General features: G+C 49.8%; 3 protein-coding genes and 6 non-coding genes across 13 annotated transcripts; 8 read left to right on the plus strand and 1 right to left on the minus strand.

Annotated features, from left to right (window-relative positions):
• Positions 1-36,296: 36,296 nt before the first annotated feature.
• Positions 36,297-39,589, plus strand: LOC140917515 (40-kDa huntingtin-associated protein). Its single transcript, XM_073360564.1, has one exon. The coding sequence runs from the start codon at positions 36,352-36,354 to the stop codon at positions 37,378-37,380; it is 1,029 nt and encodes a 342-aa protein (XP_073216665.1). The 5' UTR covers positions 36,297-36,351; the 3' UTR covers positions 37,381-39,589.
• A 1,238-nt stretch (positions 39,590-40,827) lies between these two features.
• On the plus strand, positions 40,828-57,019 carry DKC1 (dyskerin pseudouridine synthase 1). Of its 2 annotated transcripts, XM_073360562.2 has the most exons (15): positions 40,831-40,940; positions 41,832-41,896; positions 43,834-43,920; positions 44,506-44,597; positions 45,648-45,832; positions 46,372-46,436; positions 47,303-47,429; positions 48,110-48,240; positions 49,195-49,338; positions 49,754-49,874; positions 51,469-51,587; positions 52,644-52,747; positions 53,370-53,427; positions 54,026-54,184; positions 54,869-57,019. In XM_073360562.2, exons 1-15 carry the CDS (start codon positions 40,925-40,927, stop codon positions 54,938-54,940), a joined length of 1,545 nt encoding a protein of 514 aa, XP_073216663.1. In that variant the 5' UTR covers positions 40,831-40,924; the 3' UTR covers positions 54,941-57,019. The 2 variants fall into 2 exon arrangements, with proteins under 2 accessions (XP_073216664.1, XP_073216663.1); XM_073360563.1 differs by lacking the exons at positions 53,370-53,427; positions 54,026-54,184; positions 54,869-57,019 and having other exon boundaries at positions 40,828-40,940; positions 52,644-52,751.
• On the plus strand, positions 46,821-47,059 carry LOC140917823 (small nucleolar RNA SNORD17). The gene has a single exon (XR_012161013.1). It is a non-coding gene; the product is annotated as a small nucleolar RNA SNORD17 (small nucleolar RNA).
• Positions 47,908-47,983, plus strand: LOC140917810 (small nucleolar RNA SNORD83). Its single transcript, XR_012161001.1, has one exon. It is a non-coding gene; the product is annotated as a small nucleolar RNA SNORD83 (small nucleolar RNA).
• On the plus strand, positions 48,295-48,431 carry LOC140917817 (small nucleolar RNA SNORA36 family). The gene has a single exon (XR_012161008.1). It is a non-coding gene; the product is annotated as a small nucleolar RNA SNORA36 family (small nucleolar RNA).
• LOC140917822 (small nucleolar RNA SNORD17) lies at positions 50,540-50,788 on the plus strand. Its single transcript, XR_012161012.1, has one exon. It is a non-coding gene; the product is annotated as a small nucleolar RNA SNORD17 (small nucleolar RNA).
• LOC140917808 (small nucleolar RNA SNORD83) lies at positions 51,944-52,019 on the plus strand. The gene has a single exon (XR_012161000.1). It is a non-coding gene; the product is annotated as a small nucleolar RNA SNORD83 (small nucleolar RNA).
• Positions 53,048-53,183, plus strand: LOC140917818 (small nucleolar RNA SNORA56). The gene has a single exon (XR_012161009.2). It is a non-coding gene; the product is annotated as a small nucleolar RNA SNORA56 (small nucleolar RNA).
• Positions 57,020-57,405: 386 nt separating the features above from the next.
• On the minus strand, positions 57,406-113,003 carry MPP1 (MAGUK p55 scaffold protein 1). 4 transcript variants are annotated; one of them, XM_073360570.2, is made up of 12 exons: positions 112,552-113,000; positions 90,368-90,511; positions 89,857-89,935; positions 88,155-88,240; positions 86,932-87,000; positions 79,406-79,602; positions 78,802-78,908; positions 76,158-76,238; positions 74,613-74,693; positions 72,800-73,002; positions 71,487-71,561; positions 57,406-58,564 (listed from the first exon to the last, which is right to left on the minus strand). In XM_073360570.2, the coding sequence occupies exons 1-12, from the start codon at positions 112,651-112,653 to the stop codon at positions 58,388-58,390; spliced, it is 1,401 nt and encodes a 466-aa protein (XP_073216671.1). In that variant the 5' UTR covers positions 112,654-113,000; the 3' UTR covers positions 57,406-58,387. The 4 variants fall into 4 exon arrangements, with proteins under 4 accessions (XP_073216671.1, XP_073216672.1, XP_073216673.1 ...); XM_073360571.2 differs by lacking the exon at positions 112,552-113,000 and adding an exon at positions 96,670-96,872; XM_073360572.2 differs by lacking the exon at positions 86,932-87,000 and having other exon boundaries at positions 112,552-113,001.
• Between the last annotated feature and the right edge of the window lie 2,392 nt (positions 113,004-115,395).

Raw genomic sequence — 115,395 nt, forward strand, 5'->3', positions numbered from 1 at the left:
ATAAAAAGACAGGAAGAGACCTTTCAGGTGGAGATAAAGGAGCTGCCAGTCACATCATAGCCCTTGGAGGTGGTGGAGGAAGGTGTGTGCCTGCAGGCTCCATGCCAGACCCAGGACATAATGGAAACAAAGGCAAAGAGGCATTGAACTGGTTGAATTCTGCATGTACTGCCTGCAAACCCCCAAGGACTAGAGGGGAGGATGCTCACTTCAAAGAAGTAGCTGCCCCACACCATATCCTGTTTCCTTTACTATAAACACACACAGCTGTGGTGCAACGTGCTGACGGAGGTAGGACTGCAGCTTGCCTGCAGCTCAGCCCTTGGGCGCTACCTTCTCTGTGTTGGTGCTTTCACCTTGTATCCAGAGAGGGCTCTGTAGCAGCTGGGGCAGCTTCCTTCCCCCAGGTCCAGTCAGGACTTCCCCAGACTTGTGAGCATCACAAATGCTTTGCTGGTGCTAGTGTAGATTGGGCCCAGCTGTCACCACCACAGTCACCTACAGCCACGCTCAGAACAGGATTGGATGCAAGTTGGTAAAAAGGCCAGCAGCTGGTCTACCCTGGAGCCCACAGTGTCACTATCCCTGGTGTGACAAGTTTCCTACAAACCTCTGTATACACACAGCCCAATACAGGGTGGCAGAATGGGAGCTGGGTGGGGCACTCGAACCCCCACAATGGAAATATTGGGGAGTCTGATTAAATTAAAAATTAAAATTCTTTAATCCTGCCCTGGTTCTGTGATGGATTTACTGTGGTTTAGAGCCCCCTGGTTCCTCAGAAGAGCTCTCTTCAGCTTGCCTTGGATGGTGCATAGCACTGCTTTCCTGAAGCTGCTGGACAAGAAGAAAATCACGGGGTCCAGGCAGCTGTTGGGGGCCGAGATGCAGAGAACAAGCTTGCTGGTGAGGTGGAGAGCCTGCTTCCACTGTGTGCTGGAGATGACATCCAGCTGAGCCAGGATGTATGTGTAAGTGGGGGAATAGTCCCGCTATTGTGGGGAACTTTCCTGGCTTCTGCACTACCCTGGTGAAATGGGCTAGAGAAAGGATCTGAGTCCTCGCTCCCACTTCCTTTACCCAGTGGCCTCCCTGCCCTTGAGGACTCCCCTTCCACTCTCTGTCTGGCAGAGTCCTCGTAACCCCAACAAGGCTAGGCCCAGGATTCTGGGGGGGCTCGACCCCCAACCATGCTGTGGTCACCTAGGACAGGGGCTAGGGTGTCCCCACTCCGGGGTACTCTCTCTGCACTGTACTCTTCTCTGACCCACTGACCATTACATACAAGTTAAAGCAAAAGCAAGTTATTTAATCAACGATAAATTTTAATACGGAAAAATGGGAAAGGTTAAAGGAAACACATCAACCAGCTCTGTGGCAGAGAACATCACCAACAGTGTCTCTGGAATGTCAGGGCACTTCACAGTCTGTTCCTTGTAAGCCCCAGGCCGCCTTCTCAGGCCCTGGCTGTGCTGTAGGGACGCTGTGGGTTGGACACTTGCTCTGGTGGTGGCCACACGCTCTCAGGCTCTAAGTGGTAGGACCCTTCTTCCTAGTGTCGCCCCCGCCCTGTCGGGGTTACAATCCAAGCCTGGCCTGCAGAGCCTCTTGGCTGAGGCGTCTCCCTGTGCTGGGCCTGCAGCCCAGGGTCCCCCTCATTCTCCCCAGCTGCTCACCGCACCCAGCTCCAGACTGCTCCAGCCCCAGCTCCACCACTCTGTCTCAGCGCTGCTGCTCTGCCTCCAGCTCCCTGGGCTGCTTCTTTGGCCCCTCTGCCTCTGGTTGCTGCAGCTCTGCTCCCAGGACAGGTCTGCTCTGCAGGCTGCTTCTGTCACTCTGCTCCCAGCACTGACTGGCTTCCTGGGCTGCTTTTCTGGCCCCTCTGGCTCTGGTTGCTGCAGCTCTGCTCCCAGGGCAAGTCCGCTCTCTCTGGGCTGTGCCTCTGGCTTTGGGGCTGCAGCTCTGCTCCCAGGACAAGGTCTGCTCTCTCTGGGTCTGGCACAGCTCTGCTCCCCAGCTCAGCTTGGGCCCCTGCTTTCTCCTTAGCTCGGCCCCACTCTGTCTGACCCAGGCAATTCCAGCTCACATGCAGGACGGGACCTCCCTGGCCTCCTGACTCTGATTAGCCTGCCCGCCCTGTCATTCAGGCTGACGTGGAGCATTGGCCTCTCCCCATTGTTCCTGGGGGCTTTCAGTCTCAGGGTTCTGATTCCCCATCGACACTTCCCCCTTTTTAGTACTGGGAGCTAGCAACTAAAACACCCCCACTGAATGTTAGTAAGGGGGCAACAGTCCCGTTACATATGGCGTGCGGACAAAGTGATAGGGGGCAAAGCACACAGTGAAGATGACCAGGACCACAAAGGTCTTTGTGATGGACCTGCTGCTTGTCCTTCTGCTCTGCTGCTGAGCTTTCCCTGAGGAGACATTGTGGAGCTTGGCAGATATCTTGCCATAAAAATAGAGGAAGAGAGGCAGGTGAATGAAGAAGGTGGCCACAGAGACCATGTTGAGGGCTGCCCCCAGTGGGCGTTTGCTCCTGCAGTGGAAGCAGTTGTCGGCATAAGGCCCCTTTTCTCTAGTCTTGAAAAAGAAAGGCAGCGTGAAAATGGCATAGGCCAGCCAAACCACCCTCGCAGCTACTGTGGTGCAAGGCAGGGTGTGGATTTTAGGCTGCTGGAGAGGTCAAATGATCTTCAGGTAGCGGTCCAGACTGATCAGGCTGAGGAACATGATGCTGACATACATGTTGAGGTAGAAGAAAGCACCAACTACCGTGCAGAGGATCAAAGGGCTGCTCTGGTTTTGATAGGCCACCCGGAAGGGTAGGCAGAGGGAGAGCAGGAGGTCTGACAAAGCTAGGTTCCTCATGTACACTGTGATGGAGGTCTTCCTCTGCATGTGGCGCCAGAACACCCAGAGGGCCAGCATGTTGCTGAGCAGGCTGATGATGAAGATGAGGGAGTACATCACAGGGAGTGTCACTGCAAGGAAGCCATCTTGGATCTCACAAATGAAGCTATTTGTCTGAGGCTGTGTGAACTCAGTGGCAGGAAAAGGAGTGCTCCAGGAGCCCATCATCTGCACTCCAGGGGTCTGGAAAGACAAGGGAAAGTTTGGTTGTTTGAATCCACATACTTATTCGTTGTTCATTCACTTACCGGGTGAGGGGTGTATAGTTATTCATTCCTCATATTTAAGTGTCCATCACTGTGGTGTCTGGGTGCACTGTGGCATCTGGATGCACTGTGGCGTTAAAAACCGAACGTCATTGGCAAAGCCAGCACACTAGGCACTGGGCCAAGGACCTGTAGGGCCAGAAGCACAAGTCCATACAGCTTGAGCTAAAGAGCCAGCCCCTGCATGCAGCTTCTGTGACACATCCACACCGTCTCTCCCAGAGCAAGCCACACACCGCACTGCTCATTGGATTATGGTTACAATGAAGTGCCTGTGGGGAAGGCCCTGTCCTCCTCAGCAGAGTGGCCCCTTCTGGGTATTCTGAGTCCTGCCTCTGGGCGACAAAGGGGGCCTTTTGACCCCTTTTGCTCTTGCTCTGTAGTGCAGGCTCCTGTCCCAGATGGGATGCTGGGCTCGAGGTCCAATCCACTCTAGCAAGTCCTTTGTTCTTATTTTGGAGGTGAGATTTACTCAGCAGAGACGATGCGTATCCCATGGATCTCAGGCAGAAGCAACCAGTGAGAGAGCAGCATCTTTTTGAGGCTCATAAATTGGGGACAGCTTACATGATGGTCCTACATAGAGCCCCATCAGTTCAGTGCCTATGAATTCATGATGCAGACTAAGACCTTATTAATAGATGTGAGACCGCCTTGCTGCGGGAGGCTGGGTCAAGACCTCTAGAGTTTAACAGGGCCACAATCACAGAGCTGCTAAACTCCAGTACCATTCTCCTCCCCTCACCTTGGAAACCACAACTCCGTATCGTTATTCTCTATTCTCCTCTCTGCAGCATCTCTCATTTAATTCTGTAGGCCCACTCCTCTCCGAATGCCCAGTGATGCTCCTGGTGAGGATGAAGATAAAGGAGCACATCACTGGGACTAAGAGGCACTTGCAAGGAGAGCAGCAGATCATGCAGGTATCACAGTGTTTGCATTCAGATTGCACAGATTGGTTAGCTGTGAGCATTGTTATCCCTCCCACCGCTCAACTTGCATTACTCAGCTGGTGATTCTGAGTGCAAGACAGCATTTATAATTTGCATGCTAGTAATGGCTAGAAGTCCCAGCTACCATGGGACTCACTGCACTAAGCACTGTGCAAACACATGGTGAGAGAATCTCTGCCCCAGAGCGTCTGCAGTCTACCTAGATCAGACAGACAAAGGGTGAGAGAATGGAAGGGTTGTTATTCCTGTTTTATCAAGGGGGAATCTAAAGCCCAGCAGCACCCTAAACATCAGCACCCAGCAGCACCTTTGTGCAGCACCCTGAACATCAAACCTTTTCATTATAAAACTCTCTGACAATGGCCAATGCCAGGTGCCCCAGAGGGAATGAACAGCACGAAGGAACCTACACGAAAGGACAATGTATAGCACTGAGTTTACTGTTTGCTCTTCATGCATCAATCTGTCTGTCTCTCTTTCTCAGATCACCAAGGTTGGCAGTGCTGGTTGGGCTCATGCTGTGTGACGGGTCCTCAGGGCTGACAGCTGCAGTACACCAGAGAATTTTTCAGAGGGTCTCTGCTCTCAGATACTGTTCAGACCTGGACATGCGAACCCTGGGGTGGGAAAATAAAACTGAGCTCACTTGCTAAGGGATGCAATGCACAGAGGATCACCCATCCTCTGAAAGGGAGCATGTGCAAAGGAATGCATACAGGAGAGTGTACAGGTTGGTGTGTATCTGCACATGCTCTGATAGAGTTGGTGTGTAAATGTTCATGCATTTCAGTTCAGATGTGTGTAAATGTACATGCATTGCAGATGTAAACATGCTTATAAACCTGTGAGCCTGCCTGTATGCATGTGTATGGGGAGGTTCTATATATTCTGAGATTCCATGGCTGTGAAATTCCACTGCCCATGAATTGTACTCAGTGGAGTCTGAGCTTTAATTTAAAAGTAAATTTCTGACCCTTAGGGTTATGAGGAAAATCTTCAAAACAGGAGCTAGCTGTGAACCAGTGTGTGACATCTCCCTGAGCCTGCAGCCAGACAGCTGCCCCACTAGCTCTGCAGTGTACGGAGTGCCGCATTCATCCCAATGGGGTGTTGACACAGAATCTGGACGACAACAGCCTTGCCAGTGTTTGCTATTTCACTGCTGAGTGTTTTAGCAGAAACTTTCCAGGAATGTGCTTATCTGTGGCTGCTGGACAGAGTGGTGAATCCTAGGGCATGCTGGCTCACCAGCTGCTGACACAACTCTGGTCTACACTAGGAGATGAGGTCGAATTTAGCAGCGTTAAATCAATTTAACCCTGCACCCGTCCACACGACGAAGCCCTTTTTTCGACTTAAAGGGCTCTTAAAATCGATTTCCTTACTCCACCCCCAACAAGGGGATTAGCACTGAAATCAGCCTTGTTGGGTCGAATTTGGGGTACTGTGGATGCAATTAGATGTTACTGGCCTCCGGGAGCTATCCCACAGTGCTCCATTGTGACCGCTCTGGACAGGACTCTCAATTCAGATGCACTGGCCAGGACACTTTACCACTTCAGGCCAGTAGCACGTACTCGGGAATCATTGTAGAACAAAGGATTGCAGTGTATGTTTGCTGACATTCAAACAACATCTGTTCTTTATCTCTCTGTGTTATCCTCAGGAGAGTGATATCATTCATGGCACCTGGTTGAAATAGGGTGCTTTTCTTAAGGGGACACTCAGAGGTCCCATTCCTGCTGGGCTGTTTGCCTGTGGCTGAACAGAAATGTTCCCACTGTTAGCCACGGGGAGGAGAGAGGGGCTAGCCACGAGCTGGGGGGAGGCAAAAAGCGACCTTGTAATGAAAGCACATGTGCTATGTATGTAATGTTAACAGCAAGGTTTACCCTGAAAGAGTATAGCCACTGTTCTAGAAAATGTGTCTTTTTAAATACCACTGTCCCTTTTTTTCTCTCCACCAGCTGCATGTGTTTCAAGGATCACAGGATCTTCTCCTTCCCAGAGGCTAGCGAAGATTAGAAGGTGAAAAAAATGCACTCGTGATGAAATGTTCTCTGAGCTCATGCTGTCCTCCCACACTGACAGAGCACAGACGAATGCGTGGAGGCAGATAATGTCAGAGTGCAGGAAAGCACAAAATAACCGGGAGGAGAGGTGGCGGGCTGAAGAGAGTAAGTGGCGGGCTGAAGACAGGGCTGAAGCTGAAAGGTGGTGGCAGCGTGATGAGAGGAGGCAGGATTCAATGCTGAGACTGCTGGAGGATCAAACCAATATGCTCCAGCGTATGGTTGAGCTGCAGGAAAGGCAGCAGGAGCACAGACCGCCGCTACAGCCCCTGTGTAACCAACCGCCCTCCTCCCCAAGTTCCATAGCCTCCTCACCCAGATACCTAAGAATGCAGTGGGGGGGCCTCCAGCCACCCAGCCACTCCACCCCAGAGGATTGCCCAAGCAACAGAAGGCTGGCATTCAATAAGTTTTAAAGTTTTAAAGTGCTGTGTGGCCTTGTCCTTCCCTCCTCCACCACCCCTCCTGGTGCTTCTCTCCTCCACCCCCCCTCCCGGGCTACCTTGGTAGTTATCCCCCTATTTGTGTGATGAATGAATAAAGAATGCATGAATGTGAAGCAACAATGACTTTATTGCCTCTGCAAGTGGTGATCGAAGGGAGGCGGGGAGGGTGGTTGGCTTACAGGGAAGTAGAGTGAACCAAGGGGCGGGGGATTTCATCAAGGAGAAACAAACAGAACTGTCACACCGTAGCCTGTCCAGTCATGAAACTGGTTTTCAAAGCTTCTCTGATGCACACCCCGCCCTCCTGTGCTCTTCTAACCGCCCTGGTGTCTGACTGTGCGTAACCAGCAGCCAGGTGATTTGCCTCAACCTCCCATCCCTCCATAAATGTCTCCTCCTTACTCTCACAGATATTGTGGAGCGCACAGCAAGCAGTAATAACAGTGGGAATATTGGTTTCACTGAGGTCTAACCGAGTCAGTAAACTGCGCCAGCACACTTTTAAACGTCCAAATGCACATTCTACCACCATTCTGCACTTGCTCAGCCTGTAGTTGAACAGCTCCTGACTACTGTCCAGGCTGCCTGTGTATGGCTTCATGAGCCATGGCATTAAGGGGTAGGCTGGGTCCCCAAAGATAACTATAGGCATTTCAACTTCCCCAACGGTTATTTTCTGGTCTGGGAATAAAGTCCCTTCTTGCAGCTTTTGAAACAGACCAGAGTTCCTGAAGATGTGAGCGTCATGTACCTTTCCCGGCCATCCCACATTGATGTTGGTGAAACGTTCCTTGTGATCCGCCAGTGCTTGCAGCACTATTGAAAAGGACCCCTTGCGGTTTATGTACTTGCCAGCGTGGTGCTCCGGTGCCAAGATAGGGATATGGGTTCCGTCTATGGTCCCACCACAGTTAGGGAATCCCATTGCAGCAAAGCCATCCACTATGACCTGCACATTTCCCAGGATCACTACCCTTGATATCAGCAGATCTTTGATTGCATTGGCTACTTGCATCACAGCAGCCCCCACAGTAGATTTGCCCACTCCAAATTGATTCCCGACTGACTGGTAGCTGTCTGGTGTTGCAAGCTTCCACAGGGCTATTTCCACTTGCTTCTCAACTGTGAGGGCTGCTCTCATCTTGGTATTCTTGCGCCTCAGGGCAGGGGAAAGCAAGTCACAAAGTTCCATGAAAGTGCCCTTACGCATGCGAAAGTTTCGCAACCACTGGGAATCGTCCCAGACCTGCAACACTATGCGGTCCCACCCATCTGTGCGTGTTTCCCGAGCCCAGAATCGGTGTTCCACCGCATGAACCTGCCCCATTAGCACCATGATGCCCACATTGCCAGGGCCTGTGCTTTGAGAGAAGTCTGTGTCCATGGCCTCATCACTCACGTCACCTTGCTGACGTCACCTACTCGCCCGGTATCGCTTTGCCAGGTTCTGGTGCTGCATATACTGCTGGCTAATGCGTGTGGTGTTTAATGTTCTCCTAAGTGCCAAAGTGATCTGAGTGGGCTCCATGCTTGCTGTGGTATGGCGTCTGCACAGAAAAAAGGCGCAGAATGATTGTCTGCCGTTGCCCTGACGGAGGGAGGGGCGACTGACGACATGGCTTACAGGATCGGCTTACAGGGAATTAAAATCAACAAAGGGGGTGGCTTTGCGAGAAACTGAATGGCCCCCTCAAGGATAGAACTCAAAACCCCAAGGATAGAGCTCAAAACTGGGTTTAGCGGGCCACTGATTTCACAGAGGGAGGGAGGAGAAAATGAATACAAAACAAATCTAGTCTATTTCTTGTTTTGAGCCACTTCATCTATCTTTATACACCTTGCTAGCAGCAGACTGTGCAGTACAACCGCTAGCCATTGTCAACACCTGGGTACTCGGCAGAAGATGGTGCAGTATGATGACTAGCCATCATCTTCTGCTAGCTGCAGATTAAAAGACAGTGCACTGTCGGTAGGACTCAATCGCCACGAGACAAAACAAGGGAAATGACCTGGCTGAGTCACTCCCATGTTTGCCCAGGCACCCGGTTAAAAGAGCACCCAGGACTACGTCGATGACGGCCACCAATCATACTGCACTGTCTGCTGCCAAAAGGCAATAAACTGTTGCTGTGTAGCAATGCAGTACTGCGTCTGCCAGCACCCAGGAGTCATAGGGTGACGGTTAGCTGAGCGGGCTCCATGCTTGCCATGGTATGGTGTCTGCACAGGTAACTCAAGAAAAAAGGCGCAAAACGATTGTCTGCCCTTGCTTTCATGGAGGGAGGGAGGGAGGGAATGGGGGCCTGACAATATGTACCCAGAACCACCTGCGACAATGTTTTAGCCCCATCAGGCATTGGGATTTCTACCCAGAATTCAAATGAGCGGCGGAGACTGCAGGAACTGTGGGATAGCCACCCACAGTGCAACGCTCCGGAAGTCGACGGTTGCCTCGGTATTGTGGACACGCTCTGCCGACTACATGCACTTAGAGCATTTGTGTGGGGACACACACAATCAACTGTATAAAAGCGCTTTCTACAAAACCGACTTCTATAAATTCAACCTAATTTCGTAGTGTAGACATACTCACAGACTGCAGAAGTGGGGAACTCAAGAGTCCAACCACACCCTGCCAAGTGTCAAGTCAGCTCCAGCTGAAATTACAAGGGGGAGGGGAAAATATGCATCCTCTCCCAGATGTCAAAGGCTTGGGGAAGGTCACCCACCCCTCCCCCCCACACACAAGGCCCTAACAACCTCCTCCACCTTCCAAGGTGCTAAAACCTCCAACCCTTCCGCCCACCCCCCCAGCACCTACTGCAACGCAGTTATCAGCACACCCATCTCCAACACAAAGAAAACGGGGGGACCAGCCTAGACAATGACATTTCTGTGAAATAACCTGAGGGACACAGTGCTGACTGGATTCCCTGTTGTCATGTTTAATTTGTTTAAAACCTCAGACTGTTAGATCACTTGAATCAGTCACAGAATTTCTGTCCTACTGCACTGGGCTGATGTGGAACCTGGGCCAGTGTGTCACAGAGGATAGGGGTCCTTGTGCAGATCACTAGGAAAACGCAATGTGCAGGAGCAATCAGTTGCACGCATACAAAATGGGAAATGACTGCCTAGGATGGAGTACTGTGGAAAGGGATTCGGGGGTCATAGTGGATCACAGTCTAAATATGAGTCAACAATGTAACACTGTTGCAAAAAAAAAGTGAACATCATTCTGGGATGTATTAGCAGGAGTGTTGTAAGCAAGACACGAGAAGTAATTCTTCTGCTCTACTCTGCACTGATTAGGTCTCAGCTGCAGTATTGTGTCCAGTTCAGGGTGACACATTTCAGGAAAGATGTGGACAAATTGGAGAAAGTCCAGAGAAAAGCAACAAAAATGATTAAAGGTCAAGACCAGTGGTTCTCAAAGCCGGTCCTCCGCTTGTTCAGGGAAAGCCCCTGGCAGGCCAGACCGGTTTGTTTACCTGCTGCGTCCGCAGGTTCGGCCGATCGCGGCTCCCACTAGCCGCGGTTTGCCGCTCCAGGCCAATGGGGGCTGTGGGAAGCGGTGGACCGGCTTTGAGAACCACTGGTCTAGTAAACATGACCTATGAGGGAAGATTGGAAAATATGAGTTTGTTTAGTCTGGAAAAAAGAAGACTGAGAAGGGACATGATAACAGTTTTCAAGTACATAAAAGGCTGTTGCAAGGAGGAGGGAGAAAAATTGTTGCAGTTAACCTCTGAGATTAGGACAAGAATCAATGGTCTTAAATTGCAGCAAGGGAGGTTTAGGTTGGACATTAGGAAAAACTTCCTGTCGGGGTAGTTAAGCACTGGAATGAATTGCCCAGGGAGGTTGTGGAATCTCTGTCATTGGAGATTATTAAGAGCAGGTTAAAGAATACCTATCAGGATGGTCTAGATAATACTTAGTCCTGCCATGAGTGTAGGGGGTTGGACTAGATGACCTCTTAAGGTCCCTTCCAGTCTTACGATTCTATGTGGATGTGGATGTGAGTATGCGTGCACCGGTATGGCTGGGAGTGTGTGACTCCTGGTGAGATTCTGTATGTGTGTGTGAGAATATATACTGTCTTCTGTGTGTGTGTGTATAGCTGTAAACATTATATGAGTAAGTGTGTGTATCAACTGACTTGTTTATAAGTGTGTACTTACAACTGTGACCATTTTATGAGTGTGTAAGTACACTGTTCCATATATGTGTACAAGCATCTGTCCCCAGCTGTTTCTATTAAGTTGGTACACTTTTCTCTCTACCTACCTGAGAAAATTCTGTTTCAATAAATCATAGCAGAAAAGACCATCCGTGACTATTAACCTACCTCAGAGAATCCAGCCCTTGACAGAAACCCTAGAATGACTCAGCTCACCCCAAGAGTCACCGTGAAGACAGAAAAAGATGGGACAGCTTCACATACCTCAGCAGCTCCTCTCTGATCCCCTGCTTGCTGCGATGGGGGTTTCTGCTCTTTGGTCGTCCCCTTTAAACCCTTTTGTGGGGGCAGAATTTCCTGAAAGTGACACTTGCCTTCATTGGCCTGCCTTCCTCTCTCATAAATGTATTGCTTGCTGCTGCTTCAGGTTTTAGCAAGGGGATGTGGCTTGATAGACCCAAAACATAACCTGCAGCTTGCCGATCACTGGACGGGGTGGGAGTGCTGGTGCACATGAAGATCAGAATTGAAACCACTTTCTTTAGTGTGAAATTGACAAGATTAAAAACAAGTGTGTGGAGCTGGATGGGGTGTCACCTTAATAGCTCCAATGGCACTGACTAGTGCTCAGAAATAAAGGGCCAGCTTAACTCAGCTAACCTGACTGATGCCAGCTGAGGTTCTGGCCCATGGAGCAAAATCCACCCTAGCAGTGCTGGGGCCTACTGAACGTAGCAACTACTCACTGGCATGTAGGGCCCAATCCTTCTGGCTGCTGAGCACCTGCTTTGAGGTACATTGATATCAAAGGGAGTTGAGGATACTCAGAACCTGGCAAGAGGTGCTCAGCACTTCATGAGATTGGGCCCTTTTTTCTGCTGATGCAACTGTGGTGCACCCTGCTGTAACATCCTGGGGACACCCTTGTCACAGCCTGAGTCCAGTCCTACTATCTGAATGGACACCAGTTTGTTGTGATGGGATCCACCTGCTGATGATCCCTCTGGGTGTGTGCAGTGACTGCTCATTGTTCCTATCTCTGCCTCTCTCAGATGCAGACACCATCTCCAGGGATTTCCCTACACATACACCACCCCACGGATTTCCCCATCACCCTCCCCCAACCCCCTGCCCTGTAGTCAGCTAGTTACATCACATTGTTGCCAATTTAGTCAGTTGGAAATCTGAATTGAAATCAAAATATTAATACACACTTTAAAAGCATGTACAGCATATAATAAAATACTTGTACCTGAAAAAGCATAATAGGTTTGAAAAGAATGAACAAAGACCAGCTTCCTCACACAGCTGTTGTTTTTTATCACAATGTTGGCGCATTCTTTTTGGTGACGTTGGCCAAACTTATAATTTCAAATTATGATTTGCAAGGTCTGAATGAGCTCTCCCTGACAGCTAGTGACAGGATGGTGGGGAGAGGAGTTCAGGACCAGAATGTATTTACATGAAGATGCCTACTGTACCTAGGTATCCAGCAGACAGAGCTGTGCTGTCCGTGTGATCAATTTTGGCTGGTGTCGTGTCACAAATCATTTTAGTACTGAATGCAAGGGGTAGTGAAATGTTATACTTATTGTATGAGTAAAGGTCAGAAGGACTGTACTTAACCTGTCTTGATTGAGGGGGTCACCCTCAGTACTTAATTTTTGCCAAGTCTGAGCCCCGCCATATCTAGGCTTGGCAGTTCATAGCCCCAGGACCTCTGGTCTTGCTACAGCAGTGATGAATGTAAAAAACTTGCTTGAGCCCTGGCACCTCTTTCATTACCAATTAAGCACTGGGCACTCTCCACTGAACTGCACTCACTAAGCAGGGGATTTGCATACCAGATCCCAGTGGAGAAAGAAAGAGAGAGAGGGTGGGGGACAGGTGTTTTGCTTGGCGGTGTGGGCTCTGCCCAAGAGTCACAGGCACTATTTGACCTGCCCCTCTCCCCTATTTAAAGATTGAGCTGATTAGGCTCCATAGAGAGTATTTTGTTTTTTTAAGTAACCATTAGAGCTGAAAGAAAAGGAGTACTTGTGGCACCTTAGAGACTAACCAATTTATTTGAGCATGAGCTTTCGTGAGCTACAGCTCACTTCAGAGCTGAAATTCCTGATAATCAGGTCTAAATGTTTCTGTGGAAGAGACTGCCCAGCCTGCACTAGCAGTTAGGTTCCCGCACTGAGAGCTGAAATCACTGGCAGCTGGGTGGAACCACAAGAGCCCAACATGCAGAGGTGACAGTGGCAGGTGGCAGCAGAAGTTGATGGCACAGGCCATCAGCGATGGAGCAGTGGGGTGAACGGTGGCATGACGAACAACAGTGGCCAGAGCGAGCAGCCAGAGTGAGTCATGAGCGGCTGAAAGAACAAGCAATGTGCCTTCTTCCCTCCCACCACCAAGGTTGGTTGGTGAACTCACTGGAGGTGAACTCACAGGAAAGCACCCCTGAACTCTGGGTCTTCACTGACCAAGGAGAACAACTCTGAGAGTGGTGCGGTGGAGGGAAAAGGGAGGGACTTGTTAAAGGAACATTTGTTTGTTGGACTGAGTTTTAGTGACTTTGCTCCAGAATGCTAGATTTGTGACTGGAAACTTGTATAAATATACATTTCCTATTAGGCCAAGATTTTTAAAATGCATTATTTCCAAGGTTGTTAACTCACATTGTTGCTATCTTGATAGGTCGTTATCTTGGGGAGTTTCTGTACTAAACATTTTTATTATTATACTATCATTAATGTTTACATAAGAACATAAGAAAGGTCAAACTGGATCAGACCAATGGTCCTTATAGGCCAGTATCCTCCTGTCTTCTGACAGTGGCCAATGCCAGGTACTTCAGAGGGAATGAACAGAACAGGCAATCATTGAGCGATCCATCCCCTGTCATCCACTCCCAGCTTCTGGCGAACAGAGGCTTGGGACACTCAGAGTATGGTGTTCCATCCCTGTCTATCCTAATAGCCATTGATGGACCTATCCTCCAGGAACTTATCTAGTTCTGTTTTGAACCCTGTTATAGTTTTGGCCTTCACAACATCCCCTGCAAAAAGTTTGAAAGGTTGACTGTGCATTGTGTGAAAAAGTACTTCCTTTTGTTTGTTTTAAACCAGCTGCCTATTAATTTCATTGGGTGACCCTGTGTTCTTATGTTACGTGAAGGAGTAAATAACACTTCCTTATTCACTTTCTCCACACCAGTCAAGATTTTATAGACCTCTATCATATCCCCTCTTAGTTGCCTCTTTTCAGGTACAAAGTTGTTTATAACCCAGTCCGCCCCTTCCTCAATGTGGAGAGGACAATGCACCAGCTCTTGTTCCCTAGGAGATTCCCATAGCACTTCAACCAAAACACAGTGTTTTAGTAAAGTTTAGCTTAGTTTTAATAAAACAGATTTATTAACCACAGAAAGATAGATTTTAAGTGATTATAAGTAGTAAGCATACAGATCAAAGTTGGTTACCTAAGAAATAAAGTAAAATTGCAATCTGAGCTCTATAAACTAGACAGGATTTGAATCAAGCAGCGTCTCACTCTGATAGACAGACAAGCAGGTTACAGATCTTCCATACACAGGCTGGGACTCTCCTTCAGCCTGGGACCACCTCCCCAGTTCAATCTTTGTCCTCCAGGCGTGTTTCCAGGTATTGAGTTCCCTTCTTTTATAGCAGTCTCCATTGTCTATGTCAGAGATGGCCAAACTTACTGACCCACCAAGCTGCATATGACAATCTTCAGAAGTTCGAGAGCCAGGGCACACCTGCCAGGGCTTGGGGTTTCAGCCCCACTCCTGTTGAAGCCCCAAGCCCCAGCAGGTATGCCACAGAGAGCTGAAGCCCCGAGACCCCCGCTCCCCCATCCCTCCTGGGCAGAAACCCCTATCCTACCACCCTGCTAGGCAGAGCTTCCGAGCTGTGTTCCCTCTAAGGTGCGTGCCTGTGCGGCTGCACAAGAGGCCATCAAGGGCCGTGCACCAGCCTTGCAGGCGCACACACAGGTGAGTGTGGAGAATGTGTAGGGTGGGTGGGGGCAGTGGGGTGAGGTGGAGGTGCAATGATGGGGACCTGAGGGAGGTTGGGGTATGCAAAACTATGTGGCGGGAAGGGGAGAGAGATGCCTCTGTCCCAGCCCCAGCTCTGGCCACAGCTGTGGCAGAGACAGAGAGACATCTCTCTCCTGGTCAGCACAGTATCTTGATTAGCAGAATGTGTTTTGTCACCATCTGAATATCCAGGAGATAATGCCTCAATAAAAAAGTCAGTAATCTGCCAGAGAGTTGCTTCTAGCAAGCTCCACACCAGTTGATAAGTTTCAACTTCATGTAAAGGTCTTATAAACCCCATTCTTGGCCATTACCTATCATTTAATTTTTTTCTCCATTACACTATCTATATTATTTTTTCTCATGCTTTTAAAAATTGGCAAAAATAGTATTTAACTGTCCCTGGCTTACCATTGCATAAGAGATCAATTACTTGGATCAGCTGGCAGAAATTTTCTTGCATTGAGGCTAGTCACTGGATCAATATAATATTGTCCCTCAACTTCAGGACTGGCTCCAGGCACCAGGAAAGCAAGCACATGCTTGGGGCGGCACAATGCCAGGGGTGGCATTCCGGCCACCCTTTTTTCTTTTTCCCCTTGGGCAGTTGCGCTCTCGGAGCTTGGGGCAGCAAATGTTTTGCTTGGGGCGGCAAAAAACCTAGAGCCGGCCCTGCTCAACTTGAACTGTGCTCTGAATTCAGAAGTAAGAGCATGTGTTAAGCATTCCATGAAAGCTTTAAATATTAGCCTGAAGGAGTGAGCCTTTGCCATTTATAGCTTGCAAAGGAACAGTCTCTAAGTAAGACAAATAAAGTTAAGACAAATTCTGATGATAAACAAGTATATTTTGGTTACGCTGCCCTTGCGAAAACTACGGGGTCTGATTGTTGCCATGTGCAACCCTCATAAGGGTGAATGTCAGCTGTGCACACTTTTGTTGAATGTAGCAGAACCATCGTGGTTACACTACATGTGAATGGGTAACTGATCAGTAGGTGCTCAGAGTACACTGTACCTCCTGCATGTGACAGAACTGGGTTCCATGCTAGCTATGCATAGGCCACTACAGAAAGGGGCTTAAGGAATGGGCCAAGGAATAGAAAAAGGCCATGGTTACATGTATCCAGTGGGTGTGGCAAGGAATGTTATTAGACCAGTGTGCAGGAATCACAGGGTCTGATACAGCAACTGCAAAGAGGGTATGTATTTGCTCTGGCCACAGGTTGGGATGTTTATTCTGTACCTCCCCCTCACCCCACACTGTGCCTCAGTGTCCCTATTTTCGAGATGGGAATAATGATAATGACCTTCCTCTGTAAAACACTGTGAGATTTATAAATGAAAATCACTAAATATTGTTGGCTTTTTGATTTGTGTTTTAAAAGGAAATTACCAAAACTAGGACTAATGGAAATGTTTTTGTGACTGTTTTTAGAATCATAGATTATCAGAATTGGAAGGGACCTCAGGAGCTCATCTAGTCCAACCCCCTGCTCAAAGCAGGACCAATCCGCAACTAAATCATCCCAGCCACGGCTTTGTCAAGCCTGACCTTTTCCACTTGTAAGTACTAGATCCAGGCATCTGCTACAACAGTAGTATGTCTTTGTCCAGACACAGAAGCTACACTTGGATCAATCAGAGAGAGATCCATTGAAAACATATTGGAAGAAACAAAGACTTCATTGCAGCAGTTGACTTATGAAGGTACTTATACTGAATTCTTAAGTGAAGAGAACAAGGGTTTGTTAAGCCAGCTGAAAAAGTATACAGACTTGATTCTTGCAAATCTACAACAGCGACTTCTGGATTCTATTCAACCTCTACGTAGCTTTTACTGATGCCTGTTTTATGACACACTGACAGTTGAGTGGAGTAAGGCCCTACCAGCAATGGGGCTGCCATGTGATCAGGACAGAACAGAGAATTTGAACACAGAGTGGAATATCATATGGCAAACAAATGAAGATTTGACTTCAACTTCTTCTTTATTATCACTAGTGGTTTGACCCAATCTTTGTGCCGTTTCCTGGGATGAAAGTAGGAATTCATCTCTTGCTACTCCCAGTCACAGCAGCCATAGCTGATTGTTCTTTTTCCTCATTGAATATAATTTTGTGTTCTGAAAGAAGTTCTCTTCTGCCTGATCATGTGCATATCATGAAGGACTGGAAGTACTGGACACACAAGAAGCCACCAAAGATGAATGCACTGCATTCAAATAGTTAATTAACAGAATTGTGCAAAATTACAACAAGAAACCAATAAGGATGCAGATGTAGTGATTCACAGAAGGCTTGAGTAGCCAACTTTAATATTTGTGATGATTTTAAAACATGATTTAATGTAATAAAATGGTCATGAAACATTTTTCAATTTTTATTATGGTGGCATAAAGCCTATCTTCGCCCTCATGGGACATGGCTACACTTGGAGGTGTAGAGCGCTGTGAGTTAAACCAGCCCTTGGAGACCGCAGCAGAGAAAGTGCTGCCATGTGTTCACACTGTCAGCTGCAAGCGCAGTTGCATGGCCACATTTGCAGTACTTGCAGCAGCATTGGGAGCGGTGCACAATAGCAGCTATCCCACAGAGCACCTCTTCCTATTCTGGTGCTGTGGCTTGTGGGAAGGGGGTGGGGGTGGGCATTCTGGGTCCTGCCCCAATGCCCCGTGATGCATCGCTTTGCATCCCAGCAATCTCTGGGCTCCTGTCCACATTTGGCACCAAATTTCAACATTTTTTGTACTGTGCTCTCTGTCTTCCCTTTCGGTCTGTGTTCCCACAGACTGGATCCTGAACTTGTGAGGAATATGCTGATGGGTCTTGCCAGCATGTCACGAATTGCAATCGAGTTACTCCTTAAGCTACAAAGTGACAGTGAGAAGTCCGACGATGATGTCAACTCTCATAATGCATATAACACAAAATTGCTTGTGGCATTCACGGACATGCTCACCACAGTGGAATGTCACTTTTGGGCTCGGGAAACAAGCACTGAGTGGTTGGATCACATCGTCATGCAAGTCTGGGATGACAAGCAGTGGCTGCAGAACTTTTGGATGAGGAAAGCCTCTTTCATCGGACTATGGGCTGAGCTCGCCCCCACCGTGTGGCGTAAGGACATGAGACTGAGAGCTGCCCTGCTGGTGGAGAAGCGGGTGGCTATTGCAATCTGGAAGCTGGCAACTCCAGACAGCTACCGATCAGTCACTAATCAGTTTGGAGTGGGAAAGTCGACCATTGGAATCGTGTTGATTCAAGTTTGAAGGGCCTTTAATTGCATCCTGCTCAGAAGAACCATGACTCTGGGCAACGTGCATGACATTGTGGCTGGCTTTGCACAAATGGGTTTCCCTAACTGTGGAGGGGCAATAGATGGGACACATATTCCAATTCTGGCACCAGAGCACCTAGCCTCCAAGTACGTAAATCTTAAGGGGTATTTCTCTATGGTTCTCCAGGCGCTTGTGGATCATAGTGGGCGTTTCATGGACATTAGCGCAGGCTGGCCCGGAAAGGTGCATTACGCATGCATCTTTCGGAATACTGGTCTGTTCAGGAAGCTGCAAGCTGGGACTTTCTTCCCAGACCAGAAGATCACCATAGGGGAAGTCAAAATGCCCATTGTGATCCTTGGAGACCCCGCTTACCCTTTAATGCCGTGGCTCATGAAACCCTACACAGGGAGCCTTGACAGCAGTAAGGAGTGGTTCAACAACAGGCTGAGTCAGTGCAGAATTACTGTTGAGCATGCTTTTGGCCGTTTAAATGGCCTCTAGCGCTGTCTGTATGGGAAGCTGGACCTGGCCAATGACAACATCCCCACAGTTATAGCCTTGTGCTGTACCCTCCATAACATTTATGAAGAGAAGGGTGAAAGCTTCACTCAGACATGGACCACAGAGGTTCAACACCTAGAAGCTGAATTTGAATAGCCAAAGAGCAGAGCTATTAGAGGGGCCCAGCGCAGGACCTTAAGGATTTGGGAAGCCGTGAGGGAGCAATTTGATGCTGAAAGCCACAAGTAATGTTTGGTGCCCTGCACGGGAGTGAAGTGCAGTGGTTCCTGTGCTTGTAGGCATCTGGGTTTGCTAAGTATGATGCACTGACTTGCAGTGCTTGTTGCTTTCCTGGGCTACGGTATCTTTTACTTAATGCAATAAAGAATGTTTTCAAAGCCAAAAAAATTCATTTATTGAAAAGAAATACAACTGCTTGGGAAACAGAAAGGGCATGACACTTCTGTGCTGTGTGGGAGGAGGGAAGGAGGCGGGGTGGGGAACGGGACAATCACAGCTTTCCATATGTCCTGTTATCATATTCAGCCTTCCTGTCTGGAGTGCTGTGCAATGAGTACTGCACTTCAGGATGGCTATACTGCATGGTGATGGGGGTTGAGTGCTGTGGGTAAGGGTCGTAGATTGCAGGGCTGGGTGGTGAACCTACAGATTTTGGAGGCAGCTGGTGGTGAAAAGAAACCAGATGTTGGGGGAAGTGGATTGGCGGTGACATGGGGGCACAAGGGAAAGAGTTTTGGGACAAGGGCTGTTGGGGGGGGGCAGGCGCAGATCTGCTCCATCTGCAGTGCTATGAGTGCCTGTATCGAGTCCGCTTGGTGCTCCTAATGCTTATGAGTCGCTTCGTGCTTTGGTGCCAGTGATCTGCATTCTGCCTTCTTTCAGTCTCCCGCCACTCCTGTATTTTTTTATTTTCAGTAAGGGACTGCTGCATGACTTCATGCAGTAGGTCCTCTTTGGTTCTTCACAGCTGCTTCCTGAGTCTTTGCAGTCTTTCAGCCGTTGATAACAAGGATGACTGGGATCTCAGAGTTGCATCTGTAAAGCCAAAATGCAACAGTTAACAGAGGGAGCACTGTTCACACTAGACAGAGCAATGATTTGGCCGTACTTAAAGTACAGTGTACACAATAGCAGAAAGTGCCCATCCCAAAGCGAGCACTCATAACCCACAGGAGCCCCAAAATGGTAAGCACAGGGGCAAGGGGGACTGATTGTTTCAGGGCCGTACTGTCCTCTGGGGTTGGTTATGTGCCTTGGGGAGAGCCAACAGCTGCAGGGGCCCCTATACTGAACACTGTCCCCACATTTTCCACAGGGTGAGTTTGTCCTGGAAGATATCTTGCTGCTGAGGGTAACCGGGGAAGCAAGGGAGGGTCTTCTACTTCAATGCAGATTCCGCCCTGGCCCATATGCTGCTTGCCTGTGTGCAGCAATTGTCCCGCCACCCCTCACGGCACAGTGGCACGGACATGTTAGCCTTAGTGGGACAAGGAGTACAGTTGCTCTGCCAAGGAACATGCGCAAGCGGATTGCCCAGCTTCTGCGTGAGACCTTCAAAGAGATCACTGAGGCCAATTACCGTGCTGTGAGAGAGCATATCAACGCACTATTCTGCATCTAGGCATGCACGCAGCCCTATCCCTTCTTTCTGGAACCCTCCTCTCCCCAAGAGCCCGCACTGAACAACTACCTTCCCAAAATAAAAGCCACTTGCTGGGCACCTCCTCTGCTGTTTGTTCTTCTCCAAGCACCGTCTGCTGCAATTGGCTACCTTCCTCTTGGCTTGAAAACAGCTCCTGGCTGCATGCATCCTCTGGCTCTGGGCTCCCCTCCTCCTCAGCACCCTCGCTCCCACTTTCCTCCTCCTACCTTGTTGAACTCTGTGCTGCTACGGCCTCTGAAGTGTCCATGGTGGTCTTCGGAGTGGAGGTGGGGTCACCCCCAAGTATCAATCCAGCTCTTTGTAAAAATGGCAGGTCGCGGGGACAGCACTGGAGTGGCTGTTTGCCTCAAGGGCTTTGTGGTAGGCATTCTGCAGCTCCTTCACTTTAACCCAGTCCCAGTCATGGCCCCTTTCCATCATGTCCCTTGATATCTGCCCAAAGGTATTATAATTCCTATGGCTGCAGCGCAGTAGGGACTGGACAGCTCCCTCCCCCCAAACACTGATGAGGTCCAGCACCTTGCCATTGCTCCATACAGGGAATCGCCTGGCGCATGGAGGTATGGTCACCTGGAAAGATGCACTGAGAGCACTCCATGCCTGGCTGAGCAAACAGGAAGGCGATTTTCAAAATTCTCAGAGAATTTAAAGGGCGGGTCTGACGGTTGGTCACCTGAGGGCAGGGCAGTAGAGTTCAAAGTGATGACCAGAGTGGCTAGAACAGGCATTGTGGGTGTCATAAATATAAAGGGAAGGATAACAACCTTTCTGTATACAGTGCTATAAAATCGCTCCTGTCCAGAGGCAAAACCCTTTCATCTGTACAGGGTTAAGAAGCTAAGATAACCTCACTGGCACCTGACCCAAAATGACCAATGAGGGGACAAGATACTTTCAAATCTGGAGGCGGGAGAACAAAGGGTTCGTCTGTCTGTGTGATGCTTTTGCCGGGAACAGATCAGGAATGCAGCCTTGCAACTCCTGTTAAATTAGTAAGTAATCTAGCTAGAAATGCGTTAGATTTCCTTTTGTTTAATGGCGGGTAAAATAAGCTGTGCTGGAGGGAATGTATATTCCTGTTTTTGTGTCTTTTTGTAACTTAAGGTTTTGCCTAGAGGGATTCTCTGTGTTTTGAATCTGATTACCCTGTAAGCTATTTACCATCCTGATTTTACAGCGGTGATTCTTTTACCCTTTCTTTAATTAGAATTCTTCTTTTAAGAACCTGATTGACTTTTCATTGTTCTTGAGATCCAAGGGTTTGGGTCTGTGTTCACCTGTACAAATTGGTGAGGATTCTTATCAAGCCTTCCCCAGGAAAGGGGGTGTAGGACTTGGGGGGTATTTTGGGGGAAGATGTCTCCAAGTGGGCTCTTTCCCTGTTCTTTGTTTAAAACACTTGGTGGTGGCAGCATATGGTTCAAGGACAAGGCAAAGTTTGTGCTTTGGAGAAGTTTTTAACTTAAGCTGGTAAGAATAAGCTTAGGGGGTCTTTCATGCAGGTCCCCACATCTGTACCCTAGAGTTCAGAGTGGGGAAGGAACCTTGACAGTGGGACACTTCTGGAGGCTGATCAGAGCGCATTAATAGACCAGGGCATCCACATTGGCACCATGGTGCTCCAGCCAGGGCGCAACAAGCTCTATGCTTCTCGTGGAGGTGGATTCCAGGGGCCCTCCAGCCGCAGAGTCCAGGTGCTCTATGTGCCTTGCCAGTGTGGAAGCATCATGAGTTAGGGCACCCGGGGCTGATTTAATGTGCTCTAACTTGCAAGTGAAGCCAAGGCCTTATGGTCTCATCCTTTTTTGGCCTTCACCCCACCCTGTATATTTGAACACCCCTCCTAATTTCAATTCCTGGGGAAAACACCTTGGTCACTCCTGGTGTAAGTGCTATCTCTGAGAAGTCGCTTTTGAATACGGTTCCTGGGATAGTTCCTGGGAGTGTGTATTCCTTTAATGGGCCATCAGCGTGTCTGGCTTCTCCATTGTTGCAGCTGAAAGGCTGGTTGTGGGTGTTTCCAACCTTACAACATATTTCAGTAACACACACAGAGCAAAACTGTATAACGTCCCATACAATGATAGCACATGCTATCCAACAGGATATTAATGGTCAACAGATCAAGCCTTTTAAAATGATACCTCAAGGGATACTTTGTACCAAACAGATCATAATTATATGGCAGTGGTGAATAGGGGGGTTTCAAGGCTCCCAGACCCGCCATGGGAAGAAGGCAGCTCTGGTGAGTGTACCTTGATAAATAAAATGCATGGTTTAAAAGCAAGCGTGTTTAATGATTAATTTGCCCTGAAGACTTGGGATGCATTCGCGGCCAGTACAGCTTCTGGAAAAGTCTGTTAATGTGCCTGGGGATGGAGCAGAAATTCTCCAGGGACATCTCCATAAAGCTCTCCTGGATGGTCACTCCTCATGGTCACCTGGTTGAAATAGGGTAATTTTATTAAGGGGACTTTCAGAGGTGTCCGTTCCTGCTGGGCTGTGTGCCTGTGGCTGAAAAGAAATATTCCCCACTGTTATCCACATGGTGCAGGGAGGGGGTGAAGCAATCATCCCAGAGAATTGGGGGGTTGGGGTGGCCATTCCTGCTGGGCTGTGTGCCTGTGGCTGAACAGAAATCTTCCCTGCTGTTAGCCACGCTCTGGGGGGAGGGGTGAAGCGATCATCCCAGAGAATTGGGTGTGTGTGTGGGGTTAGTTGGGTTTGTGCTGCACGTTAACCTGAAAACCACAGCCCCTCCTTTTAAATTGCCAACCCATTTTAAATGGGCAACCCAATGGCTGCTTGGTGTGGGAAATGGGGCCGCCGCTGTTTGAAACCATTCCTACATATTATGAAGATTAAAGAAGCCAAAAGACTGTGGCTTACCATGGCTGCCTGCAAACCGAATTCTGTTGCCCGGCCCTGGGTGTGTGATCTCTCACACCAAAACAGTAGACCCTCAATATAAGAGGCAAAATGCAACCTTGAACCAAAAGCACATGTGTTATGTAATGTTAACAGCAAGGTTCACCATGAAAGAGTCTACCCATTGTTCTCTAAAATGTGTCTTTTTAACTACTACTCTCCCTTTTTTCCCTCCCGCAGCTGCAAATGTTTCAATGCTCACACTATCATCTCCATCCCAGAGGCTAGCAAATATTAGAAGGTGAAAAAAATGCACTCGCGATGAAATCTTCTCTGAGCTCATGCAGTCATCCCACAATGAAAGATCCCAGCAGAATGCATGGAGGCAAGCAATGTCAGAGTCCAGGAAAGCACAATATGAATGGGAGGAAAGGTGGCAGGTTGAAAATGATAGGTGGTGGGTTGAAGATGATAGGTGGTGTCAGCTTGCTGACAGAAGGCAGGAAGCAATGCTGAGGCTACTGGAGGATCAAACTGATATGCTCCGGCGTATGGTTGAGCTTAAGGAAAGGCAGGAGCACAGACCGCCGCTACAGCCCCTGTGTAACCAACCGCCCTCCTCCCGAAGTTCCATAGCCTCCTCACCCAGATGCCCAACAACATGGTGGTGTGGGGGCCCTTCCAGGCACCCAAGCACTCCACCCCAGAGGACTGCCCAAGCAACAGAAAGCTGGCATTCAATAAGTTTTAAAGTGCAGTGTGGCCTTGTCCTTCCCTCCTCCCCCACCACTCCTGGGCTACCTTGGCAGTTATCCCCCTATTTGTGTGATGAATTAATAAAGAATGCATGAATTTGAAACAACAATGACTTTATTGCCTCTGCAAGCGGTGATCGAAGGGGGGTGGGGAGGGCGGTTGGCTTACAGGGAAGTAGAGTGAACCAAGGGGCGGGGGATTTCATCAAGGAGAAACAAACAGAACTGTCACACCATAGCCTGGCCAGTCATGAAACTGGTTTTCAAAGTTTCTCTGATGCACACCATACCCTCCTGTACTCTTCTAACCACCCTGGTGTGTGGCTGTGCATAATCAGCGGCCAGGTGATTTGCCTCAACTTCCCACCCCGTCATAAACGTCTCCCATTTACTCTCACAGATATTGTGGAGTGCACAGCAAGCAGTAATAACAATGGGAATATTGGTTTCGCTGAGGTCTAACTGAGTCAGTAAACTCTGCCAGCATGCTTTTAAACGTCCAAATGCACATTCTACCACCATTCTGCACTTACTCAGCCTACAGTTGAACAGCTCCTGACTACTGTCCAGGCTGCCTGTGTATGGCTTCATGAGCCATGGGAGCAAGGGGTAGGCGGGAATAAAGTCTGGGAATAAAGTCCATTGCTGCAGCTGTTCCCACAGACCAGAGTTCCTAAAGATGCAAGTGCCATGTACCTTTCCCAGTCATTCCACATTGATGTTGGTGAAATGTCCCTTGTGATCCACCATTGCTTGCAGCACCACTGAAAAGTACCCCTTTCGGTTTATGTACTGGCTGCCTTGGTGGTCCGGTGCCAAGATAGGGATATGGGTTCTGTCTATCGCCCCACCACAGTTAGGGAATCCCATTGCAGCAAAGCCATCCACTATGACCTGCACATATCCCAGAGTCACTACCCTTGATAACAGTGGCTCAGTGATTGCATTGGCTACTTGGATCACAACAGCCCCCACAGTAGATTTGCCCACTCCAAATTGATTCCCGACTGACCGATAGCTGTCTGGCGTTGCAAGCTTCCACAGGGCTATCACCACTCACTTGTCAACTGTGAGGGCTGCTCTCATCTTGGTATTCTGGCACTTCAGGGCAGGGGAAAGCAAGTCACAAAATTCCATGAAAGTGCCCTTACGCATGCAAAAGTTTCGCAGCCACTGGGAGTCATCCCAGACCTGCAACACTATGTGGTCCCTCCAGTCTGTGGTTGTTTCACGGGCCCAGAATCACCATTCCATGACATGAGCCTGTCCCATTGCCACCAGGATGTCCAAATTGCCGGGGCCCATACTTTGAGAGAAGTCTGTGTCCATCTCCTCATCACACTTGTCACTGCACTGCCGTCACCTACTTGCCTTCTTTTGCAGGTTCTGGTTTTGCATATACTGCTGGATAACATACGTGGTGTTTACAACGCTCATAACTGCCGTTGTGATCTGAGCGGGCTCCATGCTTGCTGTGGTATGGCGTCTACAGGAGAGCAGAGGCGCCCGCACAGAAAAAGGCGCGAAACTATTGTCAGCCATTGCTTTCACGGAAAGAGGGAGGGAGGGAGGGGGAAGCAAGGGGAAGGCTGGGAGCAGACGGTGTACTCCTGGGTGCTCGCCAGCAGATGGTGCACTACGACTGTAGCCATCATCATTTCCAGGCATACTGAATCTCCATGAGACGAAACTTAAGAAGAGAATGACCTGGAGTCACTCCCATGTCTGCCCAGACGCCCCCAACCGACCTCACCGAGGTCAGCCAAGAGCACCCAGGAGACAATGATGACGATGACAACGGCTACCAGTTGTACTGCACCGTCTGCTGCCACAAGGCAATGAGCTGCTGCAGTGTAGCAATGCAGTACTGCGTCTGCCAGCACCCAGGACATGTACAGTGACGGTGAGCTGAGCGGGCTTGCCATGGTATGGCGTCTGCATGGGTAACCCAGGAAAAAAGGCGCGAAACGATTGTCTGCCATTGTTTTCACGGGGGGGGGGAGGGAGGGCTGACGACATGTACCAGGGAACCACCCGCAACAATGTTTTTGCCCCATCAGGCATTGGGATCTCAACCCAGAATTCCAATGGGTGGTGGAGACTGCGGGAACTGTGGGATAACTACCTACAGTGCAATGCTCCGGAAGTTGACACTAGCCTCAATACTGTGGACGCACTCTGCTGACTTAACGATCTTAAGTGGGGACACACAATTGACTGTATAAAACTGATTTATAAAAAATCGACTTCTATAAATTCAACCTGATTTCGTAGTGCAGATATACCCAAAGCCTCTGCTTTTAGCCCCTTTCTGCTTGTCAGTTACTGTGAGATCACTGGTGGGATCAAAAGTCATGAGTGCTGGATTCCGAAATTTTTGAGAACAGAGCTCAACATGATGGAAGGAGAGGACAGACCCAAGTGTTGCCAACACACTAGAAGTCCATGAGCTCTATGTTGCATTTGATTCCTTCGTGCCTACCCTGAACCTGACACTCAGTGATAGCGTCATGACTTGTCTGATCTCCCTGCTGCCATACCCTACCCATCGCTCTCTGTAGTGTATGGCTAACAATGCCATACCCTGACTTGCCTTTCTGTACTATAGGGTGCTGGTATCAAATGCTGACCTGTCTCTGTGATAGGTTCAATGGAGCGCTCTCTCTCTCTCTCTGCAATAGGATTGCCCAGTGCCACTCCTCCACCCCTCTCTCTGTAACAGGGTCCCCACAGTTGCATCCTGTCTCTCTGTGGTGTAAGGATGTTGTCCCCACTCATTCTGTAATCTGCAGGCCAGTCTTCACTGGTCAATATCAGTGCTGGCTCCTGCTCTTCAGATCAAATGAAAACCCCACAGAGATAAAAAAACTTAAAGATAAAGCTCAGAGAAAGTCTAAACACTGAGTGAAGCCTGATTTCTGCACTGACTGTGGTGGAAACTCAACAGATAAATGTATTGTTGAAAACTTCCCAGCTCTGAAATCTGGGTGTGCTGAAGCTATCCAGGAGCCTGCAATATCAGCCACACCAGCTCTCTGTGTGCCCCGTGTATTGCTTGCAACTTTGAGTGCCCTGAAATTTGTGTGTGTGGTTTTGAAAACTTGGTCTTTAATGTTATAATTGCTCCCCTGCCCCACCCCACCCCTTCTCTCTCAGTTAGTCTTTTTATCTATTTGTATTAATAGTCCCCCAAAACTAGGTCAAGTTAGCACATGCGATGGCCAGCATGGAAACCACACTTGTTCATGGCAGCATTTCTAGCATTCGGGAAGACAAGCTGAGGAAGCCTGTGGGTAGACCTCTGGGCCACCTCTTGGGGTGTGTCAGCACAAACTGCATTCAGCATAGCCAAGTCCTTCCCGTGAGCAGGCTAAATGCCACCAAAGAAACAATCTTTGCTGTATCACCACGAGAAATCCCAGGTCGAGGAAACCTCCCTGAATGATTTTCCCTCCAGCCAATCTACAAAACCTACCCAGCCACTTCAGCCATTTGGCCCAATGTCCCAGAATTTCCTGCCCTAGTGCAGCAAACCTAGTCAGCCTTGCACTGCTCACTGTGAAGAGAGGGCTGCCCACTATCTCCAGCCAAATAGCAGACACTACTGTCTTGAGAACTCCGTTCAGCATTACCTGCAGTCAGCCAGTGCTTAAAATGGACAGAATAGCAAGGGGTCCTGGAACCAGCACCTCTCTGAGAGGTGGAAGAATCTTCCCATTCACCTAGCTGCTTCTACAGTGTGGATTAGGTGCCCCTCATTACATTGCACAGAGTGCAACATTTTTCACAGCCCTGAATGATGTCTAGGTCAAGCTAATTTTTAGGTGTGGACCTAGCCTTATGTGTCTGAGTAATCCCATTGGAATTAGGTCACCCTTGTGAATAGGGGGTTGACAGTCTGGCCCAGAGCAATTATTCTTTTCCTCTTCAGTGCTATTCAAACTGCAAAGGAGATTGTTTTGGCTGACATGCCTTGAAACAGGAAAAGGATGGAAAGCTGGAAGGAAGGGGTCCATGGCAGTTAGGAATAAGAGCTGGGTTCTGAGAACAGGAAATGAGATGATATAAGGCAGGTTTATAACTATTAAAGGTTTGGAACTGACTCTCCCTGGCTAATGAGAAAAGCTGTTCTCTAGAGTTCCCTCTGGGATACTGGCAAAATGACTGATATTACTCATGATTCTTCTTTGAGTGCTTGCTCATGTCCATTCCAATAGAGGAGTGTGCACATTGTGTTCACCATTGCAGGACATTTTTCCCTAAGTGGTATCCATCAGGTTGATTCTGGAGTGGCACCTCCATGGTGCAGTATATAGGCACCTGCCCATTGCCTCCTCAGTTCCTTCTTTCCCTCCGTGGCTTTCGCTGGAATGCTCTGATCTCTTGCTCAGGAAGCAATACCCCATAGTGATCTTTTTCCTGCAAATAAATTGTAAATAAGTACAAATAGTTAGTTAGAATAAGTTAGTAAGGTAGTTAATAGAATACTTGTAAACTCCTGCCCTGCGGGGCTAGCATGCCCGGACTCCAGTGCATGCCTCGTTCCCAGGGCTTCAAACCGTGTGTGGTGTGCCGCAAACACATGCTGTCAGGGTTCACTCCCCACTCTGAACTCTGGGGTACAGATGTGGGGACCCGCATGAAGGACCCCCTAAGCTTAGGTTCTACCAGCTTAGGTTAAAAACTTCTACCAGCTTAGGTTAAAAACTTCCCCAAGGTACAAATCCTTCCTTGTCCTTGGATGGGTACTGCTACCACCACAAAGTGAGTTAGACAAAGATTCAGGAAAAGGACCACTTGGAGTTCCTGTTTCCCTAAAATATCCCCCCAAGCCCTTTCACTCCCTTTCCTGGGTAGGCTTGAGAATAATATACCAACCAAATAGATAAACCAGATTCTTAAAAACAGAACTTCATTATAAAGAAAAAAAAGTAAAAGAAGCACCTCTGTAAAATCAGGATGGAAGGTAACTTTACAGGGTAATCAGATTCAAAACAGAGAGGATTCCCCTCTAGGCAAAACTTTAAAGTTACAAAAAACAGGGATAAACCTCTCTCTTAGCACAGGGAAAATTCACAAGCTAAAATAAAAGATAATCTAACGCCTTTCCTTGCTTTACTTACAATTTTTGTAATCCTCGATTTTATTTCAGGCAGGGTTTTAAGAGATGGTTTTTCCTGCCCCTGGTTCCTCTCTAGCTCCGAGAGAACCCCCACAAAGAGACAAAGCAAAAACCTTTCTCCACAGATTTGAAAGTATGTTCTCCCCTTTTATTTGACCTTCTTAACCCTTTACAGGTAAAGGAGGGATTTTATGCTACCCTTAGCTGAATGTTTATGACATATGCCAATAAGTAATCCCCACGACAGTTATTTGAAGTGCCTGGGAGATGGTCAAATCCAAGAAAAGTGCCAGATTTTCAAACCTGAAACTAAGGAGAGAGACAGTTGGTTGAAATTCCTCCTCATAGAGGTGGCGCTGTGCCCCTCTTCGGAGCGACAACCTGACCCGGCACTGAGCACTTCTTTGACCAGGAACGCACCAGCATCTATTAGAGAAACACAGCGTGGCCTGCGTTCCCCAGTACCAACCACCTCCTGGCACCGACACACCTTTCTGGAACCCAGGAAGGCAGCACCGACAGCATGACACCGCTGTCCGTCTCTGGTGCCGAAGAAGAGGACAAAAAAGTCAGACTGGGGGCATTCCCCCACGAGAAAGACCCGCATCAGGCCATGCCCAATTGGTCACAACTCAGCTGGTGCTGCTGACTCCAGCCCCAGCGGGGGACCTGTCGAGTCTTGTGCCAATGGACTCCCCTCTTAGGCTTGTGGACCACTGGAGCAGGTCCTTCATCATTCACCATGAGATGAACCAAGGCTGTGTAGTGCTGAGGGGATCAATAAAACACCTATATTAAATTAGTCCCTAGGAGCACCATCGACGCGAGAGGCATGTGAGGTGGCGCAGAGCCTCTGTTCCTGGGCTCAGGCACCGCAGGGCCTGGTTCCAAGAAGACAAGCACCGTTCTTGGGCAAGTCAGCAATGATGGTGAGGCACCGCCCCCAGTCTTGCTCATCTTCGAGAGGCTCAACACTGTGGCCGCGGTTGCCACAGCCACATCACTCCTCACCTCAGCACCGGTCACAGTCCCAGCACCGATCTCATTCGCAGTGCTGGTCGCACTCCCAGCATCAGTTGCAATTGTGGCACAGCTCATGATCCTGCCACCACTCTGAATCATAGCACTGCTCCCCATCATGTCTATTTGGCAGCCGGTATCAAGCGGAGTGCCTCAGGGGTTGGTCCTGGGGACGGTTTCGTTCAACATCTTTATTAATGATCTGGATGATGGGATAGATTGCACCCTCTGCAAGTTCGTGGAGGACACTAAGGTAGGGGGAGAAGTAGATACCCTGGAGGGTAGGGATAGGGTCCAGAGTGACCTAGACAAATTGGAGGATTGGGCCAAAAGAAATCTGATGAGGTTCAACAAGGACAAGTGCAGAGTCCTGCACTTAGGATAGAAGAATCCCATGCACCGCTACAGGCTGGGGACTGACTGGCTAAGCAGCAGTTCTGCAGAAAAGGACCTGAGGATTACAGTGGATGAGAAGCTGGATATGAGTCAGCAGTGTGCCCTTGTTGCCAAGAAGGCTAACGGCATATTGGACTGTATTAGTAGGAGTATTGCTAGCAGATCAAGGGAAGTGATTATTTCTATTTGGCGCTGGTGAGGCCACATCTGGAGTATTGTGTCCAGTTTTGGGCCCCCCACTACAGAAAGGATGTGGAAAAATTGGAGATAGTCCAGCAGAGGGCAACGAAAATGATCAGGGGGCTGGGGCACATTATTTACGAGGAGAGGCTGAAGGAACTGGGATTGTTTAGTCTGCAGAAGAGAAGAGTGAGGGGGGATTTGATAGCAGCCTTCAACTACCTGAAGGGGGTTACAAAGAGGATGGAGTTAAGCTGTTCTCAGTGATGGTAGATGACAGAACAAGGAGCAATGGTCTCAAGTTGCAGTGGGGGGAGGTCTAGGTTGGATATTAGGAAACACTATTTCACTAGGAGGGTAGTGAAGAACTGGAATGGGTTACCTAGGGAGGTAGTGGAATCTCCACCCTTAGAGGTTTTTAAGGCCCAGCTTGACAAAGCCCTGGCTGAGATGGTTTAGTTGGCGCTGGTCCTGCTTTGAGCAGGGGGTTGGACTAGATGACTGAGGTCTCTTCCAACCCTAATCTTCTACGATTCTATGATCACCACGCCACTCCCCATCACCACTCCCACAGTGACATCGCTCTCCATTTCAGCACCATTATTTGGCACCGAAGAGCACAGCATCGCAATGATCGCTTAGGAGCGGGTCCTCAGGCTCCGAATCACAGGGGGATTCATACATCTTGTGAGGGAGCAGACTCTGGACAGAGCATATGTGCTCTACTGCCATGGCCCAGGGGCTCGTTCCGGCAGCATGGCCTCCTGGCCAGTGGCAGATGCCACTCCAGTGACTGATATGAACCTCTTGGACGACTGACATGGCCCAGGGCTCCCATGCGGGATGCTCACATTCAGCAGCCTCAGAGACGAGGGCACCCCCGCCATCCTTGTTGGAGATGGGTTCCTTCTCCAGGGCAGAAGTCTGGGACTCTCAGGTCACACTTGCAGGTGATCCGCCAGCACCGGAGGATGTACAAGGTCCTGTTGTACTGAAGAAGTTATCACAAAAGTTAAACTAAATTAGAAGATTGTGATTTGGCCCCAGCATCCAGTATCTATCACCTGGTAAAACAAAATCCCTCACACCCCACCCAGCACCCCAGGTAAGTAAAACTTAACTCAAGTTTAAGGTGCAAACAAAGTGTTATTTATTTGGGGAAAGTGAACGCAGTTAAGGGGGAGAAACAATAAACAGAGCAAAACAGCATAGTGGTCGGAACCAGTTGGGCCTGAAGACCGGCTCCCAACTAACCCTTAGCAAACCATGGGTATCCCTAATGAGAGCCCTTTTTGTACTTGCAGGGTGATGGCAATGACTGACAAGTGGACAGCGGACAGTTTCCCAGGAACCTAGTCCCTGCAGCCGCTGTTGGGCTCCGAACCTTCCACTGCCTTAAGATGGAGTTTGCAGGAGGAACACGGAACCTGGCTGAGATGGAGCAGATGGTACGGCTCAGGACATGCTCAGGATCCTCCTGGATTGTTTGCAGGTGAGTGAAGTTGACTCTCAAAGTGTGTGCAAAGTGATGGGTTCACAGGCTGCCTCTATGGCAGACAGCCACCATTGCTGGGCGCAGCATCCTTATACATATAACCTCTATGATGCAAAAGTTCTGTAGAGAAAGGCTGTTGTTTAGCCCTATTCAATATGGCAATACCAACAAGATGGCATCCAAAACCAGCAATGTACATAAGCAGCACGCAAACATCATAACATTAACCCATTATAGCATAAGGATTCACATTACAAAACAAAAACCTGAAAAATAAGCCTACAATCTGGTAACTGTACAAGCCTCTTTGTCATCTTCGTCTGATGAGGCAGTAGCAAATATGACCATAGCCCTGATGCAAAATGATTACAAGGCTCACCAGGAGCTCTTGCGTCGGATGGCTCAGAACCTCAACCTCCAAGTAGAGGAGATAATGGAGTCAGCCCTGGCTTTGGTAGACATAGTGACCCCCTCACGACCAGCGAAAGTAGCCTTGCCCCTGAATAAGGCTGTCTTGTGACCCATAAGGGCACTTTGTCACACCATGGCCTCTCTTCAACCCACAGCTAAACTAGTGGAGAGGAAATACTTCGCACTCCACAAGGGATATGAATACCTGTACATTCATCCTGCACCGGGTTCTCTGGTTGTTGCTGCAGCCAACAAGAGGGAAAGGCAAGGGGAACAGGGACCATCACCCAAGGCAAAAGAGGCCAGGAAACTAGACCTTTTAGGGAGGAAAATATACTCCACGGGAGTTAATCATAGAATCATAGAATATCAGGGTTGGAAGGGACCCCAGAAGGTCATCTAGTCCAACCCCCTGCTCGAAGCAGGACCAGTTCTCCAGTTAAGAACCACCAGGCGCTGTTCAGCAGGTATGACTTTAATTCCTGGTCAGCCATGCAGAAGTTTAAGGAGCTCCTACCATCGGACTCTAGATCAGAGTTTACTGCCATGGCAGATGAAGGCAAGGCCATAGCCAAGGCATCCCTCCAGGTGGCCTCAGATGCCATGGATGTGGCAGCCCAGGTGATAGCCACAGGCATGGTAACGAGACAAAACTCCTGGATTCAGTTGTCTGGCCTACCCCATGAGGTCCAACAGACAGTGCAGGACATACCATCTGAGGGACAGTCCCTTTTCTCAGAACAAATGGATGCCCGGCTTCATAGCCTAAAAGATTTGAGGGCGACGCTGAAGTTGTTTGGCCATCACACTCCAGCCCCTCCCCTCCCCTCCATCCCAATCCTGGAAGCATTACTAACCTCAGCCCATGTGCCATTTTTACCTGCCTCACCATCAGCAGAGACACGACTTCGGTCGATGAAGGAATAAAGGCTTCAGAAAGAGACAACCAAAGGGCAATAAGCAAACTTTTGAGGGTGCGCCCAAGGACTGTGCACCAGTCCATAACTTGGATGTCACCCAGAGGTGAAAGTGGGCCCCAGACCCTTTAAATCGCTGCTGGAGCCCCGGCCAGGACAGGCCGGGCAGCATGGAAAAGCTGGCTGCGGAAGGCTGACCCCCACCCTTTTCACCTGAGGCCCTGCCTCAGATAAGTCTTTTATCTTACTTTCACCCCTGATGTCACCTCTATGTTTGTGGACCGTTTGTCCAGCTTTTACTGGGCACGAGCCAACATCACTTCTGACCGATGGGTGCTTCATATGGTAGAAGTGTGATATATCCTGCAGTTTATTTCTTCCCTTCCTTTCCACTTCCCCTCCCTGTCCCCCTGAGGACCGACCCTTCACAAAAATCTCCTGGCCCAGGAGGTGCAGTCACTCCTAAGGGTAGGGGCAGTGGAGGAGGTTCTAACAGCTAAGAGGCCAGGGGTTTTACTCCCGCTACTTCCTGATCCCAAAGTCCAATGGGGATTTCAGACCCATCCTAGACCTTCAAAACCTCAGCAAGTTCATGAAGAAGCTGAAGTTCCGCATGGTCTCCCTAGCCTCGATTATTCCTTCCTTAGATCCAGGGGACAGGTATGCTGCCCTCAACTTGAAGGATGTGTACATTCACATAGCCATCTTCCCAGGCCACAGAAAATACCTTCAATTTGTAGTAAACCAGAATCACTATCAGTTCATGGAGCTGCCTTTTGGCCTGCCAGCAGTCCTGAAAGTATTCACGAAATGCATGGCAGTGGTAGCAGCCTCCGTCAGGAAATGAGGAGTGAGGGTCTTCCCATACCTGGACGACTGTTTGGTCAGGGGTCAGTCCAAAGAACTAGTGGAAGGGCACATAGACTTCGTACAATCCACTTTCAGGAACCTAGGTCTCCTGGACAACAAACACAAGTCCACCTTGTCAGGATTCCCTCCCCACTCTGAACTCTAGGGTACAGATGTGGGGACCTGCATGAAAAACCCCCTAAGCTTATTTTTACCAGCTTAGGTTAAAAACTTTCCCAAGGCACAAATTTCACCTTGTATTTGAACAGTATGCTGCCACTACCAAGTGATTTAGACAAAGAACAGGGAAAGGACCACTTGAAGTTCCTATTTCCCCAAAATAGCCCCCCAAGCCCTTACACCCCTTTTCCTGGGGAGGCTTGAGAATAAACAAGATGAGCACAAACCAGCCTTGGATTTTTAAGACCCAAAAAACCCAATCAGATTCTTAAAAAACAGAACTTTTCTTCAGAGAAATTCACCCCACATCAGTTTCAGATTCCTGAATTACAGCATATTAGATTTCAGAGGAACAGCCGTGTTAGTCTGTATTCGCAAAAAGAAAAGGAGTACTTGTGGCACCTTAGAGACTAACCAATTTATTTGAGCATGAGCTTTCGTGAGCTACAGCTCACTTCATCAGATGTTTACCGTGGAAACTGCAGCAGACTTTATATACACACAGAAATCATGAAACAATACCTCCTCCCACCCCACTGTCCTGCTGGTAATAGCTTATCTAAAGTGATCAACAGGTGGGCCATTTCCAGCACAAATCCAGGTTTTCTCACCCTCCACCCAAACCTGGATTTGTGCTGGAAATGGCCCACCTGTTGATCACTTTAGATAAGCTATTACCAGCAGGACAGTGGGGTGGGAGGAGGTATTGTTTCATGATTTCTGTGTGTATATAAAGTCTGCTGCAGTTTCCACGGTAAACATCTGATGAAGTGAGCTGTAGCTCACGAAAGCTCATGCTCAAATAAATTGGTTAGTCTCTAAGGTGCCACAAGTACTCCTTTTCTTTTAGCATATTAGATATTTCTTGTGTTGCCTACTCTATCCCATGGCTGGATCTGGGTAGGCTGAGCCATACAGAGGATCACCTACAGCAGCGAGTGCCATGGTGCAGTGGTGCTAGGGTTAATTCTACAGAAGCGCTAAAAATAAGGTTGCGGGTTCTGGCAAACTGTTACTCTATGTAACTTAACTCCAAGATGCAGCACACAATACTGAACAAGCATGTAATTGTGTCCTTTCCCCCCCCCCCCCCATCCCTTCCACTCTGTTGTTTGTTACCCTCTTGTTTTGTTGTGTTGGGAGCTGGTAGTCTCTTTGGACCATTTTTATGTCACTGGGAGGCCACTAGCCTATGCTTGGACTCTGTGAATGGATACACACTAATGAAGGCTCTGAGGTGAGGCAGGGAGGGCTGGATGTGCTGCTGACCATGCTGCCAGGTGGAGGGCGGGTTTGGGGAGCTAGCCCTTTTCCCAGATGGAGCCTGCCCCTGGTTTGTGGGGCTTGCCCAGCGCCGTGCCCGTGGGCTGCCTGTGTCACTGTGTAACGGTGATGCCGTAGCCCGGGGGACGGGGGGGCCTGTGCCATGGCCCCATGACGGGGTTTCAGGCCTGATGAGCTGGGCTGCAAGGATCTGGGGCTGTTCCCCTCACAAGCTGGGGCACCACACCCCTACTCCGCCCCACTCCCCAGGGAGCCGCTACCCCTCAGCCTCCCAGGGCTTTGGGGACCCGAGCCAACTCCCCCCGTACATCCCCTCTCAACAGACGGGGGACCGACTCCCCCCTCCCTTCTCACGAAGCGGCAGAAACCTCAACCCCGCCTCTTGCCTGCTCCCGGGGGTGCATCACATTCCCGTTAGCCACGCCCCTTCTCTGCAGGAGTCGTGCGCAGCCTCTTCCGATCAGGCGGCTGCCCATTGGCTGGCACGCGACGGTTTCACTTCCGGGCGGCAGCCGGTGCGCGGATGGCGGCGGCGGGTGGCTCGGGCCCAGCTGGCCCCGGGGGATTGGGGGCGGCCGGCCCCGGCGGGGGCTGGGACGGGGACTTCCTGGCGCGGTACCGGCTGGTGTCGGCCAAGCTGCGGAAGAGGTTCCTGCGGAAGCCGAACGTGTCGGAGGCGGCGGAGCAGTTCGGGGTGCTGGCCCGGGAGCTGCGGGCCCAGGAGAGCCTGCCCTACGCCGCCTGGTGCCAGCTGGCCGTGGCCCGCTGCGCCCAGAGCCTCTTCCACGGGCCCGGCGAGGCGCAGGCCCTGACCGAGGCCGCTCGCCTCTTCCTGCGCCAGGAGCGGGACCTGCAGCAGCGGCTGAGCCTGAGCGGCGGCTTCGCCGAGCATCTGCAGGCCTCGCACAGCTGCTTCGCCTTCGCCGCCCGCCAGCACCTGGAACTGGGGCAGCCGGCGCTGGCGGCAGGCCTTTGCCTGGAGCTGGGCTCGGCGCTACGGGACATGGAGCAACCTGGCCAGGCCGCCCCGCACTTCCAGCGCGCTGCCGAGCTGCTGGCAGCCGCCGAGCTGCCCCTGGAGGCGCTGCGCTGCCTGGGCGAGCTGGCCTCCTGCCTGCTGCTCACCCGCGACTACGACGGGGCCCTAGCAGCGCTCACCCAGGCGCAGCTGCTGGCCCAGGCCGGGCCCAGCCCGCCCAGTGGTGCCTTCCTGGAGGTGTTGGTGCGCTGCGAGGTGTCCCGGGTGCTGCTCCTCCTGCTGCTCCAGCCGCCACCGCCCAAGCTGCTGCCCGAGCATGCCCAGACCCTGGAGAAATACTGCTGGGAGGCCTTCGAGAGTGGGGCGGGGGCTGGGCAGCTCCCCCAGGCAGGGTACCTGCCCCCTGGCCTCTTCCTCCTGCTGCAGTCCACTGTCATGGCCTGTCAGGAGAAGGACCTGGAGGCGCTCAAGGTGCTGCAGGCAGAGCTCTGGCCGCTGCTCAGCCCTGAACAGAACCACCTGCTCCACCTGGTGCTTCAAGAGATGATCAGCCCCTCTGGGCAGGGGGCCTGAGTCCCCCCAGGCAGACTGGCTTCAGTTGCCTGCTGCCACTTCCATAGGGGAGTCAGTCTCCCACCAGAAAGAGAGGCCTGCCCCACCCACCTGCTGCTGCCTTAGTGGGACTAGAGAGATAGGCCTTGTCCATCTTCAGCTGCCATCTCTATGGCACACTATCTGCCATCTCCACAGAGACTAACTGCATCTTCACTGATCTGTTGCTATCTCCCTCATATAGCCTGAAACCCTCACCAAGCATCACCAGAGAAATTAACCTTGTACACCTACTCCAACCATCCACAGGAGAGATGAGACCCATCTGCTACGCTGAGGAATGGCCTTTCCCCTGTGCTGCCAGCCACAGGAGTCTAATCCCAATAGGATCACCACCAACATGACTTGTTTCACCCACCATGGGATTCTGTTTCCCACAGTAGCCACATGGAGGGTTGTTCCATTTTGGCTCATCACCACAACAAAGCCTTGGTTCATCTCCCTGCTACTATCTGCATGTAGGAAAGGACTATGTGAGCTAAAGACTATTTTCCTATTGGGGACAAGGAACTTGGACATGCCAACACTTCCTATTAACTACTTCTCGTTATAGAGACCTTTCCTTTCTCAGCCCCAGTGCAGCCTCTTTGCTATTCTCCTCTCATTCACAGATTTGAGACACCTGCTACTGCAGGAGATGACCTGATCCATTAGAAACTGTGTATGTAAACTACTACAGTTTAAGGTAGTAAGAGGCTGGATTCTTGCCATTTTTAATGAAGATACTACAAATGGCACTCATTTTCCAAACAGTCCACAAACGCCAGGATTCAGTCTTTTAGATTAAAATTCTCGCATTTGGAGATGTCATGACTAGTGCATTTTTTCTGTATCTGTTTCAAAATGAGACTGGTTTTGTATCAGTGTAATTCACATGTGAGCAAGCTGGTAAAAATACCAGTTTCTCTTTAAGATGCTAATTCAAAAAAAGTAACTAAACTCAACTCTTTCCATTTAAAAACTAAATTGGAAGCTAAAATTTTATTCTGTACCTTCTGCTCCTGGTTCTGTTTCAATGTTGGCAGCTGTTGCCTAAGAGTTGTACTTTCTAACTACCTGGCTCTCGGTCCTAGCTCTTCCTCTGTTAATATAATGCTGTAGCTAGAACTCTGGAGACACCAATGTATCCTGAAGCCTTCTAGTTCTTTAAGATGTAATTCAGTAAATATTGTAGACTTTTAAAATTGTTTACTGCTCAAAGCAAATATCACTAGCTACAACCTAGGCAATGTGGGGAGTCATTGCTGCTGGCTCTTTAGCTTCACTACCTTGTTGGTTTCATTCAACAAGTAGGTAAAGATGGATGTAATATGTTTAATTTTAGCATTTCCTACAGATACTGTATTACTTTACATATCAGGCCTGTTACAGCAGTTTAAAAGGATTGTATTGGTGTAGGGGGAACATTTACCTATAACTTTGGCCCTCAGATATGTTTTTGCAACTCCTTCTAAGGTGTATAGGAGTTGTGCAAAATTGAGCCTTGATGTATATCTGAAAAGCACGTGAACTTTGATTAGTTTAATACTTTTAACAATTTTTCCATTTTAATGATAAAGAGAATTGATAAGACCCTTTCTGTGGTCTAATGAACTAAACCTGGGTCTAGAAGCCATAGAGTTCTGCACTGTGACTCTGTAGTCTGACAAATCATTTAATCTTTGTGGGCCAGCTTTCCTACTTGAATTTCTATTTCCATTTTACAAATTGCTGGTGTAAATTTAATGTTTGTATGACACTTCTTATGTGCTGAAAAATGATAATGCCCTGAGAAGAGCATGTTGCTGGCCATCTTCTGGAAAGAATGTTTTCCTGCTGAGGATGAACTTTAGTTGCCCCTTTCTGGGGTGGGTTCCCTTTAATTGTTTCTTTAGGATGCATAAATACGATGTTTTTTTCTTTTTGCGAGTGGGATTACCTTTTACACAAATAGAACCTTGTGGACCTTAAGCTAAGTAGTGTTCCTACTTAACATGGTCTTCTGGGTGAATAAAAGTGAGGCTGTTTTGGAAGTTGCATAAAAATACTTCAAGCCTATACTGTAGTAAGTGGAGACGAAACATCCCTGTAAAACATTGGAAATTGATGGGTATTTTGTCTTTATTTTGCTTTATGTGCAACTGCAAACTGATTTATACATATAAAAGTGAACTTTACATTATTTCTTAAATGTTTTGAAACGTAATTTTTACTGGCAAGTTTTGAAATCATCAGTTCGTTCACTGATGTATGACTCTAATGAAGCATCTATGTACTGGAACTCAGAATGGAGTTTCCTGTCTTTATTGTCCTGAAGTAGTCTTCAGCTCTCTAAGCTTGTGTATGTGCTGCAGGGCTTGAGCCTAGGTGCAGTACCAGAAGGCAGGATACAGGGAAAAAAATATTGAAGGGAGCTACTATTGTATGTTACATCTTTAAGATAAAACTGTGCAAAAACAAAGCTCCAGGTCTTCCTCCTGGGGGGAAGACTCATAACCATGTACTGAACTGGTGATGGGTGGGAACAGAGTGCTTCAAAAAGAAAGCTTAGCCTTCTGAACTATCCTACTAGGGCTGAAAATGTTTAAGGGCTATTCTAAACATAGAAAACTCTGTCCCTGGTTAGAGATTGCTTATTCCATACTTTCCATGGTGTCTGATTCTGTAAAATACTCATACCCTTTTCTTTCTACTCTTTTAATCAGTATTATGACCTTTTAAAAAAGGAAAACTACTCATTACCTCCTTCCTCTGTTCCACATCTGTTGGGTGAACGGTTTTGAGTTTTGACAGGCCTTCTGGAGCCTGCGTACCTTGGCCACAGCTCGCTCCTCTCACTTGAGTACACTACTACCTGCAGCAGCATGCTTGTAATAGCCCTATGAACTGGCAATCACATCGCTGTTTAGAGGGGCTGAGGCGTTTCTGTGGCTGTGGTACTCCTTTCCCCTAAGAAAGCGGAATGAGCATATGCAGTGTAATTACGGACTCTGGCACAGCTTTCCTGTAGCAGTAACTTTTTTTAAAAGGGTGTGACTGCTTCCCATGTGCCCAAGAGTCAAATAGTCTTTGCTTGCCTTAGGAGGAGGTCTGGCGTTAGCGCTTGGCAGGGTCGCTGCGCCCCCTACGCTCCAGTTACGGCCATCCCCGTGGCGTGCGCTTGCTGCGGGGGAGGCACGTTCAGTGTCGCATCCTGGCCCGGGAAGTTTGTGGGGGTGCCCAGCGCCCCGCAGGAGCTGGTCATGAGGGCCTGCCGCGGGGCTAGCGGGCTGCGGCGGCCGGGCCCCGCAGTGAGCACGCGGGGGGGGGGGGTGTAGTCCGTCACGTGATGGGGAGCGGGCCGCACGCCGCCTTGTCAGGTGGCGGAGAAGCAGCGCCCCCCCTTCCCTGGGCCGGGTCCTTGAGCACGTGACGGGGAAGGGCCCTGCGCGCGGTGCATCTCGGGACAGGGGCGGCCTTCGAGTCTCTCTTTCTGCGCGGCGGCGGGTGGCGGCAGCACGCGGCTCCTGGAGCGCGCGGGGCGAAGATGGCTGACCGGGAAGGTGGGGAGCTTGTCCCGGCCGGGGGGTGGTTCTGTCCGGCCTGAGCACGTGGCCTGGGGCAGGTCTCGGTCTCTCCGGCTGTCCCGGGCGCGGCCCTGCTCCGCCGCCTGGGCCGCGATCCGAGCCCTGCCACCAACGGGGCCGCTCCGCGTACACGTGGCTCCTGCTGCCCTTCAGAAACCCGGGAGCTCCTGGAATTACCTCGGGGCCAAATACCTGGTGCCGTGGTGGCAACACCCGCTTCCCCGTACCCAGGCCCAGCGGGATGTGGGCGCGCCCCGGCGTGTGCCAGCTCCGCAGCCTCTCGGCTTTCGTTTGCAAACGCTCCAGTCACCCGATCTGTGCCGGAAACCTGTCCGCCAGGGTGGCGTGTGCCTGACTGGGCATCCTGGCACGTGGCTCGGAGACCGGGAGGTGTAAGCTTCCTCCCGCTCCTGCCCCCTTAATCTCGCTTCAGTACTGAGTCTAAAGCCTAATGAAGATAGTTTTCATGTCAACAATGGTCATTTCTTTGTCAGTTTTTGTCAGGAGAGGGGGAGGAGTGAAGCTCCTGGAATTGGGCGTTGCTGCAGAGAAGAAAATGCAGAGAGGTTAAAAGTAGGAAAGAGACAGATGGGGAGGGGAGAAAAAGAGAAAAGACAATGGAGAAGGAAGAAAACTGCAGTGTGGAAATAGTTGCTCTTAAATATCATATGTTGCCTCTGATATTGAATGCAACAAAGTACTGAACAAATAATAATTAAGTTGCTTTTGAACCTGATATTGAACTAAAGAATCTAATTTTTTAGGAGATACATCTTGCTTGTGTATAAAATTCTGTAGTGCTGCCAGTTTGGATTTGGATGAGTTCTGGTATGAAAAATATTTAACGTACCTCTGTTTCAAATATAGGCTGTATAGCTAAGAAGCAGAAGAAGAAAAAGGATAAGAAACTTCTACCAGATGCAGATGTTGCTGTGAGTGAAGTTGTTTTTCCACTTGTCTGACTGAGTTTGCCTCCAGGCTAGCTTGGTGCCTTGACTTGATTTCAAGTTGAGCAAAACTCTTGTTTGGGGAAGATCCTGGAACCTTCACCTGTTTTAAGTATCTCAAGAAAAGGACTCAATGGCCCACTTCTTGAATCTTTTACTGTTTGAGTAATGGTTTAACAATGTTACTCACCTGCAATTTTAGGTCTTTAGTTGGGGGGTGGATGGGAGAGAAGCAGCAGGACAGAAGGCAAGCGGTGTTGTTTCCTGCCTTGGTTTTGGTGAATGCTGTCCATGGGAGCTCAGAGACTTAAGATGGGACAGTGTTATGGCTTAGAATGAAAGACAGTTGAAGTCTTTGTCCTGAATCAGCACCTCTCCTTGCTCCAAGTATCCATAGAAAAATAGAATTGCCCTGACTGGGGGCAAAAAACTGTGAATTTCTTTAATAATAAACACATTTTAGCAGATTTTTAAGTTCTTTATCAGCTTTGATCCCCAAGAATTTAGAGTGTCGGTGTCTCTTGGAGTAAAACTACTTTTTTTTTCCTAATAAATCTCTTGAGACTAAGATGGCTGTTTAGAATCCAATGGAGTGATGTATTTGCACTACAACTGACTAAAGGTTTAGTATATCGCCTTCCGCCACCAACTCTGTATACATTTTTTCATGAGTAATGTACCTGAATACTTGGATGCTAAATATCTAAACTGTATTCTTAAATTCATTCACCTAAATTTGGATTACTGCTGGTTATGCACTGTGTATCTTATGACTTTAAAAACAAACTTTGTATTGGGGATAATCTAAGCACTATATCCAGGTGTACAAACAGTCTTTTCTCAACCTGTATATTGTATAATTTTAACATTAGCTTTAATACATTTTTAAAATCTGTTCTTATCAGCTTAATTAATTATTCTGGTAGGTAAGGGGTGGAGGGAGATGCTTGTGCTTAGAATGTGTCATTTAAAAGAGAATCTGTCCTAAATTGGCCTTTATTCATTTTTAAATAGAAATAATCCATTATTGGATTGGGATTTAGTCTTTTTTCACCCATTCACTGGGTCACCTGAAGTTGAGAGGAGCAAAATAGCACTTCTTTCCTTTCAAATTGTGATGCATGCATTAAGATGTGATCAGCCAGTGTTTTGGGTTTGTTTTTTGGAGAAGTTGCTTAACTAAGATCATGTCTATACTAAAGACCTTGCACAGCTGCTACTGCAGCAGCTGCGCCGCTCTAAGGTCTTCCGTGTAGCCACTCTATGCTGATGGGAGTGAGCTCTTCCATCAACATAATTAAACCACCCTCAACGAGCAGCAATAGCTATGTTGCTGGGAGAAGGGCTCTTGCCAGCATAGCGCTGTCTACACCAACACTTCCAATGGTGAAATTTATGCCGGTTGGGATGTGGTTTCTTTGGCTCCTCTGACCAACAAAAGTGCTAGTGTAGACATAGTCTAAGTCTAGCTTTTGCTCTTTTGCAATGCACCAAAGAGATTCTGCCTCCTATGGTCTTTTGGAACTGAAACTTTGCTACTGTTTTAGTGAGTGAAGGGAGCAGACTGGGATCATTATTCTGCATTCAAACATGTAGCCATCCTTTAGTATCCTTTAGACTTGCCATGGAGCTCTGGGGGGCTGTTTCACGTCATGGTTCATTAATTCAGTTCCAGAACTCTTCAGTTTTACTTGGTGTTATAGCCATTATCTCTCTGGACAATAATCGTTTTGCAGTGAATTTGTGGTGCTGTGGGTATATGTTGCTTTGGTGTAGCTGTCATTGAAGGGAATTGTGTAAGATGTGTTAGCAATAATTTGTGAATGTTGGCAATAGAATACAAAAGACTTTCAGTTGTAAAAAAGAGATAAGACACTTTGCATGTCAACTCCACTTCTCTGATCTGTGATTTCTCTCCCCAGGACATACAGCATACAGAGGAATTCTTCATCAAACCTGAATCCCGAGTGGCTCAGCTGGACACATCTCAGTGGCCCTTGCTGCTGAAGGTAAAGAGGATTATAGGATTCCGTCTGTGTGTACAGATATAAAAACATTACTCCTTGATTCACATGTGTTCCTTAGCCTGCCTGTAAAGAAATACCCTACATGGGAACCTAAGGCAGAGGGCAACCAATCTCGCACCAGGCTCTATGACCCAAATGTTGAAAAGGGCTTTCACTCATTGTGTGTCTGATCTGTCAAACTGCATATGATCTTGACCTGCCGTATAACCATCCCCACAGGATTTACATCCATCCCTTCTTTCTGTGCAGGGATAATGTTTGCATAAGTCTCCACAGAGACCCTAGTTCTGTACACAGACACACTGGGTTTGCTCTACTTTGTAAAGCTCTGTTGTTCTACAGAGCTTTTAACCTTCTTTGCATAGTGTTGGCCTTTTCTTGCTGTAGAAAGTCTGTTTCTAGAGCTGCCAGTATGGGAGAGGCATTTTCAGTTAATTGTAATTTAAACTAGGTCAGATTATGTGATTGCAGATCTCCATGGGGATCAAAAATTCCAGGTAAAATGGGATTTGTTTCTAAAGACTTAGAGTATTTTTGTTTATGGTACATTTTGTTTGAATTTTGTAGAACTTTGACAAGCTAAATGTGAGGACAACACACTACACACCCCTTCCCTCTGGCTGCAATCCCCTGAAGAGAGACATCACTGAGTATGTTAGGTATGTTTGTTGGGGAAAATTGTAACTTCTGTCACAGCTTACATCCTCAAAGAGTTTGGTGACTCTCCCAGTTTAAGTAGGTCTGGAAACAGTTACTTTTTCTTCACTGTTGTTGGCTATACAAAATTCCTCTTTAAATTTGGTTACCAGTCGCCTACATTTCAATTTATTCTAGTCAGATTCTTTTGGGGTAGATTTAGAAATGAAAAGTAGAGTAATGTTATGGTGTCTGAAAGCAATATAGCTTCCCTTTCCCAGCATGTTTCACTTTCTGTCATTGTTTAGTGGGTATTGATAAAGAGGCACAAGTAAATGTACATCCAATGTGAAGACTTTAGTGGAGATGTTTTGCCAGGCTGGGGGAGTTTTCTCTTGTAGTAGTGGGAAAGAGACTGAGAGGCCTTCCCCATCGGACCGTATGAACTGGAACCGTAAACCCACTGAACATTAAACCCCACCAAATGAGGGTAGACCCACCCCCACCCCCGTATTCACTCACTATACCCAGCATACTGAACATAGCCGTTGTGTGGATAACTTACCCCATATCTCGATGTCTGTACCCTGACCGGTTAAACTTTTCCCCCAGTCGGGGAGATTGCAGATTATTATGTGATCCTTGCTCCACCAGCTCCTAAATCGAATTTTGCACCCCTTGATAATCTGTACCTTATCCCCTGACAACCAGAAACTTCTATGCTTGAACTCTGTACCGTTTCTTATTTCAACATTATCTTAATAAAATTATTAAATTTGATGCAGTAAGGCCAAGATTTTCAAAAACAGGAGTTTAGAGTTAAGCTGTTTAATAAAAGTCCTGTTTTAAATATAGAGCACCTAACAGCTCATTTGACTTAAATGGGAGCTTTTGGTTGCTCAGCACTTTTGAAAATGCTCCATATTAGGAGGAGCTCCTATTCTTAAAAATCTTGGATGTAGTTTTTCTTGGCTGCAAAACATCTCTCTTTAGAAGCCAGATGCCCTTGGTAAAATACAACCAGGTTATCAAATGGCATTGAAGGTTCTAATCATCTGTGTGCTGTGTTCCAGGACAGGCTTCATTAACCTCGACAAGCCATCCAACCCTTCTTCCCATGAGGTGGTTGCCTGGATCCGGCGCATCCTCCGGGTTGAGAAGACAGGGCACAGTGGGACGCTTGACCCCAAAGTGACGGGGTGTTTGATTGTGTGCATCGAACGAGCAACACGGCTGGTCAAGTCTCAGCAGAGTGCAGGCATGTCATTTACTGCTTTGGGGTAGTTTACTCTCTAGTTCTTTTAAGTGGTCAGATGAAAGACTGACTGACTGTCTGCATTTTAATGATGAGCAGAGGATTCCAGTTCCAGGCCTCTAAAGCCTGCCTATTTCTAACTAAGGTTTACTGTCCATTATAGCAGAATACAAAGTTGGGATGAACTGGAGGCCTGGCAAGCTATTGTTTTCCTGAGCTTTGTGGTGTCACCATTTTTAGCTGATCAGGTCTCAGAACTGCAAATTTTAATTTACACACAAGAGGTTACCATTGCTTTTATTCAGCCTTGTGCTGTGCTGCCCTACACAATAAATCTTGCTCCATAAATAAACCTGCAGCTTGTGTTTCTTTGTTGAGAGATTCAAGGGGTTAGAGCTTTTTGTGCTTGAGCCGTTTCTAAAAGTCAGTGGCTGTTAAGAAGACTGGCCTCTATAGATGTTTGAATTGTAATAACACCGACATGGCGGTGAACAATAAAATGCAAGTGGCCGCTCCTGACTACTCTTCTGTCATTCTTTCAGGCAAAGAGTATGTGGGAATCATTCGGCTGCACAATGCTATTGAAAGCGAGATTCAGCTTTCCAGGGTAAGTCTCTGCATGCTTGAACCCACGTTCGCTTCCTGCTGTGTTGTCTTATCAGTGTACGTTAGAGATGTGGGTAAGAGCATTCCTTAAAGAGCCATTGAGAGCATTTTGTTGCGGTAGAGGTAATAGAGTAAACTGCCCCTAATAAAATCAAAATTGTGCAGCATGACATGATGTTACTTAATCAGATGCTTAATTTGCATTGGTTCACTGTATATTTGCTGTCTGTGTTTTAGTAGGATTGTCCATAACAATTGCAATTTTCCCTTGAGAATACGAACCTCAGGCCTTGAGATGTTGACATGCCCTTGCTATTTCACAAATGCTGTGATCATGCATTTTAAAAAAGACCTTAAGTCTCCTCCTGGCAGGCATGCGGTGTATGTGAAGTGATGATGAATCCATTCTCAGAGTGCTACTGCATTGCCCTCCCTTCAGCATGCAGATTCCTGTTCTTGGGTCCCCGTGCTGTGCAGCCTCCAAATACCCTCCAGCCTTTCATTGTTTTATTGGGAGCCGCTGGTTTGGCCAACTCTGTGCAGGAGAGGGGCAGAGCCAGCAGGGCGGGAGCCCCTCTTCATAGGGCTCTGTCTCAGCCAAGATGAGTGCTGCTGTCTGATCACATGCTGCTGCCTGGTAAAGTAGCCCCATTGGTAGCTGGGGGAGTAATTTCTATCTAGGGGGTGCGTGAGTGGCTCAGATGGGCTTGCTTTAATGTTGTATGATCAGATACAACATGTGATATACAATAGGAAAATTATTTTTATTGTCCAAATAGCAGCATGCTTTTTTGTCGAGATGTGCTGATGGGATGGTGTGGGCTCTGTAAAGGTGAAGGCTGACAGCTCTTCTGCTTTTCCCCCTAGGCAATAGAAACTCTGACCGGTGCCCTGTTTCAGCGACCTCCCCTCATTGCAGCTGTCAAGAGGCAGCTGAGGGTCCGAACCATCTATGAGAGCAAACTGGTAGAATACGACCCTGAGAGGAGATTAGGTAAAACGCCTCATAGGTTCTCTGCTAGCACTTCAAAGCATGAAAGTGCTGTTATGGGCTCTCCCTGTGAGGATCTAGTGAACACACCACTAGAGGGGACTTGCTGTTCCTCTTCCAAGTGCAGTGATGTGCAGACACTTGATGGTCCCATTTTAAAATCCAGGCTTTAACTTGTTAATTGAAACTGGTTTAAAAGAGAGGTCTGTGTTCCAGGCTGAACTCCAAAGGGGATGCACTGCACTGCAGCCATCTAAGGAAAGGAAAAGTGCCCTCTGTTGATGTTCCTGGGGAAATGTGATGAATTCCTCATTATGGTGATCTCTGATGACTGACGAAATCCCACCTACTTCCATGTGGGATGAGCTTCTTCCCAGTACAGAGAAATACCCTGAGACTGCCAGTCCCCATCCTCTGCAAGAGCTGAAATTGTCTTGCATATTTTCCCCATGATAAAAGTTGCTGAACTCTTCCATGAAGAGCCAAATGATGCAAAGTAGATGACATTAGCACTCTGTGCAAAGATGACTTACATCTATCACCCAATACTGATGGCTCATTGGAGGCACTGAACATGGAGCCAATCACAGGGCTCACTTTAATCCCCACAGGCAAGTGTGTTAAATTATGGTACCGCTGGATAGCTCACAATTCTTCTCTCCCCTCCCTATATTGCATTCCAGGTATCTTCTGGGTGAGTTGTGAAGCTGGCACCTACATCCGTACGCTGTGTGTCCACTTGGGCCTGCTGCTGGGGGTTGGAGGTCAGATGCAAGAGCTCCGGCGAGTACGCTCGGGGATCATGGGAGAGAAGGTAGGAGGGTACGCCTGGCTTTCTTTTGAAAGGCCCTTGCTGTAAGTTATCTTAACCCAGAGTGTTGAGTTCAGTTCAGGGCTGCTGTCCCTGTTCTGGTAATTAAACTTTGGGACAGTGAGTGGCTGGGAGTCATGTCAAGATGATGGGAAGCTTCGCTTTCTGCCACTTCCGTCACTCAGCCCACAAAACGTCCATGTACTGAAAGAGCTTAACTGCTTTCTTCTTGCACTCTGGCTTTGGGCTTTTCAAGGTATCTAATGTAGGAAACATACTTGGATTAAAATGAGCACCTCTGTGTAAAGTCCTTGGCTACTGCTGTGCTGGGGGTGGTATAAAAGCCTAGATAGACTTTCCAGCATGGGCCGAGATGGTCCTGGAGTTTTGGAGAAACACTTCATTTGTGGAACAAATTCTCTGCTCTTTTTATAGCATGGAGGCTCTTGATGCAGCCACTTTTCCTAAGAGCCTGTGATCTTAGTGCCTGATACACCGCATCCAGAGTACTGAGGTTTCTGACAGGGTGCTTGCTGCCATTGCAGACAGCGTTGTTGTGTGCGCGATTTGGGGAGCTAGGTAGCTCAGCCTTTCACGTGCTGATGTTTCATGTGTGGGAAGCTAAGTTCATTTGTGGGTCAGGTCACAAATGAGTTTTTGTGGTAAACATTATATACAAACGTGGCAATTTGTGGTCAGGAGGGTCCCAGGACTGGAACAGCAGAGGTCAGAGCAGAGGGGTGCTAGCAGAGTTATGTGGGGGGACTTTAAGTTGCACTTACCTGCCTTGTTCATAGCTCTCGGTAACTTTATCTTCAACCCCTTTTGGGAACCCCAGAATTCATCACTGCTTTTTCTGCAATGTATTTCTCACCGTTGTTTTAGCCAGTTTTTCTCGGTCTGATTTGATTGGGTGGCTGGGCCAAGGGTAAACTTAGTGGGCATTTCTCTCTGCAGGACCACATGGTGACAATGCACGATGTACTGGATGCCCAGTGGCAGTATGACAACAACAAGGATGAGAGTTATCTGAGGCGGGTTATCTTCCCCTTGGAGAAGCTGCTGACTTCACACAAACGGCTGGTTATGAAGGACAGTGCAGTGAGTTCCTGAATGGCTTTGGAAAATATCAGCAGGTGGTGGGACAGTGGGGTGACACTAATGCATTTCACCCTAACTTCACCTCCAGCTTGGACAACAAGTAACAAATAACTTTAGTGGTGGTGATCCAGATCCTTATAAACAACCACCAGCATCTCTTTCAAGGAGGCAGTGTGCAGGTCTGAATAGCAGAGGGTGCTTTGAATCAGCGTAGAGGAGCAATGGCCAAATCCTGGAGCGTGGGAGGAGGTGCTCTTAAGTCATACATGAAAAAATATCATTTTATCAGTGGGGCAGCACCAATTGGTATTTAGTGGCTGAATAAATTTGCAGAGTCAATGTTACGCATTGGTTAAGACCATGTAACTTTACATTCTCAACCAGATTTTTCAGCCTTCGTCTTACACCTTTCCAGGTTAATGCCATCTGCTACGGCGCCAAGATCATGCTTCCTGGTGTTCTGAGGTATGAAGATGGCATTGAGATTAATCAGGAGATTGTCGTCATCACCACTAAAGGGGAGGCCATCTGCATGGGTAAGAAGAGGTCAATGTTCTTCCTCCAGCCACTGAGCTAGCTACTTGGCCGTAAAGCCAGAGCAATAGAACATCTTCAGAAGCTTGTAACAAACATGGGTGGCTTGAGCATTTCATGGGGGGCAGGATGGCACTCGCCATGGCTGGAATCTTTCATCTTTGTTTCGTGGTGGGAAATGATGGGATGCTGTCAATGGAATAACTATGACTTGCTACCCTTAGAAGTGTGAGAACAACATTGCTTAGAGAGGTCAGTGATACCAGCTGAGAAATAATGGCCTAGTTATAACTCTGGTATCTGGTACAGTAACAGATTTTATTGCTCTATAATGTGTTTTTTCTATTTTTATCAATTTAAATTTTCCCAGTTGTGCGAAATTGTGGTAGGGCAGATAATTTAATGACACGTTAAGATTCAAAAAGTTAGTGTTACCACTGTTAAAACACATTGTCAACATTATATGTCAAAATGTACAAAATAAATATCTTTAAATCAAATTCTTAAGTTCTTAGGCAAAGAAAGAAATCAATGGAAATATATTTTGGTTAGTTTGTATACAGTGAAATTGACAATTATCGACACTTAGCAGTAAAAGTCTAATGCTTCCAAGCCTAGCTATATCACTCCATTCCTGTGTCCTGGGCTTTCAAGCACACCACTGTATGTGAAATGATGATGAAGTTTATCCATTCTCTGAGTACTGCTGCACTGCCCTCCCTGCAGCACCTAGATTCCTGTTCTAGGGTCTCTGTGCTGTGCAGTCTCCAAATACCCTCCAGCCTTTCAGTGTTCTACTGGGGGCTGCTTGAGGGTGTGGCTGGCTGCCTGCAGGAGCGGGACAGAGCCAGCAGAGCTGGAGCCCCTCTCCATGGGGGCTCCATCTCGACCAAGACGAGTGATGCTCTCTGATCACATACTGCTGCCTGTGAACTTCTCTCTCCTAACAAATCTAGTATAAAGAAATGATGCATCTTGGATGGCTGCTGAATGGGTGTGCACTGTTATTTTGTACTAATGTCTTTTTTATTACCAGATACTTGCAGGAAAGAATTTGCCTAGGTAATAAGGACTAAGGCGCCATCCTGACTGGGCGCACGTCTGACAATGAGCAGTGGTGTGTGTGTGTTGCTTATGCCCTGTATCCAATACAGGACACCACTGGGTGGCGTAACAATTCACTCCTAGCTAGTCTGTGAACCCGCATCCGTTGCTCTGCTGGGGGCTGAGCCACATAGTGGTTGGTAAACCTGCTACAATCTTAGCTACGAGATCTGAGTCTTTTAGCTCAGGCAGTAGATGCTCCTGCTTTTAGATCTAGAGTTCCCCAGTTTGTACTTCCCTGATCATGAACCAGACAGGGAGTGAGTTACAAGTGGAAGCCTGTCCAGGGCGTGAGTTGGATGGACTTCTTGGGTAATTGTGTAGGGGGCTGATGAAAATTGCATCCCTTTGGATGTCAGTCTTGGGAATACCATCTTTGTAGCCCATCTCTGCACCACCATAACGCTGAGTCATAGGAGACTGAATCCAATAGCTGGCCAGTATTGCTCTTTTGTGCCTAAATGTTCATTCTTTTCATTTCCACTAATGCAGCTGTTGCCTTGATGACCACTGCAGTGATTTCTACCTGTGACCACGGTATAGTGGCAAAGATCAAGAGGGTGATTATGGAAAGAGACACTTACCCCCGCAAATGGGGTCTTGGTCCCAAGGTGAGACTAAGGGTGGGAGGCTGTGTGGTGTTAGAAATTGGTTCAAAGCAGCCTCTTACAAAGTAGCAGGTCCTAGATAAAGGCTTCCAGTTTGTCACCACCATTTACAAACATATGTAGTTTGTCTAAACCCTCTGAAGCCAAGAAGATGAAAAAGGCTTGATCAGTTTTGCTCCTGCTGTGAGACTGTAGGGCTCTTTGGGCTATGTCTGCACAGCTATAACCATGTCCGAGGACTGGGCTGTCCCTAACCTGGTTAAAAGTCTGGTTCCAGTTGGTGGTGTAGACTAGATCTTGACTAGGCTAAGCCAGGATCAGACTGATTTTAGTCTGTGCTGCAAATTCTTCCAGGAAGAGCCAAATGATGTGATGTAGCTGACATTAGCACTGTGTGCAAAGATGACTTAAATCTATCACCCAATACTGATGGCTCGTGGAAGAATTAGAAGATGCTCCATGCCCCCCACTCTTGAGAGGCTGAAGTAGTGTCTGTAAGAATGCTTCAAGTGCTCTAATGAAAGGTGCCATTGAAATTCAAAATAGCATTAGAGACGCAGTATATCGTGGCCATGTGGCAGAGTACTAAAGTCTGTTGAAAGGGGCTCCAGGAGCAGCAGAAATACCACTTCCATCTCTCTTGCACAATTCCACTTACCCATGTGCCTGATGCACATATGATTAGCATTTATGTATAGCTGGGTCTGTAACAGTAGAAGACTTGCTCCAATTTGCTTGCAGTTCCTTCTCATGCAGTGACACAGTGGGAGGGTAAAATAATCTTTTCTGGAATACTACTACTTTAATTAACCGGTGTTGCAAATAGAAGAATGACATCAGCCAAGAAATAAACTCCTAAGTAACAATGATAATTTGCGATGTGCTATCAGAGGCTCTTTGAGGACATATTTGTCTCTCTCTCTGACCTGGTAAAGGTTTCATCATGAACTTGGTTCTCTTCCACAGTGTGTCATCACATGCCAAGTGACTTCTCCAACTAGAAATGATAGCTCCTTTGAAGCTAGAATATGACCTTTTCTCTCTGCATTTTCACGCCAGGCAAGTCAAAAGATGATGATGATCAAGCAGGGCCTGTTGAGCAAGCATGGCAAGCCCAATGAGAGCACGCCAGATTCCTGGAAGAAGGAGTATGTGGACTACAGGTAATGCACAGCGCTCCAGAGACCTGTTTGAGGGACAGGGCAGAGGGGTGAATTGCATGTGTTCAGTCTCTGCTGTGGCATCTTAGAGTGCCACTTCCTTAGGGCATATTGCTGACTTCTGCTGGAAAATGTCAGTTTGGGGTATAAAAGGTCACGGGGGTTGAATATAGCATGTTAAAAATACTGTCAAGCAACATAATACCTTTTCAAAGTATGTTAATTGCAATGCGGTTATTTGCCATCCCTAGGGAGCACTGCCCTGGAGGAATAACGGGAGGTGCTATTCCAGACAAACCAAGTGAGCAGACAGTTATCCCTTTCTAGCTTGATATCTGTGGCTCTAGAGGGAGTCAGTCTGCCAAATTAAACAGGGGAGGCTCTGCCTTTGTCCAGCACAGTTAAGCACTGATGTGGGCTGCAGGCTTTCCATACACTGCCAAGTGTTGTATAACATAGCAATCAGAAAAAGGAGCTGTAGTGTGTCAACTGTGTAGCAGCAGGAGGCTGAGGGATGTAGCTTGGTTTGCAGCAAGCATCTAGGAGGGAGGACAGTAAATCTGAACGTATAGGATTGATTGGCAGTATTCACACATTCAACTCAGAGGTGTTTTCCTCCTTTCAGTGTTGCTGTGAAGAAAGAGGCAGAAGCCCCAGCAGCAATGGCTGAGAGAGTACCAAAAGTAAGTACCACAGGCTGCTTTCGTGTAACATCCATTTCAGACCTGTGTATTGTCAAATGAACATCTCTGCCTTGGCAGATTGATCCCGTGAATTATGCTTTCCTATGTTGTTTTCTTTGGGGGAGGCAGAGTTAACATGTGGAGTCTCCTTCAATTTGTCCAGCAGAGTGGACTTTCATATGTTATCCATATTCACCTGTGTGGTTAGTGTTACGTCACCAGGCTTTGAATTCATTGGGGGACAAGATCTGGGAACAAGAGCCCTAAAGATGGCTCAAGACCATGGCCCAGAATCTGAATGCAGAGCTGCGCTCATGGGATTCCAGAGGCCAGGGTCACTAGCCCCCATCCTAGTCTGGTGCAGTTCATCCCAGTTGAAAAAGCCCAACCAGCATGTGCGTGTTACCAAAGGAAGCAGGTTATCTTTGGGGAGCCAACCCTGGACCTGTTTTTGGGCTCTGTCACTTTGCGTACAGATGACATAGCAGAGACTGGAAGAATGTGGAGCCCTAAGTTGTATGTGGGGTCTGTCATCTGAACTTGAGACAGGCCTCCTGTTACAGAGAGCTGATCTGATGCTGGCTTTAATCTTAAACAGAGAAAGCGGGAGACAGAGAGTGAAAATGAGGCATCAGTGGCTCCATCCTCTCCGGCCACTCCGCAACCAGAGGAGCAGAGCAGGAAGGAAAAGAAAAAGAAGAAAAAAGAGAAGAAAGCCAAAGAAGCTGCAGAGAGCGGAGGGGAGCTAATGGAAGTGGTAGGTAGCTTGATGGTGCTGCAGAGCTAGGAGTGTGGCTGCACTGCATTACTTGTACACCCCTCTTAGTGATACTTACAAACCCTGAGACACCTATTTAATTTGTCCATGTAGGTCGCTGCTTTCCCCCATCAGTATAGAGTTACATCACTGCAAGCCGCCTCAATATAGCTAAGCTTAGTTGGCACCATTGTCTGTCCCTGGGGGCTGGCCTGCCATGGATAAACAGATTAATCTGTAGGGCAGGGTGTGGAAGGGGCTGTTACAGACTGCCCTTGTTTAATGGGTTAGGAATAATCTGCTCCTGGGGTAGCTTTTTCACAATTGTCTGGCAGAGATTATTATGCCTTCTTCTGGTGCCTCTGGAGTAGTGCACAGTTGGAGATAGGGCACCAGGCTAGATGCCTATTGATGTGGAGTGGCAATTGCTTCTCCAGTGTACATGCTCCTGGACTTGGTGCATTGCATGTTGGTAATTACCCTGCCAGGCAGATTTTGTTTTGGGGAGCCTTGGATGGGGGAGTGTCAGCATGGTATGTCACTCTTCCCTCATGGATGAGAGCTCCTGGGGGGTAGTTAAGATGAATCCTTATATAAATACCTCATTAGTCCTTGCTGAAAGGTGTCACAAATCAGCAGTGATTCCTTCCCAGACACCCTTCCTGAGATCCATCTTCTCTGCAGGCCAGTGACACCAGCACCAAGAAGAAGAAGAAGAAGAAGAAACAAAAGCAAGCTGAAGAGAGCTCGGAGTAAGTGGCTAGATCCCTCCCAGCCAGACAAGGCCATCTGCTTTGGATGGAAGACAGAAATAACAAAAGCTATTCCCCAGCAATGCAGAAACACTGCCTGCAGAAGGGTGATGAGGCTTCTAATCCATTGCTTACACAAACAAAAGCATGTCTGCAGTGTGGCTCAGCAAGCTCACCATAAGCCTCTCCTCATCCTGTTTTAAGGGTGGCTGGAGGGAAGAGTGTAAAACTTACCCACTGCACTGGACTCTGCTCTGCTAAGCTGGTTGCCTCGATACGTATAAAACTCTTCTCAGAGAACCAGCAGCTTCTGCTAAAAATGGGCCCTCCTAACCTCCAGTGTTTTGAGCTATTTCCACAAATGGAGATAATGCCTCCCTTCCTAGTCCTGCCTTTCCTTCTGTTCGTGGGTCCGGGAGCCATTACCCTGACAGTCAGAGAATGTTCTTACAGCTGAAGGAATTGGCCTGAGCCACTCGCCCTCTTGGAGCAGTGTCCGGGGTCTGGATGATCACACTGGCTATTTTAAGTTCTTTGGTTTTAAATTGCAGTGCTTGGCTTGAGTCTTGACTAGCCAAGTCCCAGTGTCTCCCCCAGGAGGGTAGATGTTTTAGGTACATGTTTTCAATTTGTGTAGGCTTAGAATTTGTACTTGAGGTTTCTCCCATTTTGTTTCAAAGTGCAGGGACCTGGCTCCATTTGCTGTTCATCAAACTCCCATTTACATGTTCTGACGGCCATGTCCACCACTGCCTCAGCCCTCCTTCCCAGTATTGGCACGTAATCAATTCTGGGGGTTGGAATGGAGAGACAGGACAGATCTCTGGGGCCAGAGGCCCTGTATGATCTGGAAAATGTCAGCTGGTCATGTGTTCTCTAAATGGTAGTGCGTATGGCGATTGGAGGCCTTTGGCACCAGCCCTCGGCTGGCTGAAGCTGAATGTGCTGTGGGCAGCAGATGGTCTGTTCCAAACAAAGCACCGAGGTTCTCTTGCTGGGGTGCCTCACGGGCAGGAGGTGGTGGGTTGCTGGTGCTACTGGGTGACTGGATTTATCCCTATACCTATTTTAACCCCTTCAGGGAGGGGTAGGATGCTCTGCATTGAGCAAATACCATCTGAAGTAAAGGCCTAAAGTTGCCTGTGTGTGTTGCTCTTTTTTCCCCTTCTCCAGTACTAGGGAGACACACATGTGGTGAGCACAGCTGGGGGCTGTCAGGGATTTAAGGGAAAAGAAAGTTGTGATTTTTATTTACTTTTTATTAAAAAAAAAAACCTAACAAATAAACTATTTTTCAAGTGTTGACTTGTTGCTGTTCAAGCTGGGTAGGAGGCAGTGCTTCAGTTAATTGGCCAACTCTGCATTGAGGTGGGGGTTACTAGGAGACAGGCCTCTTCCCCATTCTGTCCTTAGTTATGCCTCCTTTCCCAGGGAGAAGGAGCTGCAGGGGAGAGGATGGTTGGTGCTGGCTGCTAGGACTGATTGCAAAGGTAATGATGGTACTGCTCTGGAATCTTCTAATAGGAACTGACTAAATTACCAATTTGTTTTGGTCAGCACCTACCTTGGCCAGCTTGGAACATGGGATTTTTGCATTGGAAGGCCCTATTCCTTTAAAAGGGCACTGAGACTGTTTGTGAACCAACCCACACATGCATATTGCTGGCTTTGCCCTAACTTCCTTCATAATAAGGCTGACTTTTGCTGTTTGGTGGGAGGGAAAGGGGCAGGGGTGAGTGCTCTTGTTAAGTGTAGGGAGTAAAGCCAGCTTGTGCTGGTCCTGTGTCAGAGAATAAATTGAGCAGTGATTCCCTGCCCCTTTAAGGGCCAGTGTGGAGCAGTCCTGTAGCTTTTCTGCTCTTGAAGGGCAGAGAGGTGTGCAGCTCAGATGGCAGTGTCCTAAGGGCAGGGAATACCTCACTGTAGTTCAGCTGTTTCCTTGGGGAGCAGTTCATTGGACAGATGCTGCAGTGACCTATTGAGCTCAGTACAAACTATGAAACCAAGCAAACACTTCAACACTTTTATTGCTATGTGGTGTTTCCCTGCAGTGGACTAGAATAAAGGTCCCTATTGCACATTATCAGGTTTTTTGGCATTCTTAAAAATTGTAGATTTCAGACATGTTAATCCCCTTTCCCTCTACCCTTCCTGACAATAAAGCACACAAAAAGGTCCTTTGAGCTAGACATTGATTATGGTTTGAAGAATTGCTGCTCCAAAGGGGCCCCTAGCACTATCCTGCTGGCAACACTTAGTTCTGGCACCAGAGGGGGTCTTGGGCTTAAGCAGCACCACAAGTGGAGGTTGGGGTATGTGCACATATGGAGTAGGTGCACTCCTTGGACACATTTCAGAGTAACAGGCGTGTTAGTCTGTATTCGCAAAAAGAAAAGGAGTGCTTGTGGCACCTTAGAGACTAACCAATTTATTAGAGCATAAGCTTTCGTGAGCTGAGCTGTAGCTCACGAAAGCTTATGCTCTAATAAATTGGTTAGTCTCTAAGGTGCCACAAGTACTCCTTTTCTTTTTTCCTTGGACACAGTGAATGTGCCTGGATAGTCTCTCTTGTTGCTATGGAATGGAATGGAATGGATAGATGATTGGGTCCAGACAATCTAATTACTAACTAATCTAAAACTAACTCCAGGGGTTATTTTAATCATTGTTGCCTTAGTGGTGTCTATGGTCAGAGGTGTCAAGTTATAACTGCACAGGCTGAGTTAGGAACTCCACACATCCAGCATGGAAGACCAGCCCCTGGGGTGACCAACTCCAGCTCACAGTTAAAAATAATTAGCCCTTCTGGTTGTGCAGAAAACCCTTGGAATACAAGCTGTGGTAGCACTGGCTTAGCCTGAAAGAACAGCTCTGTGTAATCTGAACTGCCCCCTTAGCTCAAGCATGTGCAGACTCTGAAGCCTAGGGCCAGGTTTTTCAAACAGTGCATTCTGCCCAGCTGCATCAGATAACAATGTGCAAATGGCCAAATAAGATTCCGAGCTCATGGTGTTAGAAGTGCCTTCATCCTGTCTTCCTCAAGAGTGAAGCACAGTGCAAAATAGCTACTGGAGCAGGCCCCTATTTTCCCCCTCAGTCACTGGGAAAGCATCCCTGTGTGATCAGTAGGAGTGTTGCTGAGTGGAGGGATGCTATATAGCCCCACCTGTGTAGCACTAGGATGCAACCCCTAAGATAAAATAGAATTTCTCCCCCAAACAACATGCCAGGGAGAAGGCTTCACACTACAGTAGTGCTGATGCACAAGGACTGGTGGCTTGAGCTTGGAGATCCCTGCACTTACCCTGTGCATAATAGACCAAGTGAGATTGGGGCCATAGAACGTTAAAAGGAAAGGGGACTGGGTGTTGCACTATGTAGATCAGGGGTTTCCCACTATTCCATTCTGCAGGATGGGAGTAACAGGAAGCTGCTAGGGTTGGACAACTGCTCAGTAGACCCAGGAGACAGGTACCCACTGGGGTGAGCTGCAGGCCTGCTCAAAAGCTTCTTGTAGCAGCTTGAGGCTTTCATCCACACCGTTGTTGACTAGTGACAGGTCAAAGTAGTGTGCGTAGCGGCTGCAAATGGTCTCCGACTCCTGGCGTAGCTGCTGCAAGGCCTCCGACTGCAACAGAAGAGAGCCAGTGAGCTGGGGCTTGTGCGAGGGGTAGTGTGTCCATACAGAACCCCCAGGCCAAGGAGGTTGAGGCTGGTGGATTGCCCCTATTGGTTTGGGAAGTACATGATGCACTGCAGGAGGGCCTCTGGCCCAGATGAGACATTGCACCCATTTCTTAGTGCAGTGGTTTGTACCGAGTACTGGTCTCATTAGGCAGCACCCCCTACTCTTACAGCATGTTGCCATAATGACCCTCATGGGGATACTGCAGTGTTCCCTTATTGCTGTGCGAACTGAAATGATAGCAGCTTATTTAGGGACTCGCAGGTGCTTCCTAAAACTCTGGGTGCTGAATGCCCAAAGCAGCACAGGGGCTGCTGCATACAGCATCACTCCCTACTTGAGAAAGCTAGCTCTGTTTTATGTTTCCCACACACAATAGGCTTGTGGCAGTCCCAGTAGAGTGCATAGGCGCCAGCTCCCTAGGCCAGCCTGCAGAGGACCTATACACCTCACTGCAGGTTGCAATTCCACTGACTCTACCCTAAAAAGTTGCAGAGTATCTTTAAGATTAACTCTAGCCCTGTGAAAAGAAATCTCTTTGGGCTGGGCTAGTGGGACACTTTCCCAGCAGTGTTATACTGGTTTAACTCCCCAGGTGGGCACTTAGGAATAACAGTGCCTCTTCCCTATGACACTTTGAATGTGCTATCAGCAGAAGAAGGCATCCTATCTTGACCATAGGTGGCCCTTGGCAGGGAGATTACACCCATACAGTTCTGCTGGTAAATTTCCCTAGGGAGACAAACTTCCTCAACCTGCCTCTGGAGCAGAGCCCCAAAGACAGACAGGGGGTTGAGGGTGCTGGCCTGGGACTCTGGATAAAAGTTCTGTTCCCAATCCAGCTGCCAGCCAGCAGCATGCGCTCAGGGAAGTTACTTCCCCTCCCTTCCTCGGTTTATTCAGACAGCAGGCTCGAGTCTCAGTCTCTGTTCACACTTTCCTTGTACCTCTACTGCTGAGGGTCACCTTTGGTAATGGCAGACATCAGAGATGGCTACATGGCACTCTGCTGCACACCTAGCTCCTGAAGGTATTGCAGGCCCGCAGGAGCCTGCTCCAGCATCCAATAAATATTGTAAATAGGAACTCCACTACAACTTCCTTCCTGATTCTCTCTAGCAGAGGGGTAGCCATCTTAGTCTGTATCCACAAAAACAACAAGGAGTCTGGTGGCACCTTAAAGACTGACATTTATTTGGGCATAAGCTTTTGTGGATGCATCTGAAGAAGTGGGGTGGTTCTTTGAGTAGTGGCCCTAGGGGTGCTCCACTTTAGGTGTCTGTGTGCCCCTGCACCTCTAATCGGAGATTTTTTGGTAGCAGTGTCCCCATTGAGCTCACGCATGTACTCTCCCTCCCTCATGGTCTGCCTGGAGGCTATTTAGCACTGCATGGGCAAACCCCCCTCTCTTCTCTTCCACCTTTGGCCTCTGAGGGAACAAGCAGCCTCTTCCTTATCTATGTCATTAGCATAAGTAGTGTTTGTTTTGTTAAGCTAGTGTTTATTTTATTCCTTTGGGGTTAAAAAAAAAAAAGGGAAAAGAACTTCAGTTTTCTGCCCTCTCCAGGGACATTCCTCCTCCCGCCCCCCCCCCCCCCCCCAGGCATCTAGTAGACTTTTTCTTTTAAACTGGAAAAAAAAATTATGAAAATAAAAGACAATGCTCTTCTGCATTCCTCCCTGCCCAGGAGCTTGCCTGGCTCTCTCTGCTCCAAGCGGTGCCTCTCCTGCCAGGAGTCAGTTCCTGTAATGGCCAGACACTCACTGTGCCTGGGAGAGCCTCATAGAGGTGCTTTACCTGCCACAGCTAAAACAGCAGCCTCGCAGGAGCTGAAGTTAAAACTCCTCCCTGTGGAGAAAACACTTCAGTCTACAGGGGACTCCGGTGGGTGCTGACCCGGGATCATCCCCGGAGCCCTCAATTCAAAAGTGGTGAAGAGGAGGAGAGAGGGGAAAGAAAGAAAAGCCACCAGCAGACTCCCCGCAGAAAGGCTTGTAAAAAGAGCTCCTCTGAGTAACTGGCCAGCCAGCAGGGCTCCCCAGAGCGGCCACCTCGGTAAGACACCAGCAGAGGGACCTCCTGCAGTGAGCTCTGCTGTGGCAGCTCTGAAGCAGGCACCTGAAAGGGGCTTTCTGCTGTAAGTGCTGCCCTGCAGCACAGTCCCCATGGCACTGTCTTGCGCAGGGGCTTCCAGTCATACTCTGAGATGAGAGAGGGGACAATTACCATACCATCTCTAAAAGAGCAGCACCAAGAAACCCTTTGGTATCAAGTGTAACAAAACTCCCATCTAGGAAGTGTTCTGCACCTTCCCAGCCATCAATACTGACAACATACTACAGACACTCCTCTGTGGTACCACATAAGCCCATGGTAACACACGTGCTCTGGAAACCTGTGGCCTCAGTACCCAGGGAGGGACAATTACTGTACCATCTCTAAAATATAGTGGCACCAACAAACTTTCTATACTAGGGACAACAACACTCATTTAGGGAGTGCTCTGCCCATCTATCGGTACTGACAACGTACCACAGACACTCCTATGTGGTACCAAATGAACCCATGGTGATGCACGAGCTCTGGTACCCTGGAGACCTGATGATTGGGGAAGAAACGCAATCCCCATTACTTGGTACCAGGACCCCGGTACTGAGCACATCCCTACACCCAGAATTGCTCTTGGCACCGGGCTGTCTACTGCCAATACCCCAGTCAGCGGCACCCTTACCAACTGACACTGGCCAGGAGGAGATCATTCCCTGGCCCCTCATTGTTGCCCACCATCACACTATATGCCCTTCTGTTTCTATTCAGCCTATTCCTCACCTGCTCCCTCAAAACAATGGGCTGACCCTTCACCCCAACCTGCAGGTCCTCTGCCTCCAGGTTTGGTTCCTTCTTAGTTCCAAGGCTTAGAGGCAGAATGACGAGCTGAAAGACGGGTTGCAACACGACCACAAGTTGACCACGCAACATACTGATCTACAAAATGGAAATGACTCCAAGTTTGTGTTATTCCAAACACACAGACCCAACCTCATCTTTCCTCCCTTTGATTTTGCGTTACTTTTTAAACGCTCACTCAGCTCCCTTAAGGTACATCTTGTGGCGAAAACGGCTTCCCACTTGGTGTTTGCTCACCCACTAATGCGTAGATTCTTTAAGGGCATTGGGAATCTCTTCCCCCGTGTGACACCACCTGCTCCAGCCTGGGACTTTAACTTAGTTCTCAGGGTTTTGACTAGACCTTTCTCTGAGTCCAGGGCAACTTGTTCTCTCTTACACCTGTCCATGACGACAGCATTTCTAATTGCCATCACCTCAGCTAGGCACATAGGAGAAATAGTGGCCCTGATGGCACATCCATCATTCACGGCTTTTTTTTTTTTTTTTTTTTTTTTTTTTAAAGACAAAGTAACTCTAAGGCCATGTCCCAAGTTTCTCCCTACTTTCTCTGCACTTTCCATGTGAAAAAACAGTTACTTACTTTCTCGTAACTGTTGTTCTTCAAGATGTGTTGTTCACGTCCGTTCCACATTAGGTGTGCATGCGCTGCGTGCACGAGCGTTGGAAACTTTTTCCCTTAGCAGCTCCTGTCGGGCCGGCGGGGCCCCCCGAGTGGCGCCACTGCGCTGTGCATATATACACCTGCCGCCCTGACCCCCTCCGGGTCCTTCTTGCTGGCGACTCCGACAGAGGGGTAGGAGGGTGGGTGGTGGAATGGACGTGAACAACATCTCGAAGAACAACAGTTACGAGAAAGTAAGTAACCATTTTTTCTTCTTCGAGTGCTTGTTCATGTCCATTCCACATTAGGTGAATTACAAGCTTACCTCCGAAGGAGGGTAGGAGTCACGGAACAACTGCTCAGAGGACCGCTCTGCCAGCTGCCGCATCCGCTCTGGCCTGCTTGTTGACTGCATAGTGGGTCGTGAAGGTGCACACTGAGGACCAGCTGGCTGCTGTGCAGATCTCCTGGATCGGGACCGTGGCAGGAACGCCGCGGAAGTCGCTTGCGCCCTGGTTGAATGGGCAGTGACTGCTGGAGCCGAAACACCTGCGACCTCATAGCATGCCCAGATGCAGCTTGTAATCCAAGACGACATCCGCTGTGCCGACACTGGGAGGCCTTTCATCCTCTCGGCTACAGCCACAAACAGCTGCGTGGATTTACGAAAGGGCTTGGTGCGCTCCAAATAGAACGCCAGCGCTCAACGCACATCCAGGGTGTACAAGCTGCAGTGACTCGGGTCTGTATGGGGTTTCGGGAAGAACACCAGCAGACAAATGTGCTGGCCCAAATGGAATTGGGAGACCACCTTAGGGAGGAACTTGGGGTGCAGTCGGAGCTGCACCTTGTCCTTGTGAAATACTGTATACGGTGGCTCAGAGGTGAGGGCCCTCAGTTCGGACACCCTTCTGGCCAAGGTAATGGCAACCAGAAATGCCACCTTCCAGGAAAGATGGAGGAGAGAACAGGAAGCGAGGCTCAAAAGGGGGTCCCATGAGTTTAGAGAGGACCAGCTTAAGGTTCCATGGAGGGACTGGGGGGCGGTGAGTACGGAAACATCCTCTCCAACCCTTTAAGGAACCGTCCCACCATTGGTGGGAAAACACTGAGCCCCCCGAGAACCCCGGATGGAAGGTGGAGATGGCCGCCAGGTGCACTCTGAGTGAGGACGGGGGCTAGCCCTTGCTGCTTGAGGTGCAGGAGGTACTCCAGGATGACCTGCACTGGGGCCTGGCCTGGCCGCACCTGTTGGGGTTCACACCAACATGAGAACCTTTTCCACTTGGCCATATAGGTCGCCCTGGTACAGGGCTTTCTACTTCCAAGCAGAATCTGCTGCACAGGAAGGGAGCACTGGCTCTCCAGAGTGTTTAGCCACAGAGCCTCAGGTGCAGTGACTGCAGGTCGGGGTGGAGAAGCTGGCAGCCGTCCTGTGTAAGGAGGTCCCGGTGTAGGGGCAGGACTACTGGGGCCTCCACTGACAGCTCTAGGAGCGATGTGTACCAGTGCTGTACCAGTGTATCACCGCCACCCTGACCCTGCACACCTTGAGTAGAACCTTATGTACTAAGGGGAGCGGGAGAAAAACATACATCAAGCCCCCTCTCCACGGGATCGCAAACGCGTACGTGAGCGAGCCCGGGCTGTGGCCCTGGAACGAGCAGAACCGTGGGCACTGGGCGTTGACCCTGGTGGCAAACAGGTCTACCCGGGAAAACCTCCACCTGTGGAAGAGCGAAAGCACGACGTCCACTCTGAGCTTCCGCTCATGTATGCAGTATGACCTGCTGAAGGAGTCCACCAGCTCATTTCGTACCCCCGGGAGACAGGACGCCTTGAGGTGAATTGCATGGGCTATGCAAAGGTCACAGAGGAGAGCAGCCTCAAAACAGAGTGGCAAGGAACGGGCCCCGCCCTGTTTGTTTATATAAAATATGGCAGTAGTATTGTCTGTCGGAACTGTCATGCTATGACCACTTAGAGTGGCTTGAAAGGTCTGGCAGGCGAGACGAATTGCCCTGAGCTCTTCACATTGATATGGAGCAACTGCTCTGCTCCGGACCACAACCCCTGCGTCGTGAAGTTCCCCAAGTGAACCCTCCATCCGTGGTCTGACGCGTCCGTCACCACCGTCAGGTCCGGTTGTGGGGCGGCAAAGGGGATGCCTTCGCAAACCACGGGCTGGGACTGCCACCACCGCAGGGAGTCCAGCATGTCCCTTGGGGCTGTCACTACCAAGTCCAGGGGATCCCTGCCTGGTGGTACATCCGAGCGAGCCACGCCTGCAGAGTCCTGAGTCTCCGTTTAGCATGCCTGACCACGTGCGTGCAATCTGCCATGTGGTCCAGCAGCCACAGGCAGCACCTGGCCGTTGTCGTTGGAGACTGGCGCAAGGAGGCCATCGCTTGCTGGATAGACTGGAATCGGGATACTGGAAGTCTTGCTCTGGCCTGCACCACATCCAGGACCACTCCTATGAATTCTCCTCTCTGCGTGGGTACGAGCATGGACTTGGGGAAGTTGATCAGGAGCCCCAGCTCGCGGAACAATCTCAGGGCCACCTCCACATGACCCCCCATTTCCGCCTCGGATCGACCCACCAGGAGCCAGTCGTCAAGGTATGGGTACACCCGGATTCTCTGCCTCCGTAAGAAGGCCACCACCACCACCATGAACTTCATGAACACTTGTGGGGCCGCGGCTAGACCAAACGGGGGAACCACAAACTGGTAATGTTCTTGGCCCACAGTGAAGCGCAGAAACTGCCGACGTGTTGGGTGGATGGCGATATGAAAGTATGCGTCCTTCATGTCGAGGGCAGTGAACCAGTCCCCCGGATCCAGGGAAGGGATGATGGTGCCCAGAGAGACCATGCGGAACTGGGTCTTGACCAGGAACTTGTCAAGCCTGCATAGGTCTAGGATGGGGCGAAGGCCCCTTTTGGCCTTGGGGATGAGGAAGTACCGGGAGTAGAACCCTTTCCCCCTTAGGCTGTGCGGCACCGCCTCTACCACCCCCGCCTCTAGCAGCAAGCGGACTTCCTTCTCTAGGAGATGCTGGTGAGAGGGGTCTCTGAAGAGGGACAGGGAAGCGGGGTGGGGAGGGAGGGAAGGAAGAGAATTGCAGCGAGGTACCCGTTCTGCACCGTGCGTAAGACCCAAAAGTCTGAGGTAATGGTGGACCACGCACGGGAGAAACAGGGCAGGCAGTTCAGGAAACAAAGGGACGGTTCCGGTGACTGGTTTGGTATGCTGTCTTCGAGCACACCTTCAAAAGCCTAGCTTACTTCCTGGCTGGGGTTTGTGCTGGCCTTGTTTCTGGCCCGGTGCATTATTGTTACTGTTGTTGCACTGTTGCCTGTTATCCCTGCCTCGCCTACGGTAAGGCTCATGCCTATGGCGAGGCTGGTACTGGCGTTGAGGGGGAGGTTGCGGCTTAAAGGGCTTCCTCTGGGTCCCCGGGGTGTGCACACCCAGCGACTTAAGCGTAGCTCGCAAGTCCTTAAGGCTGTGCAGCCTCGTGTCTATCTGGTCTGAGAAGAGCCCGGACCCTTCGAAGGGGAGGTCCTGGAGTGTACTCTGGACCTCGGGCGGCTGGCCTGAGTCCTGCAGCCATGCCAAGTGCCTCATGACCACCCCCAACATGATTGTTCTGTTCGCCGCGTCTGCCAAATCCAAGGAGGTCTGGAGAGAGGTCTTAGCTACTGGCTTACCCTCGTCCACCAGGACCGTAAACTCCTGTTGGGAACCTTGCAGGAGGTTGTCCTTAAACTTCCCCACTGCCGCCCAGGAGTTGAAATTATGCCTGTTGAGGATGGCCTGCTGGTTCGCAATCCTCAACTGAAGGCCCCCAGATGAGTTCACATTTCTTCCAAAAAGGTCCAGGCGTTTCGCCTCCTTGGCCTTAGGGGCCGGGGCCTGCTGTCCATGGCACTCTCTTTCATTTACCGCTGAGATCACTAGGGAGCATGGACTCAGAACAGGAACTCATAGCCCTTAGATGGGGCAAAGTATTTACGCTCCACTCCTTTGGCCGTTGGAGCGCTGGAGGCTGGGGTCTGCCATATGGTCTTATATTTGGACAGAATGGTCTTAATGAGCGGGAGCACTATTCTGGATGGACCTTTGGGGCTCAAAATGTCCACCATGGGGTCTTCCTGCTCAACCATCTCCTTGGCCTGCAACCCCAAGTTCTGGGGGACCCTGCACAGCAACTCATGGTGGGCTCTATAGTCTATTGGTGGAGGGCCGGACACCGCTGTACCCACTAACGCCTCATCCAGGGATGACGAGGAGGTTAGCTGCTGCTCGACCCCCTCTGGCTGGTCCTCCTGTTCCCCTTATCCCGTGGGAGGGGCCTCTGGCTCCGGCCGGGGCAGGAGTCCATGGGACAGCACTGGACTCGGTGCCGGTCTCTCCGGTTTATCCTGGGGGGATGCTGGAGGCTTGGATACTGTAGCCTCTGACACCGTCTGGCGTCGGTGCAGGGACCGGGATCACTGCACCGAGTAACTTGCCCTGAACGGGGCCCCTTGGTGCCCCTGATAGGCCCAGGGGGTCCAGAAGGGCCAATGGCCTGGCGGCCCCCATTGGGGTTGCTAGCCCACCTGAGGGTCCCTGCTGTCCAGGGCCCGGTGTGGTAGCTATAGCGGCCTGAGTCGGCGCCAGACTGTAGTGATGCCAATCGCGACGACCATAGCGGTGCCAACGATCTGCGCCGGCAGGAGAACGAGCAGCTCCTGGCTGAGTGGGAGCAGTACCGGTATCCCCGGAACCAGGACCAGTGCCAGCGTTCCCTGAACCGGGACCGTCTGTGGGAGTCCTCTGGCGAGGGCCGTTTCAATTCCTCCTGGTGCCAGTCTCTGGGTGGTGCCAGAGAGCAGTGTGCCCTTTCCAGTGCTTCCTCGCGCGAACCACTCCCAGTGCCGCAACTTCCTTCTAGGCTGCTGGTAAATGAGTCCACGGAGTCGGAGCTCGACCGGGACCAACTCTGGGAGCGGTGCCGGGACGGTGTCCTCAAGCGGCACACTATTGCCAGCTTACCCCTCAATGGCACCCGCGGCATGGGTGCTGGAGGGTTCTCTCTATGCGGGAGTGGGCTCGCCACTGACAGCTCAATGAGATCCTTTGCAGCCTCAAAGGGGCCAGGCGTGGAGGGCTGATCCGTTATGCCCTCGAGCCCATCGTCTGCACTGAGCTCACTTAGATCTGGGCTCAGGGGGGCTTGTGCTGCCGGGACCGCCAGTGTCAGCACCAGTACCGCGGCCTTCCCGCTCTTGTCAGCGCTCGGGGCCTTGGGAGGCGCTGGCCTCCTGTGAGGGGAATGACCGCACCTTGCTTTTGGCTGTGCCAGGGGCCGCACCGGAGAAGACAAGCAGTGCCGGGGCCTAGTCTGGCGCTCTGGGGCTGACAGTTTACAGTGCATAGCCAGTGCCAGGTCTCTCGACAGCTCCAGGGCACTACGCACCGAGGAAGCCTGAGCTAGAGTCAGGTGCTTCGGGCCTGGTGGCTGCAATGCAGCCTCCATCAACAGCTGCTTTAAATGAAAGTCTCTTTCTTTCCTTGTTCTTGGCTTAAATGCCTTGCAAATCCTACACCGCTCAGTTTGATGTTCGTCCCCCAGGCAACATAGACACGAGTCATGGGGGTCACTAACTGGCATAGGTTTGTGGCACGTGGCGCAAGCCTTGAAGCCATGGGCCTGCGGCATGCCCTGCGGCGGGTGCTGGAAACCTCCAAGCACCTAAATCACTTAAGTGTCCACCATCAAGGTATGTTAACTAACTGATAACAACTACTCTGAAAAGGCTAAGGGACTGCTCTTCTGAGAGAGAGAGAGAGGTTGTTCCAATGCCGCCATGGACGATAAGAAGGAACTGGAGGGGGTCAGGCCGGCAGGGGTATATATGTACGGCGCAGTGGTGCCACTTGGGGAGCCCCGCCGGGAGCCGCTAAGAGAAAAAGTTTCCGACGCTCGTGCACGCAGCATGCGCACACCTAATGTGGAATGGACGTGAACAATCAACAGATCCATCTCCCTGTTTTTTCCCAAAACCACATAGCGACAACTGGGAGACAATTGTGCATATACTAGATATTAGAAAGACATTAGCATTCTACTTGGACAGGACTCAGGAAATCCCCTAAACTCTTCCTTTTGTCCACAGAAAGATCCAAAAGTTCTGTGATATTGCCTCAAAGACTATCCAAATGGGTCTCTAGTTGCATTAATCACTTATCAAGGACACAACTTGCTTCCGTCCAGAGTCCATAAGCACTCCACGAGGTCAGTTTCTACCTCAATCACATTCCTTAGGGATACCCCTATCTCAGCAATCTATAGAGCAATGACTTGGGCCTCTGCCCATACTTTCACAGAACATTATGCGATCATTGAAGATTTGGCCACTGACACCATCTTCGACTCCGCAGTACTCTCTGTAGTAAAAGACTCGACTCTGAAGTCCCAGCCTCCAGTGATGGGTACTGCTCGGGAGTCACCTGAAGTGGAGCACCCATAGGGACACTACTCGAAGAAGAGGAAGTTACTCACCTTGTGCAGTAACAATGGTTCTTTGAGATGTGTCCCTGTATGCGTGCTCCACAACCCACCCTCCTCCCCTCTACTTCGGAGTTCTCTATAGGGCTCTGTGGTAGAGAAGGAAGTGAGGGAGGTTCGCCCGTGCTAGGGAGGGAGAGCACATGCGCAGGCTCAATGGAACACTGCTACCAAAAATCTCCGATTAGAGGTGAAGGGGCACACCTAAAGTGAAGCACCCATAGGGACACACATCTCGAAGAACCATCGTTACTGCACAAGGTGAGTAACTTCCTCTTTTTTTACCCACGAAAGCGTATGCCCAAATAAATCTGTTAGTCTTTAAGGTGCCACCGGACTCCTTGTTGTTTTTCTGAGTCACTCTAATATTGTTTTTTCATCTCTGTCCCCAGTAGCACTTGAAATGAACATGGCTGTTCTCTTTACCAGCATCATGAGCTCAGCTCTGGGCAACAGTGAATTGCTGCAGCCTGCACCCCACTCTCTGTGTGGCGTTCAGCAGCCAGAGCGTATTTAGAGGGGAAAAATACCCCTGCTCTCTGAGCTGCTGGAGGTCATATTTTGGCCATTGCCCTTGACTTACTAAGCAGTTACCTGAACTGTGAAAGCAGGCTAAATATAGCATTTGCTTCACCACCCGGGCCTGTCCCCTGCGGCAGAAGACAGTTTTTATCAATAATAGCTCAGCCTTGCTTCACACTGGCACCTTCAGCAACTGCAGTGGGTGCATGGGGTTGCAGGCCCATGGAGCCAGCTGGCCCACAACTTTTTCAGATAGCACAATTGTTAGCCCTTACATAACACCTTCCATTGGACAGCACTTCATAAACACAGACTAATCAGTTTGCGGGTGGCACTTCATTCAAAGGCTACATAAACCCTCCACCTGTTACAGCCTCCTGATCAAATTGTCTGCAACCTAATCCCCAGCTACAGGTTGACAGACTCCATTCCCCGCTAGGGGGTCACACCCCACCTTTTTGGCAAAATTGCATTTGTCCAGTTTGATCAGTTGGCAAGAGCAAACGGGACAAATGCCCAGTTTTGCCAAAAAAGTTGGGACGGCTGGGACAGGGTTTAAAAAGGGGCCTGTCCTGGTCAAAATGGGACATGTGGTCACCCTGCTCCTCTCGCCCCCTGGTTTCAATGTCCAGCTGTGTGGAATTTCTCAGCTCTACTCTGCCATTGCCATGCAGGCACCCTGCTTAGCAAAGGGTTAGCTTAGCCAGGCCACGAGTGAACCAAGTGGGTTAGAAAGACACGCGCCTGCTGCAAGCTGCAGCCTAGGATCCCAGCGCTTTCTGAACAGATTGCTGCATAAACCCCCCTTTCATCTTCAGTGGTAAAGGGCAGCAGCTCAGTTAGCTAAATAATCAAGAGAACATCTGCTGTTGCCATGTGCTATTTGCATAGACAAGACTATTCAAGGGCAGGACAAAGGGACCCATCCAGCGGCACACCTAAGCCAGTCTCTCGTACAATACCAGTCACTTGGCTGCTGCACAGCACCAGAGACTGGAGAGGGGCAGCTGATCCAGGTGTTACTGTTTCGGGCTGGCTGGCTGCCGTCTAATCAGCGTGAGCCACACTGACAGCAGGAAGGTCTCTGCAGCTTGAAACTGCTGCAAGTTGACAGCGCTTTGGCTCTGGGAAGTGAAATGACCTGTGCAGGGCGAGCCCCAGGCAGGGCAAAGTCAGAATCCATGAATGCCAGGGACTGGGCCCCTTAAGGAGCCATTTGAGGGGTGGTTTGTGTCCTTGCCTATTGGAAACTCAGCAGCTTAGCTGGGATTCATACGTGAATGGAGAGGGGTTGCTGGGGAGAAGCTGCTGGCAAAGTCCCCCCCACCCACACTGCCACATCCCCTGTAATTCCAGTCCTGAGACAGCCCTCCCCTCCCTAGTTCTGGTGCGGGAGGGGAATGAAGTAGCAGGGGGCACCGTCCCCAGCTATGCTGCTGTCTGGGGTGAAGGTCTTGCTGCCTTCGCTATTCCTATAGGCTTGGAGGCAGCCAGGCGCTAGCTATGGAAGAGCACACATGCTAGACAGTTTCATTCCCTCCAGCCACCACAATCCCTCTAAGGGCAGGGGAAGCAGCCTTGGAGGAGGGGCAGGTTTGCCTCATCTCACCTCCTAAGGAATTCCTTTTGCAAAGTGGGGAGATTGGGGCCCGCTGGGTCCTGGGGGGGGATGGTGCTGGCGACTGGCTGAGGGGGAAGAAGCTGTGCCCAAGTCTCTTGTTCAAGTCCAGGTGGCCACCAGCCTGAATGGGGAATCAGCCCCTAGCCCCTTACAAACAGCTGCTGTGGCCCCAGCTGGGAGGGTGAGGGGGGAAGCGCACTCACACGCACAGCTTTGGAGTTACCTGGTGCTCTGCACTTTATCTCAGGGAGGTTTAAGTTTGGGGTATTGCAGATTAACTCCACTCCTCTGGCTGGAAAACCCAGACACCCGACAGGGAAGGGGCAAGCACCAGTTTCTGAACAGTGGACAGGAGAACAAGTCCCCAGGGAGGAAAGGGAACAGAAACAATTGCTTGGGGGTGAGATTCCCAAATATATTTAGGTGCCTAAGTCCCACTGATGTTACTGGGAGTTAGGCACCTAAATACCTCTGTGGACCCTACCTTTGGGGTCCCACCACTGTGAGGAAAGGGCTCTTCATCCCCCCGGCCACAAGCCACAATGGGGAGCGGGGGGTGTGTGCAAAGAGGCAAGCGTGCGTGGGGGAGTGAATATGGGAGAACACGCCTGTGTAATCGCTCCACCTCCCGCCACACCATGGCACCCACCTGATTGGCCTGGTCTGTTGGCGCGATGAAGACAATGAATGGGGACAGCTCGGCAGTGCGCACAATCTTCAGGGTCTGCAGATGGGAGTCAGGGAGAGAGAGGGGTCAGGAGCAGAGTGCAAGGCCCTTCCTGCCTTCCAGAGGGCTGCCAGCTCTGCTGGGTCCCGGCTGGAGGCCAGGATCCCCGAAAATCACACCCTGGGTGTCTGCCAGGGACAGGCCCATGTCACAGCCTCACAGAGAGGTGGGTCAAAGGCTGGCTCTGTGGGGCTGCGGACAGCTTGCACTGCTGCTGCCAGAGGTCTTTGGGCTTCAGGCCTGTCACATCAGCTAAGTATAAATTCACTTTAAAAATCCTTAGCTTGGGATGCAGCAAAGGATTCCAGCTGCACCCTTTCAGAAGCTGCCACGGGGATGCTGGCCCTTGGCTGCAGGAGCAGCTGATGTTCTGCTAGCTAGACAGTGCCGATCTGAAATAGTGACACCTGAAGGCAGATCAGAACTAGTGCAATCTACCGCTGCAGGCCAGCAGCTGGTGACCTCCGCAGCTGTAATTATCCTCTCTCATCCCATTGGAAAGTTCTAAGGGACCCACAGAACAGCCATCATCATTAAGGGCTGGGACGGTCAGCTCTCACTGAGGGGAGAGGTTTGCCTCCATACCCTTGTCATTAGCTGAAGGCAGTAAGTCGCCAAGTTGAGGCGCAGACTCCCCTGCCCTTTCCACGGGCGCCCTGGGGATGGATATGCCAATCCCGTGGCAGCTTTGCCATCTGCCTTTATGCTCCCCTTCTAGGAGGCGGGTGCTCCCTGGAATACCTGTGCAGCAGGAAGGTGTGGGGCCATCAGCAGCAGTCTCGCCCAAGGTATCTGCCCAGTACGGGGGCACTAGGTGGAGTCCATCCATTGGTTTTATCTCTTGTGTTTAATTTTCCTCCCTCCGTGCCCTTTCCCTCTGGCTACTGGCAGGTGCATAGCTCAGTCCAGCTCAGTTGCCCTCTACAGTGCCCCACTCTCCTAGCCAAATGGTCTGCTCTTTCACTGCCTTGCCTTTTCACCCAGCCCCAGCTTGGGTTATGCTTTAAAGGATACATTTTGCACCCAGCCACTAACATCATGCCCGCGAGTGACGGGCCCCAGCGTTCTGCCTGCGCAACTGGTGGGCACAGTTGGGAAGACAGAGGGATAAATCCTCCTTTGCACCCCCAATTGCAAGTGCAGTTAAATGTGGGTGCAAAGCTGCCCCCGAAAATTTTAGAGGTACTTTTTCCAACTCTGACCCCTAACACGCTGCCCCCATCCCTCACCCTCACCTGGGGCTCAATGTCCAGGATGGCGATTTTATCCTGCTGGTGGATCTGATGCACTGTTTCAAACTTGGTGCCAAATATGTTTCCCTGGTAGCTCCCAAACTCCAGGAACTCATTGGTGGAGATGTCCCTGGTCATCTCCTCAGTGGAGATGAAGTGATAGTCCTTCCCGTCCACTTCGTTCTTCTTCTGGGGACGTGTGGTGTCTGAATGGGCGAGAGAGCTGGGTGACTGACCTGTGCTGCCACCTCACAAGGGAACCAAAGGGGCCAGCTAGCTTGGGCCAACATGACCACTGAGCAGGAAGGCTGTGGAGAGAGTGGCTGCTGTGCCACTCTGCACCATAGGAAGCCCTCACATGTTCCCAAGCTGGGCCCTAGGAAGGCCAGGAGGGGGGAGTCAGAGGAAGTGAGCACTTGGTGAAGAGAGGCAGGGCCTCCATCAGCTTTAACCCTTTGCTGCTCAGAACAAGGGTGGGCAGAGCATGGATTTGCTGCCTGTAGTGCCTTGACTGTTGCTCAGGTGAGAGGATCTGGAGCATTCCTGCCTCTTGACCTCCTTGCCTATGTCAAGGGCCACCAAGCCCTGCCCCTAGTGATAAGTATGGCCAGCCAAGGTCACTGAAAGCAGCATCACTTGGGAACAAGGGCTCACATTAGAGCCTGGACTGGACTGTAAACTCTTTGCCAGCCCAAAACAGTTTTGGCAACAAAAATCAGGCCCAGCAAGACCTATGAGGCCTGCTTTGAAACTGACTAGGTTTCATGTTGATGGTGTCCTTTAAAGCCAAGGGAAAACACTGATCTACCAGCTCTGAGGCCAGGCTCCTGGCACCTCTTCTTCTATTTCTCCGCCGCTGGCAGGAGGCTCCGAAAAGCCAAGATACCCCAATGAAAGCAACCTCCACCAGCCTTTGCGTGCACACCAGGCCATTCCCAGCATGGGCCTGGCTGGATGTGCTCTTCTCCAGCTGGCCTTGCCATGTTTTCAGCACTGGCGCTGCTCAGGAGTTATGGCAGGAACATGGGGTAATCTGAGCCCAATTGCATTCACCGATGGCAAGGAAACATGCCTCCAGGACAGACAAGCTGCCATCTTGCTGGAAAGTACAAGTGTGCTGGAGACACTGCTGCCTTGGTCGAGGCAGGCCCCATTTACCCAGCATGCACTCTGTGGGACTACAACATCTTCCCTAAACATGACTTTGAGCAACCTCCAGAGCCACTTTAGCAACACTAGCAAAACAGACCAAAAAAACCTCGCCCAATGTGGTGGGTCACTGAAATGTCCAGTGGCAGGAGCTCGTGTCTGATTTCAAGGCTGATTGAACTGAGGTTGTGCACTCCTGTATCTATGAACACATGGGGCTGAGACATTCTCTGACGGCATTTGGGGTGGTCCCGTTACTCTCGTGAGTCACTCCAAAGGAGCATCTATCACATCTTCCTGCCACCTCATCCCCACAGGGGTTCTGCATGCACCACGGACAGTACAGAATGGCTTAGAGCTTCCCTATCTTTTTTTTTTTTTTTTTTTTTTTAAACAGGGACTATTTTTGGTAACCCTCCCCCGGTAATGCCAGGTGCTCAGTGACCATGAACCCAAACTGTGCAGGGCTCAGAGGGAGTTGGAACAATCTCTGAACATTCTCTGAAACAGCTTTTCTGCACCTAACCCCCCCCAGCTCTATGCAGGTAAGGCTAGGAGTGAGTGCTGGGAAGCTGGCCTTCCTAGGGCTTTAAAATGGCTAGTTCTGGTTGCTGACACAGGCACTGGGGGCGGGTAGAGCTCGACCCCACTATGGGTGACTACTTACATGGAGCTGGATACCCAAACTTCTCCGGGTTCTTGCTGAGCAGGGCATTCTTAATGTGGCTACGACCTACCCCGCTTGCACCTGTGCAAGAGGATGAGAGAGGGATGGGAAATCAGTGCCCCCCAAAAGAGGCCTTTCCTGTACTGGAGAAGGGGAGAGGGGAATCACAAGAGCCATGTGGGAGGAGTAAGAGAAGAACCCCTCTTCAGAGGAAGGAGCTCTGGCAGAGAGAGTGAGTAGGGATGGAGCAGGATGAGCTAGCCAAGGAAATTCCACCCCTGTTGGGTCACTGAGCCCATCCCCCAGAAGGAATGGGATAACTGCTGCCCAGACCAGATAGTGGAGCCTCTTCGCCCCTTTGGAATGGACCAGACTCTGCAAAATGGGAGACCCTGTTCTTTTCAATATGGCCATAATGCAGGGCAATGCACTTCCAGTCCCAGAGCCAGCCCACTGCTTCTCCATGGACTGGGCAAGGCACAGCCTTGGCACTACTGAGTTAGGTCTGGATCCTCCTAGGCGTCTAACGCCCAGTGAAACCAATAGAAGTTAGGCACCAAAATACCTTTCAGGATCTTGACCTTAGTGTCTACACAGTGGCACTCAGCAATGTTAATCCAAATTACCAAAAGGAATTAATTTAAAATGAATTAAAATAAATCCCCATGTGGACTCATTCAGAATTAGAGTGGTCTTAATTAGGTTTTGTTTAAAGTGAATTAAGATAAACCAAATTAAAGGCCACTTTAATTCTGAACGTGTGTGTCCACACAGGGAGTTAATGTGGTTTAACTAACCCACTTTAAAAGCTAATTTAGAATAACTTTCCTGAGTGTCCCCTTGCAGACATGCCCTGAGTCTCATACCAAGGGGTCTGTGCCGTGCAAGGCTCAGGACAGGGGTTGATTCCCACCCTTAGGTTTAAACAAAAGGCAGCTTTAGCATTCTTTTAAAAAAAAAAACCACTGCATTGTTTTTGAAAACCCATCCCCTCCCACCCAGGGCTGACTGCTCCTCCTCCAGGTTCCCTCTGCAGCACAGTTCACACCATGACTCGGGTACTGCTAACAGTGCCAGTTTCTAAATGCCCAAGCCGGCCAACACAGCTGTGCCTGAGGATGCCAGTTCAGCTCTTCTGAACTTCTACTGCACAGCCAGCAGGGGCAGCTCAAAACACAGGGAGAGCGGGAGCTTGGGGTGACTCTTGCAGCACCCCAAGCCCCCACACAAATCTCTCTAGAATACAGTAGGACTCTCAATCCGAGGAGAATACATTTTATTCAGGCCAGATGTAGGTCATAAATCCACCAGCTGATGTTGTTTTAAGGATCAAGGGCTTGATCCAAAGTCCACTAAAGTTGATGGAAACACTCCCATTGCCTTGGGATCAAACCCGTGTTAAAGAAGTAACAGACCTAACCCTCAGCTGGCAGGGTTCCCCAGTGGAAATGCTCTATCAGGTTCCATTCTGTCCAGGCCATTGTCAGGGTGGAGAGGGACAATGGCCAGAAAAGCACAACATGTACATAGAGGGCAGGGCCATACCTATCAGCACCAGGGTCTTCCTCTTGAAGGCTGGCAGCCTCACCACCTCCTCATATGAAATCACATCCAACTGGTCAAAAACTGGGGGGAGAGAAGGGAAATGGATCCAAGAGAGGATCAGAATCAGTCCAGATGCAAAATCAGGGCACATCCCTGTCCAAGGCCACTGGGACATATTGGCATCGGTATATAATACCGCCACCAACACATCGCTCTCATATTGTACTTTGCTTCAGTAGATCTCAAACCACTTTACAAAGGTCAGTATCATTAGCCCCTTTTTAAATATGGTGAAACTGAGGCACAGAGAGGGGAAGTGACTTGCCTTTTGGAGAGCACCAAACTATTTGCAAATTCAGTGAATAGTCTGGGCTGAAAAAAAAAATGGAGATTTTTTTAAAGTGAAAATGAAATAATTGGACTTTTCCTTCCAAAATGGCATTTCAGTTCAATATTTAGCTAATTTTTTAAACCACAAATAAAATAAATAAATAAATAAATAAAAAGAGCACGCGCGCAAGAGAGAGCAAGAATGAAAAACACCCCAAAGCAATGAACCCAGAAGGATTTTTTCCCCCATTTTTGTTTTGGCAAGAAAAATAGAAAATCAGGCTTGCTTCAAACCAATCTGATTTTTTTTTTAGATTTTTCTATTTGGCCCATGTACCAAAAAAATCAATTACCCAGCTCTGCTCCTGAGGCTCGCTCCTAGGTCACACTGCATCCCTTACAAACTCAGCCGCAGAGAGAAATCAGCAAATGGTAACATACTTTGGGGATTAATATGGGGAAACTGTAGTGACAAGGTGTGAAATAAATGGCTCCTCTCCCCATTCAGTTCTGCCCAGGAGTCTGGACCCCAGAGAAGCCAAATTGGAAGCTGCAAGACTAACTCTTAGCTGAAGGAGTTATGGGGATCTTAGTTTATTCCCCTGAGGGAATAGTGAGGATCTTTATTTATCCCCTTGATTTACTGCCCTGTTTGTCACTGTCTCCCAGACTACAGGCCAGGCCAGGTGCCAGCATGTCCCCAGGCTCTGGTCACACAAAACTCTCCACCCCCCATCACTCAGTTCTGTGGTGCATTGTTGGCACTGGCTTATTATGGGTCAGTTTCAGGTCCTGGTACATTAAAACCTCAATAGTACAATCATTTAACCAGCAGGGTTTATTTGCTTGGCTGGGCCCCTGGATGAAGGTGGTGAATAGGGAGGATTCTCCCTAATCGAGGAACAGATTTTTGATCTGTTAAAAGTTTTAAGAGGTGAACTGAAAACCTCTGACTTGCCAGGACCTGAGTGCAGAGTCTGTGTTTGTTCTGATGCATCTGATGATGAGGGCCATAAATTAGCTCAGGGCCAGATTTCCAAGGTCTCCGCTCCTACAGTTGAGGCAGCTCAGCACACATTTCAGCACCAAATAAGGACCAAGATTTTAAAGGAGCTCAGCACCCATTATGTACCCACTGTGCCAAACTCTGGCCCTGGCTGTGGGTGCTGAGCCCTTCTTGAGCATTCCAGCCAGAGAGCTGCTTCCCGGTGCAACACGTCACTGGGGCACCATGGCAATGCTCAGATGTCACTATGCACAGTGTAAACGACGACACACAGTGCAGGGGAGAATTGGGCCCATAATTCCTAATGCAGAGCAGAGAGCTACACTTCTGGGAGAGCAAAATCCCAGGGCAGAGGGAGCAAAGTGGGCAGAGACCAGGTGGGGGAGCCTGCAGGAAGGACTGGGCTGGGGACCATCCCTCTGGCAGGACAACAGGCTTTACATTATCTTTAGTTATGGGTCTCTGCCCATCCTTCCTGAAATGGGATTTAACTCTGCACCCATTCCCAACTAACACACTTGGGCCTAGAACAGCTGTAAAAAAAACACAGATGGCTCTTACAAAGCTGAATGCCTAGTGGCAGCACCCCCGCCTCCCCTGGCACCAGCTGCTGGCAGAGCTGTTCCTACATAGCTCTTTCCTTCCAGTCAGGCGGGGAACACAGCGTGTTTAATCCTCTCTCCTTTTTGTGTGCACCCCAAGTCCACACCTGTTGTGACTCCACAGCAGCAATGTAAACAAAGCCAGCAGGTCGGGCTCTTTGCAAGCTGCTTTGCAAACAGGAGGAGACAATGTAAAGAGATCCCCAGAGGGGAAAATAATGGAGAGTCATTTACCAGATGACTCGAGGTCATCTGACTGATTTGTACATGATGGGACTCTTCCAAGAAAGCCAACACCAGGCGCGGGGCAAGATGCCTTTCCTCATGCTCCCCTGGAGGTAGTTGTGGTAGCCTCCAATAAGGAGACAGCTACCAGAGAGCACACCGCCATGCCCTGCAGCTCTGACTGCATTGTTCCTAGGAGGGGGAATTTAAGAGACCACAGGAAAGGCAGTTTTCACATGACCAGGGAGCCTGTTGCAGAGGACATGTGGATCACAGCCCCGTCACCAGGCTGCGGCATCCTGCGTATGCTGTCCAACCAGTGAAACAACCTCACAGAGTCCAGTGCTTGTTCTAAGCACCAGAGTCCTGCAAGCACCCCTGTCCTGCTGCCCGATGGGAAGGTGCATTGCAGCGACAGCTGCCAGGGCTGATCCTGAGCAGCAACGAACAGGGGCTTGTGACAAGGAAAGGGGCTGCTTACTTGAGCTGTGCTTGGCCAGGTATTTGTCTTTGCACTTCTTCTTTTTCCCAAAGGGGCTGCAGCTCTGGGCTTCACTCTGACTGGACTGGGTTATACTAGCCACACGCCTATAAGGGGGAAAACACACGAGCGACGGAGGGAGTCAGATCAGGTAAGGTTAGGTTTTGGTCCAAACCTAGCGACCCCCAGAAGCATCAGGATTTCCTCAATGCACAAGAGTAAGGAAAGGATAGTCAGGGCTCACACCAAAGGGGTCAGAGAGTATCTCCTTGCCAGATCTAGTGTCCACACCAAGGTGATCAGGGTAGCACCGGGCTAGACCCATGGGTCACTGTGGCCAAGGTCAGAGGGTGCCAACAGCCCATCCCAAAAGACACAGTCTACCTAGCTCTCTGCACTGAGCAGCTGGGCCCAGCTTCTCCAAGGAGCAGCACCTACACCAGTTTCATCTCTGAAGCATATTCCACATGGATGCAAGGCAGGGATTCTGAGCCACGAGCCCCTGGGCAGCTCCCATACTGGAGATGCAGCACTTGGAGCTGTGCACAGAGCCTGGAGTCCCCCGGCCCCCCAAGCTGCTTTCACCAGCAACTCTGGAACGTACCATTCTTGTAGTTCAGGGGAGGGGATTAGCCCTGCTGACTCCGTGGAGGACCCTTCTACCCGGCCCTGCCACCAGTTGCTGTCATCCTTGTTGATGATCTGGATGATGTCCCCTGTCTTGAACTTCAGCCCTGCTTCCTTGCAGGGGATCAGGCTGTCCATCTTGGGGTCATAGTCAAACTGGGCCCTCATGAACATCTGGAGAAGAAGCCAAAGGTCAGTCAGTCAATGCCACGTGTTTTTGGCTCTGCCATTTCTCCTACGCAGCTCCTGCGACGTCCCCCAGCAGTGACCATACAAGATGGGGTAAGAGATTAACTGCCCCAAACCTAAGCTGCAAGTGTAGGGCACATCCCCATCTTGTCTCCCCTGTCCATGACCCCCTTTTCAGGTCTTATCTGCAGACCTGATGAGCTAGAAGAGATGCCACAACCTAGAGATGAAGGGGCCCAGGCATTTAGAAATGCCAATCATTAGATTACGTACACACTCCCCCAACCGCACTGGCCAACCCAACAGTCAGTCTGAGGGGCTTTAATTCTACCTGAAGATCCACCCAAAATCTAACTCCATGCCTTCCCCGGCCATCCTAGCAAACTGCGTGTCCTCTGACTCTGGGAATCTCCTGGGGAAGGAGGAATGGCATCATCCTTGGGGAAAGCTAAGAATCCAGACAGCAAGTGTGAGGCAAGCGCTGCCAGAGGTCGGGGCACAAATGGGGAAAGAAACCATCTCCTGGGGGTGAACTGTGGTGAACAGGTAGTTAAAGGTGGGATGAGCGGGGCAGAGGGAAGACAGAGTCTTGAACTGAACATTAACTGCTACAGCCATTGCTTCAAAACAGGACCAAAACAATACAAAACAATCAAAACAATACGGGACGAGCTGGAGCAGATCAGGACCTTGTGGTCTAGTTGTCTCAGGTTCTCACCCTGCCACTGGTCAGTCCCTCCACACACGCTATTTCCCCTCTCCCAACGCAAAGACTCTCACTATCAATCAGAGCTAGTCCAAAACCTAAATGCAAGACACTGAGAGCAGGGCCTAGACAGGGTTACTTGGCCTGGAGCCAGCCAGATAAAGTGCAGTAAGCCAACAACAGGCAGGACCAGGGGAATTCCTCTATATACCAAACATACAGAGCTCTCTAGCAGGCACTGACTCAGCTATCTGAACCAAGGGGGCAGGGGAACTGGCTTAGGAGTCAGGTGCCAGAAGCCACAGAACAGACAGGGAACGTCTTTGAGCACAAAGGTCTCTGCATGAGCATTGATTTGGGGAGTGGGGGCTGGAGTGGAAAAGTTTCCAGAGAAGGGGATGACCTGATCCCTCATGACCAGATATCTTCTCCCATCTTCTGCCCAAGGCAGCAGGTCTCAGAGGCTGGGTTTTTGTGTCCACACCTCGCCAGGAGCAGCGGTTTGCCTGGGATTTTACCTTTGCTGAGTAAACTTCTCCAGCTGCTCCCTGGCCACCTCTAGGAAACTCACACCTAAGCTTTGCAAACCCATCACATCGGCTTTAGCAGGCAGGGCAACCCAGAGGGCTCAGCACTGGGGACCTTTACAGATAGAAAGGGCTCAATCTGCGAGTACAGTCCTATACCGTTGTCCATACCAGCTCCCTGCATCTCTCCTGTGGCATGTCTGTTCTGTGAGCATTGCAGAGCCCAGAGCAACTGCAGATGAGGAAGTACATCTTTAGCAATATCATTGGTAAGCTCCACCCATGGGGGCTTTCTGGCTGAGAGAGGAAGCTGGGCACAGCTGGGATTTTGCAGTTGAGGGGCAGCTTTGCAGGCACCAAACATTTGATCACCGTGCTGAAGGGTGGTAGTAGCTAAATCTACAACCCATGGAAAACCTGAAGTGTGTGATAGCATACCCCATAAATCACAGCTTGCATGTAGAGATGATCATCTCTGAGCAGCAAAGCCATGAGTAGGAGATCTCTACTGTCCAAGGGAGGACGCTTGTTTGAGATGAAATTTACCTCCATTCCACACAAGCGTGGAGTTCACTCAACTGTTATTGCTGCAAGTTATTTGCCCTGGAAGTGCAAAGCCATGACACTTAGAAAGTTTGCGGATGATACCAAGCTGGGAAGGGTTGCAAGTACTTTGGAGGATAGGATTAAAATTCAAAATTATTTGGACAAATTGGAGAAGCATTTTGAAGGAAACGGAATGAAATTCAATAAGGACAAATGCAAAGTACTCCATTTAGGAAGGCACAATCAGCTGCACACATACAAAATGGGAAATGACTGCCTATAAAGGAGTACTGAGGAAAGGGACCTAGGGGTCATAGTGGATCACAAGCTAAATATGAGTCAAAGTGTTACACTGTTGCAAAAAATGTGAACATCATTCTATGATGTATCAGCAGGAGAGTTGTAAGCAAGTCGCGAGAAGTAATTCTTCTGCTCTACTCCGTGCTGATTAGGCCTCAGCTGGAGTAATGTGTCCATCTCTGGGCACCACATTTCAGGAAAGATGTGGACAAATTGGATATAGTCCAGAGAAGAGCAACAAAAATGATTAAAGGTTTAGAAAACACGACCTCTGAGGGAAGACTGGGGGGGGGAAAAAAAGGATTTGTTTATTCTGGAGAAGACAAGACTGAGGGGAGACATGATAACAGTTTCAAGTACATAAAAGGTTGTTATAAGGAGGAGGGTGATAAATTGTTCTCCTTATCCAGCAAGGACAGGAGAAGCAGCAAAGGGCTTAAATTGTAGCAAGGAAGGTTTAGGTTGGACATTAGGAAAACTTCCTAACTGTCAGGATAGTTAAGCACTGGAACAAATTGCCTAGGGAGGTTGTGGAATCTCCATCACTGGAGCTTTCTAAGAACAGATACACCTGTCAGGGATGACCTAGTTATTACGAAGTCCTGCCTTGAGTGCAGGAGACTGGACTAGACCTATGAGGTCCCTTCCAGTCCTACACTTCTACGATTCTCTGATGTGGAAGCAGAGAACAGTGCAATTCATGCTTGGAAAAGAAGCTACTCCCACATGATGTCTGGAGTAAAATATTCTTTTTTGTCCCATCTTTAGACCCTGCCAGATCAGAGCTCTTGACAAGCAGGGCCTTGGAGATCTTTCTTCCCGAGCAGGATAAACCAGACTTTCTTTGCAACATATTAAAATAGGGGTTGGCAAAGTCCTGTCCATGACTGTCCTCACTTTTACTATGGAGCTGTGGCCTGTGAGATAACAGGTCCCAGCATGTAGTAAACAGTATCCCTTTGTTGCCAGAAGGCCAGAGTGCTGGGGATCAAGATGGAGTATTGCATGCTGGGACTTGAAGACTCTGTGAGCCACATCTCAGCATTAAAGACCATAAAGGGTCCAACTGCCCCTGCAAGTGAGGCTCCCAGACTCCAGATTCGCTAGTACAGCCCCTTCCATTTGTCAAAATTTGGATGGACCAACCTGAGAAGAGCCTGTGAAATACCAGTGACATTGGCCAATCTCTTGTTAATATAAGAGCTCAGCAGGTTGTGACACCCTGTACCCCATGTTCACTACTTTTATATGGCTATAAAATATTTTGTACAAAGTATACCTTGTTTGAAAACTCAATCTGCTGAATATTATCATCTCTTTGAAATATATGTAACATCACTGCATGTCAAATTATGAGATTTTGCTCTGTGGATTATTACTGAAATATGTTGTAGTTCTGGGTAATGCCTACAAACTAGTTTCTGAGAGAGAAAGACACACTGAAGTATCATCATAATCAAATGAACCATCAGGGACGGTCACCTAGATAAGCAGCCATCCTTTGGCAGGAAGGAAGGTATAAGCAAGAACTTTACATATTAGCACTGGAAAACAATTGGAGGTCCCGCGTAAACAGATTGTCGCCTGACTCCCAGCTGGGGGCAATCCTCAAAGAAGGGGAAAAAGTTTGCAGATGATACCAAGCTGAGAGGGGTTGCAAGTACTTTGGAGGATAGGAGACCAAACAACACACAAATTACCTTTCCTTGTCACCTTACATCTCTCTGCTCATAACAACAATGGATACCTGAAGAACACTGAATTAAGGGAAGCAGTCCCAGGCTGAAAGGAAATCAAGTCTGTGAACTGAGAATTACTTGCAGCATCTGGCACAATGAGAATGATATTTGCCTCTAATCTTATTTACCTTGGTAAAGTTTAGGGAAATTAGCTTAATTTTAACTTTTTATTTCTTTTGTAACCAATTCTAACTTTTATCCCTTATCACTTACAATCACTTAAAATATTTCTCTAGTTAAATAAACATATTTAATTTTTTTATCTAAGCCAGTGTGTTTGAAGTGTTTGGGAAACCTCTACTTGGGATAACAAAGGCTGGTGCATAAATATTACCCTTTGTTAGAATGTCAGACTATCTATGAGCTTATACTATCCGGGGGTCTACCAAGCAGCATAAAATGCACAGTTCTGGGGAGATATGCAGTATCACCCTGTATTTATTCATGGATGGTGGGAGAGCAGTCAGATATACATCTGGGAGTGATTTTACATGCCAGTGGCTATGCATGAGCAGGTGAGGAGTGGCTGTGTAAAAGGCAACTCAGGCTAAAAAGTTACGGGGACACAGCATTTCAGCAGTCCAGATTGTACCATGGGGAATGTCACATGGGGCTGAACCTCCCAGCTCTCAGAACTCCCAGTTGTCCAAAGATGAGGGGGTGGGGTGTGTGTGGAGAGATATTTAATTCTGCTTTTGAAATAACCGAATTGCAAAGTGGGCCTAAATCAGAGCACTGGATCTAAACACCTCAAACATTATCAGGGCCCTTGTTCAAACAGGAATTGTTTTGGGGCAGTTCTCTGGCCTGCATTATGCAGGAGGTCAGAGTAGACGATCACATAGTCTCTTCTGTCCTTGGAATCTAGGAAGTGAAATCCAGATTTGAACTGCATGTTGGTCCTGTCTCCCCCAGAGGTGTAACCCAAATCCCAGTGGTGGAGTTTGAAATCTAGGCCAAGTCTGAATTTCAGAGCTTGCCTCTAGCTCTGGTTATGAGGTTACAACAGGTGGGACCCGTTTGCTCTTATCCTCCCATTCAGATCATTCATGGTGGTTTAGTTCAGAATGGAACCACCCTCGCAATCTCTAAACAGCAGTCTAATTGGTGCAAACTAATTGCTCTGCTTGGGGTTGGCTGTTTACAAGATGTGGGGGAGGAGCTTGGGCAGGGGCTGGGAAGGGATGGTTTAGCTCCAGAAAAAGTGATGGGATTTGCTTCACACTTTGTAACCATATCTGTGAAGTGATAGCAACCGTGAAGGACAGAGAGATTGATCACAATGGGCAGGCAAAATTGAAGTCATTAGGCTTCCTAGCACTGAAATGTCACAAGGAAAGGCAGCAAGAGCATGTGTGCATGGCCGTTTATTGGCATAGACTGCTCCAGAACCTAGCCAAAATGATATAAGGGAGAAATGAGAGAGACAAGGGGGGGGGGGGGAAGGGAATATCTTTTATTTGAGCAACTTGTTGGTGAAAGAGCCACGCTTTCAACCTCACACAGAGGGAAGAAAATTTCAGTCTTCTGGGGAACAATGCCTCAGTGAGGAGGGTTTGGGTCCTTGACACCGGCTAGCACGTGCAAGACACTGCCCTGGTGTCCCCTCTCAGCAGAGGTGCCTGCACATGTCTGTTATTAAGTCAGTGGCACTACAGCTGGTTTCCACAGCATCAGCTAGGGTAAGTCTCTAGCTAGAGAGGGGAAAAGAGGACAGAGCTTAATAAATAAGCAGAGATCAGAGCTCATCCTGGTAGCAACAGAGATGAAGGGGAGAGATGGGGAGGAGGAGATATTCGTCTTTCACCTCATTGCTTAGAGAAACCAACTCCAATGGGAGATATGTGATAAAGGAAGAATAAAGATGAAATACAGAAAAGGGGGGCAGAATGGCTCCAGGGCCACATATGTTATTTTTTTAAATTAACTTCACCCAATCATCCTTTTTAAGGAGAATCTGCCTGAGCAGAATATTTGGCTCCGTGCAAATGGTGGCATAGAGTCAGATCAGGGTGTTTCATGTTGCTAGTTTTACTGAACTAACTTGAGATCAGAGAGAGGGAAAATGTTATGTTAACTCCTGCAATTTAAACGTATGGGATGTGAAAGAGATCGAATCACTGGAGACACAATCGCCACCTCGAAAAGCAGTTTTTGTGTGGAATAACTAGCACTCTGCTGGGATGAATTAGTTTAGACTCTTTGCATGGAAGAGATACACTTTTGCCATCTGTAACTAGATAGATTCTGTTAGCCTGTATAGCTGGTATCACACATGTATGATTGGTGCCATCTGTGACAGGTTTCATGCCCTAGAGATACTGGGGGGCAGTGAGCTGCTCCTAGATTAAGCCACAAGAAAAGCTCAAGTAGCTATAAGAAGGGAGGAAACTGTATCCTCTTGGAATGAGTTGGGACCCATCAGTCCTAGCCAGCCCCCTCTTCCCTCTGGCCTCATTCATCTCCAGAAGCCAAATGAGCGAGATGAATGGACCAGCCCTGGCTTCTGAATCCCTGTACTGAGCACAGGAGCCTCATAAAAACATGCACTTCTGTTGATATGGCAATGGCAGTGTGGTTGCATAGCTAAGAGCTGGGGTGTTCTGCTCTGCTTTCCCGCCACCCCCGTTTCCTTCCGACTATCACATCAGCACCCCCGTGGTGGCAGAAATGCTGCGACCCAGCCTGACTGCAGAGTGACAGCATTTCACCAAGGAGGCTAAGGCATTACAACACAGGGCAGAGTCTGTCACTCTCTCCTCCAGCCAAAGAGCAGACTGGATGCTGCAGGCTCAGGAGCCCATGTCTGCAAAGGGTCTTTGCAGTCTAGCCCCACCACCACTGAGGCCAATGGGAATCGCGTCCATGGAATTGAGAGTGGAGTCCAGCCCTTGGTACCTACCGAGCCCCCTTTCAAACCGCTTAACACAGGAAGTAAATATTGCTGTCCCCTTTTTAGAGATGGGGAAACTGAGGCACAGAGAGGGGCCATGCTGCGCAGTGTTATACAGAGTCTGTCTACACTGCAAGACAAGGTGTGATTGTAGCACGGGTTGGCTTTAATGTAGCAGCCATGGGTAACAATGATCGCGTAGCCACGGTGACAGGCTCCGAGTGGGCTAGCAGAAAGAGTACAAACCAGGCTCCCTGACCGTCTTGTCCTCAGGGTGTGGGGCTGCAGCCTGTGTGACCACGTCTACACGGCTAATGTTACCCGCGCTAGCTAGATTTAAGCTGGCACAGGTATGCCCACCTGTGCTACCATCACATCTTCACTTTGCAGGGCAGACAGACCCTCAGACTGGGTAAATGCTGCTCTCCTTTCCCCCATGTAAATGCAGAACAGCTCTATTTACCTGTGTGGGGTTTACATCAGTGTAGTAGAGCAGTTCAGCCCACTGAACCCGCACCCCAACCCCGTGACACCCCGGTGACTTTTCACCGGCTCAGAGACATCTGGTCTGCAGGGCCACTGAGAGAACACAGCTGCACCTACCTGTAGAGCAGGGAGGCGGCTTTGCTGGTTGGGGATGACTTTTATTGAGACCGTCCCCTTGGCTTCTCTCTAGTGGATAGAAGGAAGGGGAAGAGAGAAGAGTTGGAGAATGTGGCTTCTAGATCAACCCAGAAACCAGCTCAAGGCCCCCAGTGTATCATTAACCTCCAGGTGCACAGGCACTCCCCACTGGTGCCGGGAAACCTACAGAGAGCTGGGAATCTGGAGCCATGGTGGCAATAAGCAACAGGGGAGCGAAGAGCTGATGGGAGCTCACCAGAGTCAGAATCACTGTGGCTAAAGGCTTTTGCACTGTTGAAGCCACAGTGGCTAACTTAACTAACTCGGGCCTAGAGCTGCATCTAGGTGGCCACACAGAGCGGGGTTTTGATATTCTTGTAGCTTTAAAAGGGTCACCAGAATGAACTAGGAGAGAGAATTAAATTCACCCCATCTCTCCAGCCACAGAGAGGGTTCGGGGCTATGGGGCACTGACAGACCAGCCTAGAGAGGAGGGCAATTTGAACTAATTCTTCTCCCAACCCTTGAGACCTGCCCACCCTCCGTATTGCCATTGCCTTATGAACCAGTTCAGGAAAGCAGGGAGAGGGATGGGAGCTTCTGTGGATCAGAGGCTGAGACTGGTGGTGTTCGAATAATCCACAAACTCCAGACAGCCCTTTCCTGCTCCTTCCAGGAAGGGGATGAGTGACTCCTTAGCACCTCTAACAGGTCTGACAGGCTAGAGTTTTAACCATGGACAAAGTGAGTGCTCAGGGTACCCTGAGAGAGGTCCTTCTCTGAAGCTAGGTGACCATCTACTGAATGGTGCAAGAGGACAATTGTGGCCCTAGCAGCTGGAAATCAGAGCCTGACTGAGCACCATCCCCCTAGCTCCCATGGCAGAGGGGGGATTCTGGTTTGACTGCATGGGGGCAATTTTAAATTAAAAAGACAACCGAGCAACCCGAGCCCCACCATGGGCTCTGCATGCACAGCCCCGTCCAGTGCTCTGAGCGGAGATGGCCTGCACTTGAGAAGTGGCCTGGCCTTTGATGAGGCTCCAGTAGAAAGGGGAACAACAATTGTTCCTCGTAGTGCAGGAGGTGTTGCAAGATCTGTCGTGATTTGCATATTAAGAATGAATACAATCAAATCAGGCAACATGTGTGTTATGTGGCCAAATGGGTCATTTCTCAGGAGCAGCCTCCCAAAATACCTACCAGCATCTTCTGCAGCTGGTCGACAGAGTGGTTGCTCACACTTTGCCCATTGATTTCTATGATCTCATCACCCACATGAAGGGAGCCTGCCGGTGACAGGAGAAACGAACCCATGAAATGCACAAGCAGGCAAAATACAACCCCCCAAAAATTCTGGATCGCAAGCCTGTTTGCGAATCTCAGACCAAATGGCTTTTGCATTCACAATGCATAGGCATAGTTGCTTTGCAGCATGCAACCATCTCCTGCCATTTTACATCCAGATTGGCTCATTTAGCATGATTCTACCAGGGAGACATGGTGTGTATCAGTGCACATACATGTGAAATACATACATGAGGGGAACACAGCTTCGCTCCCTCCATGCACACTCTTTTCTGTTATATTTTTTAAAAATTGATCAAAAACTAAAGCCATTAATACTAGCCTTTGATCTTGCATTCTGTAGTTTAGCTTGCAGTAAAAGCATTCTATTTTAGTGGTATCCACAATGTTAGCCAATATGTAATGTAAAGCTGAATGGTAACCTCATTGCAGAACCAAGTATATAAACATTCTCTACCTTAAGTGCTCTCTTTTTAGATAACAGGGAGTCCAGTGGCACCTTAAAGACTAACAGATTTATTTGGGCATAAGTTTTTGTGGGTACAAAACCCACTTCTTCAGATGCAGAAGTGGTGGGTTTTTTACTCACGAAAGCTTATGCCCAAATAAATCTGTTAGTTTTTAAGGTGCCACCGGACTCCCTGTTGTTTTGGGGATACAGATTAACCCAGCTACCCCCGATACTCGTTTTAGATGTCTGTACAGGTAACGAAGGCTGGATTCTGATCTCAGATACACAGGGATAAGCCAGCACTCCAGTGACATCACTGGAGTTGGTCTTGACTTATTCTGGTGCTAGATCAGGATCAGGCTCTTGTTTTCAACATGGACCTATAAAGCCCTCTAACTGGACCCAAGGCCATCGAAGGGCACTCCTTTTGTACGTACAGGACATCTATTTTGCATGTAGCCACCACACCATCTGCAGGTGCCAGGGAAAAAAAAAAAAAAAGGAAATGGTGCAAGTTCATTTACTTTGGCAACTTCTTTTTGTTTCAGAGTAACAGCCGTGTTAGTCTTGAGCTGTAGCTCACGAAAGCTCATGCTCAAATAAATTGGTTAGTCTCTAAGGTGCCACAAGTACTCCTTTTCTTTTTGTTTGCAGGTCATTGGCACAGAAATTCTGCCTTGTTTGTGCATTTTAGCAATGGAAAAAAATGTCCTTCAAAATTTGTAGGATCTGATCCACATGGAGTGGCAAAGAATCCAGTGAGATGAACACAAATGATTTCTGGTTCTCTTTGCAGGCATGAGCTTAGTGACTGCTCCTGCCCCATCTCCCCTCCCACTTTTCCCAGCAGAGAACATCCTGAAACCTCCAGGGCGTTAATGCAGCAGCCACATGTAAAGAGCAAATGGAGGGGATACAAGAGGTACAGGAAGGGCACCGATGATATAAATCAAAGGGAAAATTCACCGGCACCATGGAACTGTTTAATCCCTTTGCACTGAAATTGCCCAGCTCCAAAGATGAAACTAACAGACCCTACCCAGCACCAGGGTGGAAGGAAAGGGCTAAAATCTCTGACTAAACAGAAGCCTTGTGTGTCTAGGTCTCAGTCAAAGATGACTTCATATTCCTGCCATTTGCTGTTACCTTGTCTATGTATCATGCCTCCATGGAGAATCCTGGCCACCATGCAGCTCTGCTTCTCATTCAATTTCAGTGTGATTCCCTGGAAAACAGGAAAATCTGTGACTATTACATATGTAGGGTAGACACCCACTTCTCCAGGTAAAGGCCTTGCCTGGCCGGTATCCAAGATGGTCTGTCTCACTTCTCAGAGTCCTCTCCTGGCTCAATTCCAGCAAGGTTAATTTCCTCTTGGCAGAATAAATCAACAGCTGATGCAGCTTCCTCCCGGTCCCACTATGCCCTGTGCAGCTCCCCTCAGGCTCCTAGTGGGGCACTGGCCAAAGCAGCACCTTTGTCCCAGTGGAACAGGCAATAGTCTGGTTGAAGTCTGCAAAATTCAAGATCGTCCCTACCCCACCCACAGACCTGGGAGCTGGACTGGATTGTCACTCCCACTATGCATGCCAATGCACTGGTGGGACTCACCCTGACCCCTGGGGTCTTAAGGGTTACCAAACTCTTGCCAGCTCACCATGGGTTCCTCGGTGACCTTCTCGAACTGGACCAGCCGGATCTTGCGCACCTCCCGGCTGTTCATGTGAGCCGGGCTGCCCAGCATGGCTGAGCCGTTGGTGTAGATGTCCTCGGTCACAGTGTTTGATGGATACACGACGGCCTATCAGGGCAAAGCACAGACCAGGGTTAAGGACAGCATTGGAGGCCCTGCAACACGCCCTTCTGTGGGAGATGAGCCCATCTGGAACATCCTAGTGTATCCATGATGATCCCCTATGTGCTCAGGGACTGTTGGTGGCTCTTGCTGTGTTCTGCTGAACCCCTCAGCCTCAAGATACACTTTCTGTCCACGCTATTGATGCCTCTCCTGTGAACAGAGCTGGTCGGAGAGCCAGCACCAAGCTGGAGAGCTGGGATTGCTGAACATCACTGCCCTTGGGGAGGCAAGGTCCAGGAGTGCTGGGAAAGCGGCACTCCCAGCTCTCAGGAGGAAGCTCCACAGTGATCCCTGCTGGCCAGCTCAGTAGTAAACATCAGTGGAGCTCATTCTAGCCCAGACAGCAGGTGGGGCCTGCGTCCAAGAGAGATGGGAAAGTAAAAAGAAAGAAAAAGAAACATGAAGGGCTTCAACCAGAGAGAAAGACGAGCTTGATCCAAATGTCTAGCATGCAAACAGCACTGGTGGTCTGGCAATACTTGAGAAAGGAAAAATGAAATGGTCACGGTGGCCAAAGGGTTCCCAGGAGCCTGCTGCAAGGAGTTCCAAAGCTTAATAAGACGGCGCAGCAGAATATTACAAATCTAGAGTTAAATGTTACTTTATCTCACATAAGAATCACTCCAGAGTAACTTCACTAAAATAAATGGAGTTACTCTGGATCCACACAAATGTAACTAGGAGCAGAACTTGGACTCTGGTTTCCATTAGTTTGAACCAACTCTCACCTCTGGTCCAAGCAACGCAGCTGTCTGCAGGCTAAGCTCCTCACAGTGCCCATTCTCCCCAGCGTCCCACAGGGTTTTAAGCACTAAACTTTGTAGGATAAAACTGATGGATCACTGACACAAATCATAGCTCTCTCTCCACCCATAGACGCAGCAACCCCATCTAGCAACTACCAAATCAAGAGCAGGCCTTCCAAAACTCACTCCAAGGATTTCCAAGGAAGCATGAACCTGTGTACCCAGAGTTGTTCACACACACTGCAAGTCCTAGTGCTCGCCTGTAACTCCTGCTGTGCCACCCATGATGGCATATCCAGCCGGGAGGGTTATACAACCGCCTCAGTATCACAAATTAACAGGACTAGATGGAGGATATTTCTCGAGCAGTACTCGGCAGCACATAAATAGTTAAAGAACTGATACCTGGTCAGTAGGAACCATGGGAACCACTGAACTAGTTCCCACAAGGCCAGCTTTTGCAAACGTACCCCACAGAGCAATCTAACATCTCCCCTGCCTGTCGGCTGGGTCCTGCTTCATGAAAGGACCAGACCTGCCTCACCTCGGGCTTTTGGGGTTGCTTGTCAGGCCCTCGCAGCTCCAGGACTCTTGGTACCATTCTGGCTATGATCCATGGATGTCACAGTTGCAGGTGCTGAAAGCTGTGAACAGCACATTGGATAAAGAAGAGGCGGGACAGAAACATGTCCTGTCCAGGCAGTGCAGGAGAGAGGGTTTAAACCCCAACACCAGCCAGAAACACTTGATTTTCCCAATTTAACAATAGTTACAAATGAGCTGGCTGTCAGACGGCTCTGTGTGTGTGCAAGAGTGTGTGTGCGAGAGAGAGAGAGAGAGAGAGAGATCTGCAGCAGGATATTGGAAAGGTGGAGATATTCTCAACAGCATTCTCACTCCCCATGGCCGACCTGGTCCCAGTACAATGATGCTTTCCACTGGCCAATAAGCAGATGAGAAGAGGAACCATTCCAAAGCCAGGTTGCAGATCATGTGTGTGAAGCTCTGGAGACTTAATCTCCCCTTGGCCGGAGGATGTTACACAAAGCATCAGCAGAAATCTGTAAACAGTATATAGAGGGCCAGATTCCTCCTGGGACAAAGTGAGCCTAACTCCACCGAAGTTGATGCAATGACACCACTTAGGCCCCTGGCCAGCATGGTGAGGGATGCTGGGAAATAAGCTAGGCACCCAGGATTTCACCCAGAGTGCATCTTGCAAGTGCCAGGGGCCAGTGGCACCTCATTTCAGCACTGCAGCCCCTTCTCAGTTCCAGTCTTGGGCCCCACACAGCCCCGTCAATGCTCCTCAGTCCTGACCCACAGCTCCCCCTGCTACTCCAGTCCATATCCCTGCTTGGGCAGCTCACTGCAGACCTGCAGCCCCTGCTATCCCATGTTGGGCCCCAATGACACATCCATTGGTTGTGAGCTTGTCAGACATCTCTCCCCCACAGCTGGCACTACACAACCTCCCCTTTAGCCAGCTCCCAGCACTCGCTAGGGTAAAGCGAACACCCCCAGCTGTTCCAGATTAGATATTAGTCCACTGATCACTGCACAGACCCCTGTGCCCTCCCCCCCAGGTTCCGGCCACTTCCCGGAGCGGTGCAGGGGGAGGGCAGGCAGGCAGCCTTCCCTGCCCCCCCGTGCGCGCCGGGCCAGAGCCACTCTAGGTAAATGCTGGGGGGGCGGGGGGCCATGGGGAGCTGACAGGCTGCAGAAAATAACCCTGCGGGCCACATGCAACCCATGGGCCGCGTCTTTGAGACCCCTGCTCTTATATCAATTTGTTTTAGGACATTTCTGCTCTGTACTCAAAATGTCTCTTCAACCAGCTGATTCAGCCACCACGACTGCTCTGCTCCACTCCACCCTCAGTCCCAGCTGCGGAGCACATTCAGAAAACACAGGATCAGACTCTGGTGGGAAATTGTTCTTCTCTAGTTTCCTTGATTTTTGCTTATTTTGTTCTTTGTTTTTCAACTGACCTTGGATTCCTTCTGCAACTTATCTGACACCTTGCCTGCACCCTCCCCTCCTTTCACCTTACAGGTAAACACTAAGGACATGTCTACGCAGGGAGAGGTTTGCAGCTTATACCAGCATCAAAGTGCCATTTCTGGTAACCCTTATGTTTAAGGGTATGATGTAGTCATCGGTATTTTTAGTAAAAGTCATGGACAGGTCACAGGCAAGAAATAAAAAGTCACAGGCCGTGACCTGTCCATGACTTATACCATAAATACCTTGACTGAATCTTAGAGGGGGAGGGACACTGTGAGGGGGGAGCACTGTGGAGGGTGTGCTGCCGCTCCCACCGCTGCCTTGGTGGGAGCCCCGGGAAGCCTGCTGCCGATCTGGCCACCGCTGCAGGGGGGGGAAGCCCCGGGGCCAGCCAGTGCTCTGGCCGCCCCAAGATTGTTGCTGGGAGCCGTTGAGCTGTGGCTGTTCCCACTACCCCCTGGGACTGCTGCTCAGGCGGTCCCCAGGACAAGTCACATCAGGTGCTGCTCGGGCAGTTACAGGGGCCCGCTGCCCAGGGCTGACAGAGCAGTGGCTGGTGCAGCTGGCTGCAGAGCCATTCCAGCAGCAGCCGGTGTGGTTGTCCCCAGCGCCGCCCGAGGAGCTGTTCCCAGGGCAGCTGCTTGGGTGGCCCTGTGATCAGCCACAGGAGCCACTGCAGAAGTCACAGAGGTCGCTGAAAGTCACGGATTCCATGACTTCTGCAACCTCTGTGACAATCACGGAGCCTTACTTATGGTTGGTGAATGAAATAAGCAATACCAGCAGAAGCATTTTTTTTAACCTACCTACACATTAGGGCTTCTGCCAGTCAGAATCATAAATCACACTTGAACCGGCATTGCCATACCATCAAGAGTGTTTAGTGTGGACCAGACCTGTTTTGGAACCAGCCTTGTACATAGAGAATGCAGAATCAGCTGGGTGCAGCTTCCTGTCTTTAAGAGGATGTGTGTGGGGATGTAGCAACTTCTCTCCCCCCACCAAACACACACACCACACACACTTCACATTCATCTCCACCACAAAACCACAATGCAATTCAGCATGCGCTGGCAGATGCTGGACAAAAGGAGCTAGGGGCTGCAATAGCAAAGGGGCGGAGGGGGGAAAACTGCAGGCCTACAGTGCACTGGCAAAGCTGTGTGGGGAGCCCAGAGCTCTAGTGGGAGATGGGGGCCGCAGGTCAGGTTTGATGGACATTGGCGGAGCTGTTTTGGGTGCCAGAACTGGAATGGTGGGGGAGGGAAAGTGGAGGAGAATGGCTGTGGGTCAGGTTTGAGGCGTGTTGCCAACTCTCAATCACGTTTCAACATTTACCACGAGCCTGGTGATACTGGGTGCCTTATTCAAAGTCCCAGCTCCTGGAGTCCTGTGCTTAGGTGAGAATCTGAGGTTTAATTTAAAAAAGAATGGACGTTTCTAACCCCCACGGTCAAAGAGAAGAGCTTGAAAATCGAATCTGAATGAACCCTACAGGCTCAGGTTTCAGAGTAACAGCTGTGTTAGTCTGTATTCACAAAAAGAAAAGGAGTACTTGCAGCACCTTAGAGACTAACCAATTTATTTGAGCATAAGCTTTCGTGAGCTAGAGCTCACTTCATTGGATGCATACTGTTGAAAGCGTAGAAGATCTTCTTATACACACAAAGCATGAAAAAATACCTCCCCCCACCCCACTCTCCTGCTGGTAATAGCTTCTCTAAAGTGACCACTCTCCTTACAATGTGTATGATAATCAAGGTGGGCCATTTCCAGCACAAATCCAGGGTTTAACAAGAACGTCGGGGTGGGGGCGGGGGGTAGGAAAAAAACAAGGGGAAATAGGTTACCTTGCATAATGACTTAGCCCCTTGTTTTTTCCTACCCCCCCACCGACGTTCTTGTTAAACCCTGGATTTGTGCTGGAAATGGCCCACCTTGATTATCATACACATTGTAAGGAGAGTGGTCACTTTAGAGAAGCTATTACCAGCAGGAGATTGGGGTGGGGGGAGGTATTTTTTCATGCTTTGTGTGTATAAAAAGATCTTCTACACTTTCCACAGTATGCATCCGATGAAGTGAGCTGTAGCTCACGAAAGCTTATGCTCAAATAAATTGGTTAGTCTCTAAGGTGCCGCAAGTACTCCTTTTCTTTTTCCTAAAGGCTCAGAAACTAAATGCAAGAAAATGAAGCCAAAGGGTATTGTTTTTAAAAACAAATCTCATGAATTTTACACCAGTCCTGTGACTCAGGGAGGGAACCTGACTTATGATTTCTGAACATTTGGGGTAGGCTGTGCTGCATGGGCAGAGCTGGATGAGGTGTCTAGGGCTGGCATAACTGGGTGGGGTGGGACAGGACACATTTCAGGACTGAAGTACACTGGGGGAGTTACTGAGGGGTGATGCTGCAGATCAGGTCTAGGGTGCATCAGCAGAGCCATGTGGGGACCCCCAAACTGGAACCGAGGGGAATACAATGCTCTGGCACAACTGGGGGCAGAATCCATCACTGGAATAGCAGGCAGTGCTGCAAATCAGGACTATGGTGCATTGGGAGAGCTGTGCAGATGCCAGGCCTGGACTCCCAGAGTGCGCTGCGGTCAGGATTGCAGGGCAACGGCAGAGCTGGGGAGGACACCAGACTTATTGAAAAAAGCCATCTTTGAAAGCCCAAAAAATCTCCAAGAAATTAAAAAGAGCTGAACAGGTTGCTCCTGCCAAATTTGTTAAATACGTTCAGACTACAGATCCTGAAGCCAAGCCTCAGCCCCAGGTCGTGCACATTGCTGTTACAAGCCCCAGGAAAGCCTGGCTTATGGTGAAAGGGAGAATAGCTAGAATATCAGGTAGGGGGCCGGGTCTGCAATCCAGACTGGGGAGACAGAGGGACAACTAGATGCTCAGGGGCAGTGGGTGAACCTCCCCTTTGGGGAGGCAAGCCCCCAGCCTCGCCCCTTCCTCCTGAGGCACCGCTTGCCAGAGCCCCAAGGGCCCCCCCCATGGCCGGAAGAGCCCCCGCTAGCTTCAGGGGAGGGGCCTCGGGGTGGAGCATGGGTGAGGCCACAGCCTGGGTTAGGGGAGACTTAGCCTCCCCTGGCCTACAATACCCGCTGCCCATGCAGATGCTTCTAGATTCAGGGAGCAGACAGATGGTGGGAGATGAGGAAAGACACACGGTGAAATTGCCCTGGGCCACTGGACAGAGGAGGGGGAACGGAACCATTCTGAGGCAGCAAGCAGACATGCTGTTCCCTGTTTGCCTTCTCCAGCAGGAGGAGCCAGCAGGAACCTTTGGGAAGCTGGAGGAAGTCTCACTGTGGCCCCAGTCAGAGTTCAAAGTACCTCCAGGGGAACAGAGTCAGCATGGCTTCCCCTCTTATCTCTCCTTGCCTTCCTCAGCATATATGACACAGCAGGATTCCAGCACATCAGCAACCCTCAAACGCCAGGCTCAGCAAAGCAGCACATTCCAGTCAGCAGAGCACAGGCGCTGTCACGAAGGTTGGGACAGCCTAGGAACCTCGGCCCCTCCCCAACCCTAACCTTTGCTTTCAGCTGAGGAAGGGACAAAACACGCATTTGAATACAGCTCAATGAAAATGTCTATGCCTAGGAACAAAGCATGCAGGCCACACTTACAGGCTGGGGGACTCTATCCTGGGAAGCAGTAACTCTAAAAAAGATCTGGGGGTCTTGGTGGACAATCAGCTGAACAGGAGCTCCCAGTGTGACACAGTGGCTGTAGAGGGGTGGTCACCCATTCCTGCCTTAAAAGGCTTAAAACAGCCCAGGGAGAGGGCTGTGGCACGAAAGGAAAAGCGGGGCTGATTGGAAGAAGCAGCCTCAGCTAGGGGCCACGCCCCAATCAGGCAGCAGCTGGCTTAATCAGGGCCCAGCTGGCCCTTATAAGAGGGCAGTGGGCCAGGAACAGAGTCTCCCTCTAGCTGAGGAGGGAGATGGGCCTAGCTGCCTGAGTGCTAAAGGGTACTGGAGTGAAGCAGGGCTGGGGAAAGGCCAGAGGAGTTGCAGAGCTCCGGGCCAGCAACTCCCCAGGCTACAGGGCCTTGTACAAGGCCCCTGGAGGTACCGGGTTGCAGGGGAAGGCAGCAGGTCCAAACCCCCCTTGCCTATGATGACTGGCTTATACACACTGCAGTTGGCCCCAGTGAAAGGAGGCTAGATGGTGACTGGCAGTAGCCCATAGGCTGAGGCAAGGTGGGGACAGAGGGTGGGGGTTCTCCGGGGAAGGGAGACCCAGACCTGTGGGATATTGCCCGGAGGGGCAGCAACCCAGGTAAAAGGGCACCAGGGTCAGGGAGGGACATGGGGGCAAGCAACAGCGAGACACCAGCAGAGGGTGCCCCGGAGCTGTTAAAAAGGGCTAATTCCCAGACAGCCAGCAGGAGGCGCCACTGGGTGAGTCTGTGCCCCGTTACAGTGGCCAAAAGGGCTAATGCTAGCCTGGGATGCATCAACACAGGAATCTCAAGTAGGAGCACGGAGGTTATTTTACCCCTGTATTTGGCCCTGGTATGACCGTTGCTGGAATCCTGTGTCCAGTTCTGGTGCCCACAATTCAAGAGGGATGTTGATTAATGGGAGCGGGATCAGAGAAGAGCTACGAGAATGATTAAAGGATGAGAAATCAAGCCATACAGTGACTCAAGGAGCTCAATCTATTCAGCTTAAAGAGAAGATGAAGAGGTGACTTGATCACAGTCTATGAGTAAGGCTGCGAATCTTTCATGGAGGTCACGGAAGTCACAGATCCCGTGACTTCCAGAGGCTGACCCCAGGGCTGCCCAAGCAGCTGGGGCAGCCCTGGGGCCAGCTGCACCATCGCTGCTCCAGCGGCCCCAGGCAACTGGTCCCGGGCCTATTGCCCTGGAGCAGCGGTCTGAGAGCAGAAGCAGCGGTGCCCCAGGCTGCCTCCACCCGGAGGAGCAGCAATGGTGGTGTGGCCCCAGGCCACCCCCCACCTGAAGTGGCACCAGGGCCCTAGGCCCAGAGTGGTGGTAGTGGGGCCACAGGCCCCCCTGCCCTGGCTGGAGTGGTGGTAGTAGTGGGGCCACAGGCTGCCCCCACACCCTAGAAGCAGCAGCGGCGGCGGGGCCCTGGGTTGTCCCCCATCCCCAGGAGCAGCAGCGTCCGCTGGAGTACCGCCACCCCCCCCAAGCAGGTAAGATTTACTTAGGGGTATTCTTGGTAAAAGTCACAGACAGGTCAGTGATTTTTACTAAAAATACTCATGACTAAATCGTAACCTTATCCATGAGTACCTACATGGGGGACAAATGTTTAATCATGGGCTCTTCAGTCTAGGCAATCCAATGGCAGGAAGCTGAAGCTAGACAAATTCAGGCTGCAAATAAGGGGTACGTTTTTAACAACGAGAGTAATTAAACATGGGAACAATTTACCTAGGGTTGTGGTGGATTCTCCAGCACTGCCAATTGTTCAATCAAGATGGAATCTTCTAAAAGATCTGCATTAGAAATTATTTTGAGGAAGTTCTCTAGCCCATACTATACAGGAGGTCAGACTAGGTGATCATAATGATCCCTTCTCACCTTGGAATCTATGAAACTTTACGAACACTCAGATACAGTGGATCACTTCACCTTCCTCCTGAAATGCAGCCACCTCGGGGGTGGAGCTCAGCAGCTGTTTCACAGAACACTGCAACACCGCACAACAGTTTTGGTTGAGAAGTGAACATCAGTGGACTCTACAGGGGGAGCATTAGGACAGAAGAAAGTGCACAGCTGGTATTATGGCCAGGACAAGGGAGCACCCCAGTCTGATTACAGCTCCCACCTGCCCATTAGTGACAATACAGACTGAGACAAAAGAGGCAGGAGTGACCACGGGTCTTTTACAGCTGGTGCACAGATGCATTGTGGGAGAGTTGGGTCCCATCTCAGAAGAATTAAGCTGCTGTTTGTACATTCCTCTTTGTTACTGCTCCATTGATGGCACTAGCATATAGGTGAGAGAAAAAAAGGATTTCAGCTGAAATCTAAAGAGAGACAGAGAAGTGATGAGGCACAGAGACACAGGGAGGCTGTGCTGGACCACGGGGCTGCAAAGGAGAAGGCACAGTGGGAATGTGCAAGAGATCCCTGGGGAGGTTAGTGCTAGATGAATGGAGGGAGCAGAGACAGGAGTGGGCAGCGAGGGGCAGAAGCAGCTGATGATGAGCCAGCTGCAGGAGGTTGGCACACCTGTTTCAAACCTCTCATCGTCTTCCTAGACCAGGGTTCGGCAACCTATGGCACGCGTGCCAAAGATGGCACGCTGCTCCCTGCTGGGTCGCAGCAGTCGGGTCGCAGCTGCCGGCCCCACTCAGCCCACTGCCGAACCCCGGTCAAGAACCCAGCAGGCAGCAGCGTGCCATTAAAAATCCTGCCCATCCCGGGCCACTCTTCTCCTCCCCCACCCTCCCCTATGGGGGCAGGGTGAAGAAGCTTGGTTCTGCAGGCTCCTGCTGCAGGGCAGGCAAGCTTCCCCCTCCCCAGCCTCTTCTGCTGGCATGCTGCGTTCCTGCCCCTCCTCCTCTCCTTCCCTGCCACCAATCAGCTGATGGCCCTTGCGAGGGAGGGGGAGAAGCGGAGCCCGCTCTGCTCCAGGGATGGGGCTGTGGGGAAGGGGGGTGGAATCGGGGCATATCCCCTCCAGCCCCCTGCCATGAGCCGCTCTGGGCAGGGGGCTGGAAGCACCCCCAGGACCCTAGCCCACACCCCCAGCCATCTGTCCTGACCCCTACATCTCCCCACAAACACCCAGCCCTCTGCCCTGACCCCTGCACCTCCCCACACACCCCAGCCCCCTGCCCTGACTCCAGCACCCCCCACACATACCCAGTCCCCCCATGCCCTGACCCCTGCGCCCCCCTCATACACACCCAACCCCCTGCCCTGACCCCTGAGACCCCTCATACACACCCAGCCTCCTGCCCTGACCCCTGCGCCCCCCCACGACCCCAGCCCTGACTCCAGCAACCCCCCACAGACCTAGCCCCCCCACACCCCATGCCCTGACTCCTGCACCCCCCTCACATACCCAGCCCCCAGCCCTCCGCCCTGACTCCTGCACCCCCCTCACATACCCAGCCCCACCACACCCCCTGCCCTGACTCTTGCACCCCCCCACATACCCAGCCCCCACCACACCCCCTGCCCTGACTCTTGCACCCCCCCACATACCCAGCCCCCACCACACCCCCTGCCCTGACTCTTGCACCCCCCCCCACATACCCAGCCCCCACCACACCCCCTGCCCTGACTCTTGCACCCCCCCACATACCCAGCCCCCACCACACCCCCTGCCCTGACTCTTGCACCCCCCCCCCACATACCCAGCCCCCACCACACCCCCTGCCCTGACTCTTGCACCCCCCCACATACCCAGCCCCCACCACACCCCCTGCCCTGACTCTTGCACCCCCCCACATACCCAGCCCCCACCACACCCCCTGCCCTGACTCGTGCACCCCCCCACATTTCCACCCCCATCCTGAGCACCAAACGGGAGCTCCTGCACACACACCCCCACACACACATTCCCACCTGCACCCCTTGCAAATGGGAGTTGCCCTGGTAAGCACTCCACACCCAAGCCTCCTGCCCCAACCCTGAGCCCCCTCCCTTATTCTAGCTCCTGGCCAGACCCTACATCCCAACCCACAGCCTGCTCCTTCACCCCCAGCCCTGTGCTCAGTGCACTCCCACCCTCAGCTCAGTGCAGAGAGAGAGGAAGAGAATGGGCTAGAACCAGGGAGAAGGTAGGTACGCACTATGTGGGCAGGGCCGGGATCCCAGACCGGCAGCGGGCTGAGTGGGGCTGGCAGCCGGGACCTTGGCTGGCAGGAGCTGGCGGACAGCCCCACTCAGTCCGCTGCCCGTCTGGGGTTCTGGCTGCCAGCCCCTTGCCAGCCGGGGTCCCGGCCGCAGGCCCCACTCAGCCTGCTGCTGGCCTAGGTGAACAGAACCCCAGGCCGGCAGCGGGCTGAGCGGGCCGGTAGCATAAGATCAGCATTTTAATTTAATTTTAAATGAAGCTTCTTAAACATTTTGAAAACCTTGTTTACTTTATATATTATATAACTAAACTATTGTTGTATGTAGACTTATAGAGCGAGACCTTCTAAAAAACATTAAAATGTATTACTGGCACATGAAACCTTAAAGTGAATAAATGAAGACTCGGCACACCACTTCTGAAAGGTTGCCAACCCCTGTCCTAGACTCTAACCGCCGCCTGTTGAAACCACAGTCAAACAAGGAAAAGTTACAAGAGAGGCCAAGGCACCAGGATAGAGAGGGAAGATGAAACAGGCATGCTAACTGCTCTACTGCTGGCAGAGGGGGCTAATACAGCCCCAGATACATCCTCTTTACTAACATCAGCACTCCAAGGGGCTGCCACAGCCAGGACCAGCCAAGTTGGGGTTAAACAGGAGCACTAACCTTTCTAAACCACTAGGCCAGCTTGTTTCTACCTTAAGCATTGGCATTAAATAAGTCGATGCCCAAGTATCAGCAGAGGTAAAAGCAATAGGAGCTGTGGGTTAATAAAGAGACCTGTAATGCAAAGCAGTTACTGTATTGCCAACTCTCAAAGCTTTCATGAGTCTTGCAATATTCAGTGTGTTTCTTAAAGCCCCAGTTCCTGGAGTTCCATGAGAATGTCAGCTAAGAACATTTCTAGCCCTGGTGGTCCCTGAGAAGGGTTTGGAAAAGTGATCTCATAAAGGCTTAAAACCCAGAAGCAAATAAAGACCCCAAAGGTGTTATTTTTTTTAAATCTCATTATTTTGAAGCCAATCTCCTGATTTTTCAGGGCCTGGCTCCTGTATTTTGGGTACCCTGGGGTTGGCAATCCAGTAACCTCAGAATTAGGAACACCAGAGTTATGAACTGACCGGTCAACCACACACCTCATTTGGAACTGGGAGTATACAATCAGGCAGCAGCAGAGACCCAAAAAGAAAAAAAAAAGGCAAATACATTACAGTGCTGTGTTAAATGTACACTACTAAATAAATAAAGGGAAAGTTTCAAAAAGATTGACAAGGTAAGGAAAAAGAAAAGGAGTATTTGTGGCACCTTAGAGACTAACCAATTTATTTGCGCATAAGCTTTCATGAGCTACAGCTCACTTCATTGGATGCATACTGTGGAAAATACAGAAGATGTTTTTACACACACAGACCATGTAGACTCCCTCCTCAGGCCCTATGCTACCAGCACTCCCAGCTACCTTCGAGACACCACTGACTTCCTGAGGAAACTACAATCCATCGGTGATCTTCCTGATAACACCATCCTGGCCACTATGGATGTAGAAGCCCTCTACACCAACATTCCACACAAAGATGGATTACAAGCCGTCAAGAACACTGTCCCCGATAACGTCACGGCTAACCTGGTGGCTGAACTTTGTGACTTTGTCCTTACCCATAACTATTTCACGTTTGGGGACAATGTATACCTTCAGATCAGCAGCACTGCTATGGGTACCCGCATGGCCCCACAGTATGCCAACACTTTTATGGCTGACTTAGAACAACACTTCCTCAGCTCTTGTCCCCTAACGCCCCTACTCTACTTGCGCTATATTGATGACATCTTCATCATCTGGACCCATGGAAAAGAATCCCTTGAGGAATTCCACCATGATTTCAACAATTTCCATCCCACCATCAACCTCAGCCTGATTCAGTCCACCGCAAGAGATCCACTTCCTGGACACTACAGTGCTAATAAACAATGGTCACATAAACACCACCCTATATCTGAAACCTACTGACCGCTATTCCTATCTACATGCCTCCAGCTTTCACCCTGACCACACCACATGATCCATTGTCTACAGCCAAGCTCTGCGATACAACCGCATTTGCTCCAACCCCTCAGACAGAGACAAACACCTACAAGATCTCTATCAAGCATTCTTACAAATACAATACCCACCTGCAGAAGTGAAGAAACAGACTGATAGAGCCAGAAGAGTTCCCAGAAGTCACCTACTACAGGACAGGCCTAACAAAGAAAATAACAGAACGCCACTAGCCGTCACCTTCAGCCCCCAACTAAAACCCCTCCAACGCATTATCAAAGATCTACAACCTATCCTGAAGGACGACCCCACACTCTCACAAATCTTGGGAGGCAGGCCAGTCCTTGCCTACAGACCTCCAACCTGAAGCAAATACTCATTAGCAACCACATACCACACAACAGAACCACTAACCCAGGAACGTATCCTTGCAACAAAGCCCATTGCCAACTGTGCCCACATATCTATTCAGGGGACACCATCGCAGGGCCTAATCACATCAACCACACTATCAGAGGCTCGTTCACCTGCACATCTACCAATGCGATATATGCCGTCATGTGCCAGCAATGCCCCTCTGCCATGTACATTGGCCAAACTGGACAGTCTCTACATAAAAGAATAAATGGACACAAATCAGATGTCAAGAATTATAACATTCATAAACCAGTCAGAGAACACTTCAATCTCTCTGGTCACTCGATTTCTTATCTAAAAGTGACACTCCTTCAACAACAAAAAAACTTCGAAAACAGACTCCAACGAGAGACTGCTGAATTGGAATCAATTTGCAAATTGGATACAATTAACTTAGGCTTGAATAGAGACTGGGAATGGTTGATTCATTATAAAAAGTAACCTATTTCCCCTTGTTTATTCCTTCGACCCCCTCGACTGTTCCTCAGACGTTCTTGTTAAACCCTGGATTTGTGCTGGAAATGGCCCACCTTGATTATCATACACATTATAAGGAGAGTGATCACTTTAGATAAGCTATTACCAGCAGAAGAATGGGGTGGGGGGGGGGAGAGAAATCCTTTTGTAGTGATAAACACCCATTTTTTTCATGGTCTGCGTGTATAAAAACATCTTCTGTATTTTCCACAGTATGCATCCAATGAAGTGAGCTGTAGCTCACGAAAGCTTATGCGCAAATAAATTGGTTAGTCTCTAAGGTGCCACAAGTACTCCTTTTCTTTTTGCGAATACAGACTAACACGGCTGTTACTCTGAAAAGGTAAGAAAACTGTTTCTGTGATTGTTTCATTTAAATTAAGATGGTTAAGAGCAGCATTTTTCTCCTGCAGAGTAAAGTTTCAAAGCTGTGTTAAGTCACTGTTCAGTTGTGAACTTTGGAAAGAACCAGAATGTTTTGTTCAGCGTTACAAACAGCCTCTGTTCCGAGTTGGTGCTAGCAATGAAACAGAAGCACTAAGGGATCGTGTGTAATGGCCTTACCAGGCCTGACTGGGTTAGGGGGATGTTGACCATAGGGACAGTGCCACAGCCTGCTCAGTGTAAACCTCCTGCCTAGCACACACACGCAACATTGTTGTTCTGAAGCTTTGGCCTTGTGTAGCTTGTGACCTCTCGACCCTTCGAGAGTCAGGGCAATGACGGCTGCTTAATGCAGGGCTCTCAAATCCCTTTGAGGGAGAGGAAACATCTGCAGGAGGGCTCAGAGTTCAGGAGCACTGTGAAGAGCCAGCTGAAGTGAAAATACAGACTGAACGCCAGCTCAGCAGAATCCAGGCAGAGGGAACAAGGGTTACTTCTGTACCTCGCTGGAAATGGGATCCAGGTCAGGTCAGAGCCCAGGGTCACTTTGTCCCACATTGGAGATTCAGGCTCAATTCCTCTGGGACGACAGCTCCTGAGGTGAATGGAACAGCTGTGTAATGGGTGGCAAAGGAGGGGGCACCAGGAGCTGCTACTCTGTACTAAGTGGCCTTGATAGTGCTTTGCAGATGGGCCATGTTGCATTGGGCACGCTGGTGGAAAAGTGCCCTGCTAGGACCACATGTTCCAAGGGATGGGGGGAGCAGTGCATCTACTCAGCCACTAAATATACCAACCCTGCCCCCAGCACCTCACTGAGAGCAACCAGATCACCCTCTGGATCTGGACCCAAGCGCTGGAGTGTCTGAAATCCAGACCTGAATTTTGCAGTGGGCCCCCCATTTCTAAAATGGGCTGAACCCAGATCCCAGGCTGGAGAGGGGATATTCCTTGGAAAGGCCAAAGAACTCTCACCCCTCCAGCTCACACGGGTCCTGGGGGAGGGGAGGCCTAAGCAGCCCCAGCTTAGCAAAGGAGGCCAAGCTCCTCCAGCCAAATGCTGCCACCCTTGCTGCAGCAGGCAGGGAACAAACACGCTAGCAGGCAATCAAACATTAACTTCACAGCAATTAGATAATTTGAACAGCCATCATCCTTGTCCAAAGATCAACCAGAGAATGGGCTGGAAATGGCCCACCTGATGATCACTTTAGATAAGCTATTACCAGCAGGACAGTGGGGTGGGAGGAGGTATTGTTTCATATTCTCTGTGTATATATAAAGTCTGCTGCAGTTTCCACGATATGCATCTGATGAAGTGAGCTGTAGCTCACGAAAGCTCATGCTCAAATAAATTGGTTAGTCTCTAAGGTGCCACAAGTACTCCTTTTCTTTTTGCGAATACAGACTAACACGGCTGTTACTCTAAAACCAACCAGAGAATGGTACACTTTGCTAATGCCCCTACCCCACGAAAGGGGATAAGGGCCATCTGCCTCCACTACCTGCTTCGCTCTCAGTTACTTCTTCAGGTCAACTTTGAAAGAACAGGACTCCCAGGGGAAGCCCTGACTAACAAGGGCAGATATAAAGTCACCCAGCAGAAACCCAAAGGTGATGCTGGCCCTCTACCCACTCCAGGCTGGCACAGGGACCCAAGGAAACAGCTATGCAGCAACAAATGAGGTCAAAGACACACACAGGCCTAGGTCTCTCTTGGATTCACCTCCAGGCAGGGATCACTGCACAGCCAGCTGCGGACAGGAAGCAGGCTCCACTGCACGTGTCTACTCCCTTCACAGCACCCTCACTGCTGCCTCATTGCAACAGGCCGTGGCCACACACAGACACCACAGCTGTCAGCCAGCAGCCCTATCAGGCACTGGGAATTAAACTGCCATGCGCGGGATGGATGGTGTTGCTCAGGGGATGGTTAAAGGGACACAGAGCCCTTCGCACTAAGCTCCCCAGTTCAAACCCAGCCCAGGCCAGCGGAGGCTGGAAGCTGCTGCCAGGGGTGTTTTGTGGATCCCAGCCCAGGGCCACATGACCAAGCACCCTACAAACCAGCAATACCATTGGCACATCAGACCATAAGAACAACCACGCTGGGTCAGACCAATGGTCCATCTAGCCCAGTAACCTGTCTGCCGACAGCAGCCAATGCCAGGTGCTTCAGCGCGAATGAACAAAACAGGCAATCGAGTGATCCATCCCCTGTCATTCAGTCCCAGCTTCTGGCAGTCAGAGACTTAGGAACACCCAGACCAGAGCATGGGGCTGTGTCCCTGCCCATCCTAGCTAATAGCCATTGAGGGACCTATCCTCCACACATGCCCCCTTCACAGAAGCCCCAGCAGATGCCAAGGAACAAATGGGCAATGGAGACAGAACTCCCTCTTGCTGGAGCCCCCTGGCTCAGGGCTGAGGCATGCTGGCAGGGCAAGGCAGGTAGGGGAAGCCTGACCACTGTGCTTACCCTAGTGAATTAGGAAAGGCATTCTGTCTCCAGGGACCTCCTCTTGCCTTCTGCAGGATACAAATAATCCTCTTTGGGAGCCACTCAGATCCCAGGCAGGAGGAGGGTCCCCTGGGCTGCCAGCCTGGTACCTTTCTCCAACAAGAGACACAGCCCAACAGCCACTCATCCCAGAATCCCGGCCTCCACCTGGGACAGAGGGCAAGGGCAGAGCCCCAACACCAACCTCCACTCCCTCTAGCAGAGGACCACTGGACCAGCCCAGCCTCAAAAGCCTAGTGTCAAGAGCACGGGCTGCCCCCACCACCTGCTGTGACCAAGCAATTCACAATAGGACAACCCAGCCAGTCTCTCCTGCCCCTCCCCAACATCCCCGTGGCACCTACTATCTGTGGACAAAGACAGTAGAACCTCCCCACACCTTACCCTGCCATCTGGTTACTGATAACAAGGGGTTACTTGGAGGCATAGGACCCTTCCAAAGGGCCAGTGCTCCACAGCCATCTCCTGTGTCTGCATGTGACTGCAGCAGGAGGGCTTTGGCAGACTGGGACAGAGAGCTCGTGGTTTCACGGGTCGAGAGGTGGGAAGAGCACCTCGCTGCAATGCACGATCCAGTAGCTAGAGAGAGAAGAAGAGGTAGCATGGAGCCAGGAGAAACCATGGAGACCGCACCAATATGCCCACAGCAGTAAGCACAGGTGAAAGGGTTAAGCATCAGTGTACGAGGGGCCAAGGACCCACTCCCTTCACCACCAGTACTGGGATCCATCAGGGAGCCCATTGCAATTGAATTATTATTTAAAGCACTTTCAATTTAAAAAAGTGTTGCAATGAGGGCAAAACTGCCCATTTTGACCTTTTTGGAGCAGAACATTTTGATTTTCGTTTTCAAAATGACTTTTCATTGCAATTTCCTTTTATTCTGAAAAATAGTATGAAATTTTTAAAGATGCAAAATTGGAATGCTTTGATTTTGTCAAAACAAAACATTCTGATAGACTCAAAGTGATTTTTTTTTCAGCATTTCAGCTCACAAGGAATTTAGATTTTTGTTATTTTTATTTTCGATCCAGAAGAGAAGACATTTTGAAATCACGAAACTCCCCTTGACGTACCCAGTTTCTCCACAGCCATACCCAGCACCCAACCTCAGAACTTCTGGCCTAAGAGCTTTGACATTGGCTTAAGTGGAAGCAGGATGAGACCGTTGAATGCATTTGAGGTTGGATCTGTTATTAGCATTTTACAAAAAGAAAAGGAGTACCTGTGGCACCTTAGAGACGAACCAATTTATTTGCGCATAAGCTTTCGTGAGCTACAGCTCACTTCATCGGATGCATACTGTGGAAAGTGTAGAAGATCTTCTTATACACACACAAAGCATGAAAAAATACCTCCCCCCACCCCACTCTCCTGCTGGTGGGGTGGGGGGAGGTATTTTTTCATGCTTTGTGTGTGTATAAGAAGATCTTCTACACTTTCCACAGTATGCATCCGATGAAGTGAGCTGTAGCTCACGAAAGCTTATGCGCAAATAAATTGGTTAGTCTCTAAGGTGCCACAGGTACTCCTTTTCTTTTTGCGAATACAGACTAACACGGCTGTTACTCTGAAACTGTAAGGAGAGTGATCACTTAAGATGAGCTATTACCAGCAGGAGAGTGGGGTGGGGGGGGAGAGAAAACCTTTTGTAGTGATAATCAAGGTGGGCCATTTCCAGCAGATAACAGGAACCTCTGAGGAGCAGTGGGGGGTGGGGAAAATAAACCAGGGGAAATAGTTTTACTTCGTGTAATGACACATCCATTCCCAGTCTCTATTCAAGCCTAAGTTAATTGTATCCAGTTTGCAAATTAATTCCAACTCAGCAGTCTCTCGTTGGAGTCTGTTTTTGAAGTCTTTTTGCTGTAATATTGCGACCTTTAGGTCTGAGATTGAGTGACCAGAGAGATTGAAGTGTTCTCCGACTGGTTTATGAATGTTATAATTCTTGACATCTGATTTGTGTCCATTTATTCTTCTATATAGAGACTGTCCAGTTTGACCAATGTACATGGCAGAGGGGCATTGCTGGCACATGATGGCATATATCACATTGGTAGATGTGCAGGTGAACGAGCCTCTGATAGTGTGGTTGATGTGATTAGGCCCTATGATGGTGTCCCCTGAATAGATATGTGGACACTGTTGGCAATGGGCTTTGTTGCAAGGATAGGTTCCTGGGTTAAAGGGTTAAAGACACTCTGATGCAGAACAGGGCATAAAAAGGAAAGACTGGGAGCAGACTCATAGTGGGTATAAACTGTCACAGCTCCAATGAAGTCTCTGAGGCCACAACAATTTATACCTGCTGTGGAGCTGGCTGTGGGATTCCAGACTGGTGAGATGGGGAGCAGGAAATGTGAAACCGTTTCTTTGGTTTGACTGAAGTACCAAAACCCCTCTTTCCATACAAGATCATTCAGCTTTCCTCATGATGCCAGATTTCAGCCACCAAAAAGAGAGAGAATCCAGAGTTCTGGATGAAAGCTCACATTTAACTCACTCATGATGGGTGGTTGTGTTTCTTTCTATTGCTTTATTGAACAACAGGGTGGGTTAAGGATAAAGTTTCAGTTTGGTCTCCAATTTCCTCCCTGCTTCTGTGGGTTTAAAAAGAGAAGCAGTCATTGCTCAACTGTGCGGCTTTACAGCCTGAAAGCTACACACCCTAAGAGTGCTGAGATTTCTGAGTATTTCTGGGGATAACGGGCCAGATCCTCAGCTGAGGTAAATTGTCATAGCTCCATTGACTGCACTGGAGATACCCCAATTTACACCAGCTGATAATGTGGCCCTGAAGCAGGAGGGCACACTGCAGATGTTTTCTTAACCAATGCCACTGCCATTCAGCCAGTGCTGTTGTGTGTAGGGTGACCAGACAGCAAATGTGAAAAATCAGGACCGGGGGTGGGAGGTAATACGAGTCTATATAAGAAAAAGACCCAAAAAATCGGGACTGTCCCTATAAAATTGGGACATCTGGTCACGCTAGTTGTGTGTGAAGCCTGCCACACAATAATCATTGTCTCAGGAGCAGGAATTAGGAGGCATGTGCAAGATTGGCCTGCCCCAGTTTCCCAGGGCTAAAATCCATTGCCACATCTCCTTCAGCCTGATGTGTGGACCTGCTTAACTGAGGTTGCTCAGCAGCTAAATCAGCTCATGTGACAGGCAGTTCCAGTTCAGACCAGCTACAACTTTGCAGCAAAAACAAGAAAGAGCCTCATTTTAGCCTGGAGCTGCAGCTTTCCTCCTCCCACTCAGCTACCCGTTCCCTACCCAGGGCAAAATGGCAAATCCTCTTCCAAACTAGCTTCACATGCCCCCCCCTCCTCCCCCCGGGCCCCATTCCTATCCACCCAGAGAGGAGAAACACCCATGAAATGCTGTATTGTGATGACAACAGGGAAACAGAGCAGGACAGTTCATTACAGATTCAAATACAGCTGTCAGCCCCTCAGCTGTCCCCCAGCCCCACTCAGAGATCTAAGGGCAGTGAATACCATCTCCTTCCCTCACACCCTGCTTTTGCATCTGCAGCTCTCCCTACCCTCAGATTAGGGTTTCCTCACTGTACCCTGGGCTGGGGGCTCCAGAACCAATCAATGCTGCCCCCATGTCAGCCAGGGAGGTAGCGTAGGAGTAACACAGAGCGAGCACTCCCTCCCTCCCTGCTCCCAGATCTTCAGCCACAGCACCCCCCAGCTGTAACCCTGATCCCACTCACACCCGTTTTACACTGCTCTAATGCCACTGTCTTCAAGGGAGTCACTTCGGAGTCAAATCAGAGCAAGCAAGAGCAGGATGAGGGCCACAATCTCTGCCAGCCCCAGGGATGGAATGGGGTGGGGTGGCAAGTGAACTGAATTCCTAAACACCGATATCCTTGGTGTTGTGAAGAGCAGCTTCACTCAACCCTTCAGTGACCTCACAGAAAAGGCTACACATGCCCAAGGGCCAGAGACTGGAGTGAATAAGAACCCAGAGACTTTGCAATAAGCACCTCCCATCTGTGGATCTTGAACCAGGAGAGGGATCGTTATCCCCATTTTGCAGATGTAGACACTGAGAAATGGAGCGGTGCAGAGACTTGCCCAAATTCAGACTGGGAGACCCAGACCTCTTAGCTCCCCATGCCCCTGCTTTGCCAGCTGTAGGGAGCGAAGTGAAATGTGATTGGTGCTGTACCACAAATGTACATCAAACTGCTTGGTCACGTCAATTCTACCCTAGGGAACTTAGTAGCTAGTGCACCATCTACACACCTGATTCAGAACACAGTAGCTAAGGCCGAGATGCCTTCTGCTGTGGGGTCATTTGGGCTGGAACTGTAATAAATACATTGGCTTCTCCAGTACAATAAATTCCTATCTTGAAAAAGTCAGCCAGCCAGCACCACCAGCATCCAGTCCAAAGTGAAGGCAATGGAAGCACCAGCGAGGTTAACAAGCACTAGACATGCCCCACAGGGAAGCTGTTAGCGTCTTTGCCTGGTGACACCTTCAGCCTGCAGGGACCTGTGCTCTCTCCATGTCCTCTGCTCTCTCCATGATTTTTGCCTAAGGAGAATGCCAGAGCCCAGCCTACAAAGCTCAGGAGAGTCCCTGTTTGCAGGAGAAGCTGTGGAAAGTGGCATCTGCTTTATTTGTTCGGTCACTGCTGTTTGCTTTCCCTCACTATACTTCTGACTGGTGCTGCTCAGGGCATGCTGAAGTGCCATTGCACACAGCTCCTTTGCTGGGACACAGACGCTCTGGAATCTCAAGTCCCCACAAACCCACCCCTCTCATAGCAGACTGGGTCACACAAGGGAGCTAGGGGTGGCATAAAACCCTCCCTCTAAACCAGTGGTTCTCAATCTTTTGTACTGGTGACCCCTTTCACATAGCAAGCCACTGAATGCAACCCCCCTTATAAATTAAAAACACATTTTTATATATTTAACACTATTATAAATGCTGGAGATGAAGCGGGGTTTGGGGTGGAGGCTGACAGCTCAGGACCCCCCATTTAATAACCTCTCAACCCCCTCAGGGGTGTCGACACTCAGTTTGAGAACCCCTCCTCTAAACATCCCGGCAGTACAATTGGCCCATCTCCCCTCACTGTTCAATAAGTGCCCGCCCCTCTAGTAAATGGAGGAAATGTATGATGCTATAGGCTGAGGGTCCCCAACCCTTGGAAGGTACCCCCCATAACAGACTAAAATTATATCCAAAATAAGCATTTTAATTGCATCTTTCCTAAATAGGGGTTTGAACATTTGGGAGAGGGAAACATTTGTGGCAACTTCTACCGCCTTCCCAAAGGCCTTGGGATGAGGGGCACAGATCCTGTTGTGCCCAATTGCTTTGTGTACTGATCTCCCTCTCCCCCTTTGAAATAGTGTGTCCGGGTGAAGGGAGCCCCCAAACATAAAGTGTCCTGGGGCAATCACCCCGCACTGTATGAGACCTGGCTGCTAGCGGCCCTAGGCACTGTGCCCGGCTGCTTGCTCCCTGGCTGCCGCAGCACCCCGGGCCATGCTACCCTATTGCGGCTGCCTGCTGCTTTCCCTGCCCCCCGGGAAGCGACCCTCTTACCTCAGGCTTGGGCCGGCTCTGCAGCAGGTGCTCCAGGTACAGGTCGGAGAGCGCCGTCCGCATGCTGTTCACACTGTGGCCCCGGCTCGACTTGAGGGTCATGCCGAGCTCTCTGTTGCCACCCGAGCCGCCTCCTTTGCGCAGCGGCCGCTCCCACGCCGACTCCAGCCACCTGAGCCGGTTCCCCTGGCTCCAGCAGAGCGGGCCGGCTCCCCGCTGCAGCAACGGCTCCAGGGCCGACTCCAGTCCGTGCGCAAGCTCCTGGGTACAGCCCCTGCCCTCCCCGGCCGCCTAGCGCCGGGACATTAATTCATTCGAGCCGACTGGTGCCTGTAAAGCTGCTGCGGGGGGCGGGCTCTGGGGCTGGCCGGGCGGCTGCGCTCCCTGCCTGCGGGTTCGGGGTGCTGCAGCCAGCCGGGCAGCGTGCGGAGCCGAGTTGGCGGGGAAAGGAAGCGCCGGGCTGCAGGGAGCTGGCGAGCTGTCACTGTCACTCCCCCTCCCCGCCCTACAGGAGGAGTGTCCAGGCGGGGGAGGCCGCGGCCCCCGCTCCTGCTGCGGGCGGAGAGACAGACCCCAGGAACCCGGACAGAGGCGGCTGGTAGGGGATGCCGCTCTTCCCGCGCAATGGCTCCCCTCCCTGCGCTCCTCCTCCGTGCCCCAGAGGGGAAGGAAAACAAACAAACGGGCAGGGAGAGGCAAATGGGGACGCACAGCTTCCCCCCACCCCCTAACAGCCATGCACCCCCTCCAATCCCAAACCCTTCTGCCCCGTCTCCCCCACCCCAAACAGCCATGCACCCCCTCCAATCCCCATCCCCTGCACCCCCAAACAATCATGCACCCCCTCCAATCCCCATTCCTCCAGCCCCATCTCCCTCATCCCCTGCACAGCCATGCACCCCCCAAGTCCCATCCACAAACCCACTGCTACTGCCCTCTATTCCCAGACATCCCTGCCCCTCTCCCATCCACATCCCCCCTCTAGTCTCACAAAATGCACCCTGAAATCCTTCCACCCTGCAGACATTCATTCATATCCCCAATCCCCCAGCTATTGCACCCGTAAATCCAACCACTGCCACCTGAATATTGCTCCTCCAAAACCCATGTGCCCCCAAGTCAGCCAGGTGCCCCCCACAAAAACCATCACCACAGCTCAGATAATATCTACTCCTCCAACATCCAATTCCCCAAAAATATCAATCCATCCATATCTCCAAATACCCCCCAAATCCAGTCATCTACCTTCACTCCCTCCCCGAGGGGAAGGAAGACACAAAACAGTCCCCAGCCCTGTGTGCCAGGGAAAGAAAGAAAATGATGGGGGGATGGGAGAAAGAGAGAGAGCTGGGGTAAGTGGGTGCTCCAGTGGGAGCAGGGAGACGGATGTACTGTGCAAGAGGGGATTAGATGGGGGCGGGGGGGGGAGGAGGAAGCAAGACAACAGTAAGTTACTTAGGCTGTGAGCTCCTTGGGGAAGGAACTGCCTCTGTGTTCATACAACCCCTTAATGCAGTGTGGTCCTGGGCTCGTGGTCCTGGGCTTGCCGCTACTACCTGGCCCTAGTCCCTCTGGCACTAAGCCCCAGGCTGTGCTCTGCTCTTTGGTGAATGACACTTGGATCTCTCTCGCTCCTTTGATGCAAAACCTGTGTGTTGGGCCTGCAGTCTCCCACTACATGTCTCATCAAATGGGAGGAGATCACGAGGTGAGATCAATCTAATAACCTGCCCAGAAATGTGAGGTCCCACTCCCTTGGGATATGCTTAGCTCACCCCCTACCGTGCTAAAACCTTTCCACAAGCAGCAGATATTTGGGTGCTCGCACTGACACATGAAGCACAGGGCCTGGGCAGCAGGAGTCCAGCTCACCCCTTGTGGGAGTGTCTAAACCCCTTGTCTGCAGCCACTTTTTGACTGCACTCCCAGCCCAGCCCCATCACTACTTTGGGTCGAATGAAATGTTTCATTAGGGTGTTTTAACCTTTTTTTTTTTTTAAACTGAAGTAAAATTCAAAATTCCATTTGTTTTGAATGGAAAAAATCAAAGCTTTTTATTCTGAAAATGTCAAAATGAGCCCTTCAATCTTTCTGGATTTTTTTTCACCAAAACAGTTGGGAAATTAGCCATGAATTTGTGAAATGTTTCCATAGATCCGAACCTGCATTTTCTGACTGGAAAAAAGTTTAGTTTGAAAATTTTTGCCCAGCACTAAATGAAAAAGCTACAGCCTCTGAAATGAGAGTCACAACGGTCTTACCATTTCAACCCTCAGGTTAAGAGACCCGAACAAAACAAGCCCACTGCTCTGTACCCTTCAGGCACGTGATATGGACATGCGTGATGTATGGCCATAGATAGGAATCAACTGTAAAACTGGAACGCAAAGTCTGAGGGTGTTGAGATTTGCCCGCCCATCCACAGACAGGCCCAGCCATGAGGTCTGAATGCTAAGCCCAGCTTTCCTGAAGTCTGGAGGTATTCAGATCTGGTGTTTTGGTTCACGCTCATCTCTAGATGCAAAGTCAGCAAGTCTGTGCTTGCACCATCTCCCTGCAAGCTGATAGGGCTTTCATGCCTCTTTGGTCACATGTGTCACCTTGCTCAATGCTGAGAGGCATTTGGTCCGGGAGAGTGGGAGTTGAATGGAGAGTAAGAAGACCTAGCTTCTATTCTCAGCCCTCCACTGACCTTGTGCAAGTCATTTCCCCCTGTTCCCGCTCCCACCCTTTGTCTGTTTTGTCTGCTTAGATAGTAGGAGACAGCTGATACCCTGAAGAGCTTACAGTGCCTAGTACAAGGAGACCTTGATTTTGGCTGGGACCTCTAGCTGCTAAAAGTCC

Source organism: Lepidochelys kempii, chromosome 9 (genome assembly GCF_965140285.1).
Source record: "Lepidochelys kempii isolate rLepKem1 chromosome 9, rLepKem1.hap1, whole genome shotgun sequence".
Taxonomy (NCBI): Eukaryota; Metazoa; Chordata; order Testudines; family Cheloniidae; genus Lepidochelys; species Lepidochelys kempii.

Bases quoted from the DNA above. Each gene is read 5' to 3' on its own strand.
- LOC140917515 (XM_073360564.1), top strand. From the start codon at position 36,352: ATGGCGGCGGCGGGTGGCTCGGGCCCAGCTGGCCCCGGGGGATTGGGG.
- DKC1 (XM_073360562.2), top strand. The intron at 49,339-49,753 runs GTGAGTTCCTGA...ACACCTTTCCAG, and splicing joins TGGTTATGAAGGACAGTGCA to GTTAATGCCATCTGCTACGG. The intron at 52,748-53,369 runs GTAATGCACAGC...TCCTCCTTTCAG, and splicing joins AAGGAGTATGTGGACTACAG to TGTTGCTGTGAAGAAAGAGG.
- MPP1 (XM_073360568.2), bottom strand. From the start codon at position 112,653: ATGACCCTCAAGTCGAGCCGGGGCCACAGTGTGAACAGCATGCGGACG. The intron at 87,001-88,154 runs GTAGGTATTTTG...TCTATCCACTAG, and splicing joins ACCAGCTGCAGAAGATGCTG to AGAGAAGCCAAGGGGACGGT. The intron at 76,239-78,801 runs GTAAGCAGCCCC...CTCTCCCCCCAG, and splicing joins CCTGGCCAAGCACAGCTCAA to TTTTTGACCAGTTGGATGTG.